Below are 144,179 nucleotides of genomic sequence, written 5' to 3' on the forward strand. Positions count from 1 at the left end.
ATTCATCTCCTTCAATCATTTAGTTTGTTATGGTTCAGTATAGATGATTATTTACATGATTGTGTGTGACGTGAAAAACATCCAGGCACAACTGATTTTTCTGTTGCACAACTATGGTACGGTATTGCCTCCAGGCAACATGATCTATTTTAGTTTGTTTTTTTATAAAATAAGCCACCAATTGATTGATTGATTGTATCTCAGGACAGAATATCTCAAAAACTAATCAATAAAAGTGCAAAAAAGAATAAACATGACCAACGGGGGTCCATTTTGTGTCCGTTTCAGCACATGTCACATGAGTCCATATTTTCTCAAATTAAAAAAGTGCTTTTTTCATTTGTTTGTATCCATTTAATCACCCACAAAAAATATGAGTCACCTTCACTGGCAAGTAAAGAAGTATTTTTAAGAACTTTACATTATATATCATCAAATGTTTTAGAGAAAATAACAAAAACCTGTGTGTTGCCTCAAGGCAACATTTTACCATACACTGTAAAAAAAACAAAAACAAAACAAAAAAAACAAGTAAAACAGCACAGGTTGCCAAACGTTTGCCATTAATGGGAATAACGTTGATACGCCATGAACTGAAGTAACGTGTTTATGAGAAATGGTACATTGACTATACAATCCAAAAAAATGCTTAAAGTGTAATCTGAAATGACACGTTTTGTCTGTGTAATTAAGAAACATGCATAGACCATTAAATTATATACCATTCTTTGACTGAAAATGTAAATAACATGTTTGAACCCTTATTTCATGAAACATGTTTTAACTGTAGATGTAAAAAAAAACATGGTTAAACAGTTACTTAACCAATTTTGACTATAGACATGCATAACATAAACCCATTACTTAAGGAAGCATATTTTGACTGTAAACTGAAATAAAGTTTAAATCGTTGTTTAACAGATTTTGACTGTAAATTTAAATAACATGTGTCAGCCAATATTAAAAAAAATAACTGAAATTGACAATAATTTAGAATGACATGTACAGCACTTTACTTTAAAAATTCCACCCTAAGTTTAAATGCTTTACTTGTAAAAATGAGTTGCAATGATTTGAAATATAACATATATTTGGTATCATTATTTTTTTTTTTTTTTTTTTTTTCATCTGTGATGTTTTAAGGCTGTTAGTTATAATGTTTCATGTAAATATGTCACTCACAAAAATGAATTTATTACAGACAATCAATATTAATTGGTCCCACTCTATTTTCCTTCAATGCAATACAGTTTCTGTTGTAAATAACACCAATCTTAAAAACAGCCAACATTTGTACATTGCTTTTAAGTATCATTCTAACACGTAGTAAAATATTAAATAATTCAAACATTTAAACTTTTTCAATTTAAAGTAAATAAACTTATTCCATAAAAGTAAATAATAATAATAAAAAATGCAAAGCCCAAAATACCCAAAACATCAAAGACAACTCAAAACATCATTATCCTATAAATATCAGTATAAAACACAACATTAACCAATGTAATTAATATCATTGCATTGCAAGTCTTCCACACAGAAGGGTTTGGACAGACCAATGGGTACAACTCCAATTCGTTCTGCATCAAGGTCCCTTAAAAAAAAAGAGAGAGAGAGAGAAAGCGAGAGAGAGAGAGAGAGAGAGAGAGAGAGAGAATGGTTACACATCTCAGTTGTAAGAATTTTAATTAGTAAAAGTAAGGTTAAACATGCATATCATTTTCCATGTGTCCTTCTTTCTTCCGTTTGTTGACCAATTTCCATGCATTACTCCACGTGTCCTTGAGAAATGTTTCTTTTTTTAAAAGAAAGTTTACACAAATAAGAGGGTTGCTAAATTTGAGTTGCTACAGATAAATTTAGACAACGTACCACAGACCTGTTCTGATTTTGGAGACGATTTAAAAATCAAAAAATACAAAATATTTCCTGGTAATCAAAAATGGTGGCGGCCTTCATTTACATCAAAGACATCATTTTTGATTTACGCGAGGCGAGTCAAAGCTTAAGTTAATCAAGATATATAACCTGCCAGTGGAGATGAAAACGCAGCATTTATTCTTGCACTAGCACAAAAATTAAAGTAAATTTAGTTTCCCTGATGGGATTTCGTACTACTGGATGTAGTTATTGGTGCCACACATTGGCTAAAACAGGCAACGCACACAAGGTCTCTCACAAGGTTGCTCACGTCACAGCAAGGTTCAGGGGTGCGTTTCCCGGACAACGACGTAACTCACTGCTGAACTACCATAGTACGATGTATCGTTGAACAAATCAACTAGCTAGTCACGACTGTTTCCCGAAACCATATTGTCGCAAACCTGTCGTTCAACCACGTTGCTGAATGACGTCACGCAGGTGGTGGAGTAATAACTTCTTTAAATGAATGTGTTTGAGATCAAATTAATGCTAGAATTTCTGCTATAAATTACGGCCATGGCATTAGAGGACTAATTCTCATTTTCCTCAGTTATTTTGCTTTATTTCCAGATTAAATCAAATGCTTGTTCTGACGTACTAGAGCACGTACGCACATGCACACTCTCCAAAAAAGGTGCTTTAAATCTCTTGACAAACTAAAATATATAAATGACATTTGTATATATTCAAAATAAAAATTTACATTGTACTTAATGCCAGCTTGCTTATTTTGCTCAAGATAAGGATTTATTAAGTTCACATGTCATAAAAACAGGAAACTACTGTATGCTTCTAACCACAGCTCGAGAGCCGTCGTTCCAGCCACACAAGTTTGCGATGCAGTTTGCGAATATTCGTTTGAACGATGGTTTCGGGAAACACCAAATCGTTGAACTATGTAAGTAACCACAGAACTTGCGATGTTAGTTGGCTAACGATGCTTTTGGGAAACGCACCCCAGAGCGGTTCAGAGTGAGGTTCCTTTTCGTCGCGTGATTTAAAAAAAACAAAAACAAAACACGCCTGCAAATATAGAAATGGAACCATCTATTTATATATATATAATTTTTTTTTTTTTTTTTTTTTGCTGTCCGCAAAACGTTATTGAATCAATTATTGCTTTAATGGTAATGCTGTACAAATCGACTGATCAACTGTCTGTTTACTGTTCCTTTTCCTGTTTTTTTTTTTTTTTTTTTTAATCTCTGAGCGGCTTTGTCCCTAAATGTGCATACATATTGTCTCACTTTCTTTCTACTCACGTGAATGCTTCACTTTGCGTTACAGAATGATTGAACCCAGACCACGAAGTTCAAATCCATTTACTAACATTTTAAATATATACAAAAATATATTACATTGTTATATGTTCTGTCATATAACTGGTAAAACAATAAAATAACAATACAATTTACTTGCCTTAAACAACTCAGAAGGTATTATTATAATTATTGTTTTTGTTGTTACATTTAATTTATTGCCACACTTTAATAAGTGAATTATATTATCAGAAAACTGAACTCATTTAGCGTCGTCAGCAGGGCCGCGGGAAGTAATTTTGAACAGGGGGTGCTGTGATTTTTTTTTTTTTTTTTGACAAAAAACCTATGAGCCTATAGGCCTATTTAAAATACATTTTAAAAATAAATACATTGAGATTTACTACTTTATTGTCATATACACTTCAGTGCACAGCCAGCCAGGGTCTGAAACACACAGACATCAGTTCTCAGATATGCGCAATGCGCTATTAATCTGAAGCAGAAGCAGAAGCAGAATCAGAAATAATAGTTTAATAATCGAAAGAAAACAAAATAATTACTTTCATTACAATTTCAGATAGCCTATACATACATGCAACTTATTTAGATACAACAAATAATATTACAACAAAATATAATATTAATCAAACTTCACAATAACGCTAAAACAATGCAATCGATTTGGTCAGCTGGCTTGAGTCACTGCACGTTTATGTCAAACGCAACTCTATTAACTCCAAAATCTTTTTACGCACACCACAAGGAAATAATCTTTGACTATTTAAGCAATTTGTTTATTGAACAGTTCTCCACATCCATTACGCAAAGATCACACGCACAGTATAAAGCTTTCTGTCTCCATCTCCAACCTTTTTACACAAACCACAAAGAAATAATCTCCGACTATTTAAACGTTATTTAACAGTTCTCCACAACCATTACGCAAAGAACACACGAACGAAATAATACTCTCCATCTCCATCCCCACCACCTTACAAAAATACTATAGTGTACTACTTACAATTGCTTGGCTAGTCAAAGCTGATCCCACACTTGTTGCCAAAAAAATAAATGTTACAAGCGCGGCAGCACCATGCTCTTACCTGAGCTACATGCAGGCGGGGTGCCCTGGTTACAGGGGTCCAAATGTCGAGGTGCGCTCTGGGGTCGTGGAGATAAAGTCTCTCATGAGGGGACGAATGTCCAGGGAGTTCAGAATGTCTGTGTTGTTATGCATCAGCGAAAGGTGTGTGAGTCTTTTCTGGGTCATGGTGCTGCGTACCCATGTCTTCAAAAAACGCAAGGCGGAGAAAGTGCGTTCGGATGAGGCCACGGAGATGGGTAGGCACAGACATAACTCGATCAGTTTTTCTATCTCTGAAAACATGGCTCTTGTTTGTGGCTGGAGCTTTATCAAACATGATGCTACATCTTGGACTGTGACACACATAAACCCTCTGTCTTTTGTGACATCGGCAAGCTGCTTGGCGATGCTTGGCCTAAGCATTTTGAGCTGGAGTTCAAGGCGGTCTGTATCAAGCTCCTCCGGGAGCTGAAGGGCCTCCAGATCGACGCTTCTTCCCTCTGCTGCTTTGATAACAGCCCTCTCTCGCTTTGCGGCAAGCTTCATACTGGACTGATCAAATCTTCTGTCCAGCTCCGCCGATATCACATCAAAAACGTAAGCCTCGAAAAAGCTACGTCGCCAATCCACTGTTTGTGCGCCATGCGCGACTGCCTGCGGCTCTCTAGTTTGGCGAAGGCGAGCTGGAGTTTTGCTCACTCTAGGGGTGGTGCTGTCTGGCATTTTCAGGGAGGTTTGTGATGCGCAGGTTTCAACCTTGCGGATCAGCTCGTCCACAACTGCATCATCCCGGAGTGTGTCTATTTGTTCTTTCAGCACACCTGTGCATTCCAGTGCACCTTGCGCACTTGCTGTGGCACTCTGTAAGCTTGTGGCAACTGCTTCACAGGGTTCAAACAGGGCATGGCAGCATAAAAGACCAAAATATGTTCTCCCTTTTAAAGCCTGTTTGTAGAGTCCCCCAATCTTTGCTCTGCTGTCCCCCCTGACACTCTTGTCATCCTTCAGCTCGTGCAGTGTAGTCAGGAGAGCGGGGTAAGCTGCAGTGACGCGGTTAATGGACATGTCACGGATACACCACCTTGTCGGGCAAAGGCCTAAGATGTTGACAGGCAGGGACGTGCACAGGGGGGTTGCACAGGTTGCCCGGGCAACTGCCCATATGCCCTTCTCGGCTCAAGTTGCCCTTCCGAGGTGGAAAAAAATAAATAAAAAAAATCGTACAATGGATGCAGAATTTCACGTAGGCCTAGATAAAAAAAACAAAAAAAAAAACCGCAAAGCCTCATTCACTTCCACATTCGAGCACCTGTCCGAAAGTGAAAGTCAGTAGGGGAAGGGCAAACTCTGTTTACATGGCTGCAGCGCTGCACGCGACCGGCACCTGAGCTGAGCCTGCATGAGCGGCACTAGAAGGAGATTGTCGCGGTTGTCGGGTGAGACGACTTAACGTTGTCGGAAAGGTGAGTAAGGTTATAATCGTTAACGAAAACTAACGAAAAAAACGAAAACTAGGTGGGAAAAAACATTGTCGTTAACCCTCTGGAGTCTGAGGCTGATTTGGGGCCTGGAGAAGTTTTGACATGCTCTGACATTTGTGCTTTTTTCAGTTCTTCATAAACATATTAATGGAAAAAGTGTCATTACACTGTATTCAGCACAAACTAGGCTACAATAATATGTGAGGAACATGTATGTACATGTTTGTGTTTTTGAAGGAATAACATTTATGCGTGGTTATTGAAAAAACTAAAAACTTAAGTCACTGAAATAAGGCCAAAAAAAGTATAGTAAATCTGTGTTCACAAGACTTTTGGGTATTGGAGGTTGTAGACTAGAATTTTTGCTTCAGAATTATGTAAAAATTATGCTGCCTACTCCTTCATATAAAACAATATATTGATTTAGTTTTTGTAAGACACTTTTTGCCAAGAAACACAGTATGCAAGGAGGCGTGAATCTTGCATATTAATGAGGCATTTCAGTCAGGTAGGCTGTGAAAAAAAACCTTCTGTGATGTCTCAAGCTCATTATGATATATGAAACATACAGAAAAATATTATTACAATATAAAGTAATGGTTTTATATTATACTTTAAAATATAATGTATTTCTGTGATGCAAAGAGTCTGAATATAGGCTTTTAGTTTAAAAGCATGCACATTTGGAGAAATATTGGATTCTCATATGCTTATGTCAATTTTCTATACAGAGGAGTTATTTTAATTCAATATTCACTGTCATTACTATGAGCGCTGGCGTTTTCAATTCATCCTTGAAGTCGGAGGGCGCTCTGTGCATTTTTAGTCCACAAATTCATCTAAAAGAAGAAGAGGCTATTCCATGAATGGAGTTTCCAATTCATACAGCAGCAGGAGGGCGCTAAAGAAACAAAAACTCATCTAAAATTCATCCATAGAAGAAAAGTAAACAGGAACTAACTGTATGTCTTCTAGAGATCGCTAACCATGACTTTTACATCCAGATAAACACTTTTCAAGACAATAAATACACGATTGAGATGATGAATGCATGTATTGCCTCTGAATTTGCGTCTGAATAGCGCTGGCTCCGTGGGCGTGGCCGCATTAGCGGGTAATGAGCTGAATCACAGTCTTCTGACATGGCTCTCTTTTCATACAGATTACATAAACACAGAAGGTTTGTTTTCGATTTGACTTACATGATTTAAAACTTGACATCTTAACGTTTTTTTAGACATAAGTTTAATTTTTCTGTGATTAGTATTCACTAAGTTACAGTTCATTTTCTGAGAATTATCAGATTGGATTTCGTTCAGAGGGAGAGGAGAGATCACACATCATGTTAGTTTTCTTTATTTTACAAAAAGCACAACATTTTGTTTTTACTTTGAGTGTATATAAATAAAAGAAGACATTCTATAGTTTCAATTGATATATTACTTATGTCTCTATGACAAAAAATGACGGAGTATTTGAAGTCTGTTTTGCTGCAATGTGAAAAAAAAACTGCAAAACGCGCCGGCGCGTTTTTAGACCTCAGAGTGTTAACTGAAATAAAAATAAAAACGTACTCGGTTACTAACGTAACCTCGGTTCCCTGAGATACGGAACGAGTACTGCGTATGGGGAAAGGTCTCCTTTTTCCCTGTTACTAAAGCCTTTTTCAATAACGCAGTGTAACTGCATCGTCATTGGTTCACTCATAGACAAGTTGTTGAACCAATGACGGTGTGGCATAGCTGCGCGGCCTATGGCGACAAAGCCCGCGAATATTCCCGCCGAAATGGGCGGGGTAGCTATAGCAGGCGCTTCGCCATAGGATTTCAGGTCATTCGACTGATGCGACGACACTGAAGCCGCAGCCTCATGGCACGGCATGTAACGCAGTACTCGTTCCGTATCTCAGGGAACCGAGGTTAAGTTAGTAACCGAGTACGTTCCCTTTCGATACTTCACTCGTACTGCGTATGGGGAACGAATTCAACCGCGCCGTGCCACGGCAGGGAACGACTGGACTTGTCTTGGACACCGCGAGGGAACCAGAGGACAAGTGAGAAGGCCGGAGCCGTCGAACCCTCGTTACACTAACAAAAGGGGAGTAATTCCCAGAGTGGCATGAAGCGGAGCTCGATAGAGGCCGCTAGATCATACCGAGAGGACCCAAGCTTGTAAGGTCGGGACGTCAAAATGATAAAATCTGACAAAAGTGGACGGCGAGGACCAGCCGGCCGCCTCACAGATGTCTTTAATCGAAACTCCACTAAACCAGGCCCAAGAGGAGACCATTCCTCTAGTGGAGTGGGCTCTAACTCCTTGAGGCCCATTAGAGGAGTAACAAGAGTAATAGCGTTGACTATCTGACGCGCAAGACGTTGCTTTGAGACCGAAGACCCTTTTGTGCGGTCTCTAAAGCAGGTAGAGCTGATCGGATTGCCGGAAAGGCTGTGATCGCTCAACGTAGGTCCTTAATGCCCTGACGGGGCAGAGCAATTCCAGCTCTCGCTCGTCCGACGAGGGAGGAAGCGCTGAGAGGGAAATGACCTGTGCTCTGAATGGAGTCGAGAGCACCTTAGGGACGTAGCCATGCCTAGGTTTCAAAACGACCTTGGAGTCGTTGGGCCCGAACTCAAGGCATGCAGGGCTCACGGAGAGGGCCTGCAAGTCACCAACATGCTTAACTGATGCTAGTGCAAGTAGCAGAGTGGTTTTGAGCATCAGGGGTCTGAGGTCAGCTGAACACAGTGTCTCAAAGGGAGGCCCTTTGAGAGCTCTGAGGACCAAAGAGAGATCCCAGGTGGGAACGGTGAGAGGATGAGGTGGATTCAATCGCCTAGAACCTCTCAAGAAACGCACCACAAGGTTGTTTCGTCCCACTGACTGGCCAGCGATAGGAGCGTGAAACGCTGCGATGGCTGCTACGTAAACTTTGAGCGTTGAAGGGGTGCGACCCAGTTCTAGATGCTCCTGGAGGAAGACGGTAACGGAGATACATCACACTCCACTGGGTCTATGTCAGAACACCAGCTAACAAAGACCGACCATTTCTGGGCGTAGAGGCGTCTCGTGGACGGAGCTCTCACCTGAGAGATGGTATTCAGCACGTCTGATGATCTGTGAGATCAGAGCAATCGGGGGGAAAAGCGTAAAGGAGGGTGCTGGGCCAGACGTGAGCCAGCGCATCGTCCTCCTTTGAGAAATAAATTGGGCAGTGAGAGTTGTCTTCTGAGGTGAAGAGGTCTACCTCTGCCTTCCCGAAGGACTCCCAGATTGTGAGAACCGTCTGGGGGTGGAGCATCCACTCGTCTGAGGGGACATTGCTCTGAGATAGCATATCTGCTCCCAAGTTTGTTCTCCCGGGTATGCGAGTCACTCTGAGTGACTGAAACCCCGGTAATGCCCTTTCCAGAAGACGCTTTGCCAGAGCGCATAAGCGGCTGGACGAAAGACCGCCCCGGTGATTTATGTATGACACCACTGTCATGCTGTCTGACTGGACTTAAGATGTGGCATCCTGTCAGGTGTGCCTAAATGTGTGAAGGGCTCGAATCACTGCCAACATCTCGTGGCAGTTGATGTGCAGATGGCTTTTTTCATGAGACCACGAGCCGAAGGCCGGTCTGCCTTTTCAAAGAGCACCCCAACCTGTGTTGGATGCATCTGTTGAGAGCACCGTCCTTCTGGACACCGCCTGTAGGGGTACACCTTGACTGAACCATACAGGGTTCATCCAGGATTTCAGAGCTGTCAAACAGGCCTGACTGACCCCGAGACGCAGGCGGCCGTGCCGCCAGGCGTGAAGAGGGACCCGGAACTTCAACCAGTATTGCAGAGGCCGCATCCGAAGAAGGCCGAGCTGCAGAACCGGGAAGGCGGAAGCCATCAGCCCTAGCATCCTCTGGAAGTACTTCAGAGGAAGATAGGCTCTGTTCCTGACCAATGCCACGAGCTGCTGAATGGCCAGAGCGCGCTCTGGCGATACTACAGCCGTCATACAGGCTGAGTCGAAGACTGCACCCAGGAACATTACACGTTGGCTGGGGAGCAGTGAGCTCTTGGCAAAGTTGACCCTGAGACCCAGGCACTCCATGTGGCAGAGTAGCATGGATAGAGGGCTATCTGGATGTGAAAGTATGCATCTTTCAGGTCCAGCAAGCAGAACCAGTCCCCGGGGCAAACCTGCACGAGGATCTGCTTCAGCGATAACATCTTGAACTTCCGTCGCATGAGAGAAAGGTTCAGGAGTCTGAGGTCTAAGATGGGTCTGAGACCGCCATCACTCTAGGGAATGAGGAAGTAATGGCTGTAATCACTCTGAGGGAGAGACCATTTATATAGGCCCCTTCTCTAACAGAGACATCACTTCAGCTCGGAGGACGCGAGCGTCGTCCATGTTTACTGAAGTGGGAAGCACCCCGCCAAAACGCGGGGGTCTGCGAGCAAACTGGAGCGAGTAGCCTTGAGATATTATCCCCAGAACCCACTTGATACTCCGGGGATGGCCTGCCAGGCCCGCGTGACAAGGGGTTGAATGGCGCCGGTGGCGAGAGCCGCTGGGAAAGCTCTTTTAGAAAGCGGCGTTAAGCCACGGGAAAAGCTCTTTAAACGGCGCCAGATGGCGGCAGGAGACGTGCTGAGAGATGGCCGGAAGTGGGAAGCGGGCGGCTCGAGAGCGGCGCTCGAGGCGGCAGTCTGCGAGGGCGCCGGCGCTGTCTTCGTTCGGTGGTCTCAGCTCAGTTCGCTGCAGGTGCCTCTTCGACGGCGGCGAGAACTTCTCCCAAATGAGCTTCTTCATGGGTTCCAGCCGGAGATCAGCGAAGAGCGATATGAAGTCGTCGCTGAAGGAGAGAGAACTGAAATCCTATGGCGAAGCGCCTGCTTATATAGCTACCCCGCCCATTTCGGCGGGAATATTCGCGGGCTTTGTCGCCATAGGCCGCGCAGCTATGCCACGCCGTCATTGGTTCAACAACTTGTCTATGAGTAAACCAATGACGATGCAGTTACACTGCGTTATTGAAAAAGGCTTCAGTAACAGGGAAAAAGGAGACCTTTCCCCATACGCAGTACGAGTGAAGTATCGAAAGGGAACGAGGCATTACAAAAAAACGATAACCAAAACTGTAATGTGTGTTTGGCAAAACTAACTAAAATAAAATAAAATTATAGATTAAATGTCCTTAGTTTTCATCTTTGTCAATGTCTTTCATAGACCAAACGTTCAGCTGCATTTCATTTCCCTGCGTCTCTCACTCACGCTTGTCTCTCACATACTCGCGCGCGCACAGCCCCACCCCTCCGTGCACACCTCGTCTCCATGAGAACGAGTGTTGAAAGCAAGTTCGCGAAAGGTTGGTATCTCGTGAAAACCTTTACACAATCACACATTAAAAAGTGGTATAAAAATATTTTTAATTCTGAATATAATTTTGTCAGTGTGTTAATGTCGACCCGAGAAGCGATTGCTACTTTAACTAGACGCAAGTTTGAGGTAAAATGCACTTGGGTTGGCGATGTCAAAACACTATTTAAGCTGTGATTCGACGGGCCGTTGAATTATTAGAAAAATAATGCACACCTGAGGTGGTGATTCGGTCACGACTCGAAGCGGAGTCAATTATTCCGCTTATACCACGGTTATTCTCAGTCCTTCATATAGACCGTGAGTTTTTTTTTTTTTTTGGGGGGGGGGGGGGGGGTTTGCCCTTTTTTTAGGTCAGAGCAACTGCCCCTCAAAATTCCTGTGCACGTCCCTGTTGACAGAAACCTCATCACAGCCCAAAAACGACTGGTAGAGCTGTTTTCGCTTTGATGACTCTCTAATCACAGATGAGACACCCTGAACAAAGTTTAAAGTATCGGCCACAAGACTCACTTCACGCGCAGCTTCTTGAAGAATCAAATCCAGTGAGTGGTTGCTGCAATGCACATAAACTGAGTGTGGGTTTAACTCTTTAAGCCGAGCCTGCACGCCTGAAAAATACCCTGACATATTAGCTGCTCCATCAAAACAAAATCCTGCGATGCGTTCAATGGGGATATTTAGTCTTAAAAAAATATCCTTAATGCAACTGAAAAGAGTTTCTCCAGTGCTGTCCCGGGCGTTATAAAATCCCCCAAAAAAACAGTGTGAGGCTCCAAGCTGCTGTCAACATATTTTAGACAGCAGGAGAACTGCTCAGTGGTGCTAATGTCAGTTGTACCATCAGCTGTGAGGCCATAAAATCGGCAGTGCGATGAGCGGGCAACAATTTCCCTCTGGATTGCATGAGCAAACTTTTCAATTATTTCATTTTGTATAGTGTCCGACATCCAGTTGTCTCTTCCTTCTATCCACTTTCTTTCTTCAGGGAGATCATAGATGCGCTCCAGCATCAATTCATACAGTACTCCTTCGCGTGCTGTGTCGCCCCTGAAGGCAATTCCCTTACTGCCAAGGAATCGGATGGTCCGGAAGAGAAGCTCCAAACAGTGTCGGGCAGTAGCCTGCTTTCTGGCATGAGCGCTGGATAAGCGAGCATCGATGGGGACATCATCCAAAGCGGCCAACTTTTGTATTGACTCGCTGTGCAACTCTGATCTCTCATGCTCGTTAAATTTTTTTAGTGGCTTTACGCCAATTTGAAAAGCCGGCATTCACGAAAGGGTTGTCTTTCTTAAATTTGTCTCTAGGTATGACTTTTTTTTTCGACTGCTTTCAGGCAAACAAAACACAAAATATGATCAGTCTCTTCCACATAATGCAGCCACTGCCATCTAGCAAACCAAGCCGGTGCCACAGAACGTGAGAACGTTTCATTACCACAACGCCGTGCGGGAAATTTGAAACTGGATGTTGGCTGGAAGGGCTCGTCTAATCCAATCACGCTAGGTTGGGTTGCGGATGCTGGGGCTGGGCCTGCCGGTTCAACTGCAGGCAGAGGCAGGCGGACAGACTCCGTTGTCATGGTTGCGGTATTAGATTTCTTCGCTGGTGGTTTTCCAAAAAAATCCAAAATCCGAATCTGTGACATATTTTCTCCTCATTTCTGTCATTAAACTATGTAAATTTACTAGTCAGCTGCTGCCAAAAATGGATGTATTCTGCATGGAACGAGCGGGAAACCTCTTTACTCGGCGACCAAACCTGCCTGCCTGATGTTGACAACATAACTTCCGAACCTGTGTTGATTAGGCCTCAAAATATGAAATTAAAATCCAAAACATACGTAATAGCCTACGTGTGACAAAATTATTTTCTAAAATATTCATAAGGAATTTATAAATTGTGCAAAATATTTTAATAGGCCTACATTTTTTTTTAAAAATCTCCCTCTCGTCACTATTTCCCGCGGCCGTGGTCGTCAGGCTTTGATTTATCCACATTAGCCCACAACCATTTACTGTAATTCTACCATTTCAATACCGTTTTACATTTGCAGCAATGGTTACAGCTATAATTATACGATATAAAAAATAATACATTACATAAACGATACATAATTAACATCTCTAGTGGCATATATATATAATGTATACATATCAAACTATTTTTCAGTAGATTGAGAAAAAATAAATGAAGAAGAAATAGACTATGGTACATAATTTTCTATTTATTAAAGCACAGACAAATAAATAAATAAATAATAATAATAAAAAAAAATAGGCAAATTGGCTGAAACTGACCCAAACTGAATCCCATCATAAATAGCCTATAAACAGGAAGTTAAGAAAAAGGAAAATAGCACTTGCTTTAACATGAATCTTTAAAAAAAAAACTGTTCTTTTGTTCAATTAAATTCTCATTATTCATTTACCCTGATGCACAACTGCCTTTCTTCAGCAGAACACAGATATTTTTAGAAAGAAATCTGAAAGCTGTAGATGCATACCATGAAAATAAAAGACTGCAATCATTTGGAAAGTCCAAAATTAATGCATGCACAACCTAATCAATTAATCTCTTATAGCAAAACAATTATAGGTGTATAACAAAACAAGCAAAAAACAAATAAAGCTTTAGAAGCTCTTCCTGTTTGCACTCAATTCATTGTGTAGCTGTGTAACAAATATGTTACCATGTTCATGTGAAAAGATAGTGATGCTTTAATTGCAATAGAAGAATTAATTTCACATGAGAGTTCAGATTTCAAAAGGTATCAGAGCCCTGGTCAGAAGCACTAGTTCAAAGGTGATAATGTTTTAATTTTGATTTGTTTCTTGCATAAATCACAATGGTGGAACCCATTTTCTTGCATTATATATGCATACAGAGCTTGAATTTCCTGCAGATTAAAAAAGTGCAATAATTATGATAGCCGTTTTAAGAGAAAAAAAACAATGTTAAAGAGAAAAGTGTAAATTGCACAGTCCAATGAGAAGAACTAGTTTGTTAATAAACCTTAAGAAGAGACCACTAAAAAAAAAGCCAACATGTTACACCAACTTTGAATAGATCTGGCATTTGATTACATCAATACATTAATTACATTTGATTTTATTTTGATTTACTCTGAACTTATTGATTCTAGTAGATTACGTTGTATCAGTTGAGACCGCAAATCTACAACCAGGGTTAAGTACATACTAAATCTCGGATTGTTTGGAGCATGAAGGGACATCAGGCGAGATTCTAGTTTCCTGACTAACTGCTTGACTTTAAGTTGTTATGCAGTCATATTCACAATATGGGGCTAGATAAAAATACTAACCAGGTCATAGCAAGCATGGGGCGGCATTTCTCGTAGTACTGGCCATAACCATTCTTTTGTCACATCATATCTCCATAAGCTGAAGCTATGCAGTGTGTACCACCGGAAACAGAATTGATTAGTTCGCCTCTCGAGTCTTTGATTATCTTTGATTAAAATAACCATTATGACAGAAATTCACAAATGTATAAACTGTAAGAAATAAAAAGCTACAATTTGAGACCAGAAACGCATTGCATAACTGCAAGAGTTTACTTTACTAAAGTTTACTAAAAAACTGACTACCCATGTTTGTAAGGAATTGTTAACTATTATTTCTATATCCAATATGACTGTCATGCAATGTGACAAAAGAACAAACGTCTCAGACCCGAACTCAGAGGTGACCTAATCATTTCTCTTTCCGGTACAGACAGCATATGGGGCTGTCACGGGATGAACAAACGACTCGGACCCAAACCCAAACCCGAAGAATTGAGAGGTGAATAAATAATTTCTTTTTCTTGTACAGAACCTATAGGATGTTGGTCAACCTGAAATGAACCAATCCCTCAATGTGACAACACGATGTTCCCGAGTCATATTAAAGATTAATTCAATTTGAACAAATCGTTCATGAACGACACATCCCTAATGTTTGTTGATTGGGAATCAAACCCTTGACTCACAGCAGGTGTGCAGCTCCATATGACACAGTCTGATGAATCTTTTACAGGACAATGAACAGATAGACTTCAGGAGTCAGAAAAGATTAAGCTGAAACTAAAGAAAGACACTGAGGAGAGAACAGAATATCAAAATGTCAACTGTTGAAACCAGAGGTGAGAGTTATAGACAAATCCATTTTAAATTATTGTTCAAGTGCATTCTTAATTAACTGTCAATACAAATTGTTTTTTTAAATTGGTTTTTAAATAGGCTATGTCAAGGAAATGTCAAAATGGATATTTAAACACACACACACACACACACACACACACACACACACACACACACACACACACACACGCACACACACACACATATTCACTGTTGCCTTAATAAACATAATAACATATATAATTATTTTTTTTTATTAAGGCAACAATGATAATAGTATAACTGATTACAAAAACTGATTATAACTGATTGCAACAATGATAATAGTATAACTGATTTCTGAAATTTAATTTCTATTTTCATCTCACATTCTCTGACTAATATAGTTATTTGCAAATATGATTAAAATTATTTCTGCTGGTATGTGTATACTGTGATGAAAGAACCAATTGTAATGTAAGACTTTTGTTTTATACAGAGAATGATGCTCACAATTCCCCTAATAGGAAAAGATGGAGCAAAGACCAAACTCCTGACTGTAAGTCTTGATAAACAAATGACCCAGCTAACATAACATTGTCATAACTTTGGCAAACTCAAACTCCTAATGTACTGCTTATTAATAGTTGGTAAGGTAGTTTTTGTAGAATTTAAGTTTAGGTATTGGGTAGGATTAAGTGATGTAGAATAAGGTCATGCAGAATAAGGCATTAATATGTGCTTTATAAGTATTAATAAACAGCCAATATCCTAGTAATATGCAAGCTAATAGGCAACTATTTAAAAGTGAGAATTGAACCCTAAAATAAAGTGTTATCAAGATCTTCCAGTAACATTCATAGAATTCTTTAAACAACATTCTTTGATTCTCCTTGAAATATTAAGGATGTCACGTTCAGTTCTGATTTGTTCAGTTTCATTGACTTGGACAGTTTTTTTATTTGTCACATGTTATTTTGTTCGGTTTCCCCAACCTCGTCTGTCTCCTTGGTTAACGTCATTATTAGTTCACATGTATCAGCTGTGTTCCAGTCATTATCTTCATTTGTGTTTGCCTTATAAGTTGGTCCCTCACATTCATTCCTGGTCTGTTCACGATAGCGTTTACTTGTGTTTACTTTGTCAGTCTGATTGGATTTTTATTATTATTAATTAACATTATTTTAATGTTCATACTTCTATTAAGAAGATGACCAACTTCATCCAATGTCTCCTAGGGGTGGGAAACATTATAACAAATCCGATTCCTTCAAAGTAACGGCACAAAGAACTGTTATGAGTGCATGCTACACTTGCGACCAAGCCATTTCCACTGTATCTATTTTCTTTTGCCTTATGACAGGCAGAGTTTTGAGGTAAATAACGTTTTCTTTTGCCATTCAATGTCAGTAGGACAGGCTCACCCATTTCATCGTACTCCATCTTTTATGTTAAAAATCTTAATCTGAATCTAAAACAATCTCCACAAAAATCTCCTCAGCACGCCACTGTATTGAAACCGCTCAAAATCATATGATTTGATACATTTACCTTCCCTAACTCCCTAATGAAAAACAAAGCACAAACCAAGTCACCAAAATAAATAGACAGGACATCCCTATGCTCCATGTTCTTGAAACATAACTTTAGGAACAGCTGAACATGATTAACAGGTTGTACAACCGGTACACTTTTTTACTTGGAAGTAACAAGTTTGATCATTAGCCGGAGAAGGGATCCAGAAGCTCTCAACACAAACGCGTCCGAACCAACAATGAGCTCCATGCTGAATGCCGGCAGTGTCCTTATAAAGAACATGCCTCTTCTGAACTGCCAATAGAGAGAGTGTACACCATCATTGGACAACCTATTAGAACAGTGGTTCTCAAACTTTTTAGCGTGGAGTACCCCCTGAAGGGATTCCCATCCTTCGCGTACCCCCTCTCTTCCACTTCGACTGCAGTCACACCTTTTCCATTAAGGGACAATATTTGCCCCCTAAATTGATTTTCCAGTGCATATTTTTAAGTTTATGAATAACTTTATGAAATAAATAATGTTTTAAATAAAAAAATGTTTAATAGAGAAATATGCAATGATGGTAAAACCAAGTGATACTTTTAAATATTAAACTAAAACTGCCAGTAGGTGGCAGCAAGTCACTGTTTTTATGAGTGAGTCATCGAGTCATTCATCCAGTAACGAAGCAAGTGGCTGTGAATGAATCATTGAATCATTGACTCTCACGTTTCATTCAAAGCCGCATTCGTGTGTTGTAGTTCTGCTCTGGTTTTCGTTAGAAATATTTTTTCGTTGCAAAATAGAGTAAATACTGACAGTACTGTGTTTAAAATGTACGTTTTGTTTTTTGGCCTTTTGTATAATAATGCACGTTTGCAGTCATGTGGATATTTGGGTACAATTGCATTCTTCCTCGTTATCAACATTAAATACAAGAACTCACACAAGGTAACGTTATGTTTTTGTAGATTCGGCACGCAATCTATTATATATGCATGCTGCTTCTGTGGATACAGTCATTTTAGACTGCAAAACATGCAGTATGAGGTATGAGGTAATTTGATTACATGTAATGGATTTACAACATTTTGCCAGTTAGAAATACATGCTCGGTTTTAATATTATTTTAAGGTATGGTAGAGTTAAAGTAACTACTCCACATTTTGTTCACGTACCCCCTTTTGTCACCTTACATACCCCCAGGGGTACGCGTACCCCAGTTTGAGAAACACTGTATTAGAACACTGACAGAACATGAGGGAAAAGAAAACAAACAACACATACCAAAAACAAGAACGCAGGTAGTAACAGAGACATTCTCATCAGTGCAGCAATGTCTTTTCAGCAATTTAAATGTCAAATTTAATGTCTTCATTATCTTAAGTTGATTTTATCTAATGCTGTGGCTGAAGTCAGTTGTAGTTCTTTTGTTTCTCTTTTCTTCAGATTCTGCTTATCATCAGGTGTCTTCAATAATGCTCAATCATCACTCAATTAATCACTTATGGTGTGTTCACACTTGTCATGTTTGGTTCAATTAAAACGAACTCTGGTGCGATTGCTCTGTTAGTGCGGTTCATTTAAACATATGTGAACGCTGCCATCCGAACCCTGGTACACACCAAACAAACGAACCAAGACCGCTGAAAAGATGGGTCTCGATCCACTTCCAAACGAACTCTGGTGCAGTTTGAATGATATGTGAACACAACACGGAACAAAGACATGTAAACAAACCAAAAACAGGAATATGAGACCCTAAAAAGGACAGAATCCTCACGCATATCAGTTTTTCTCGTCATGAGTTTGCCCATCACAGGTATCAGACGCGCATCTCCACACAGCAGATCATTTGTGTGTGTGTGACGGAGGGATTCCTGAAGCTGTTTCGACTCCTTTACACATTTTATAAGCTCTTCATGGGTTCCCAGCTGGCCAAAATTCCATATGTAGGCTACACACACACAACAAGCGCATTTACCTCAGCACACAGCATTGTTTTGGATGTCCGGTAAGTTCTGTCTCAAAATAGGCAATTTTTTATTTTTTTTGGTCTGAACCAAACAAACCAAACAGACCGAACTACAAGTGTGAATGCACCCTTAATTACCTACTCAACTTTACCACTGCTCCAGTGTTACTTATAACTAGGGTTGGGTATCGTTTTAATTTTAACGATTCCGATTCTGCTTATCAAATCCGGTTCTTATCGATTCTCGATTCCAATTCCAATACTTTTTTTATGGAGAGAAAATAATGTTTTTACCTTTTATTCTTGCCACATTTAGGCTATAACCAGTAGACCGTAACTGTTTTTGTACCTGAGTGAGACGCTGCTATTGCTAATATTAGCTGTATCTGGTGCTTTAGGACTCGCGGCTGGGTTAGAGTTCACATATCACGTCTTTTGCACGCGGAAGTTCGTTATTATGTAGGCGTGTTATTTCAAATGTTCGTTATTTCAAATGTTTCCAGGCGCACCTATATGCTTTTCAGAATGCCTCAAGCGCACTGCAGGTCATGTGACAAGAACCAACCAATCAGCTTCGGCCTTTCCGTAACAACATCAAAAGCTCAGCTGGGTTTTATTTCTCATTTCCATAAATATATCTTGTAAAGCTAATGCAAGGGCTAGAAATCAACGAATCCTTTAAATCCTTCAGATTAATGCCGTGTTGAAGCAAAAGTCAGTGTCAATTGTAATGAACTGCGTATTTGTGTGATGAGATAAGGTCCTTGTCGCAGGTCTTAGCAGACAGATACAACTGTAAAATGCTCACTGCTCACTGCTGTTGACCGTGTGAGAATGACTGAAAAACAGTCAGGAATCGATAAACAGAATCAAAACGTGCGCATCGTATTGAATACCCAGTTCTTTGAAATTTGGAACTGGTTCTAAAATGAAAACCGGTTCTCGATACCCAATCCTACTTATAACACTCTTGAGTGTGGACTCATATAAACTATGAGCAGTGTTAATTTAACACTGGGAAATTTGCCGAACACTAGATAACATTACAGTAACAAATATTATCAGACAGGTGCCTAACTGACTATATCATCTATATAAATAGTACCTATATAAATCTATATATCTATATATAAATCTATATAAAGCTAGTACAACTTTATTTCACCAAAACTACACACATTGTATACCGTGAACAATTATTAAGCTTAGTTAGCAGTTAGAACTTCTCGGAACAGTTGTAATATTATTACCTCTTCAGCTCTTCTAATAATGAATGCATGACGATGGTTCAGTGGCAGGTTTTTTTTAAGCTTGCTGTCTAACAACAGTCTCACCTGCCGGTAGAAACAGGTACTGTTTAACAGCTGACTATTTAAATACCCGACACAAAACATCTCGGGTTACTTGTGTAACCCTGGTTCCCTGAATAGGGAACAAGACGCTACATCATATGACGTTATGGGAACCCTCTGCGTGATTGTGTCATGAAGCACCTCTGTATCTAACCAATGATGAGACGAGACGTCAGAAGCGGGTGACGTCACGGTCCAGGAAACTATAAAGCATAGCAAAGCTTCTGGATTATGGCTGAAGCAAGACGCTCACAGGTATGCCGGGGGTATGGCAACACGACGTAGCATCTTGTTCCCTATTCAGGGAACCAGGGTTACACAAGTAACCCAAGACGTTCCCTTTCATGGGAACTGTCGACGCTACGTCATATGACGTTATGGGAACGCTGTCCCAACTACGTCGTAGAACCAAGTACCTGTCTTTATCTTGTGGACAGAACTGAGGAACCTGGAATGGAGTTTACATCTAGTTTCTAAAACCTAATAAATGTGTGCTGGGATGACCATCCAGCTGCATCACATATATCATTCATAGAGACTCCTGACAACAATGCCTTTGAGGCCTCCATACCCCTGATAGAATGAGCATGGACCGCTAGTGAACACTGCTGTCCGGCTGCTTCGTAGGCAAGTGAAATGGCCTCGACCACCCACTTGCTCATTCTCTGCTTAGATGCTGGGCCCCCCTTCTTAGGGGACCCATAACACACAAACAATTGGTCTGTTTTACGCCACAGGGCAGCTCTGTGGACATATGTATCTAGAGCCCTAACAGGGCAGAGCAGATTATGTTTCACCTGATCCGAACTTGTAAAAGGAGGAGGACAGAAAGCCTGGAGTACAATAGGACCCGGGACGTTGGTGGGGACCTTGGGCACATAGGTCTAGCATGTAGGAAAGCCTTAACCATACCAGGCGCAAATTCCAAACATGAAGGAGCAACCGATAATGCTTGTAAATCTCCTATTCTTTTAAGAGATGAGATTGCCAATAAAAAGATGGTCTTTAAAGTGAGGAACTTTTCTGGAACTTCCTCTAGTGGTTTGAAGGGAGCCACAGCTAACCCCTCTAACACTCTAGCCAAGTCCCAGGCTGGAGTTCTTGTACGTACTACAGGCCTCAGCCTCAGTGCACCACGAAGGAAACATATGACAAGAGGGTCTCGACCCACCGAGGAACCCCCCAAAAGGAGCATGATAAGCCAAAATGGCTGCTACATAGGCCTTCAATGTTGAAGGCGATAACCGTTCTGAAAACTTTTCCTGAAGGAACTGAAGCACAAGGCTAATAGATGCATGAACGAGGTCCGTACTGCGTTGATTACACCAAGTAACGAACAATTTCCATTTATATAAATATAACTTCCTCATGGAGGGAGCTCTGGAGTGAAGGATGGTCTCCACAACCTCAGTTGGGAGACCGGAATCTATGAGCCTGGCCCCCTCAGAGGCCAGGCCAACAGTTTCCATAGCTCTGGGCGAGGATGGAATATCGTGCCGCCTGCTTGAGACAGGAGATCCTGCCTGAGAGGAAGCTCCATCAGGGAGCCGTCTAATAGAGATATCAGATCTGAGAACCATATCCTTGTTGGCTAGTACGGGGCCACGTCTGTACCATGGCATCCAGCCCCAGAGGTTCTGGGTGCGTTAGGGAGTACTACAGTGGACACTGGGTTGACTCTCCCGAAGCAAACAGATCTAATTCCGCTTGACCGAACTTTTTCAAAATGAGCTCCATCACCTCGGTGTGGAGTCTCCACTCCCCGGGCCTCGGCCCCTGCCTTGACAGGGCGTCTGCCCCCACATTCTAATGCCCTGGAATATAGGCTGCTCTCAGTGAGAGGAGCTTCTCCTGGGACCACAGGAGGATCCGACGGGCCAATTTGCAAAGTTGACAAGACCGTAGACCCCCCTGGTGGTTGATATATGAGACCACCGCCGTGTTGTCCGTGCGGACAAACACGTGATGGCCCCTCAGGTCTGGGAGGAAGTATTTTAGTGCAAGAAATACCGCCATCATTTCCAGCCGATTTATGTGCCAGAAACGCTGATGGTCCTCCCATAGACCCTGAGCTGAGCGACCACTCATGATCGCCCCCCAGCCCATGAGGGAAGCATCTGTCGTAACGGGAAGCCCCCAGCACAGGTCCCTGGGACAGGAACCAAGGCTTTTTCCACACGACCACAGCACGAAGGCATCGTCGCGTGACTTTGATCGTGCGAAAAGGATTTTCCCTCGGAGAAAACCCCTTGGTCCTGAGCCACCACTGCAGGGGTCTCATGTGCAGAAGGCCAAAAGGTATCACGTTGGACGCAGCTACCATAAGACCCAACAGACTCTGAAACTGTTTGACAGTGAGTGACTGGCCTAACTTCACCCCATTCACGGCCCCAAGAATGGAACTCACACGAGCAGGTGATAGATATGCCTGCATCGTGGTGGAGTCCCAAACTACTCCTAGATAGTTGGTAATTTGACTTGGAACCAGCACACTTTTCTTGGCATTGAGCCTCAGCCCAAGCCTCTTCATGTGTGACAGAACAACATCTCGATGTTGAACTGCCAACTGTTCTGTTTGAGCTAAAATCAACCAGTCGTCAATATAGTTCAGTATGCAGATGTCCTGGAGTCTCTGCGGAGCCAGAGCTGCATCCACGCACTTCGTGAATGTGCGGGGTGATAGAGATAGGCCGAAGGGAAGAACCCTGTATTGGTAAGCTTTGCCCCTGAAAGCAAACCTGAGGAACTTCCTGTGATGAGGATGGATGGATGGATACATGAAAGTATGCGTCTTTCAGGTCTATTGCCACAAACCAGTCCTCGGACCTGATCTGTGGGATAATCTGTTTGAGTGTAAGCATCTTGAACCTAAATTTTTGTTCAGATCGATTTAACACCCGTAAATCTATGATGAGACGCAACCCTCCATCCTTCTTTGGAACAATGAAGTAACGGCTGTAAAACCCTGACAACAGGAGGAACCCTTTCTATAGCTCCTTTTTGCAAGAGCGTCATAACCTCTTGTTCCATAACCAGAGACTGCTCTGGGGTCACCACTGTAGGAAGAACCCCATTGAACCTGGGTGGACGAGAGCCGAACTGTATTTTGTAACCCTGTTCTATAATGAGCAGCACCCATTTTCGAAATCCTCAGAGGATCGGTGAAGACCGCTGCGCCCTGACGCACACTGGGTGGCAGGGTTGGCAGAACGGCCCCCTGAGGGTACCGAAGACAAACGGATACCAGGTGTTTTAATACCCGAACCTCTCCAGAGGGGACTGCCCTTAGAAGCCCTGGACGGCTGGCGTCAGGACTTCTTTGAAGCCTTCCGAGAGATAATAACGGTCCTCAGATCCGCTTTACCTCTGGAAGGCTTCGCCTGTGTCGACCGCCCCAGTCCCCATGCTCTTTGAGGGGAGCACGGGTGGCCACACCGGCTTTTTGTTGCGCTCTGTGCTCTGAGGAGCTTGCTATCGGCCGAGGCCGCTCCCACTCCGGACGCGGCGGGTAAGGAACCTCTCGAAGGCCGCTGATTGTTTGCGTGTCTCCTGGAACCTATCGATGACAGTAGATACTGTGTTGCCGAATAGGCCCACAGGAGACAGCGGCACATCCATAAGGATATTCTTGTCCTTATCTTTCATATCCGACAAACTGAGCCACAAGTGCCTCTCCGTGGCCCGGAGAGCTAGATCTGTTGCTTTGCAGTGCTCTTGAATAGACTCAAATGTCGCTTCCCCACTCTCATCTATTTCCCCCAGCAGGTCAGCCTGATACGCTTGTAAAATCAACATCGTATGTAAACAGGCTGCAGCCTGACCTGCTGCCGAATAAGCTTTGCCCACCAGACCTGATGTAGTTTTTAAAGGCTTGGTGGGCAATGTCGGGGTCTTAAGGGACGATGCAGACTCGGGCGAGAGATAGCTCGTAAGCGTCTCTTCAACCCCAGGCATCGCCCCATAGCTGTTGTGTTTCAGCCCCATTATATTGCTGTAGATGGATGTTTGGGGGCTGAACACACGATATTGCACTGGTCTGTTCCACGACCTCGACACCTGGGAAAGAACGGCAGACCCCGTTGCTGGGGTAGTGACCGTGCGGGGAGGAAGCGCTCATCAAGTTTACTTTTTGGTTTATTCTCGCTCCTCTTCGCGGGCCAGTCTATTTTCAGCTTATCGACTGCCCTAGTCACTACCTCCAGCAGCTCCTCATAAGCTGGAGATGAGGATGGCAGTTCCTCATCAACAGCCTTGACGCTCACCACATCAACCTCCTCGGAGGAAGATATGTTGAGCGCCAGTGCTCTCTCTGGGGGGAAGAAACCGTAGCACGTGCTTCCACCACCAGAGGAGAGACACTGGGTCTGGCAGGTAAGGGAAGAGATAAGGCAGAGCCCGTCTCAACCCTCTCTACCAGATCCATTTGTGATCCCCACGAATGCAGCCTTCGCTGTGCCTTGGCAGCAGCGGGACCAGATCGGGGAACACCGGCCGCAGCACTCTCCTCGAAGACTGCCCGCCGCGATCTCAGGACTCCGAGAGTGAGCCGCTCCCTCGAGAGCTGCCTGTGCGTGCTCAACTCCCAGGCAGATTACACACATCTTGTGTGTGTCCCCACCCGAGAAGAATCGATTGCAGGGAGGCACACACTTTGTAAACTTCTGCTTGTCTTTCTTAGTGTCTTTTTCCGCCATTATAGAGTCTCTCTCTCTCTCTCTCTCTCTCTATATATATATATATATATATATACTGTATATGTGAGTGCTTTGCTGATTCTTGTCCTCAGACGAAGATATCAGAACTTGAGATAGACAAACAACACCAAATAAGACACACAAGATACAGAGAGTGCTTGCTGAAGACAACAGAAGCTAGCGTTCTTTGTTCTGGGTATGCTTTATAGTTTCCTGGTCCGTGACGTCACCCGCTTTTGATGTCACATCTCATCATTGGTTAGATACAGAGGTGCTTCACGACGCAATCACGCAGAGGGTTCCCATAACGTCATATGACGTAGCGTCGACAGTTCCCATGAAAGGGAATCTGCGTTTAGTGAAATGTGCATGTAAGATAAACGGTAATCTACCACATGTGCTGTAGCAGTGCAGACTGTTTTTCATCTCGGACAGATGGATTTTAAGTACAACGCCACTGCATTAGACATTGAATAGTGTTCATTTAACTCTGAGGATTTTGCTGTGCAAAATGTTGAGTTGCTAAAAATTAAATTGAAAGAATGTTTCAGGAATATTATTCTAACTTTTAAGTTATGTTCTATGAACTTTGGAATGTAACGTTCTTAAAATGTTGAGTTGTTAATAAAAAATTAAGTTGGAAGAATGCTTCAGGAGCATCATACTAACCTTAAAAAAATGTCCGTTTAACATTAAGAAAACTGGACAGTTTTACGTTTCCATAACCATAACAGAATGTTTCGAAAACATACTCAGAACAAAATATTGTTAGTGGGCAAGAGCTTGTGGAAATTGTGCTCACTTTATCTTCTTTAATACAAAATAGATAAATTTAACCTCAAAAACACATCCAACTGGTCAGTTTTATTATTTTTTCTTTAACTGTGATGTTAAAGATCTTGTTAGATCTTGGTGTAATTGACTTGTTACATGTGTTTGTTTCAGTCAGTGATCTGAGGATCATTCTGCTGGGGAAGAGCGTGTCAGAAAACAGCCGAGTGGGAAACTTCCTGTTGGGACGAGCAGCGTTTGACAGTGAAGCTCGTCCAGATGTTGTGGAGAGAGTCGGAGGAAGATTGAAGGACAGATACATGATAGTCATCAACAGTCCTCAGCTGCTCCAGACAAACATCTCAGATCATCAGATCACACAGACAGTGAGAGAGTGTGTGTCTCTGTCTGATCCAGGACCTCATGTGATCGTTCTGGTCCTCAAACATGATCAGTGTTCAGCGGAAGATCAGGAGTGTGTGGAGAAGGTGCTGGACTCTTTCTCTGAGCAGGTTTATCAACACACCATGGTGCTCACCACACAAGAGCCAACTGAAACCAATGACATCCTACAGAAGATCATTCAGAAATGTTTCTACAGACACTTCAGTCTTCAGAGGAGCAGCTCTCCTGATGATCTTCTGCAGACGTTTGAGGACATTGTGCAAATCAATAATGGACGTCACCTGGATTGTGAAGGTTCATCGATTTTTTTTTAACTCAACAGGCCACAAATAGACATGAGTGGGATAATATTATGATGATATTTGTTGTGATAAATTAACTATAATAAGTGTTTTAAATTTCTTTAACTGTTTCAGAGGGTGTGAAGCTGAATCTGGTTGTGTGTGGTCGTGACGGGACATTAAAATCCTCCATATCAGAGCTGATCCTGCAGCAGAAAGACAGAAGACCAGAGTGTGTGAGGAGAGACGTGCAGCTTCACGGCCGTCTGATCAGTCTGGTGAAGCTTCCAGCTCTCAGTCGTCTCTCAGAGGAGGAAATGGTGCGTCAGACTCTCCGCTGTGTTTTTCTCTGTGATCCTGGAGTTCATGTTTTCCTCCTCATTATTCCTGACGCTCCAATGACTGATGAAGACAAATCAGAAATGGAAGAGATCCAAAGGGTATTCAGCTCAAGAATCAACAAACACACAATGATCCTCATAATGCAGAGTTCAGAGCATCAGACAGCAGAACTCAATGATGAAACACAGTCTGTCATTGAGGGTTTTGGAGGACGACATCATTTCTTTGGTCCCAACACACAAGTGTCCACATTGATGGAGAACATTGAGAAGATGCTGGAAGAAAACAGAGGAGAGTTTTTCTCCACAGAGACATTTTTTGATGCACAGATGAAAAAACTACAGACAAACACTCATTTTCAAGGTAATGATCATAAAGTCAATAGCTGTGTCCCAATTCAGGGCCGATTGAATCACATCATCGTGATGAAGGCTCTCTCATTTCAAAGGGTCCTTCAAATGCAGCCCACAATCCTGTCCTTTTATTCCTGAGCCAGGAAGGATAGAACGAATTAATTCACGGCCCAGGATATTTTTTATTATTATTTTTTTTTAAAGATCATGCTAGATTACTAGATACTTACGTATAATATTAATATTAAGTATTTGGTTTCATTCTACATGAAAAATACAAATTTTAAAAGAAAAAAAAAAAATGTTGTTCAAATGTAGATTTTATAGATAGTATATAGATTTATATACTTTTTATTACATACATAAATGGACCAAGCTGAACATGGTTAGACAGGATGTGAACCATGTTTTGTTTTCAGTCAGCTGTCACAGTTGCTAGGAAATAGGGTTAACAATTCCATAGGCTAGATCGTCCCATTTAACAACTGTTGGTCAGACTTTCATGGACTGTAGTGGACTGCATTACTAAGACAGTAATGCTCCTGGAGATCTACCTTCCTACAAAGTTTAGTCCTAATACACCTGATTCAGTTAATCAAGGTTTTTTGATTAACTTGAACCCATTTCTGATTCCAAATGACACTGAGAAGGGCTCCATACTTGTCCAGGACAAGTGGATTTTTTAACTTGTTTAAATAGGTTTTCAGGACTTTTCAATTTCTTTTACAGGTTCAACAGAGAGTGAAGATGAAATGAGGATTGTGCTGCTGGGAAAAACTGGAGTTGGGAAAAGTGCAACAGGAAACACAATCTTAGGAAGAGACGCGTTTAAAGCAGAAACATCTCAGCAATCAGTGACTAAAAAGAGTCAGAGAGAAACATCTGAAATCAACGGCCGACACATTACTGTGATCGACACACCAGGAATATTTGATACTGAACTGAGTAATGAGGAGACCCAGAGAGAAATCAGCAACTGCATTGACATGATCCTACCTGGACCACATGTGTTCATCATTGTGCTCAATTTAGGACATCGATTCACTCAAGAAGTAGAAACATCAGTGAAGATCATCCAAGACACGTTTGGTAAGAAATCTCGAATGTACACCATGGTGCTTTTCACCAGAGGAGATGATCTGAAGGACAAAACCATTGAACAGTGTTTGGGAAAACCTGGATCTCCTTTGATGAATCTGATTGAAGCATGTGGAAACAGATTCCATGTGTTCAATAATAATCAGACTGGAGACCGAACACAGGTGTCTGATCTACTGGAGAAGATAGACAACATGGTGAGAGTGAACGGAGGGAGTTTCTACTCATGTAAGATGTTCAGAGAGATGGAGAGAGAAAAACAAGAACAACAGATGAAGATCCTGATGGACAGAGTCAGAGAAGAACTGGTAGGCAAACATGAAGAAGAGATTATGAAGATGATGATGGAGGAAGAAAGACAGCATCGTGGCAAAAAGAGAAAGAAAAGAGAAGAGCATAATGATAAAAGAAGTGAAAGGGAGAAACAGATTTCTGACTATCAATATCTGAGATCTACTAAGAGTAAAGAGATAAAGATGTGCTCTAAAACTGATGATTCAGTACAGGTGAGTGTTCAGTACAAGTTCTGTTATTAAAAAAAAAAATGTAACAGAAATAATAACCCACCAAAACTTGCCAAACTCTAACAATGAAGGTTATTGAATGATTTGTGTTGCTTTTAACTCCAAAAGGTCACAGCCTACAGGAAACTAGAGACTGAATACAACAAGTGGTCCTGGAGTCTTTGTAGTGCCATGATGGAAACTGAGAACAAACTGTACAACAGAATAGAAAATAAAGAAATCCATGAGGTTGAGGAAACTGATCTTCAAACAGAACTGAAGAAGACAAGGGAAGAAGTGGAAAGATCAATGTCTGAATTCTTTGAGAAAGACACAGATGCTGATTTACTGATTCAGTGGAAAACATCATTTGAAATCAAAATTAAAAAGATTCAGGAAAACATTGTAAGAGAAACAAATAGAAAATTAAATGAGATTCTTCATCAGCAAGACCTGAAGAAAATAATTGATGCTCAGAGGACAAATCATGAAAACACTCTCTATGAAAAGAGCAAAGAACTTGCCTTACAACTCAAAGATATAGCAAATGACAAAGAAACACTGAAGAAAGAGTTTGATTTCTTCTTGGAATACAGTGTGAAGAAGATCATCAAAGACACTCCTGCAATCAAAGACATTGACATTATGAGAGATGTGAAAAAGCACCACAGTGACATCAATAGAGGTGTTTTTTTCAATCACTGGATGGAGAGCAGGGATATTTTTTCTGTGGCAAGTTATTCTGATTATGTAAAGGAAAACCGGTCCAGTGAATTTACAGATTTTAAAAATGCCATCAAATTAGCTATAGGGAGGTTTGGTTATGCTCTTTCTAAAGAGGATGAAGCCCAAATAAGATCATTAGTCACAGATGTTGGTCAGCAAGCAGACAAAATTATTCAGTCATTTAACATTTCAAAGATGGGCTACAACATCAGCTGCATTCCACAACTCGCAGATTACATCAGGACAAGAGTAAAAGAACATCAGGAAGGACCAGTGAAATATGTGTTTAAAAGTAAATTTGTCATGGACTTGGTTTATTCCATCTGTAAGAGAGCAAACAAGATGATCACTGACCAACACAGAATGTTCAGAGAAGCCAATGATCCTGAAATATATGTTAAGAAGAAGAGAGACGAGTACTATAGTATTTTCCAGAAACACCTCCATGAAGCAACATCAGCTGCCATTTTTGGTGAGATCATCTGTCAGAAACTGAAAGAGCCCATTGAGCAGAGTGTCTACAAGAAGACTGCCAGAGATCTGAAAGATGAAATCAGATCAAACTGTGAATCACTGAATGGAAACAGATCAAATCTGGAGAAACACATCCTGAAGACACTGGCAGAAAAGGAGGATTTTGACAAATACATGAACTACATTCATAATCCCAGAGATCACTTCACGAGTTTCATCAGAGATGAAGTCAGTCAGTACATCATTCAGAAGTTCAGTGTCAATGTTTTACCCAAGATGAAGGAGAACATTGAACTCCTGCAGCAGAACATCATGAAAGCAGCACATGAATCTACTGAACATGTTCAAGTGAACAGAGGAGACATTGATTTGTGGTTGAAGAGTTTCACACAGAAGCTCTCAGATGAGCTGATCTTCTCTGAAAAAGACCTCAGTGGAGTGAAACATGATGATATTGATGATTTCAACCTCCTAGAAGATGTGATAAGACAAGAACTTCCTGCTGTAATGTCTGACATCAGCAGTAAATTCAACAGAAAAACATTTCTAGTAAATCTAGACTATAAGTTCAGGCCACATCAGCTTCTGATTGATCACTTCTGTCAGTGCTGTTGGGTTCAGTGTCCATTCTGTAAAGCCATCTGCACCAACACCATCGAAAACCATCATGAAGATCACAGAGTTGCTTTCCACAGAGTGGATGGAATTAATGGCACATATCATGGTTTAACACAGAATCTTTGTACTGATATTTGTACAAGTTTAGTGGGAAGTGATCAGTATTTTAATACACCAGATGGCCAGTTTAAATATAAAGAATACAGCACAGCAGGAGGAGTTTATGCAGAATGGAGCATCATCCCTGACCTCTCTGAACTGCCCTACTGGAAGTGGTTTGTGTGCAGATTCCAGAAAGATCTGGAAAAATGCTACAGCAAAACATTTCAGGGGAAGGGTAAGATTCCACATAAATGGAAAAAATACACAAAACAGGATGCTATTGAAAGTTTGGATCAATGTATCTAATGGAGAAGAATAGGAAAATGAAATAATGAAATTTACGTCTCCTATGATCACAGTAAGAGTTTCTATTACACATGACAGATTCTGAAGTCATCAGCATCTCAGCAAATATGAGAGCTTGACAAGATTCACTTACTCATAAAATGCTACATTTAAATGTGCTGTATGCAATTTCTCAGAAGAACTGTTTATCTTTTCAATCACCAAAATAAACATGTCCCTACCCAGTGGGATCACACCTCTATTGTGGTAGAACTCACAAACGCCATGCAACACAGACACCTCCCTAATCATGAGTGTGTTTTGGTGCTTGGTCTGAACCTTTTTCAACAGCATTTTTCAGAGATCACTTTTAACAAAATTTCATTCAAAATTGTATTGTTTTTGTGGTGGTGAATTTTACAGATATTTTTTTCCTGATTTTTTTTTTTTTTTAGAGATAAAATTAGCTGTAGATATACAGATAATGAAATAACAACTTTACTATTTCATATGATGATATTTAAATTGAAGATTAAAAAAAAAAAAAACTATAAAAATGTTTTGCCTAATGCTGTATTTGCTTATATAAATCATGAATTACAGTAAAAAAAATAAAAACAAAAAAATAACACATTTTCCCTCATCTTATTGAATCCCTGGACAAATCATGCATGCAGGTCAAGAGATGAAAGACAAAATGTACTGACCACTGTCTAAATGTTTACTTAGTGTATTAATGAACACTAAAGAAAACATTTCATACTCATACTGTTCTCAATCAAAACAGAGCTGGAGAAGTTAGTTCACAAGCATTGTCTTGCAGAGTTGATTGTGAGTAGAGCAGAGTCTGTATGCAAGCAGTGTTTTGGGGACAAGCATTGTTTTTGTTTGCATATTTCTATATTTAAAGGGTTAGTTCACCCAAAAATGAAAATTCTGTCATTTATTACTCACCCTCATGTCATTCCAAACCCATAAGACCTCTGTTCATCTTCGGAACACAGTTTAAGATATTTTAGATTTAGTCCGAGAGCTTTCTGTACCTCCATTGAAAATGTATGTACGGCATACTGTCCATGTTCAGAAAGGTAATAAAAACATCATCAAAGTAGTCCATGTGACATCAGTGGGTTAGTTAGAATTTTTTGAAGCATCGAAAATACATTTTTGTCCAAAAATAACAAAAACTACGACTTTATTCAACATTGTCTTCTCTTCTGGGTCTGTTGTCAATCCGCAAACAATAAACTTTATTCCCCACTGACAAAGCAGTGATTCTAGCCACAGCACTCTCAACAGCCTTCAGACTAAAACATTATACCCCACTGTCGCAGCAGTGATTTCTGCCAGTGCGCTCAAATCAGCTTTCAGACTAAAACTAAGGACTTTTTCTGTTTTGGACTAAATGAGCCCATAAAGTCCTGGTTTCCAGAAGGGAAGTTTAAATGCTGTCTAAGAGACTTTATGGACTATGCCCTCATTTTGGGTGGGTCACCTTTCACCGTGGGGGAGGAAGAGAGCTTTAAGAGTTCAAAGAATTTTTTGAGGGAGGGCCAACTTCAACAAGCTCCGGTGGCTTGTTGTTCTCTCACCAGAGACAGTTCACAACATGGCTGCCTTGTCAGAGTCTCCAATCAAGATGGCCGCCATTCCTGAGCCAAGTCACATTTGATCTTCCTGAACCAAGTCAAGTCACAGTTGATCTTCCTGAGCCAAGTCAAGTCACAGTTGCTCTTCCTGAGCCAAGTCAAGTCAAGTCAAGTCACAGTTGATCTTCCTGAGCCAAGTCAAGTCACAGTTGCTCTTCCTGAGTCAAGTCAAGTCACAGTTGATCTTCCTGAGCAAAGTCACATCTCAGCAGACCTACCAGAGCCTCGTCACAATGTCATCTCAGCAGACCTCCCAGAACCTTGTCACGTCTCAGCTGATCTTCCAGAGCCACGTCACGTCTCCACTGATCACCCAGAGTCTCATCCCGTCAGAGTCTCATCCCGTCAGAGTCTCATCCCGTCAGAGTCTCATCCCGTCAGAGTCTCATCCCGTCATCCCTTGTCTACGGCCAAGATGGCCGCTTAAAATACCGGTACTAATAAAATGAAGAACGGGACTTTTCATTTTTAAAAGCAGGGTATCGCGATACCTTTCTAGTACCGGTATATTGTGCAACACTAGTCTACGGACACGATGGCTGCTCCGCCAGTGTTTACGGACAAGATGGCTGCTCCGCCAGTGTCTACGGACAAGATGGCCGCTCCGCCTGTGTCTACGGACAAGATGGCCACTCTTCCAGTGTCTACGGACAAGATGACCGCTTCCCCTGAGCCTTCCGATGAGATAGCTACCATGCCTGAGCCCCAGGAGATTGCAGCACTGGCCATTATGGTCACAGCTATCTGGTGTGTGTGGGCTGCGCACACATCAGTTCCAGTCCTTGAATCCATTCCAGAGCACACTCCAGTCCATGAATCTGCCCCAGAGACAGCTCCAGCCCATGAGACTGCTCCAGTCCGTGAATCCACCCCAGAGCCCACTCCAGCCCTTGAATGAACTCCAGCCCATGTATCTGCTTCAGACTCCGCTCCTGTCGCCGAGCCTGCTCCAGACTCTGCTCCAGTTGCTGAGCCCGCTCCAGACTCCACTCCGGTCGCTGAGCCCACTCCAGACTCCGCTCCTGACGCCGAGCCCACTCCACTCCATTAGCCCTGCTCCATTCCACAAGCCTGCTCCACTCCACGAGCCCGCTCCACTCCACTATCTCTGAGGCACCTGACCCACCGTATCTCTCCGAAGCACCTGACCCGCCATGGCCTTTCGAGGAGAGGTATGTGGAGGAATTTTCTGAGCTTTCTTACTTGGTGAACTGGCCAAATGCCCCGCTTAACGCTCGTTTTCTGGCAGGTCTAAATGAGGACACGATTCGCTTTTGTGAACCTGCATGTTTTTTTTCCCTAGTCGAGACTATTAATCTGATTCTCTTTCTGAATGGTTCTGATATTTAGAGGTTCAAAAAGAGGTTCAAAAAGAATCGTGCTCTCCTCATCCAGTTCCCTCAGAAATACAAGCGGTCTGTCCAGTTTGCCAATCGCCAGTTTCCTCCACATGCCCCTCCAGTGGGTGTCCTGCCTGACCCAAATCCCCAGCCACCCAAAAGGAGACCCAGACGGCCCAAGAAGAGGGCTGCTGCCTCACCGGAGCCCCCAATTAAATCTGCTGCCTAGTCTGAGCCCTCACCTAAGGGAGATGACTGGCTAATAAACTTTTGGACAGAACCAATAGCTCCAGTTATCCCGGGGGCATGTACCCGTGGGTGGGGAATATGTGAGTGAGACAAGTGGGTGGGGCTTGGAACCCGCCATGGCCGCTCACGGCCCCTGACCAGTCATGGCATCCCGAAGCCCCTGACCCACCAAGGCATCCCGAGGCCCCTGACCCGCCATGACAGCCCGAGCTCCTAGACCCGCCCTGGAGACCTCCGCACCTGTCTTAACCTCCCTCCGCACCTCCCTCCACCTCCCTCCGCACCTCCCTCTGCACCTGCGTGTAGGCCTCCAGGGTGCCCACCCCCCTCCCCCGTTGTTCCATCTGAGGCACGAGGACACGCCTACCGAAGAAGGGGAGGTAATGTTACACCACGCCTGTCCTGGACTCCATTTCCCGTGTTCCTCCTCGTTCATCACCTGTTTGCACTTCCCTCATCAGCCTTCCCACCATTCCTGGATTCCCTGCACCTGGTCCTCGTCATCAGCACTCCCTTTAAGTTGGACTCACTCCTTGCACTCCCTGTCCGTTGTTATTGTTAGTCTATATGTGTGTATGGTTCTCTGTTTCCTTTGTGATAATAAATACCCTGTTTATTGAACTCCGTAAACGCCTCGTCTCTACCCCAACCTCACACTTTAACATTAGTATTATTTACTTTCCATTGTACAGGTCTTTGGGGTAGAAATCCTCAATTACACACATGACATACTTTCCTAAATTATTACGGGAAACAAGCTCAGGGTTGGTGTTGGTAGATTCTCTGAAATAAAAAAAAATTGTTTATATACAATGAAACTGTTGAAGACATCTGAAAATTTTCTGTCATTACCTTTTATAAATGGTTGTCTAATCATTGGTGATGTACCATCAGAAAACAACAGCCAAGATCAGGATTTTCATAATACATTTAATTTTGGTTTGTTTTTCACCAAACCCTATCGTAAACCCCAGAACATGTGGAAATTATGATACATGTTCTGTGATGCTTTCTCATCTTTTTTTCAAAAGCTTCATGCTGTGATGTCTGCCATATGATGCATGAAATAAACACAAGACAAGATGACTATAGACTCATGTCAGGCTTTAATGAACATAGTATTCTCACGAAACATATTATTAAAATATAACATAACATTAAAAAGCATCAGAATAAAGACAATACTGTTCTCTACCTTGCACAATGTGTGATTTCAACATAAGAATTTATTATTTTTCAATTTTATTGCATTTTCTGCAGAAATTCTCATTACCGCAATGCGTCCGGCTGTGTTTGAACGTGTGTTATGTTGTAATTTAAACAAATTAACATAAAATAATTTAGAAAAAAATAAATGGATGTTTTACTAGATTATTTCAGATGACAGAAAAACAATTTACTGAATATTCATGTATAATAATAAAGAAGAAAAATTAGGAAAATGATGTGTCCATGCACCGCCCCCGACAGGTGTATATAAATAGGAAGCGGATGCAATCGCACTCTGTCTTTCGCTTCGGAGCCATTCTCTGGTGTCCTGTCTAGAAGACTCCTTCTTCGTTTTGTTTTCTTTACTAAAACATTGCCTTTAAAAAGCAGAAGAGGATTGACAGCAAGCTGTTGGTGCTGGTGAAGAAGGGCACGTTCAGCGAGGTCGCGAGTGTCCGAGGAGCTGAGCTATAAGCTCGAAAACTGCTGTTTTCACAGCAACACAAAGAGTGTGTGCGTAGTAGCGATTTGGGCCGGTTCCTCGGTGTGTCAGGGAGTGGTGTACCTGACACATCGCGTCGCTCCCTGGGTGCTTCAGCACGAGTGAGTTGACTTCCCCTTCTAAAAGAGCTTTACAGACGAACCCTGACAGTATGTCATTTCGTCTGTGCGTTACTGGGTGCGGTCGTTCCCTGGTCCCTGCTGATGGGCACAATCGCTGCATCACGTGTTTGGGCGTTCAGCACGCTGAAGCAGCCTTTGTGGATGGTTCATGTTCCCACTGCGGGAACATGACCATCGCGGTGCTGAGGTCGAGGCTCTCCTTCCTGAAGTCTCAGGAAGCGGGAGTCCCCTCTCCTATGCCGCGTACGACCGTTTTTTCCGGCCCCGGGAACCGGAATGACGGTACGGCGCTGTATAGGGAGGGCGACCTGAGGATAACGGTCAGGGCTCCCCCGTCGAGCGGAAACGCTCCGCGGGCCCCTGCCCCCTCATTAGCACCGCAACCCATCCTGCCGCCGTTGGTTTCCGCTGGGCCCTCTTCGGACTGTCCAGCCGTTACCTTTGGTGCGCCGGCGGAGGATCAGATGTCGATCGCTGCGTCGGAAGGCGAGTTTGAGTGTTCGGGGGAGGAAGATCCGGACGCGCTGCCGCCCTCCGGGACAGCAGCATTGCCCGAATCGGATCCCGAACTCTCGGCTGTGCTCTTTGGGCCGCCTTGTGTGTCGGGCTCGAGTGGAAACCTTCACCCTGTCCCGGCCCATCTCGGCTGGATGATTGTTACTTGGGGGGGGGGGTCGCGCTGGTCAGCCCCAGCGTCCTGCCCCAATGCCTTTCTTCCCGGAGGTACATGACGAAGTGACCAGGTCTTGGCGGACACCGTATAGTGCCTGGACCCGCGTCCGCCTTCACCTCCCTGGACGGCGGGGTAGCCAGGGGGTACGCGAGGATCCCACCAGTCGAGCGGTCTATTGCGATGCAATTGTGTCCAACGGCCACTGGCTGGCGTGGTGAGCCGCGTCTCCCCTCCCGGGCCTGTAAATTCTCAGCCGGTCTGACTGAGAAAGCTTACAGTTCCTGTGGGCAGGCTGCCTCCGCCCTGCACGCGATGGCCCTCTTGCAGGTTTACCAAGCAAAGGCGCTGTCGGAGATGCCCCAGGAAGGTCCTGACCAACAGCTGCTGGGGGAGCTGCGCGCTGCCACCGACCTTGCCCTCCGGGCAACGAAGGTGACAGCACGCGCTGTTGGTCACGCGATGTCTACCCTCGTAGTCCAGCAACGCTGACCCTGGCGGACATGCGGGATGCCGACAAGCAGCGGTTCCTAAATTCCCCCATGTCCCCGGTCGGCCTATTCGGCGACGCGGTGGAGAGCTTCGCCCATCAGTTCTCCGCTGCACAGAAGCAGGCAAGCATGCGTTTTCCCCAGTGAGCCTTCTCGCACAACTCATGTGCAAGGTCAGGGAGGACGGGGAGCAGGTTCTGTTAGTGGCTCCGTACTGGCCCACTCGGACCTGGTTCTCAGACCTCATTCTCCTCGCGACAGCACCTCCCTGGCCGATTCCTCTGAGGAAGGACCCCCTGACTCAGAGACAGGGCACCCTGTGGCACCCGCGTCCCGATCTTTGGAACCTCCACGTGTGGTCCCTGGACGGGATGCGGAGGTTCTGAGTGATCTCCCGCAAGCGGTCGTAGACACCATCACTTCCGCTAGAGCTCCTTCCACTAGGAATCTCTATGCGTTGAAGTGGAACCTGTTCGTAGAATGGTGCACCTCTCGCCGAGATGACCCCCGATCATGTTCGGTCGGATCCGTGCTTTCCTTTCTGCAAGATGGGTTGGAGCGAAGGCTGTCTCCCTCCACCCTCAAGGTGTATGTTGCCGCTATTGCCGCACATCACCATGCAGTTGAGGGTAAGTCCCTGGGGAAACACGATCTGATCGTCAGATTCCTGAGGGGGGCCAGGAGACTGAATCCTCCTCGCCCTTCCTCCGTACCCTCTTGGGATTTGACCCTGGTTCTCACAGCTCTCCGGGGTCATCCCTTCGAACCTTTGCAATCAGTCGACCTGAAACTAATGTCTCTTAAGACGGTTCTTCTGGTTGCATTGGCTTCCTTGAAGAGGATAGGGGATCTGCATGCATTTTCGGTCGACGAAACGTGCCTAGAATTCGGGCCCGGTGATTCTCACGTCATCCTGAGACCCCGGCCTGGATACGTGCCCAAGGTTCCTACCACTCCCTTCAGAGATCAGGTAGTGAACCTGCAAGCGCTGCCCTCGGAGGAGGCAGACCCAGCCCTAGCTTTGCTCTGTCCCGTCCGCGCTCTGCGCGTTTACGTGGACAGAACGCGAAGCTTCAGGACCTCAGATCAGCTCTTCATCTGTTACGGAGGCCAGCAGAAGGGAAAGGCTGTCTCCAAGCAGAGGATGGCCCACTGGATAGTGGATGCCATCGCCTTGGCGTACGAATCCCAGGGCGTGCCTTGCCCGCTCGGGTTGAGAGCCCACTCCACCAGAGGGGTAGCCTCTTCCTGGGCGCTGGCTCATGGCGCCTCGCTGACAGATATCTATAGAGCTGCGGGCTGGGCGACACCAAACACGTTCGCTAGGTTTTATAGCCTACGTGTAGAGCCGGTATCCTCACGTGTACTCGCATCCACTAGTCGGTAGACGTGCTGTACCCACTCTAAGTGTCGGCTTGCAATGCCATTCCCGCCACTGGCCGGATACGTGCATACTTCACTCCAGTCGTGTTCCCCGCTTGGCGAACCCTGTCGAGTTACTCCGCCTCCCCCTTCGGCTCGGACATTGCGGAGTGTCTGATGCCAGGCCTACATCCGTCGCTGACGCTGTCTGTTGGCTGGGGCCATATGCCGTGACCCCTCTACGTGAGCGGTCCCATATGTGTATCTTCCACGGTTTAAAACTCCCTACGCGCCGAGTCCGTGTCTTTCCTTTAGCAGAGCCAGCTCTGCTGTCACCTGTCAGATGAGTCTCCCCCTACCAGGTGGAGCCATCCCAGGGACTCCATATGTGTACTGCCCCCCGGGCCAGTCCATGTGTGTATTCCCACGTAAACTCCTCCCCCATTGGGTAGGTAGTGGTCTCCGCAGCGTCCCTTACGGGTTCGCTTCCCCAGTGTGTCTAGTTTACTTAGTGGGTAGTGGTTAGACAGCAGTAGACTCTCTCGGTGTAAGCTCGCCCCCTTCACTGCCAGCCGGTGCTATGGGCGGCTGAGCTTGCGCTGGGCACTGGAAGGGGTTTCGTAACTGTGGCGCTTTAGTTGGGATCCCAATTCGTCGGTCACTACTGACGTACGTCGAACGTGACCGACTGAAAGGGAACGTCTCGGTTACGTATGTAACCCTCGTTCCCTGAAGGAGGGAACGGAGACGTACGTCCCGTCGCCACAGTTTCTGTACCCTCGCTGTAGTGCGGACACCAGTTGTCTCCTCAGCGAAAAACAGAGTGCGATTGCATCCGCTTCCTATTTATATACACCTGTCGGGGGTGGTGCGCATTATGCAAATATCGCACGCCAATTCCATTGGCTTGTTTTAGTTTACACGAAGATGATAGGGCTCTCTAAGCGATATCCCGATTCGTCGGTCACTACTGACGTACGTCTCCGTTCCCTCCTTCAGGGAACGAGGGTTACATACGTAACCGAGACGTTTCATTTTGAGTAGCCAAGCACATGGGCCAGTTACTTCAAGATGGCTACCAGGTAAGATCATCTCTTTATACCTCTCCAGTTAAATGTTAAATATTCTCTTGTCAGAATGTTTACACGACATTTCGATTATCATTACCGAAACAGGTAGTTTTCTACATTTCGAAAATTGTTAGATTTACAATTTTTTATGAAAATGTGCTGTAGGGACTCGTTCGACAGACGTTACCAAATGGCTTTATCAGCCAGAGGCATGATTGAACAAAGCTTCGTTTGGTCCAAAAGATCCATTTCCTGACAGGAAACACCTAGCCTTAGCAGAAGTGATGACGTGACTTCTCTTAACAAAGGACTCTGTCTAAAGGATTCTTAGCTCATCAGCAATAAACTAATCAGAACCCATCACGTGGATCTGATCACATTAAATCTATTGATTCTCTCACAAAACCCTCTTGTATTATCGAATGGAACAGGAAAACACCCATCAACGGATTTAAAGACGAATCTGTCCTATCAATACCTCCCTTGTGTGAGCAATCCATCCTGACCCGGTCACTTGTGACTCCGGTCAAAGTTTAAACTATGCTTAAGGACTCAATCTTGAATCTCAAAAGGGACAATTGTCGATTACTTAAAGTATTAACTATATCCAGAATAACATTTGCTATGATGTGATTACTAACATGTTGGATTCAATGCATTATATGTTTGTATTCCCGTATGCATTTTCTTTCTCTTGTAATCACTGTTTTTAATTAGGTCAGTCTAGTAACATGTGTGGAAGAAGTGTGTCATGTTTGAGCTCTAAATACAGAATTTATAATTCTCTGTAATTCTGTGTGAATGAAACATTGAAATTCAGTATCAGGAAAATATTAAGAAACTTTATAAAGTTGTTAATCAAACAGGAAAATGTTCTGCAGATATCACGTGTGATCAATAGACAATAGACGAGGCGTGTCTAATCTCCGTAGCAACGTCTCATTGGAGGATCGCATCTGAAGGATGGAGCCAAAATTGCTCCCTTAAAACTATGCTGTCCGAAGAAGCTGGAAGTCAGAAGCTGGAAGTCAGAAATAGGTCAGAAAGCGGTCAGAAGTCGGACTGAAGCACAGTCATTGAAGCCCGGTAGCCGAAGCACCGCTACTTTGACCACGGCGGAAAAGTCGCATGGGTCATTGACAACTGATTGACCGGCTGATTTTCCATCTAACAGTCTTCCGACTTCAACCACGAGCTGCGCCGCTGATCATTCAACAGCCGTCACATCCAGACTCCAAAACCCTCTGTGAAATATCTGACCAAAGTCTCCCAAGAAGAGAGCCGCTCAAGCCAGACGCTCAGATCAGTGCGCTGCACCGCAACATCATTCAAAGCTTCAGCGCAACCCACAGGGCTTTCCCGAGAAGACGTCACCTGAAAGACAGCCAATCCAGAACGGGATTCTGCTGTACACGAGTCACGGAACAACCAGACTACCTCAGCTGTCAGAGCAAACGCAGGTACAAGCAAACTTCTCTCTCTTGCTGGAAACTGGTGAAACTCCTTTAAACCTAAAGAATCAAGCCAAAGCTCTGCTTTTGTGATTTTCCTCAGTGTATGAGTTAAGTTAGCACTGAACTTGGGACTTTTCATAACTCATCAACTCCGCGAATGTGTGTGCATGTATGTATGTGTGTGTGTGTGTGTTTAGCCTTAGTTCCCATTCAGTCGGTCACGTTCGACGTACGTCGGACAGACCGACGAATAGGAATCTCGCTAGAGAGGCCAATCTACTTCGAGTGTAACTAAAACGAGCCAATGCACATTGGCATGCAATCATATGCATCAGCTGCTCGCCTCGCAGCGCGGGTATATAATGAGCAGCAGGTGCGTTGCATCTTCAGCTTATCGCTTCGGAGCCGAACGGTGTTTGTTCCTGTTCTCTGCAAGCGAGTGTCTGCTAGAAGACGAGTCAAGCTTTTTGGTTGAACTTCTCTTTTTTTTCCGAGTGCGGGCGAACAGCACAGCAGCGGGGTCGAAGTCCTCTCTTTTTCTGTTTTTGTTTCGTTTGCCGTTTTTGAGCAAATAGCTGTTTGACAGCGTCAGAAGGCTGTTCTCACGGCCGGTACGGTGCGCTTTTGAGCGCTGAAAAGCCGTTTTTACGGCTGGTAAAAGTGAGCGCCTTCAAAGAGAGAGAAAGCACATGACAGGCTGCACAATCCCTGTCTGTGTTGCGGTGGCCGTTCCCCTGCGTGCTTCAGCACTTCTAAAAGAGTAAAGTCCCTGAAAGAGCTTACACAAGTAGATTCGCGTCTTTTTAAAGATGACATCCTACTTGTGTTTCTGGATGCGATCGTTCCTGTCCTCACTGACGGCCACGATCACCGTTTCGCATGTCTGGGCGCGTGCTGAAATGATGTTCGTGGGTGTTCATGTTTTCATATGAGAACATGATCACGTCGACACGCCGGTCGTGACTCTTCTTTCTCCGGGAAGCTTGAGTCCCCTCTGTTGTTGGCCAGCTGCCGCTTGTGTGTAAAAGCACAGCCGCGGGTCTGCCCGACACTCTGGGAGACCGTGGAGATCAGCGAGAGCAAACCTCTCGCTCCTCTGCGTGTCGTGTGCCGTCGAGCTGCCGGGCTGCAGCGCGGGTTGTCACGGCAACCCAGCGCTCGCTCGGCGCTCTAGATGCGCGGTTCCCTTGCGTAATCTCCATTGTAGCGCCCTCTCTGGTGCACCAGAAGAGGTCTACTTTGCTGATATGGCTTGGGTGACATGAGGTTGAGGGGTTCCTTCGGGGAACCAACCCCCTAGGGCCCCTCCCTCTCTAGCGCATTGCAAGCTGTGCAGTTTCTGGATTGGATTGCTGGTCCTTTTTCATAGGGGAACCTAGCATTTCATTCAGAGCTCCAGCTGAGGGACAGACGTCGATTGCAGCATCGGAGAGAGTGCTGTTATTCTCTGGAAATGAGGGTGACGCTGCCCACTGTAATGGTGTGTGCTTATGCTGACTCAGATTCAGAGTTTACAGCCATGCTTTCCTGGGTCTTCCAGATGTGCATGGAAAACTTGGCAGTATGGGGGTATATTGGTGCCATAAATATGGAATGCCAAAGGTGCCAGAATCTGCATAAGTTTTTCTTCTCTCACTACCCTCTTGGATGGGGTGGCTGTACACAGACCACACCCACCCTGCATGTGAGGCCAAGGCACTCTTTTTGCATGAGGGTAGTTCTGTGCTGGGGTTGAGCTGCGCTTGTTGACTAACCGTGATCAAAGTCACGGCGCAGGCCCTCAGCCAGACGATGTCCACCTCCGTGGTCCGGAAGTGCCCCCTGGCTTACCTTGTGAGGTGTGAGAGGTTGTCAAGCTAAATGCTTTCTCAATGCTCCCATCTTACGAGGTGGCCTTTCGGTGACACTGTCGAGGACTGAGCCCAGCAGTTCTCCTCAGTTAGTAGCGGATCGGGGAGCTTCCCATGACAAACCATTGAGTTCCTCTTGGGTCGCCCCTCAGTCTGCTCGTCGCCAAGGGTGTCGTCCCCTGCAAGAAACTCCGGCCCAGCAGGGTCTGCTGTATCCATTGCGGGGAGATGACGCCTCCCGTCTCTGCAGCTGTTTAACTGGTTGGTGAGAATCACCCCTGAGACGGGCGACCCAGAGATGGGTGGGGCTGCTCTTCCACCCCTGGAGGAGGGCCAGGTGGTAAATCCTTTATTGGGTTTGTTTCTGTTCCGCCACTGACCCAAGAGGCAGCGGTACCCAAATTTCAAAGAGCAGTTCCTCCATTTTCAGGTCTGAAGAGGGTTTGGAGAGCAGTGGGAAGAGAAAAACCTCACCACTCTCATCCCCCTCTTCTGTCGCCAGCGGACAGCAGCGAGCAGCGGGCAGCCAAAGCCTCGACTGCTCCCTCTGTCCATCCGTGGAGCCAGGTAAGTGTTGCCTAGCACACTGTGACGCCGCTTCGGGCCGCCTCACAAAGAGAGCCCCCCGAGCCGCGTCCCTGTGTTCCACCTCGCTGCCCTGCTGCGGGTACACCGGTGGTCCCTTTGGTCCTGCTTGTACGGTCTCTGCGAGCCGGGTTAGCGCTCCCCAGTCCGTCTCGCTGGCTCCTTCGGACCATCAGGGTCGGCTTTGCGATTCAGTTCGCCCGGCTTCCCCCCCCAAGTTCAGGGACGTCCTCTTCACTACAGTGAAAGATGCCGATGCCCCTGTCCTGCGTGCGGAGATTGCAGTCCTACTGGCGAAGGACGCGATAGAGCCGGTCCCTCCAGCCGATTTGAGGTCGGGGTTCTACAGCCCCTACTTCATTGTACCCAAGAAAAGCGGCGGGTTACGGTCGAGCAGATAGCACGCCTCACAGAGGAACGTGCTCGGTCAGTGTTGAACTGCCTGAATACATTCAATGGCAGGACAGCGGTCCCACTGAAGTTCTTTCAGAGGCTCCTGGGGCATATGGCGGCTGCTGCGGCTGTAACACCGCTCGGTCTGCTTCATATGAGACCGCTTCAGCACTGGCTTCACGGCCGAGTCCCGAGATGGGCGTGGCAGCGCGGCACGTTCCGGGTGCCAATTACTCAGGAGTGCCGCCGAACCTTCAGTCCGTGGTCGGACCCCTTGTTTCTTCGGGCAGGAGTGCCCCTAGAACAGGTGTCCCGGCATGCTGTGGTGTTCACAGATGCTTCTGCCACCGGCTGGGGTGCCACGTAATACGGGCATGCAGTCTAAGGGGTTTGGACGGGACCCCATCTGCATTGGCACATCAATTGCCTCGAGTTGCTGGCAGTACGCCTTGCTCTGAGCCGCCTCAAAGGCCTGCTACGGGGCAAGCATGTACTGGTCCGTACGGACACTGCGACCGTTGCGTACATCAACCGTCAAGGTGGTCTACGCTCCCGTTGCATGTCGCAACTCGCCCCCCATCTCCTCCTGTGGAATCGGAAGCTTCTGAGGTTGCTTCGCGCCATTCATGTCCCCGGTGTGCTCAACCGTGTGGCCGACGAGCTATCACGAGCTGCGCTGCCAGGAGAGTGGCGACTCCACCCCCCAGGTGGTTCAGCTGATCTGGAGAGAATTCGGAGAGGCTCAGGTAGACCTGTTTGCCTCACCAGAAACCTCCCACTGCCAGTTGTTTTACTCTCTGACCGAGGGGACACTCGGGACAGATGCACTGGCTCACAGCTGGCCCCGGGGCCTGCGCAAATATGCGTTTCCCCCAGTGAGCCTGCTTGCACAGACCCTGTGCTAAGTCAGGGAGGACGAGGAGCAGGTCTTGTTAGTTGCGCCTTACTGGCCCAACCGGACCTGGTTCCCAGAACTCTCACTCCTCGCGACAGCCCCTCCCTGGCCCATCCCTCTGAGGAAAGAACTTCTTTCTCAGAGACGGGGCACTCTTTGGCACCCGCGTCCAGACCTCTGGAAACTCCATGTCTGGTCCCTTGGACGGGATGCGGAGGTTCTAGGTGACTTACCCCCTGAGGTACTTAACCCCCAGAGGTCTGAGTGATTCTGGGGCCCTTGAGATGTTTTGACATGCCCTGACATTTGTGGTTATTTCAGCTACTTATATCATACTATTGCCCAACATGTAATTTTGCTGTATTCAGCACAAACTCTGCTACAATAATATGTGAGCAATATAGATATACATGTTTGCATTTTTTTTTAAATAAAGATTATGCGTGGTTAGTACGTTTTGGGGAAAAAAATCTCCTTGCAATAAGGCCATAAAACATATTCTGAATAGTTGTTCATAAGACTTTTGAGTTATCAAGCTTGTAGGCTAGAATTTTTACTACGCAATTATGTAAAGATTATTCTGAATACTTTAACACAAACAACAATATAATGATTTGAATTTTCTAAGTCAGTTTTTGTGTCAGCACTGCTGTATGCGTGGGAGTGGTGATGGCCATGAATATTTATGTGATTCACACCAGGGGAGACAAAGGACACTCCCCCCAGTGGCTAACGGCCCATCAAAGTGGAATGCTGTGAGGCAGCCTGAACAAATAATGTGACATTGGAGACTGAAGTAATGATGCTGAAAATTCAGCTTTATTGAGCATGATAAGCATAAGAGACTTTCAAAAAATTAAAAATGTGTACAAACTTTTGACTGGTAGTGCATGAAACAAAGAAATATATAACCTATATAATTCTACTTATACCTATGTAACACACAAACTATATTTTTACCATAAAATAACATTTAGTGGAAGACAATCTACAGTCTAGGATGGGTGGTTTGGCCCATTGTAAGAGCTGTAAGAGCTGTAAGAGCTGATCATGCAGGAAAAATGTCCAGGATGGAGGGGACAGGGACAGTAATGTTCTTTGCCAGCTCAATGGTCAGTGGTGCAGTGGTCAACAGAGCACACACATCTGAACACAGTCACTCATCTTTGTGCCACTCTTGAAAACAGTTCCTGTTCAACTGAAGACATAAGTGAACACCACATGCCTGGCATTTCCAAGGTGTTAGTTGTTTTTTGCCACGCACTTCTTTGCAATGCACACAGTTCCGGCGACCAGCCGTTGCAACATTCCTGCCATCGGAGGTCAGCTCAGCTCCTGGAACTGGTACATGGTCACTGCTGGTCCGTTTTCGTGCTGCTTTCTGTGACACACCACAGAGCTCTGTGACAAGTTGCTCCATGAACTCTTTATGGGACATGTTACCATGTAGCTCTTTGTGCAGAATGAAAGAGTTGGTGGCAGCAATATCCAAGAAGTGCAGAAAGATCTTTCTGTACCACTTCATGGTTTTGTGCTGTGTTGTGTAGTACTGAATCAGCTGATCAGACAGGTCAACGCCCCCCATGTGTTTGTTGTATGCAGTCACAGGTGCAGGACATGGAAATGTCTTTGTCCTCCATGTTCCTTGTGATTTCACCCTCCTCTGCACAGAGTCTCCTGAATGAGCAGAATGGATGGTAGAACAGACAGATGGTTTGATCCTGAACAGACGGTCGTGTTCAGCTGTGCCCCTCTTTCTGTCATTCACTTTGTCTTCATCTGGGTGGCTCATGTGCACATTCCAAGAAATTGTCCGGTATCTGTCCCTAGGCATAAGTGTAGCTGGAAAAGGTACAGAGAAAACACTGCTCTGCCGCCAGTAGTCACTGATGGAGCTCATCTTCACCATTGCCATGTAAAACACCAGTCCAATGTAGCGGTACATCTCACCGATGCTTACATCTGTCCATTTATATTTGCAGCCCTTTGCAGTTGCTTTGGCAGCCTGTGCATTGGTGTTATGGCACAGAGTTGACACAGCACTTTCCGAAAAAAAGAGTTTGAACAGATTCATTGGAGAATGTGACTCAGCAGAGTTCAGTTGTGGTCCAGTTTCACGGGCGGGCAGGAATCGCAGCGTATGTGGAACCATATCAACATCCGTCTGTGTTTTCCATGACAGAGTGGATTGCCTCTTTGGAACAGGTTCTTGGATATTTTCATTGTCACATCTGTAGAGAGAAAAAAAAAAAAACGTGAGCATGCTGATAACACAATCACTATAGCCATGCATAACAAAGACAGCAGTTTCTGTAATGCCATACAGGTACATATACGTTTTGAATTGAGATGATGTATACAGTTATGTCTGTAAAATATACTTACTCTGTATGATTCTCGATCGCACTGAGAACTGACCGAGATCTGCGTGCCCCTCTGCGCGGTGCTGGTGACGGCGATTGTGAAGCAGCCACATTGCTAAACAAAGCAAAAAAACTATTAGCATACATTCTCCAAAGTAAACTGATGGGCAATTAGCAATTATGGGTGCACAATGTATGTTTACATGTTGATGATGGGCCAAAGGACAGACAAACTTTATCTATTGATGTTCTGTAGACCATGTGTATGATAAACTAACTAAAACTGGGTGAAATATATTACAAATATGTTTACAGAATATCACATTACAAGTGTTTACACTTGAGTATATATACAAACATTTGTAAGTGATATTGTATGGCAATATTTTCTGTAAGCTGTCAAAAGCTAGCCAAAACTAGCTAAAATATAGTCTGAAAACTCATGAGTTTTATATTATCACCACGCACAACAAAGACACCAGTTTCTGTAATGCCATACAGGTACATATACGTTTTGAAATGAGATGATGTATACAGTTATGTCTGTAAAATATACTTACTCTGTATGATTCTCGATCGCACTGAGAACAGACCGAGATCTGCGTGCCCCTCTGCGCGGTGCTGGTGACGGCGATCGTGAAGCAGCCACATTCCTAAACAAAGCAAAAAAACTATTAGCATACATTCTCCAAAGTAAACTGATGGGCAATTAGCGATTATGGGTGCACAATGTATGTATATATATATGTGCTGACAATGGGCCATAGGACAGACAAATATCTATTGATTGGCCGTAGGCCGCGAGTACTATCTGTTGATGGGCCATAGACCGCACGTTTTCAGTGCATTTCAGACATTTACACCTGTATTCACAAACATCTGTATTTTAGGCATTAGGCTGTATTTTAGCACGATAACTAACCCAAACCGATATAAATAAATAGTGTTTAGACACTATCACATTATTTCACTGTAGACTAAAATATATTTGCACTAAATCACATCATATTACACCTAAGCAGATATTCACAAACAAGTTACATTAGGCATAAGACCGTATTTTAGCATAACTAAAACTGGGCGAAATACATTACAAAAAGAGAGGTATTTGTGAGGCAATTTCTCGCAAGCAAGCCAAAACTAGACACAATATAGTATGCAATACGAGTTTTATATTATCAGAAAAATAATTATAGTAAACAACTTACTCTGAAATTATATCCTCGTCGGGGTCAATTCGCTGCTGGAAATGCAACTGTTCGTCGTCTGAGTTGCAGTCTTCCTCAGAGGAAAAGGTGAATTCTTCCTCGCTGTCCAGAATCATCTGAAGAGCCTCTTTGTCGGAGTAGCGTGCCATCCTCAAAACGCGATGAACGGTCAGTGAGTGAATCTGATGTTGACACTTCGTGTTTTGTGGCACTGACCGGGGGCGTGTGCGATGCATATATTACACCTAAACTATTTACCATGTGAACGGCGCGGGGGTGTGGCGGTCTCAGCTCATTACAGATAATGAAGTGAGAAGGAAAAGAAGGAACCTCTCCTTGGTTTCAAACGAATTACATAAACTGTGAATATTTATTTTTGATTTGACTTACTTCATTTAAAAGTAGACATTCTAAGCATTATGTAGATATGTCTCTCATGTCTGTGTGACAAGTATTTGCTGAGTTTCAGATCATTTTAAAACGCATTTCAGAATTGACTTCACTGAGAGGCAGACACCAGATCACACATCATGTTTGTTTTCTTTATTTTGCGAAAAGCACAACATTTTGTTTTTTTTGTAAGTGTACACAAATAAAAGTACACACTTAACACTTTAGAATGATGTATAACACTAGTATGCATGATCAAATTTGACGGAGTATTTTGAGTCTCTTTCACACTGATAAGAAAAAAACGGGGTGGTATCGCCGGCGATACCTTCCGACCTCAGAGTGTTAACACCATCACTTCGGCACGTGCACTGTCTACGAGACGTGCTTACGCCTCAAAATGGAACCTGTTCGTCGAGTGGTGCTCTTCTCGCCGGGAAGACCCCCGAATATGCTCGATCAGAGTCGTGCTTTCCTTCTTGCAGTAGGGTTGGAGCGTAGGCTGTCCCCCCTCCACCCTCAAAGTCCATACTGCTGCTATATCCGCTTACCACGACCACTTAGATGGCAAATCTGTTGGTCAGCACGACCTGGTCATCAGGTTCCTTAGGGGGTGAGACGGTTAAATCCTTCTTGTCCCCTCTCCATACCCTCTTGGGACCTCACTCTGGTGCTGAGAGCACTTCAGATTGCTCCCTTTGAGCCTTTGCTGTCAGCAGGCTTAAAGATTCTGTCTATGAAGACTTTGCTGCTGGTGGCATTGGCCTCCATCAAGAGGGTAGGGGACCTGCAGTCATTTTCGGTCGACAAATCGTGCCTGGAGTTCGGGCCGGGTGACAGCCACGTGGTACTAAGACCCCGGCCTGGCTATGTGCCCAAGGTTCCTACCACTCCCTTCAGGGACCAGATGGTGAGCCTGCAAGCGCTGCCCTCGGAGGAGGCAGACCCAGCCCTGGCTTTACTCTGTCCAGTCCGCGCTTTGCGACTGTACATAGACCGAACTTAAAGCCTCAGGACCTCAGACCAGCTCTTGTCTGTTATGGAGGCCAGCAGAAGGGAAAGGCTGTCTCCAAGCAGAGGATGGCCCACTGGATAGTGGATGCCATCGCCCTGGCTTACCAAGCTCAGGGCGTGCCCTGCCCGCTCAGGTTGCATGCTCACTCCACGAGAGGTGTCGCATCCTCCTGGGCGCTGGCTCGTGGCGCCTCGCTGACAGACATTTGTAGAGCTGCGGGCTGGGCGACACCTAACACGTTCGCTAGATACTATAGCCTTCGTGTCGAGCCGGTCTCCTCCCGTGTTCTCGCCTCAGGTCAGAGGCACGGAGAGGCCCCGGCTTAGTGTCGGCTTGCTGCGCTACATGCGCGTTCTATTCTCCAGAGAGTCCCTACGGGCAGACCCTGTTGAGTCCTCCGGTTACCCTTCGGCAGCCGACGTGGCGGAGCGTCTGGCGCCAGGCCTATACTCCGTTGTATCCTTGAGAACCGGATTTAGGCTGGGTTCCATATGTGTGACCCTACGGGGATCCCATATGGCTTTTTCCACGGCTGCTCTTAAACGAAGCCCGTGTCTTTCCCTCTGGGAGAACCCATCTCTATCGAGTTGGAGTCACCCCAGTTCTTCCATATGTAGCACAGCCCTACAGGGTTAGTCCATATGTACTTCTCCACATAACTCCTTCGGGGAAGGATGTGGCTTCCGCAGCGTTCCTTTCCCAGTGAAGGGTACGCTTTCCCAGCGTTATCCAATAGTCTCACTGAATGGGTTTTTGGGGAACAGCAGTGATCGACTCTCTCTGTGTTAGCCCTGTCCCACCATCCTCAGGCAAGGGGGTTCAGGTGGCTTACAACAGAGCGCTGGAAGGGGGCAGCTCCTGTGGCGCTTTGGTGGGGATTCCTATTCGTCGGTCTGTCCGACGTACGTCGAACGTGACCGACTGAATGGGAACGTCTCGGTTACAAAGGTAACCCTCGTTCCCTGAAGGAGGAAACGGAGATGTACGTCCCGTCGCCACAGTCGCTGTACCCCGCTGATGCTGCCGCCTATCCGGTTCGGCTCCTCAGCGAAAACCTGAAGATGCAACGCACCTGCTGCTCATTATATACCCGCGCTGCGAGGCGAGCAGCTGATGCATATGATTGCATGCCAATGTGCATTGGCTCGTTTTAGTTACACTCGAAGTAGATTGGCCTCTCTAGCGAGATTCCTATTCGTCGGTCTGTCCGACGTACGTCTCCGTTCCCTCCTTCAGGGAACGAGGGTTACCTTTGTAACCGAGACGTTTCCTGTAATCATTAGAAGAAGTCAATAAATCTTGTTTTGATTTTCACATATACGAGTTTCTTGTGCTGTGTGTCAAATTACTGCCTTAAACTTAAAAGATCAAGTTACCTCTTGCTTATAATAATATAATAATTACAATAATAAGAATAATAATCATAATAAAATATTGTTACTGTTGGCCACAGAATAATATTTTATCCAGAATTGGTAAAATACTCTAACCTCAATTTTCGCTGGACGAATAATTGATGAAGTGTTAAATATTAATTCTGAATCATTTACAGTGAATCATTTACAGTTGATTCAATTCTTATTCCCTGTAACAATTAAATTGAGCTAATAAATAGGCTAAGTCCTCACAGTGCTTTATTAAAGTCTAATTATATGCACTGAGTAAAAAAATAGCAAAGCCTTCATGGCTCCTCTTGTTAGCAAAACATACTGAGGTACCTCATCCTCCGCAATAACATTCTCATATACCGCAACCATTTAACGGCAGTTGCGGTAAAGAGAACTTCTGTTTCGGAAATGAGAATTCTTGAAGAAGCAAATGAAGTTCAAGAAAATCTTCAAGATGCTGCCCCAAAAGAACAGCCATTCTTGACTCAGCAGGTAAATGTCCCAGTAAAAAAAAAAAAAAAAAGAAAAGAAATCCAGTTTCCAATTTTGTCAAATCTATTTTAAAGGTTGACCGAACTTTCAAATGTAGAGGTCAACATTAAAAAGATGTAAATTTATAGTTAATTTAGTAGGAGCAACTTATATTATTAAAATATTAAAAAGCAAGAGCTTAAAATGTCAGGTTTTATGGTCAGGTGCAACTAATAGGCTGTTGAGTGAATAAGAGTTATTAATTAATTGGAGTTAGAGTGAATAAGGTTATTTTCAGTTAAGTTTCCATTTCAATAAGTATAAATAACTGTATGGTGGTCTACACAAGATAGAGTAACTAAGGAAGTTTCACATCATTTGTATTAATGTAAGATTACTGAACTTAAACATTATTTTCAAAGCCAAACAACAGTTAAGTTAAAATAATTGTATAATTATAATTTTAATGTAATTAAGTTTAACTAACACAATATACACTATTCTCTAAAGTTCTAAAGCTCTTTTTTTAGTTTTTTTAGTTTCCAACTTGTATAAATATATATATATATATATATTTTTTTTTTTTACAGCGTAATGACATCAACTTAACTCCCCCCAAAAATGAGATATAGACACCAAGAGAAATAAAAACATCTACCCCAAAAGAATCACCCAAAACGAAGAAAAGAAAAATAAAACTATCAAAATTAAGGGCAAAGTTGCACAACACAGAAGAGAAGCTTCTGGACAGGACTAAAGATACTTTAAACCTAAGGAAAAGACAGAAGAGAGATCAGAGAATATTACCCAACAGCCAGAGAAGATTAATGTGCAGAATTGTTAGCCGCTTCTTCCAAACCTCTAAAAGCTTCGTTCGTCAGAACATAAATTAAGATATTTTGGATGAAAACCGGGAGGCATGTGACTGTCCCATTGACTGCCTAGTAAATAACACTGTCAAAGCCCAGATGAAGTATGAAAGACATCATCAAAATAGTCCATCTGCCATCAGTGGTTCAATCTGAATTTTATGAAGCGACGAGAACACTTTTTGTGCACAAAGAAAACAAAATATCGACTTTCCTAAACTTTTTCTTCTCCTCCGTGACACTTCCTGGAAGCACGTTCATGAGTTCACAAGCAGACCACGACACATGCGTACAGATCACGCACAGCGTCTTCCGGCGTTTTCTGTCTGTACACTGGCCTCTACGTTAGCAGGTCACGGTGCATGCATCGTGCATGATCTGAGGCACGCTCGTCTGCCATGTTTGGTCTGTACGCATGTGTCGTGGACTGCTTGTGAACTCATGAACGTGCTTCCAGGAAGTGTCACAGAGGAGAAGAAAAAGTTTAATAAAGTCGATATTTTATTTTATTTGTGCACAAAAAAGTGTTCTTGCCGCTTCATACAATTCAGATTGAACCACTGATGGCAGATAGACTATTTCGAGGATGTCTTTCATACTTTTCTGGGCCTTGACAGTGTTAATTACTTGGCAGTCAATGGAACAATTACAAGCCTCCCGGATTTCATCGAAAATATCTTAAATTGTGTTCTGAAGACGAACAAAGCTTTTACAGGTTTGGAATGACATGGGGGTAAGTGATTAATGACAATTTTCATTTTGGGGTGGAGTAACTTTAAGTATGAGTATGGTCAGAACTAAAAAGAGGCAGTTATGTGGGTCCATTGAGGTAATTACCTGCAAACTCTAAAAGAGAGAAGTTTAAGATTAAAAGATATGTTATTTATCTGTTATTTGATATTAGTATGTCCATATTTAATATCTTTAATATTTAATATATTTAAATCAAAATTACTGTTTGTTTCTCTTTAAGCTGACATCAACAAAAGCAGGCCTTATCTACATGAGAGAAGTGTCCTACTTTTGTGATTTTGCCTGTGGATGTTTCAGTCCAAAAGAATTTGCCTTCTGAGACAGTGGCTAGGTTTACATTCTCACAAATAATCCATTTGTAATCAGATTGACGGCTCAATCAGATTGAAAAACGTTCATGTAAACACTTAATCGATCCGATTGAGCTCGATCCGAATGAAATTTCGATCGGATTGGAAGGGGTGGTTTATTCTTTTGCAATCCGATCCAACAGCAAAAAACTACCATGTAAACGCTTGTGGGGGACGATAAAGAGCCTGAGAGTGGTCCAAAAGTAGTCGATGAAACACTAGAGGGAGGGGTGCCAGAAGTGGTAATAGAGGTAGCAATCGTAAGGTGGCCACTAGAGGAAGAGGAGGCAGAATCAAATCTGTTAAAAAACTGGTTGAACTCATTTACTTATTGCACATTACCCTCCACCACACCACCTTTCCTCTGAAAACCAGAAATCTTTCTTATCCCACTCCATACATCCCTAGAATTGTTATTTTCCAAGCTCTTCTCCAGTTTTCTTCTATAAAAATCCTTGCTCTCCTTGATTCTATGTTTTATTTGTCCTTGTACCAGCTTTAACTGAACTCTGTCATTTGACCTAAAAGCCCTCTTTTTTTCATTAAGTAAGGCCTTCAGATCACTGGTCACCCAAGGTTTATTATTTGGGTAGCAGTGGACCTCCTTCTTAGGGATGGAACAATCCGTACAGAAATTGATATAGGCTAGTCAGAAACACAGTCAATTAGTGCATAAATATCATCACCATGCGGTTCATACAAGGCATTGCAGTCGGTGGTTTCTAGTGCACAACGCAGTGACTCCAAAGCCTCATGGGACCATGTTCTCACAGTTCTTACTATGGCTGGTTGCCGCTGAACAACAGGTTTGTATAAAGGTGTTAGCAGTACTAAGTTATGATCCGACCTTCCTAGCGGAGGGAGAGCAGTAGATAAGCATCTTTAGTATTTGCGTACAACAGATCAAGAATCTTATTTTGTCTTGTTTTACAGTTAACAAACTGGTAGAAAGTAGGGAGTGTGGAGGAAAGAGATATGATTGAAATCACCTCTGATCAGAACGAAGGCACCAGGATATTTCGTTTGAATATTCAATGTCACAGAAAGAATATCATCACATGCCGCTTCCGCATTCCCTGATGAAGGAATGTAAACAATAATGGCAACCACACTTGTAAATTCCCTCGGCAAATAATAAGGGCGCAATCCAACGGCCATAATTTCAAAATTCAGATTGCAAACACGCTGTTTAATAGAAATATGCCCTGGTTTGCACTACCTTGAGTTCACAAACAAGTCGAGCCCCCCTCCTTTTCTCTTGCCACTCGCAATTAAATCTCTATCAGCTCGAATCATATGGAAGCCAGGAATAGTTACATTAGCGTCCGGTATCTGTTCATAAAGCCAGGTTTCCGTGAAACACATAATACTGGATTCTCTGTAGTCCCTCCGTGTCCTGACTAGCGCCTCCAATTCGTCCATCTTATTCACCAAAGACCTAACATTTCCCATAATTACTGCAGGTATACAAGGTTTAAATCTTCTCCTTTTCATCCTTCACTTTACACCCGCTCTACAGCCTCGCCATCTTCTCCAAATTCAATGTGTATGAAACTTTTCCTGTTGTTTACTGATGTAACTGAAGTAATAATTACCTGAGAAATGAGATGAAATGTGATAAAAACACTGGGCTGATAATGTGAAGCTGCTGGAAACAGAATATTTCGGCAGCAGCTATTTACACTAACAAAATAACTATATATTCTATTTATACTAAGTGACAATAGCAGCATTTTCTTAGCGATATACTATTCACACTTGAAAAGTGAAAAGTAGCGATTGATTCTATTTACACCATGTAAAAGCAGTTCTTTGCAATAAGTGTAAATAATACAGATGCTATCTATACATTATATTGACAGATTTGCACCTCATTATTTTGTACATTAACAGGATGTAATAATATCATAGAGTGTGGCAACACCCAGCTGTACATTTTTAACCTCAAAATTATTATAATTATTTTTTTTTTTTTTTGTTCAGGCCCCAGACAATAAAGTCTGTCAAATTTAAACTTTTCCCGGTTTGCTCTAAAGCCACCCGTTACATACAATAATCAATACTCAAAAAAAGAAAAGAAAAAAACAAACAACACAAGATAAATTCTCAAGTTCATTTAATTTAATTATTAAAAAAAGGAGAAAAAAAATTAAATATTTTCACAGAGTAAAAAGTTTGCATAGAGTGGAGCAACAATAATCATATGAGTCCAGAAGAGGAAAAACATCTTGAATGCAAAGTCAACTCAGTTTTGAGTAATTGGGGACTGTCCTTACACTTTAAATGATTATATTTATTAAAATTATTAAATGGATGCTGCCTTATTGGGAGAATGAAAATCCTCCCTACACCTTCTCATATCTAATAAACACTTTTAATATTATATACACTAGTTCGCAGTTTATTTCCACTTTTAGAACATTATTTTCATTAAAAAAAATAAAATAAATAAATGCAAGCTTGGCAAAAGGCGGATTCAAACCTGTGTCAATCGCGTTAAAGGCCAGGTCTAGCGTTAGCATTAAGTGCTATAATAAAATACATATTTTACACCAGCAACGTCCTGTCCCACAATATACATTTATACATTTGACAGGTATTATTTAAAAAGAATCAATGCTTGATCAATATTTGTTCACTTGGAATCAAACCTGTGACTCATAGCAGGTGTTCAGAGATCCATACGACACGGTTTCAGAACTGATGAATGGACAGACGTCAGGAGTCAGAGGAGATGATCAACTGAACACTAAAGAAAGAGACAGAGGAGAGAACAGAACATGAACATGTCAACTGCTGACACCAGAGGTGAGAATCACAGACAAAACAATTATTGTTTTAGTATATTAGTATACAGGTGCTGGTCATATAATTTTTTTAATTGTAAATTATTTTAAAAAATGAAACTTTCATATATTCTAGATTCCCTACATTTAAAGTAAAACATTTCAAAAGTTTTTTTTTTTTTTTAATTTGTTGATTAGAGCGTACAGCTCATGAAAGTCCAAAATCCAGTATCTCAAAATTTTAGAATATTTACATTTGAGTTTCATTAAATGACCATCCCTACAGTATAAATTCCGGGTATCTCTTGTTCTTTGAAACCACACTAATGGGGAAGACTGCTGACTTGGCAATGGTCCAGGAGACAATCATTGACACCCTCCACAAAGAGAGTAAGTCACAGATGGTCATTACTGAATGTGGTGGCTGTTTACAGAGTGATGTATCAAAGCATATTAAATGCAAAGTTGACTGGAAGTAAGAAATTGGGTAGGCAAAGGTTCACAAGCAACAGGGATGACCACAAGCTTGAGAATACTGTCAAGTAAAGCCAATTCAAACACTTGGGAGAGCTTCACAATGAGTAAAATGAAGCCGGAGTCAACGCATCAAGAGTCACCACACTCAGACATCTTCAGGAAAAGGACTACCAAGCCTGCTCTGAAAGCCATTTGAGCAGATCAGTGTTACAGTAACCAACCACGTATGTAGGGATATTTAGTGACCTGTTGTACACCGATCAGCCATAACAAAGCTAAATACCTTATTTGGAAAGGTACAGATAATGGCTTCAAAACAAATTACGGATAACGAATAATTCTGACGAATAATATTCGTCTGAGGCTGAAAACAGTCACTCCTTGTGTTTTCTGGATAACTGGTGAGCCAGGGGATCATAGTGCGATACATAAACCTGTAAAATCACTACGCATACCCAATAATGCGTGTGAACCTTACGAATGAAATGAGCGCAAATCAAATAACTGTGTTGCTGTTGCCTCTCTGTGTGTCTATTCAAAATCAGAGCTATTCATGTGGATGTTACTTTGACATGTACCACCTACCTAAGCATTGTTGTAGACCATGTACATCCATTCATGGAAACGGTATTCCCTGGTGGCTGTGGTCTCTTTCAGCAGGATAATGCTCCTGACTGGATTTTGGACTTTCATGAGCTGTACGCTCTAATCAACAAATTAAAAAAAAACAAAAAAAAAAAAAAACTTTTAAAATGTTTTACTTTACATGTAGGGAATATAGTATAAATGAAAGTTTCATTTTTTTAAATAATTTACAAAAAAAAAATGAACTTTTTCACGATATTCTAATTATATGACCAGCACCTGTACATTCTGTTATGTCACTTTCCAGCATGACTTTCTGGCATTTAGAATTTTACAAAAAAAAAGAAGAAAAGATTTTCTAACTCCTGCTAGGCTTTTGCACCGATTTTTTCACGAAAATCGAATCAGATCGACCATGTGGACAAAAAGTTTTGGAATTTGCATTGATTAGTCTAACGGTCTTGAATAATTTGTAATCAATCTATGAAGAGCATGCAAAAATGGATGTGAGGCTATATCTCTGCAATGCTTTAGCATATTGAGATAAAACTTGGTACATCTCATCATAAGCATGACTTGAGGGTGGTTTCATTCCAGCACCACCTATTGGTCAGGAGATATAAAAATGTATTTTTTGGAGTGGCATATTGATGTGATTTTCCTGTTTCCACCTGGTATTAAGATGCAGTTTGGTTGATCGGATCACAAGTGGACGATGCAAAATACAGGGGTAAACAGGGTCTAAAATGTTCTGAGCTTGTCCACTTTCAACCACTTCTAGAGGTAGTTGATTACACATCTGACCGGATTGCTTTTGTAGAGTAAACGCTCATGTGGTCTAATGTGTTCAAACAGCCATTAAAGACCGCCTACTCTCCGCCAACTGACCTAATGCATAAACATTATGGGAAGTGCAATAGCAACTTTTTTTGGCTGAAGACCCAAGTTTGGTTTGAAGATGAAAAACGTACCAAGCGTAATGATCTCTCACCATTCCTGATTTCTAACATTCACTCACAGCATTCGTCTGGACTTGTGGCTGTCAGAGCAGACGAAAGCTGCTGTTCTCCATATGTTTTTCCATTATCTCTGGACGCATTCATAATTTGGGCTTATTTTGTTCATTAGGTCGAATTTACCCTCCCCTCAAAAAAAATCAGCACAGAAGTGGTACAAAGTTAACAAAAGAGACAGATTAAAACACCAGGAATGTGTCTTCCTCATCCACTTTTGATCTGATCAACCAAAATGCATCTTAATGCCAGGTGGAAACAGGGCCATTGTCATGACACTGGTCTTGTAGATTTCTGGGATCATGCAGTGAACAATACCAACATGATAGAAACATGTTACAACTTGATAGCAACACTTAGCTAAGTGTTAAAGCATGCTATTAATAATGTGAAATACGAAGCTGTTGTAACTCAATAATCAGGGGTCCTTTTTTACTAGTTTCAGCCTGACACAGTTATCATTTTCACTTCCAGCACCCACGTTTAAAAAGCAAATGCACGCGCCCATGGGTGTGCTGGTCTGAAAACAAGGTGTGTTTGGTGCATTGTTGGCATGTTGCTATTTTGAGGCAACTGAAAATGACTGTGCCATTGACCAACAAAAACCTGGTCTAAAGTCAATGTTACAGTATTTTTTTTTATTTTTATTTAAAGGCACGTTAGTATGTGCCTATAGGCGGGTGCACAACGTGCGTACACTCTGCTCATTACACACACAGGAATGGCAAATATTAATTAGCAGCAGCTCACAAACATGCCAAATATTAAAAATGTATTTAAACTGACTCTTCAGGTTGAGAGTGTTTATATTCCGCCATGTAAATAGCAATCTGTTGCAAGCGCACCTGGCTTTTAAAAGGAATGAGAAATGAGACTCTGGTTGTTTTATTGCATGTTATGCCCAAAACACACCCATTACTCATTAAGAGACTAGTACAACACTTTTAGACCATGATTTCCTTTGTTAAACTAGCAAAAGTGGATTTGGACACACCCTAAGTGTACCTTTGCCATGCACTTCAGACAATATGCTTAGATTGTTAAAATAGGGCCCACAAAGTCCAATCTGAGCTAAATTTCACATATTTGATAAGAGTCCTGGCCTGTTTTGAGTCCTGGAATGTTTTATCTTGTGATGTACTCCTAGCATCATATTAAAATAAGTAATCAAGTGCTAAACATGTTAGCACAATGCTAGAAACATATTAAACCATGCTAGCTACATTTAAGTAAGTTGTAGTAGTAAGGTCATGAAACAGGAAGTTAACTTAAACCAACAATGTCCAATCTGCCTCAGACTTCACATCTTTGATAACAGTCCTGGCCTGAAGGCATCTACATGCCAATATTCATTTATAGCCATATTGCCACCAGCTGGTAGAAGGAAGTGTGGCAAATATAAATGAGTTTGACATAGTCCTCCTATATTTACCTGCTTAAAGGATTAGTTCACTTTCAAATGAAAATTAGCCTAAGCTTTAGTCACCCTCAAGGTGAGTTTACAAAACCCCTGATAATAATTAATAAAATTGCGATGATAAATTAAGTAGCTGGTAGTACTTTAGAAGTACAATGTACTGAAATAGTTTATTTCCCTGAAATAGCAATGTATTTTATAAGTTATATTAGTCAATGTCTGTCTGTCTGTTTGTTTGTGTGTTTACATGGACTAACAATAGAATATCTTCTTTATATAATGAATGTAAAGGTTAAATTCAAGGATGTGCCAAATGTAAAAGTGTGCAAATCTGTCCTTTATAACCCCTGTTGATCTATATATTGTCAGGAAAATACCACCACTGGCTGCCCTCTACTGGAGACTTTGTGCACTCCTTCATGTTTCATGCTTGTTCAGTGATGTTTAACAGGGATTCACACAGCTGGATTTGATCTTTTTCTCCTGTAGATTTGGCGTGAACGCAGGTCTGACAGTGCTTCCACATTGTCTAATGCCAATTAAGGTGGCACCGATGGCACAGAGTTTTTAGGTTTCTATATTCTACAGTATATCTGTTATATCAATTGTTGTTTAATAACATATTAAACGTTAATATGCTTGTGTAGAAGTTCAAGGAAGTATTTCTTTCATACTCAGCAGAGAAATAGCAAAACAGAAATAAGATATTGTGATAGTAGAAAATAAACTACTGTAATATGATTTCTTTCTTCAAAAATTGTGTTTAATATTCATTTAAGGCATTTATTATGAGGCATATGTGATAGAGGCATTAAAATGCAATCATTTGTGACCCACACGATTAAGGGGGAAAAAAATAAAACAAACACTGATGAATTAGCAAGGTGGCCTCATTGTCTGTGTTTTTAGTGTTTTAAAAACAGTGTTTTTCTTTTAAGTAAGAGAAAGTGAAAGAAAGAGAGAAAGACTATCGATCATAGTGTCATTATTTTTATTGTCTGCAATCGTTTCACTCATTTTCCATTGTGATTTATGATAACATGCATGAGAAGTGTCTTGCTATTTTACTTTCAGTTTTGAAGAATGTTGCTGCACTGGTTGAGATGTTCTGAAAGGGTGAGCAGCTGTTGTTGTTTAGTTTAATCTGATTCAGGCACGATTGTGAGGGTTAATATGATACACATGTGAAAGACACTATGGTCTGATACATATATCATGTACACTGTAAAAAAAATCCCAGGAAAATTTACGGTAAAGAAACGGCAGCTGTGGTTGCCAGAACTTTACCGTAAAAAATACAGTAGCAACGTAAAAAAAAATCTGTTAAATTTACGGTAAAATAACGTATTTCATTAACTGATATAATGTTAATTTACCAACCTAATGAAGTACTAATATCTGTTTTGTACCTTTATAATACACTGACAGTCACCAAACACAGTGGTGATGAGAGTCACATGTTGAATCAAAGTTCATCACAAGCAGCTTTTCCACAAGCTGAGAAGGACAACACTAACATATAGAAGGTGCACACAGTGTCATTCACATACACACTAAACACCATCATGGTGACATGCATGAAATTTTAAAAATGCAATAAACATTAATTTAACAACATTAGATGTAACATAAACCCTAATGTACATAACTGATTAGAAAAAAATGAGAAAAACTAAGAAGAAACAGAGTTATTTCAACGAAAATATATCAAATGTGAAGTGTCACGCAGGGAATTGTGGAAATGTCAATTTACGTTTTTTCACTGAAAATTTTACAATGAATTGTTATTTTTCACTTCCAAAAACTGTGAATTTAACAGTATGTTACTGTAAAATTACATTAAATGTACCGTTAGATCTATTACAGTTATTCACCGTATATATATAGTACGGAAACTTTCTGTAAACCAATTGACAGCTTTTCACCGCAGCATTTTAACAGTCTTTGACAATATATTCATTAGGTGTAACAGTTTGAAAAAGTTGGTCATGGTAATATGATATAGCCATTAATGTGTAAGATATACTTTAGTTCAAATTTTTCATTGTACATCCAAAATTCAATATATATAAAATGTTCAGAGCTTTTAAGAAAAAGGCAAAGTTTCTCATGCTAAAACATGCAACGAGTGACATGTGATACTGTGTGCTTTTTCACCAGCATGCTCCAAAAATGTGATAAGATAGGCTATGCAGCTCATTTGAATTAGAGAATTTACTATAGATAAAGCCAAACATTTAAATCAGCCACACAATCTAAAAACACTGACATGGAAAAAAAGAAAACAATGCATAAATTACAACCCTTTTTAAACTCTGGATCACCCTCAGTATAGGATTGATCATATTTTATTGTTTTATAACAGTCATTGTGGATTAACTTTGACTACTTAAAATTAGTCAAATAATAAATAATCTGTGAAGAGAATTAAGATTTAAGTTGGGTGCACACTGTGTGATTTATAATAGTCCTTTATGATTGTTTCCTGTCAGACTGTACGAACATGATCCTCATGTCACACTGTGGGATCTCAGCTGTCATTAATGTCAGACTGCACGACAGTCAAAACACATTAAAAACGAACGCAAGCTTGAAAACTTGTCCAGAGTTTTACATCTTCAATCCACACAAGTTCAGTGACTGTGAGCTGCATTGCACATGGGACTGAAATGGTGGCTAACAAAGAAATCTCTATTGTTAATTTTGATCACGGCTTGTCTTGAAAAACAAAGACAATTTGACGTTTGACTCGTAGGAGAAGTCACACTGCAGGACTGTGTGGCAAATCTTCTAACACTGCCAGAATTTCTTCTGAGGTAAAATTTGATCGCAACGGACATTAACCGGCTGTCGGTGAACATGTCAAACTAGAGATCAAAGACTACAGATTTTAGGCTAGGATTACAGGAATCTTTTAGGATTATCAAAATTTGTCTCGGACGACCAAATCGTGGCCAAAATCGCACAGTGTGAAGCCCACTCTAGATAACTACTGTGGTGTGATGTTTTTGTCTTGCAAAAGTATTCATACCCCTTCAATTATGTTAAACTGCTTTAAATGACTTTTTTCCACATCAATCTATACTCCACATCCAAAGCAAATAACTGATGAGATAACTTTGCTAGATTATTATTACGAAACAGCTGAAATTATTACATTGCTTAAATATTCATACCCTTAACTCAGTACCTAACTCAGTATGCGACAAGCTATGCAGATGGGCGATTTTCTGCCATTATTCTCCTCAGATCCTCTCAAGCTCTGTCATGTTGGATGGGGACTATTGGTGGACAGACATTTTAAGGTTTCTCCAGAGATGTTCGATTGGGTTCAAGTTCAGGCCCTGGCTGGGATATCAGATAGCAAGCAACCATCGTAACAATGTTAAATCAATGTTAATGTATCAACTGTTGAAAAAATGTTGAAATTTTATTAAAAAACAGAAGAAAATCAATGGTAATGGCATGAATCAATGTTACAATGTGATGTTGGTTCAACATTATGCTTGCACTCATAAAAATGAAACACAACAACTACATGTGACTTCAGACACACCTTGCATCTTCAGTTGATTTCACAGTTGATGAAATGAACTGAAGATAAAATTAAATCTCAAGATCTGCAGCAGAGGAGGATTACATAACTCTAATCTACATAACTTCCAGTCATCTTCAGAAGTTCTTTTTGAGAATTAACAGATATTTAGATGTTGATGTTTTATTGAAAATATTTTCTCTTTAGTGGGACTTTTCCTACTCAAAGTGTAATAACATCTCAAAGGTGATCTGGTGAAATTGGATTGGTTTGTTTCTTGTTTTTTTGCTTTGTCAATATGGGGTGTGCAGTGTAGACTGAAAAAAGTAAAACAGTTCAGCATAAGGCTGCAATGTAATAAAATGTGAAAAAATAAGTGTATACGAATACTTTTACAAGGCACTGTACAGTAACTTAGGCTAGTTTTTTTTAAATACTTACATTGTTTGTTACAAATACTTAGATTGTTTTTTAAAAAGGTTATATTGACCCAAGCAATAGGGGTGTCCCCGACTACGGATTTACATAGTCGAATCAGATTTGAATCAGATTACCTATATTCGACTGATAGTCGAATCATATATGATAGAGCGGCGGGGTGGGGCTGGGGGATGGATAGACATTCACAACCATGATGTACAGAACACCACTCAAAGATATAGAAGAAAATGAATAAAAACATTTTGGATCAATAAACCTTAATATATATATAAACTGCAGAAAAGCCACACTGCAGATAGATATGCGTTTCATATGTCACCAAATCAAATTAAATCGGCTAAATTGCCAGTGCAAGCAAGCTTTCAAAGTGCATCCAATTCTACACTTTAGATTTTCTTGTCCCAGACATTGTTAAAGATTTAATCCGTGCCGCCAAGATGCTCCTCTATCGGTCACAGATCATGATTCATCAAGTGAAACTTAAACCTGTCACAGGAGTGGTTGGATTTATTCACACACATTAAAAATATTTATTAAAAGCTTCACATTTTTATTTATAGTATTAACATAATAGGCTGTATATTAACCTAATGGGAAAGAACCGGTATGTCTATGTAAAATCAGATATTGAGTGCACCCATATCTCGTTTCATAACACCTCTGCGAAGATTCGACTGTGAGACTGGTAGTCAAATCAGGCTCCTCCTATCGAAGATTTGAATCGTCGACTATTCAGGGTCAGCCCTAGTAATGAACAAAAATGATAACATTGCTGATACTGAGTTTGACTAAATACGTAAGTGAGCTTGACATGAAGAGATAAAATCATGCTGTACGTCAGATGACTTTTTTCCCATTACATCTCAGTACAAAGCTGTTTTGTTTGGGAAAGTTTATGCAGAGTCAGTGCAATTAAAACACAGCAGAATGTGTTGTGTACTGTATGTATGTGTATGTGTACTGCAGCATGTGTGTACAATAAAACTATAGGTAATACTTTACTATAAAGTTTAATTTCTTTTACAGAATTAAAAAAATCAAGCTTAATGTTAATTAAAAATATATACAATTGTTTGTAGTACATTTATGATAATTAATTGTATAAAATATGCAGAAATTAACAGTAGCCTTGAATAACAAATGCTGTAAAAGTATGTTGATTGTTTGTTCATGAGACCCAATGTATTAAATAATGTTGAACCAGTTGAACCTGTTACCCAAAAATGTATCGTACATTTAGAGAGGCAATGACTGATCTAGATCTAACTGATGTAGATTTAGATCAGTTAGACATAAAGGAATGTGGACATTTTTTCATGTTTATTTACATGTTTTATTTATCTCTCTTTTTAAACAAAGAAAATCTTAAGCACATGAAAATGAAAAACTGGTTTAAGATGTTCAGAGATTACTGGTGGTTGGTTTCATTGTTGGTCCACCTACAGGTATTAATAAAGGATGTTGAGACTGTGAGAGCTTCAGTTCAGCATCACTGAACTCTGAATCTCCCTGAGTTTGCTCTGCAGAAGCATTTAATCTCAGGTAAACTTATTTCTCTTCATTTTATCCCACTGGGCTCAAATCACTCTTTATATTATTGGCTTTGATGGACTGAGATAATTTTGTAAACAATTTTATATAAATATCTCTGAATGTTACTTTAATTTTTTTTTTTTTTTTTTTAATAAAACTTAAAAAAATAACTTTACTTTTACAAATGTGCACCATAAACAAACAAAATCTACCAAAATAATTAAAAGAGACATAGTTCATGTCTACCTATATGTGTATCCATCACAAAAAAACAAGTATATACTTCAAGTTCATTGTATTAAGTATACTTAAAGTTAAAGTATATTTAAGTATACTTTATGTAGTAAGCAAAATAATATCAATGTACTATAGTTTACTTTTAAGTGTACTGTTTCAATACTGCTTGGGAATAAATTGGCCCACTCTTTAGTGTATGAAAGTATGCTACACTTAAGTAGTGCAATGGTTGTAAACTTTGAGTATACAACTAGTTTACAACTACGTTTTCATTTGTACTGCAACTGTACTACAAGTGAACTTATATGTATACTGATAGTTTAGCCTACTTGTTAAATACGAGTAGAACATGTTTTAGTTAATGAAAGTACACTTTGAAGTATACTCTTAGTAAACTACTAGTTTAGTAGTTTAATACTGCAAGTATACATGAAAGTTCTCTTTAAGTGGACTTAACATCATGCTTAAGTTATAGTTTACTATTTATATATTATTTTCATACCTTGCTCCCCAAAGCTGAGTTGTTACTATATAAACTCAAACAGGTAAGTTTATAAGACATTATGTAAATCTATGTGGGAAAAAAAGTATAGGCTCCTCAATCAAAAGAGTAAACACAACTACAAGCAAAGTACTTAGAATACTTTATCATACTTTTAAGTATATCTCTAGTACAAGTATGTCAATTGTAAATAATTTTCTAAGAAGTACAAAAGTTAGTCTACTTTTTATGTACTTCTCAGAAATACCAATCTGATCTCATGGCAATTCTACCATATTTTATGAAGTGGCTAATTTGTATGAATTCGTTCGACCAAAATATTTTTGCCATTTAGTTATTTCAACAATTTTTTTTTCAGTAGAGATAACTAGATTGTCTGGACAACAAGAAATTTTAAGTTTTATTTTTACTTCAAAACTTAATGTATACAATTGCACACTTAAACTTTTTTTGTAAGGGTATTGTGTGTGTGTGTGTGTGTGTGTGTGTGTGTGTGTGTGTGTGTGTGTGTGTGTGTGTGTGTGTGTGTGTGTGTGTGCAGGTGTAGGAGTTTGTCACTATGAGGTTTCTGATCTCACTGTGTGTGTTGCTGCTGATGCTGATGATTAATTGTGAGTATTTTATAATCTGTCATGTGGATGGATCTACAGGTTGAACCAACGGACAGTATTAAAACACTATGCTTGTGTATTTAACAGTTGAAATGATTCATGGACAAACATGTTTCTAATGTTTTTTCACTTTATTGAATCTTTCCCCTTTCGTTCCTTTGCTTTTTATTAAAAATGTGGGTAACACTTTATTTTAATGTGTCCTTGTTACACCTTGTTACATGTATTTACTATATTATTAACTATAAATTAGGCATAATTACATGTAACTGACTATAAACCAACCCCTAATCCTACCCTAACCCTATAGTAAGTACATGTAGTTCATTATTATTACTCAGTACTTAAATGTATAATTACACTGTAATAGGGACACATTAAAATAAAGTGTAACCGTTAACGGATCAAATTAAAGCTGAAATTGCTGAATGAACTGTTAGTATGGCCTTTCTCACATGGTCATTTTAAGAGGATGTAATGCATTGTTTTAAGATCAGTTGTGTTACGTAATGCACAGGGACACAAAGGCTGAGGATCTAAATGCAGGATTTATTGAAAGGGTAGTCGACGCTCAAGGTCAAAAAACAGGCAAAGGGTCATAAATCCACTGGAAGGCAGTCCAAACAAACAACGAAGCAGAAACACACAGGAAGGCAGGGAAATCCAAGAAACAGGCAGGGAATCAGAAAAACCAGGGAACATGAAACAAGCATAGGCGTAATTTGCAGGTGGGATGGGTGGGACATGTCCCCACCACTTTTTGAAAGGGTCGATATTGTCCCACTTTTTGAAACATCTTGCGGCACGGATATCTAATACAAAACAAACACCTCTAGTTGATTATCAATTTGTGTTAATAATAGGTGATCTGGCGCTGGGATGTGTTGTTGTTGAAATCATGTTGAGTGCTCGTTGTCGCTGTTATCAGACGTCCAACAGTGTTCTGTTGCCGCTCATGAACACTGCGGATTCACTCGGACGAGCGCTTCAATCTATCGCTTAACTGAGACTCTCTATTCGTTCCGTTGAAATCACAAAACAATATAGCTACACATAAACGTGTCCCTGCTCTTGATATACAATAACTAATGAATATCTTTGGTTTTAATGAGAAAAAAAAAAAAAAATCATACATGGTTGGATTCGAACCCAGAACCTCTTGCACGCTAAATGAAAATACTGCCAGTAGTCCATCAGGACAACCAATTATCAAGAGTGGATCCACGTATTTATTAACTAATGTACATACTCTCGAGACTTAAGACACATTGTATTATAGCAGATATAAGGGAAAAACTATCATATTAATTTTAATACATTATTATTATTATTATTATTATTATTATTGTTGTAATAATACAATTACAACACACACACACATTCCTGTCCCACCCACTTTTTAAAACAAAGTTATGCCACTGGAAACAAGGAACAAGGAAACACTCAGAATTGCAGCTGTAACACTAGACAAAACTTCGCAGGGAATGAGTGAAACACAGGGACTACGGTCCGTGTAACGCTTCACAATTCAGTTTTCAGACCATACAATGCAAATGCAAAAATGAAAAATTGAAACCAGACGTTCATTTTTCTTGTTTTTCGGTTACATTATCAATGGATATTTGCCATTTCCCCCCCTTTTTTCAATTTTACTTTTTTTTTTTTTTTTTTTTTTGCGGCGTGGGCTGTACCATTAGGGGGTGTGGCCATGGACTACTATCATCTCATTGATGTAAATGTTTTATTTACACTGCATGCATGTTGAGGAGTAGTTTAAAAGAATGAACACAGAGGATGACGTTTTTCACCCGAAGTGCAATCATTTTCATTATTAATATAATAACTGTGCTAAATATAAGGCAGTCCTGGACTGGCCATCGCAGATTTGGCACATTGTCCAGCTTGTTTGTATTTACTTATTCGTTATTACTTTATTTTATTAATATACATTATGCCCTTGGTCAGGGGGTGCATTTTACTTGGTTACAGTACAACCACGAGATCCCAGTTCATTTTCAGTGGGATAGACAGCAGACAGAGCAGCGCTTGCCAAGATCCTTCACGCCAATATATGAAAGATAAAAAGACTACTTATCAAAAAGAAAAAATAAATAAAATAAAATAAAAAAATAAAAATCATCAATCACAAAAAATTGTTAGGTTTTTAGCTCTCATTTTATAGTAGCCTACAATATTTTATATATGCTAGCTAGCGCTGCAACTCAAGAGCACTATACGATTTATTTCGGTTCATTATGTTGGATTCCCGCAGTAATCATTTGGATACACATTTTTTTTACAGCCTATGGGTACAGCACAGGCAATAAAGTAATAACGAAGTCAATAAATAACTACAAACAAGAGGGGCAATGAGCCAAAACAAAGTATTTGTAAGCCTATTTGTATTTATTTATTAAAAATTAATACTTGAAAATAAATAAATAAATTCTCTTGACTTATTGCAGCATATTGATAGATATATCAGATCGCCTCATCTCCTGCAAACTGCCTCTACTGTAATGAACAGAGTTAACTGTGCTAGATTTAAGGGCATTTTTTAAGTGAACGAGAAGCGTGTGAAGTGCGGAAGCTCAAGCTGGTTGCCGTGGTAATGAACAATGCCCGCTAAAGAAAACATTTTTACTGTGTAAATATTGTATTAAAACAAGAGATAAAAACCTAAAAAAAATTAAAAACTTAACTAAATTATGCTCAATTTTTGTATATTTTCACTTGGCAGTCTTTTTATCTTTCATATATTGACGTGAAGGATCTTGGCAAGCGCTGCTCGATCTGCCCTCCGTCTGCTGTCTATCCCTCTGAAAATGAACTGGGATCGTGATTGGTGTAACCAAGTAAAATGCACCCCCTGACCAAGGGTATAATGTATATTAATAAAATAAAGTAATAACGAATAAGTAGATAAATACAAACAAGCTGGACAATGTGCCAAATCCGCAATGGCCAGTCCGGGACTGTCTTATATTTAGCACAGTTATTATATTAATAATGAAAATGATAGCACTTTGGATGAAAAAGGTCATCCTCCATTCTTTTAAACTACTCTTCAACATGCATGCTGTGTAAATAAAACATTTACATCAATGAGATGATAGTAGTCCGCAGCCACACCCCCGTGCTAATGGTACAGCCCACGCCGCAAATTACTAGACAAAACATTGAAAAATAGAAAATCAGTTAGATTTCATTTATTCAAATGATTGTTTCTAAAGTCATAATTTAGCAAAAGTAAAATTGAAAAAAAGGGAAAAAATGTCAAATATCTATTTATGATGTAACCGAAAAACAAGAAAAATTAACGTCTGGTTTCAATTTTTCATTTTTGCATTTGCATTGTATGGTCTGAAAACTGAATTGTGAAGCATTACACGGACCGGGTCTACTTATACACAGGCACAAACAAGCTTAACAAGATAACGAGTTAACAAGGGGGCGTGGTCCAATGAGTGTCCATGGTAACAAACAAGGGGATCAGCAGGGGAACATGAGGTGCACAAACAGAGGAGATATAGGGAACACAGACAAGGATCATGACAAGTAGCAATGTATTGTAAGGGATTAGTAGTGTAGGTCGGTCATCGAAGCAAAATTAACTTCTTGAATTTGCATCTAATATTTAGAGGATTTGCCTTGTGTAAAGAAGAAAAAAAATGTTTTGGGTTATTTTATTTCTTGTGTTCTTATTTTTTATATTTACAATTACAATTTCAATTTTATTTCTGTCAATTATTACTTCATTTGGCAAAGTTGTGACTTAATATGTTGTTATTGCTAAAAGATGCTGTGTTAAAACTTGATAGTTCTGCTTACTTAAAATTGGGAACATCATAACTCACAACTAATTTCTTGAGTTAGCCCAACTTATTCATGTTTACAGTAGTGTAATGTGGATTTTGGTCATACAATGAGGCAGAAAAATGTTGTTTGTAGCATTTTAGAAAAAGCTAATTGCTACGCTTGCTTAGCATTTCCCATGTAAACATTCTTTATTCTTATTAAAAATAGCCCGAATCACATTTTCATAATCACAAATTACATAAAAATACCATGCTGTTGTAATCGTATGTTTATTAGCTTCATGTTTCATGTGTAGAAACATTTTTGAAGAAACAAGCCCAACACTGAATAAGACACATTATGTTTAGAGGTCTATATAGAAGTTTATGTCATACTAACAATATCCCTATATAAATAAGAAACCTTCTGTAGTAAATACTTTTAAGCACAAAGATAAACTTAGCTTTATCTTTTTTTGGGGGAGGAGGGGAGGAGAGATATGTTGTTATTAGAGGTGAGTATAAATGATAAATTTTAGGTTCTCAATCCACATCTTCTCTTCTCGTCATACAGACAAAGATGTAGTACTGTACTGTTAGTTTTTTGCCATCTGTATTCTTAATAATCAGTGATTGAGAATGTATCATCACAGAACTGATTGTTTTTGTTGTTTTATTTGACATCAGGTTCTGCAGCTTCTGGTTCTGATCCATGCAATAATTATACCTCTCTTGATGAGTACTGGAGAGACATACAGCCAAAGTATAACAACATTAACACACATGATGACACTCTTGTTGAATGGAGCGGCTGGTACCGGCTGTATCTGTTTGGAAAAAGTGCTCAGATGTCTGAGTGGTGTGTGAGTACTACACATTGTGGTGGTGAAACTGGACTGTCTCTTAATGGTTCTCATCCACGTATTGAAGATGGAGTGGTGACCCGTAAAGTTGTGGGAACTAATGCATGGTGGTGGTTGTGGTCGTCGTCTTCTTGTGGCAGCTACAAGTCCACCTCCATTCGAGTCAAAGCCTGTCCAGGAGATTATTACGTCTATGAATTTGTCAAACCAAATGCATCAATCCCCAAACCAACGTATTGTGCAGGTGAAATTTAAAAGTCAATATGAAGAGTAAATGCTCTATGTATTAGGTCATTTAACATCTTTAAACGAGTTTTAAACAGTCAGAATCAGTGCTGTGCAGTCCGTTAAACATCTGTAGCTCATCACTCCCACCCATCATTACTGTAGCACTCCCTCAATTCCTGAAATCTCACAACTTTAATCAAACCATTCAATATTTCAAATGCATCCTTCCTGTTGGTGCTTAATGTTTGACAGGAAAAGAAGGAAAGTCATTATTATAGAGTGGATCTAATCACAGGCTTCTTAATATTTTTCTTTAAAACATTTAATACAGAACACAAAAAAACTTAAGAAGATAGAAAAGCAAAACATAACCATTTATAAAGCAGATAACATTTAACACCCATGTTGAACAGACAAGAAACCAATTAAATAAAATAATATAGAAAAGATAATAATACTAAATAAAACAGTTGAACAGAAACCAAGGAAAACAGGAATACAGGAAATAGAAACACAAAACATAAAACCAAACAAAATAAACTTGAGAGTCCTCAAGAAACACAGACACAGATGATACATTACAGTATGTGAGCACGGCGTAATATTACCACACAGTCCTCTTGGACCTTTGCACACCACTGGTTAGAATATAATTGCTGATTTCAATCATGAAAGTAACCTTTCTTATTGGTTTTAGAATACTCTAAATTGTCTTCAATGTCAATACAGTGTTTTAACTGCAGTTTTGCAAACTCTATGACAGTTGCTTTCCAAAACATCAGCAGTGATCCCTGCTACAACTATGAGTCTCTGGATCGTCCCTGGAGAACCAACAATGAAAGTGAAGATCGCATTTGTGATAGATTTTTCTCTTGGAATGGCTGGTACCGGTTTTTCTACTATGGAATGAACATCCAGATGCCAGAGACCTGTGTTGGTTCATACAGATGTAACACACAGATCACGCTGTACCTCAATGGTCCTCACCCTCGGATAGAGGATGGAGTGGTGACCAGGGAGGTCTGTGGAGGGACGTATGGGACTCGCTGCTGTGAATACAGAACAAGACCAATCAGAGTGAAAGCATGTCCAGGAAATTACTACGTCTATGAACTTGTGAATCCAGACGCGTGGTGTGCGGGATACTGCACAAGTACCATGATTTACTCCATTTTTTGGACAAAGTCTTTAAAACAATTTGAAATATTTTCTGTCATATTTCATATTATTTCCTTTTTCAGATATTAGCACCGTTTCACAGCCAGTTCCCACTATAAGTCCCACCATAATCACTGGATCCAACAATTTGAGTAAGTAGTTAATCATAGTATGTAAATGAATAAATTAGTTATTACAAATAAATAAAACATTGTGTTGTGTCACATGTGGCATCAATAAAACAGTAATGTTGAGTATTATTATTATTTTTTTTTTAGAATCTTGTGATTTTTAATCTTTATTCACGTTCAGACTGTCAGTCCAAATCCGATTTTTGTGCATATCTGATTAAAATCCGATCAGATTTAGCCAGTCTGAACGGCCAAAAATCACATGAAATGTAATTTTTACAAATCCATTTTGAAATCCTATTCAAATCGCATTTCTGGAAATCTGTTTCAGTCTTACCTCTCTGATCGGATTTCGTGTGGTTCACGCCACGTAAAACATAAACGTCAGATATTGTCATAGGAATAGAGCCCCGGACATGACATGCAGGAAAAAAATAGTAGGCTAAATCGTGTGCTCAATTTAGTAAATCGAGGGAATTAAATAGTAAATCGTGCACACGATTTAAAGGTGCCCTAGATTCAAAATTTGAATTTACCTCGGCATAGTTAAATAACAAGAGTTCAGTACATGGAAAATACATACAGTGAGTTTCAAACTCCATTGCTTTCTCTTTCTTATGTAAATTTTATTTGTTTAAAAGATCTCCGAAAAACAGGCGAACCTCAACATAACACCGACTGTTACATAACAGTCGGGGTGTACGCCCCAATATTTGCATATGCCAGCCCATGTTCCCAACATTATGAAAGGCATTAGACAAGGGCAGCCAGTAACGTCTGGATCTGCACAGGTGAATCAACAGACTAGGTAAGCAAGGACAATAGCGAAAAATGGCAGATGGAGCAATAATAACTGACATGATCCATGATAGCATGATATTTTTACTGATATTTGTAAATTGTCTTTCTAAATGTTTTGTTAGCATGTTGCTAATGTACTGTTAAATGTGGTTAAAGTTACCATCGTTTCTTACTGTATTCACGGAGACAAGAGCTGTCGCTATTTTTATTTTTAAACACTTGCAGTCTGTATAATGCATAAACACAACTTCATTCTTTATAAATCTCTCAAACACTGTAGCATTAGCCGTTAGCCACGGAGCACTATCAAACTCATAGAGAATCAAATATAAACATCAAAATAAATACTTTACTCACATAATTCGAAGCATGCATACAGCATGCATGACGAACATCTTGTAAAGATCCATTTGAGGGTTATATTAGCTGTGTGAACTTTGTAAATGTGCTGTAATATAATCGAGAGCTCGTGTGGCAGGGAGCACGTGAATTAAAGGGGCGGCGTGCTGAAAAAATCAGTGCATAGTTAATGATGGCCCAAAATAGGCAGTTAAAAAAATGTATTTAAAAAAATCTATGGGGTATTTTGAGCTGAAACTAACAGACACATTCAGGGGACACCTTAGACTTATATTACATCTTGTGAAAAAGCATTCTTGGGCACCTTTAATTTTTTTCTTGCATGTCATGTGCGGGGCTCCGTAGAAACAAACTACAAAACAACTACAAAACATGGCGGATACGCGCGATCGATGCTGAGAGGTTTGAGTGACTAATAATCAGTTCAACCTGATAGAAAATATATATTTAATGTTATCCGTGTATTTTTTCATCTGCAAATACCAATGTGGACTTTTATAAATATTCAAATGGCTATTAACTTTTAAATGCATCATTATGCATTAATATGAGGAGAGTTCTCCACATGAAAGACCCGCGACTGCAGATCAACGTGCTGCATTTCTCTCTGATACGGTAGGAAATTAACTAAATGAAATGTGGAGGATGTAAGATGATTGACAGGCCAGTTTACGGTGACAGGATGCGACAGAGAGAAAAGATGCAATTGTATGACATGATAGTATGTCCCAAAGCTTGTCTACTCTTTTGCTACACACTCAAAAGTAAGTACTTTTTGTTCACAGAAAGAGTACATACTTTTAGGGCATAGTATAAGTAGGCGAATTGGGACGCAGCACGTGTATCAAACTACCAAAGTCACGTGATTTTAGTAAGCGAGGCTTCATTACGTCATCACTGTTTCGAATAGTTTCAAAATATTTCGAAATTTCAATTATTCACCGGTAGAGGGCGATGATAAAGTGAACCCATGAATCATGCAGATTCACTGAGAACTACTGAACAAGTGTCTATTGGCTTTACCCTAAGGTTTTACCTGATCTCTGAACAGGTTTATACATTTGTAGATGTTTTAATTAGATATTATAATAATTAAAATGTATAATGGTAGTTATTAATCTACCATGGAACAAAGAAACAAGCCTTGAAATTTGATAAAAGAACACATATTATACAGACACTATATATTTAATCTTATTAGATTAGTTGATTGCATTTTATTGATTTTACCTTCAATAAGACTTTTGCAATACATTGTTAAAAGGGTATCTTTAATGCATGTTTGGCCTGAGTTTTGTTGCCTTTACACTGTTCTGACCACTAGAGGTCACCGTGGAGACGGATGTCGGATTGTTTCGAAGCCTTGACACATTACGGCACATTTCCTTCAACTGCTTCAGTGTTTCATGAAGCCTCGATTTGCCAATCCCTAGGCGTGTCAAGCGTCAAGTCTCTGGAGCTCATGTCACCATCTCGAAGGCAGGCAAGACAGGATTCCACAATTTCACTGTTTTATATGATTTGACTGTAACTACATACATGGAGATAAATAATGATGCATGGAAAAGAAACTGTCACAGAAAGCCTATGCTAGGCTTTTTAGCCTAATTCCTGGTCAAATTAGAATGTTTTCTTTATATATCATTTGTGATTGCATTTTCTATAGATATGAGCAGACATGCAGTCTACCAGTAACATTAGAGCAACAGCACTAGGAATGCCCACAAGCGACTTCACAGAGACAAGCGACATGCAGCGACAAAGTCGCTGGCGGTATGAACGGGGTTTAACGCAGTAGTCCAGTGCCAGCAGCTACACATTTTGTCATCTGTACTGCAAACCCCTCTGTGTTGCGGTTGTTGTTGTTGTTTTGGCGTATAACATTACCTACAAACGAAACATCATTGCCATAGAAACCAATGCAGACATTCCGGAAAACGAAAGAGTGGCGTGGACACACAAATCGGATCTAAACAGTTATGATACACAGTGTGGACATCAATAATTTTAGATCAGATTCCAAATGCATACACAAATAATCGAATTTGGAATGACAGAACATAGCCATGAAGTTTCTCAATGAAAATACCTTGTTTGTTTTAATCTCATCATATCATCACTCACAGATTATGACCCGTGCAATAACTACAACACACTCAACAACTATTGGAGAAACATACTTGATTACGGGCATCAATATGGACTCAATTCTGATTATGATGACACTCGTGTTAGCTGGGACGGCTGGTATCGACTCTACATTAATGGCTTGAGTGCTAAGATGCCTGAATGGTGTGTGTCTAACTTGGCATGTGGAGGTTTTAGTTCTCTGTGGCTTGCCGGCTCTCATCCTCAGTTAGGAGATGGAGTTGTTACCCGTGACATTTACGGCTCTCACTTTGAGGAGTGCAGATACTACAGATCCAACCCAATCCAAGTCAAAGCTTGTCCTGGAAATTATTATGTCTACAAATTTACCAGGCCTCCTCTTTCAATCCCAGCTCCTGTATATTGTGCAGGTACATTCATTGTTCTTTATACTGAATTTGACATGCTTATCATGAATTACATTGTAGGGTTTCATATTACTATCTTGAATAAATTAATCTGCAGTATAAAATGTTCTCTCTCTACTTTTTCATAAATAGTACGTTTCACCACCCCAAGTGTCGACCCCTGCTTTAACTACAAAAGTCTGGATGAGCCTTGGAGAGCCACAAACAATCCTTATGATAGCAACTATAGAAGGTGTGATAACTTCCAGGGCTGGTACAGACTGTTCTACAACGGTCAGAGTGTCCAGATGCCAGAATCCTGTGTTAATCAGTACATGTGTGGCACTTACATCCCAATGTGGCTCAACGGCTCTCATCCACAGCTGGGAGATGGAGTGGTCACCCGTCAGATCTGTGGTTCCACATGGACTGGCTGCTGTACTTTAAAATCTCTCCCTATACAAGTCAAAGCCTGTCCAGGAAATTACTACGTTTATGAGTTTGTCAGTCCAATATTTTGCGGAGCTTACTGTGCGGGTGAGAATTTTACTAATACGTATTTCAATCATTTACCTTTCTGTTTTTCTAAAAATTGATATTGATAAAACCGTTGTTCCTAATATCAGATGTCATAAGACTTAATACAACGTCTTCGACAACAACAACAACGACAACAACAACATCAAGAACAACAAGAACAGCCACAACATCCATTACTACTCCATTCACAACCACTGGTAAACTATTGTCTTGCTTACTTCATGAATTCTCATGAGCATCTTTTTGGAAATGTATTTCAATTACATGAACTCTCAACATTTTTCTGTTTATCCCACTATTAGATATGATTGTAGTCAATTCAAAGTAAAAAAATGTCTGTCAAATATGATTGACAGTTAGCATACAGTTTGGATTGGCAGTATAGTTCTGTTCTGGACAAAAACTTCCTGCCCATGCATACAGCCCAGCAAAGAGCAGGGAGCACAGCGATAGCCCCCCAAAACAAAACCATATGGCGACATCCCCCAACCACACACATCTGGTGAATTTACCACTTTAGTAATTTAAGTGATATACAAATAAATTTGGTTGTAGGTGTAATCTTTTTATCCTAACTAGTCTTCCACCATCCCAACATCTCCTCTTTCATACAGACACAGTGTCAGTGAACAATGTTTACTCTTGTATTTCCCTCTGTGAATGAGTACATATTACATAGTACATATTACATTACTTTCTTAGCTACACCCTCCGGCTCTGATCCATGTTATAATTTTACCACTCTTGATGAATACTGGAGAGACATACGGCAAGACCCATATCAGTACTCTGACCATAATGACAGTGCTGTTGAATGGAGTGGCTGGTATCGGCTGTATCTGAATGGAAAAAGTGCCCAGATGTCTGAGTGGTGCGTGAGTCGTATTGGATGCGGTGGTAATCTTGGACTGTATCTCAATGGTTCTCATCCAAAACTTGAGGATGGAGTGGTGACCCGTCAAGTTTTTGGAAGTTATATGGATTCTTTTCAGTGTGGAGGCTACAGATCTGCACCCATCCAAGTCAAAGCATGTCCTGGAAATTATTATGTCTACAAGCTTGTCAAGCCAGATCTGTCGATTTACAAGCCTTCATACTGTGCAGGTACAGTTTTGACTTCTTTTGATGATAACATGAATTTTTTAAAAAGTCAGTCTAAATTGTCTATTAATTAAATAATTTGCAGATCAAATATTTTTGTTGTGAATGTTTCAACCAGTTATAATCTGTGATATTCAGCTCATAAACCAGATTCTTGTGTTGTCTACTGTTTTGACCCCACACTGTCACTAATACAGCAATGTGTAACACAATATGCCGATACAGTTTCTCAAATCTTACAACTCAAAAACCAGCCCTTTTCCTAAGCACACATTACTTTACACTAAATGATACTCTATTTTAAGCCAATTTAAGTCTTGTGCCTATTTTAAGTCATTTATCCATTCTTTTAAATGCTTTTCCATGCAACTAATCATAAGGATTATGGGTATTGTGAAAAGGTGGCAAACAAGAAAATACTTACCAGGAAAGCTGTTAATTACAATTTTCAGATCAACATGTGACATTTTATATATATATAAAATGTCGCATTGATTTCATGTCGCATTTTCATTGGCTGGTCAATAGATGCAGTAGGACAAATTTCTGACACTGTCAGAAAACTATCGTAGGCTAACTTTGGTTTCAAGACCGGGAAAACGGCTGTCTTTGAACCTCTCTCACTGTATGACATAAGACCACCGATTAAGAGCCACAATCACAGAAATCACCACGATTGTTTCATGATGGCAATCTTTCGTCTGGGACAGCCAAATATCGTGCAGTGAATCCGGGGACCCGACTGCACAACAATGGCTAAAATATATATAGCTGTTTAAAACTAAACTATCATTGTGCTTTATTATATAGATTTTTGAATTCTTAATTAAAATAAAGAACTCTTTTGTCTGTAACAGTTGCTTTCCAAAACATCAGCGTTGATCCATGCTACAACTATGAGTCTCTGGATCGCCCCTGGAGAGCCAACAATGAAAGTGGAGAGTTTATTTGGGAAGAATCTTTTACCTGGAATGGCTGGTACCGGCTTTACTACTATGGAATGGACGTCCGTATGCCAGAGACCTGTGTTGGTTCGTACAACTGTAATGCATTCCAGAGTCTGTCGCTCAGCGGTTCTCACCCTCAGATACAGGATGGAGTGGTGATCAGGGAGGTCCAAACAGAAGCTTCTACGAGTGGCAGCTGTGTATACAAATCAAAACCCATCAGAGTGAAAGCATGTCCTGGAAATTACTATGTCTATGAACTTGAGAATCCACAATTCTGGTGTTCAGGATACTGTATAGGTACCATGCTTTTCCCCACATTTTAATAAAGTTTTTTACATTTTAAAATAATTTCAGTAATTTCCTTTTTTCCCTTCTCCAGATGTTAGCACCATTTCACAGTCAGTTTCCACTATAAGTCCAGCTATAATCACTGAATCCAGCATTACCTGGAGTAAGTAAATGTTGAATTCATATGAATAAGGTTAAGAAAAATGGTATATATTAATTATTGTATTTACATTTATTGCTATTAGAAAAATTATTATTTTTTGAGTTAAACATGACACCTTTTGTGCAAGAACATCCTCATAGTTACAAAGTCATGTTGTGAATGAATGGTTTAGGAATCTAGTTTTGGATAAGAATTTGGTTTCATCCCTCACAGATTATGACCCATGCATTAACTACACCATTCTGAACAACTACTGGAGAAGCACAGTCAACTACTGGCATCAAGATGGATACATATGTGAACATGATGACACTCGTGTTAGTTGGAACGGCTGGTATCGACTCTACATTAATGGCTTGAGTGCTCAGATGCCTGAATGGTGTGCGTCTTATATGATGTGTGGAGGTTTTAGCGCTCTCTGGCTTGGCAGCTCTCATCCTCGGCTTGGAGATGGAGTTGTTACTCGTGAAATTTATGGCTCTTACTACGATCAGGCCAGTTACTACAGATCCAACCCAATCCAAGTCAAAGCTTGTCCTGGAAATTATTATGTCTACAAATTTACCAGGCCAGCTCTTTCAATTCCAGCTCCTACATATTGTGCAGGTACATTCATCCATCTTTATATTTAACGTGCTTATCATGAATTGTATTGTTGAGTTTCATGTCACTATCTTAGATACATTAAATCAATTCTCTCTTTCTACTTTTTCATAATAGTACTTTTCATTACCCCAAGTGTTGACCCCTGCTACAACTACAACACTCTGGATGAGCCTCGGAGATCAACCAGCAATTCGTATTACTATGGCATGTGTGACTATAATGTGAAGTGGAATGGCTGGTACAGGCTGTTCATCAGAGGTCAAAATGCTCAGATGCCAGAATCATGTGTTAATCAAAACATGTGTGGCACTGAAGAGCCATTTTGGCTCAACGGCTCTCATCCACAGCTGGAAGATGGAGTGGTCACCCGCCAGGTCTGTGTTTCCTCATGGAGGGGCTGCTGTGGTTACACATCCCACCCTATTCAAGTCAAAGCCTGTCCAGGAAGTTACTACGTTTATGAGTTTGTCAGGCCAATGTTTTGCGGAGTTTATTGTGCAAGTGAGCATTTACTCAAATGTATTTCAGTTATTTACCTTTCGGTTTATTATTAAATTGATATTGATAAAAACAATTGTTCCTAATATCAGATGTCACAGGCTCTTCGACAACAGCAATACCAGCAACACTAACAACAGCAACAACATCAAGAACACCAACAACAACACTAAGAACAGCATCAACAACAGCATCAACAAGAACTGCAATAACACCATCAACAACAGCAGCAACAACAACACCAAGAACAGCATCAACAGCAACATCAACATCAACAAGAACTGCAATAACACCATCAACAACAGCAACAACAAGAACTGCAATAACACCATCAACAACAGCAACAACAAGAACTGCAATAACACCATCAACAACAGCAGCAACAACAACACCAAGAACAGCATCAACAGCAACATCAACATCAACAAGAACTGCAATAACACCATCAACAACAGCAACAACAAGAACTGCAATAACACCGTCAACAACAGCAACAACAACAACACCAAGAACAGCATCAACAGCAACATCAACATCAACATCAACAAGAACTGCAATAACACCATCAACAACAGCAACAACAACAACACCAAGAACAGCATCAACAGCAACAGCAACATCAACATCAACATCAACAAGAACTGCAATAACACCATCAACAACAGCAACAACAAGAACTGCAATAACACCGTCAACAACAGCAACAACAACAACACCAAGAACAGCATCAACAGCAACATCAACATCAACATCAACAAGAACTGCAATAACACCATCAACAACAGCAACATCAACAAGAACTGCAATAACACCATCAGCAACAGCAACATCAACAAGAACTGCAATAACACCATCAACAACAGCAACAACAAGAACTGCAATAACACCATCAACAACAGCAACATCAACAACACCAAGAACAGCATCAACAGCAACATCAACATCAACATCAACAAGAACTGCAATAACACTGTCAACAACAGCAACAACAACAACACCAAGAACAGCATCAACAGCAACATCAACAACACCAAGAACAGCATCAACAGCAACATCAACATCAACATCAACAAGAACTGCAATAACACCATCAACAACAGCAACAACAAGAACTGCAATAACACCGTCAACAACAGCAACAACAACAACACCAAGAACAGCATCAACAGCAACATCAACATCAACAAGAACTGCAATAACACCATCAACAACAGCAACATCAACAAGAACTGCAATAACACCATCAGCAACAGCAACATCAACAAGAACTGCAATAACACCATCAACAACAGCAACAACAAGAACTGCAATAACACCATCAACAACAGCAACATCAACAACACCAAGAACAGCATCAACAGCAACATCAACATCAACATCAACAAGAACTGCAATAACACTGTCAACAACAGCAACAACAACAACACCAAGAACAGCATCAACAGCAACATCAACATCAACAAGAACTGCAATAACACCATCAACAACAGCAACATCAACAACACCAAGAACAGCATCAACAGCAACATCAACATCAAAATCAACAAGAACTGCAATAACACCATCAACAACAGCAACAACAAGAACTGCAATAACACCATCAACAACAGCAACAACACCAAGAACACAAACAACAGCAACAACAACTATTACTCCACAAATCACAGCCACTGGTAAAGTATCATCTTGCTTAGTTCATGAATTCAATCTTTTTGAACATGCATTTTAATTACATTAACTCTCAACATTTTTCTGTTCATCCCACGGTTACACATGCGTGTAGTCAATTCAAAGAAAAAGTAATGTCTGTCAGGACCTCTTCTGTCAAAGATGAACATACAGTTTGTATTGGTGGTATTGTTCAGTTCTGGCCAAGAAAAGGAGCCTATCATGGATAAGAACAATACCATATGCTGACATCTGCCAACAACAAACTTACAGCGATATGTTTCAGATATTCTCAGTTTATGTTAGTATTAATGCACTAGTGCTCTTTCTCTCACAGCAAAATTTGCTTAGTAAAAAGAAGAAATTTTCATATCAGTAGGGCCTCAGCCTTACTAATACTATATTTGCTTTAAAACAGTCATTTAAACAGTAATTTAAACCACCATACGACAAGCATTTGAATGTGGTAAAAGCAGACAACTTCAGCTGATTTACTTTATCAAAGCACAAGTTATCTTAATGAAACACTGATGCAATTGGTATAAAGAAGTCATTTAAGAAAAGTCAAGGGTCAAGTGCTCAACTAAAGCAAACACTTTTCACTATAATGGTGACTTCTAACTAAATTTTTCAATATAAAACTAAACAAAAAAACAACATTAATTAGAGCTAAACCTTTATAAATTCTATGATGTATAGATAAGATAAAGTGCAGTCAGTCGGACGTACAAAGGCACAGTACTCAGTGTTCATTCAGTAAAAAAATAAAGTCAGTCTGGTTTTTGTAATGCTGTCTGTTTTTGGAGTTGTTTAATCATCCTTTGCTCAGTTCTTGAGATATTTTAATTGATTTGATTGCAGTTGATGTTTCAGCGGCTGAAATCAGATCAATTATTGTTTGCAGGAGAAATGAATTTAACTGGGAATAAAGTTCTCAACCGAAACACGGCTGAAACATTTGAAATAAAATACCAATTTAAATAAAATAATTATTTAATTTATTGAATTAATAAAATAAGCCAAAATAGGTTACATGAACATTAACTTTTGTATTGAAATCTATTGAACTGTAAGTTCAAATAACTAAAATTGTCAAGTTGAAAATACATAATTGTAACAAGACGGGACTCAGACAGAGATCCATGTGCAAGCTTTTATTTACAGTGAGCGTGGTCATACAGGCAGAGTAAATCAGGAGCAATCAGGAACAGCAAGGGACAGTCAAAGTCGTAGTCAGGGTACAGGCAGTAGATCGAGGCAGGCAGATATGATTCACAGAACAGCAGACAAGGCAAAGGTCAGGACAGGCAGCAATGGGTCAATAACAGGTAACAGGCAGGAATGGTAGCAGACAGGCAAAAAGGATATAACGCTCGGAATTGTAACAGTGTTAACAAGACTTTGCGATCAGGTGATGTGTGAGTGAGTCCTTTATAGTCCAGATACTGTGCTACAGGTGTATGTGGCAATGGGTGATTGGTGTGGAGTGTGAGCATGTGACTGGCAGGGAGGATGATGGGAAATGTAGTCCGGGAATTGACAGGATTCGTGACAGAATGTCCACCTCCCGGAAGGCGTATCCTTGCGCCGTAGATAGTACAATCGGGGAGGGGGGGTAGGTGCATTGGATCTGTCGGCAGCTGGGAACGGGGTCTCCAATGCAGCTCCAGGGACTTAGGCAACCACGGTGGGTCAGGTGCCACAGGTAGCCATGGCGGGTCAGGTGCCACAGGCGGCCATGGCGGGTCAGGTGGCTCGGGCAACCACGGCAGGTCAGGTGATCCAGGTAACCACGGCAGGTCAGGTGGTTTGGGTAACCACGGCAGGTCAGGTGGCTTGGGTAACCACGGCAGGTCAGGTGGCTTGAGCAACCACGGCAGGTCAGGGTTCATAAACGGCCATAATAGTTCAAAGGCCAATGACGGCAGTGACTGGGCAGGGTCCCCACCCACAAGCTCCCCACCCACAAGCTCCCCACCCTCAAGCTCCCCACCCTCAGGTATACTGCCCCCTCCAAAAAAAAGTTCTTAGGGATTTCAACGGGGACTGTGGTGGGTTTGTGGGCAAGGAGTTTGGGTGGCGCTGGCAGGGCAAGGAGCTCGGGCGGTGCCGGCAGAGCGAGGAGCTCAGGTGGCGCCGGCAGGGCTAGAAGCTTGGCCGTAAGAGGCGGAAGAACAGAAGAAGCCTTCTTCCTCCTCCTCCTCCTCCTCCTCTTCCGAGGATGAGGCGATGGTTCACCAGTTGGAGCGTGTTCTGGAGCAGACTCACTGGCTGAAGCGGGTTCTGGAGCGGACTCAATGGCTGGAACGCCCCCTACATCCTTGAGCACCGCAGGGGCGGCCATCTTGCCCATGGGCACTGGCAAAGCAGCCATCTTGTCCATCGCGTCCAGGGCACTTGAGTCCATAGCAACCGGCGAACTTGAGTGCGTTGCAATCGGCAAACTTGAGAGCTATGCAACCGGCGAACTTGAGAGCGTTGCAACAGGCGAACTTGCGTGCGAAGCGTCCGACGAGCTTGAGTGCGAAGCGTCCGGCAGGCTTTAGAGCGAAGTGGCCGACTGGCTTGAGTGCGAAGCATCCACCGGGCTTGAGAGCGAAGCGGCCGGCTGGCTTGGGTGCGAAGCATCCACCGGGCTTGAGAGCGAAGCGGCCGGCTGGCTTGGGTGCGAAGCGGCCGGCTGACTTGAATGGGTTTCGGAATGCCAGCTGCTCGTGCTGTAGTCAGTGGAGGATAGGACCAGCGACGTGACGTGATTCTGGACGTTCAGCGGGGACTTGACTTGGCTCTGGATGATCAACAAAGACGTGACGAGGCTCTGGGTGATCAGCGGAGACATGGCGTGTTGCTGTTGTGATGGTAGCCGCCATCTGGTGCGTGTTCCGTGGTGCGGTGGCCATTACGTGATCTACCATGGTGTCGCCTTCCTCCGCGACCCCCAAAGTAAACAGAGACCCAACAGACAACAATGCATAGTCCATAAAGCTGCTGAGTGACGCACATGGTCCCTCTCGTCTTAGTTGATTCTGGAGAGGTTGGTTGACGCCATCACAGAACAAATCAATCAGAGCACAGTCCAGATATGATTCACAGAACAGCAGACAAGGCAAAGGTCAGGACAGGCAGCAACGGGTTAATAACAGGTAACAGGCAGGAACGGTAGCAGACAGGCAAAAAGGATATAACGCTCGGAATTGTAACAGTGTTAACAAGACTTCGCGATCAGGTGATGTGTGAGTGAGTCCTTTATAGTCCAGATACTGTGCTACAGGTGTATGTGGCAATGGGTGATTGGTGTGGAGTGTGAGCATGTGACTGGCAGGGAGGATGATGGGAAATGTAGTCCGGGAATTGACAGGATTCGTGACAATAATATTTTAAGTAATTTCAACTTAACTGAGTCGGTGCAAAATAATAACTCAGAAATTAAGTTCACCTTACTTCCATAAAGTTATTCCTTCCAACTAAACTTTATAAACTCAATTACCTAAATTTGTCAAGGTGAAATACTTAATATTCATTCATTCAAGTCATTAAAACTTAAATAAGTCAGTAGAAATTAGTACCTCAAAAAGTTAAGTTGAGTGAACAAAAAACATTTTACAGGGACTGTTTGTACTGAAAACTTAAAAAAGTTTTGTTGGGGTAACTTTGTGAATGTAAGGTGAACTTTTTAAGTTCAAACAACAATAAATTTGTCAAGTTGAAAATACTTAATATTCTACATAAATACAACTTAACTGAGTCAGTGCTAAAAGATAACTCAAGTGTGTTAAGTGAATATTTTTTTTTTTTTTTTTTTTTTTTTTTTTTACAGTGTGGAGAAGAGCAGTATGTCCCTTTAAATGCAGTTACCTGAATGAGCTTAAGCAATAGGCATGTTCCCAATAACAACCAGAAAAGCATAAAGGGATAGTTTACCCAAAAAAATTAATTATCCCATGATTTACTCACCCTCACCCTGCAATTAAAGCAAAAAGCATATTTCCAATAGTATCCAGAAAGCTTAAAGCAACAAGCATGTTGGCAATAATAACCAACAAGCATGTTGTTAAAACAAGCAATGAGGATAGAAGGAAAATGTGACTTAGCTGCAGTGAAGACACATTCAGAGATGGAAGAAGGGTGACAATTAACCAGATGTGACAAGGATTCTTTGATGTTCCTCGGGAGCTTGTGGGAGCCCAGTCAGGATAGCGAAACTAAACAAAATTACTCTGAGGTCAGGTTTAATCCAAGTAGTTACTATTAGTCAAATTGGCTTGTTCAAGGTTCAATAAACTTGCATCCGATGTGAAATCCATATATTGTGTATGTAAGAGTGGAATGCGGTGGCATCACAGCAGAGTATTCTGCCCTTCATAAATCAAAGCATGTGACAGACAGGAGAACTCCTGAAAATTTTAACATAATGAACAAAGTTTTAGCAATGCTATACTGCAATCAGTTCCTAGTAGAAAGTAAGAATTGCTTCTCAATGTAATTCTAAAGGTCATGGGGGTAAAAAAAAAAAAGTCTGGGACATGATCAAAATGATGAAATGATTCCTACAGTTCACTATAAAAAACTATTTTATTACATTGGGGGACTTCAAGCATTGGGGGATTCTGTGGGGACTATGGCCTGTTCACACGACTCAGTGTCTTTTCGTGTTGTATTTCATTTATCTGTACTTCTCTTAGGTGTGAAAGATCACTGTTCTGAACTCAGCTGCTCTGAGGATGAACACTGTGGGAAGAAAAATGGTGTTTATGGCTGTTTATGCAACAACAACACTCACAGCCCAAATTCTGACTCTTTTGGTTGGTATTGTTTAACAATAAACAATTGTGTTTTTTTTACTGACATTTTAAATGATTCTGTCAATCTTATGAATGTTTTCTTTCAGATTTCTCAGAAACCTGTGAAAGCAGCTCTAGCTCCATGTCAGTGTCTCGCTGTCAGCTCTTTGAGGCTGGTTTTTCAGCTGACAACTTACACCTCAATGATCCTAGCTGCAGAGGAACGGTCCGGAACGGCAGAGTGGAATTTCATTTTGATAACGATGAACACATCTGTGGTACAAATCTTGTGGTAAGATTCACTAAGTATAGTCTATTCAAGACTCAAGTGCATCATCCAATCGTGGGGTTCAAATATTCTAGGAATATTCCCTAATATCAGTGATTTACTGGTTGGACAAAAAAATAAATAAATAAATAAATAAAAATACGAAAACCCATTACAGTGAAGAAAAAAATAACATTGTAATTTATCTATTACTTATATTTGTTGTTTTATTTTCTCCTGCTTGTATCAGTGTAAGAGCATTGTGTAAGATGGGTGACTTGTTAGACATCTGAGCCCAGTGAATAAGAGCATCTGGAACCTTAACACCTAAATGTTGTGTGTTTTAAGAGCAACAGTCTTTATGATTGTATACAAAGCATGGCAAGAGTTCATCAGCTAAGAAAAAAAAAGGGTAAAAACTGAAAGTAAATTATAGGGATGCACAATGAGCAATAAGAAGGACTGTGTCCAAACAACACAGACAAACTGCAAATTAACAGAAAATCTCAGTATTTACTCTGAAGATCATGTTTTCACAAAAACAGACCACTGAAAACTTCACAAAGCCAAAATCAGTAAAAGAACTGCAATTGCCATCATAAAACACGGACAGTGTTGGAGCACTAAAATAAACTTTATCTTCTGCCGTGGTCAGCTTAATCACTTGACTTAAATATTATTGAACTCTTGAGGTCAATGTTTTGAGAGAAATGTGAGAAATAGATTCCTCCTTCAACATCTCTGAACAAGCTAGCAAAAGTTCGGATAGACGACACTCCACTGGAAACTATTCAGAAGTTGTATTAATCTACTCTAATAAGTTTGGAAGCTGTATTAAAGGCACATTTTGGTAACACCTTAATAAAGAAATATTGCAGATTTCCTAGATATTCACATCATTTTGTCCAAAACTTTTTTTTTTCCACAGGCCAACGGCACCCACTTCATCTATGATAACTTTATTCTGGGGACACCAAAATCAGAAGGCCTCATCAGCAGAGAGAAAGTTCTGAAGCTTTCTTTCAGTTGCGCTTACCCCCAAACACAAACACTTTCCATGAATGTGGAAATCAACCCACTGGAGAGGTGCAGATTTCACTCATTTCAGTTGTACTATCATAAACATGCCAAAAAGAGCTAGTGCAGATGTCAACATTTTCTGTGATCAATAAAATAATTTTCTTTCTTTCTTTCTTTCTTTCTTTCTTTCTTTCTTTCTTTCTTTCTTTCTTTCTTTCTTTCTTTCTTTCTTTTTTGTGAGTGAACTAATCCTATGGAAGCCCGTTTACGCCACTAAATAAAAAAAATAAAATCGTAATTGCGACATTTTATCTCATAATTCAGAGTTTTTTTCCCCCAATTGCGAGTTATAAAGTCAGAATTCTGATATATAAACTTGCAATTGCATGATGTAAAGTCACAATTCTGACTCTTTCTCACAATTCTGACTTTTTTTTCTCACAATTGTGAGATTTAAACACATTTGTGTGAAACATTTTTTTTTCTCGCAATTCTGACTTTTTCTCGCAATTGCAAGTTTATATCTCAGAATTGTGACTTTATAACTCGCAATTGTGAGAAAAAAAGTCAGAATTCTGAGATAAAAACTAGTAATTAAATGATATAGTCCATTCTGACTTTTCTCGCAATTCTGACTTTTTCTCACAATTGCAAGTTTATATCTCAGGAATTGTGACTATATCACACAAATGTGAGTTTATATCTGGTTAAAAACCATATCACAATCTGTACTAAAACACAGGATTTCATTTTTTTTAACTTTTTTCTCGCAATTGCGAGTTTATATCTCATAATTCTGACTTTATATCACACAATTTTGAGAAAAAATCCGAATTGTGAAAAAAAAAAACAGAATTGTGATATATAAACTCACAGTTGTGTGATAGTCACAATTCTGACTTTTTTCCTTGCAATTCTGACTTTATATCATGCAACTGCAAGTTTATATCTCAGAATTGTTAATTTTATAAATTGCAATTGTGAGAAAAAAATCAGAATTTTGAGAAAAAAAGTAGCAATTGCAAGTCAGAACTGTGAGATGACAACAAAATGAAAAACACAAATGAATATATATATATAAACAGGGTAATTCTAACACATATTCACCATTTTGACAGCATTGTGCACAAGAGCCTTCCGGCGGGTGAAGGGAGATATCGTGTTCGTATGATTCCTTATCAGGATGATGAGTTCACGCAGCCCTTCACTGGTGCAGTGGATGCAGAGCTCGACCAGGAGATGCACGTGGAAGTTCGTGTTGAGGGGGTCAACAGCCGACATTTTGCCCTGGTGATTGACACGTGTTGGGCTACACCTGTGAATGATCCCAATTATGATCTACGCTGGGATCTCGTCATTCAAGAGTAAAGAAATGCTTATTTTCTATTCAAAAATGATCAGTTTTATGTCACTGTAATGGAAAATCTTTCATGAAATTATTTCATTTGATGATTATCACTATTGATATTCTCAGGTGTCCCAATCCAGATGATGATACAGTGCAGCTGCAGCAGAACGGCGTCTCGACATCCAGCCGTTTCTCCTTCAGTTTGTTTATCTTCACTGCAAACTCCACTAAGCTTTACCTGCACTGTGCTGTTCATCTTTGCCTTCTGTCAAGCAATCGCTGCTCAACGGTAAGTTTACAAAACCTCTAGCAATGTAATTTACCAATTATATTAACCCTAACTATCTATTGTGAAATGTGACAGTTATAATGGATGCTTGTAAATCAATCAAATCTGTTGATCAAACCCTATGTGCATATTGTCAGGGAAATATCACTCTTAATGCCCATAGTGACTTAATGTCAGGGATGCTACAGTAGTTATTTTTGCTGCCCTCTTCTGGAGACTTTGTGCACTTCTTCTTGTTTCATGCTTCTGTGATATTCAACAGGGATTTACACAGCTGGACTTTGTCTTTTTCTCCTGTAGAACTGTACCTCTGGACCGCATTGGAGAGAGCGCAGGTCTCTGGACTTCCATGACAGTGCTTCTATATCCATGGGTCCTCTGATGTTGTCTGAAGGAAAAACAGGTGAACATTTCACTTAATTTTAATCATTAATAAGTTAATATTTCTGTCATTCACTGCTTTGCATTATATTCCCTGTCCACAGATGAGTTGGTCCCAGAGCAAGTGAAGGTATCTGAGGCTTCTTGTCTGTGTGCTTCTCTGATGGTGTTTCTTGTTCCTCTGATGAGTGTCTTTATCATTGACAAGATTTAAGATGCATATTATCTAATGCCATTTTAATGAAGGTGGCACTGATGCTACACTGGTTGTGGGTTTCTAAATGTTTCTTTATTTCATAGCAATTATGTTATATGGCATAAGTGAATTAATATTTAATCAGTTATACTAATTGTTATATACCACTATGTTAGTCTTATTTTACTTCATTAGAAGATGTGCTACAATAACAAAGGCAATCAGATTCATGTTTACTCAAATCATATAAAAACATTAAAAGAGTCATTCCTGTTCTGTGGTTCTCAAAAATGAATACACTTGTGTGGCATGTGCAGGATAATGATAGCAACTTTTTTTTTTCTTTTCTTTTCTTTTTTTTTTTTCTGGGAGCTTCCTCTGTTTCTCTGACTGAAAATACAACTGTATTTGGACTGTAACTGGAAAGAGTGCTAAAGCTGCTCAGGTCGTATTTCTGTCCTGTGACAACAAATAAACAAACAGATGTGACTGATTAAGTACAAGTATCCTCTTTCTTTTGTAAAATAATGGTAAATACCACTTTATTTCTTTGTGACTAATGTTTAATCTTGACACAAATTCATTATGATCAATGTTTCACTTATTATTGTAAAACTATAATAAAACATTGATGATTGGGTTTTAAATCTTAAACTAAACAACAAAAAATGCAAACAAATCCTGGTGGGATTGTTTTGGACAGATGCTTTTATCATGATTGTTTTTTTGTGATCTCGCTAGTTTCCAGTAAATTCTTTCTGATTAGTTTTCTGATTAAACTTCTATTTGTTGGTGAAATGATGGGTTTGTGTGATGTTGTTCCAGAGGCATTTTTTAGTGAAGAGCTGTAGAGCTTCTAGCCCAACGGTGGAAACGCAGCGTGGTTTTGGGCTGAAGTCTGAGGCTATTAGCCCATCCCGGCATGGCCTGTTGAAAGCCCTGGCTTACACTGGGCCGACAATGGAAAAGCAGATATTGATTGTTGGGATGGGCATTGGAGAGCAGCAGGAGGCCCTATATCAAACCTGTTGAAGAACTGGTTCAACTGTTTTTGATGTGATTGTATGTCACAAAGCTTGAATACTCTTCTGCTACACACTAAAAAGTATGATGTTTGGCTCTGCAGCTGGATACTATTGACTTCCATCGGTCCGTTCTCCTATGTAGGGTCACGAGGGAGCTCAAGCAGAGCCTAAACAATAGTCTTGAACCATAGGCAGGGAAACACACTAATCGGATGCCAGTCTATTACAGGAAAAACTCACACACAGATGTACATATTAACACTCACATACAGTTTAGTGTCTCCATGTTTGTGGGGGAAACCGGACCCTGGAGGAAACCCATGTCAACATGGGAAGAACATGCAAACTCTGTCAGGCTTCAGATAAATGGAAGACTCAAATGCAGTGAACAAATGTGAAAAGTTTATTAGGAAAACTTGAGGAACAAACGTGAACAATATGTGACACTGAAGATGAAAAAGGTCTGTATGTTAGCTCCCATGTTCTCCGCACACCATAAGCGGACACAGACTGGGGAGACCACCGAGAGGAGATGCAAGCAGGACTCCAGCAAGAGCTAATGAGCTAACAATAGCAATCAAGCAGGTAAGTCACGAGAGCAAAAAACACAAGGTAGAGAGCACAGACAAAAACACATCCACGCGACACAACATAGTGATCAACTGACAATAGACACAGCTGGGAATAAATAGGGTAAGGGGAATTGTTCGAATCATGAGCTGCAGAAAATGACAGGACACTAACAAACAACAGAGACGAACCAGGGACCTTTTTGCTGTGAGATGTCAGTGATGTTCTACTTAAAACACAAAATGAAATGTAACATTTGTTTTGTATGTATGTAGATGATACAGAAGCTTTTAAAATGAGGTTGATACAAAATGCTCAATGTAAAAAATATAAAGTTTTAATGAAAGTAATAATTACCTAAGAATTGAGATGAGGGATATCAGCATCATCACCTTAGATCATTTTATTGAAATAATAAAAACTACAGATGATTCAAGGAATTGTGGTGAGGAGTATATGTACTGTCAAATATACGCAATATATACAATATACTGATCAGCTAACAGAAGTTCTCTGAAATACATAATTTCATTCTGCTTTATTGTCCATCTATTTTTGTTGCTGAAAATCGTTATAGTCTTTGCGATTTACATTATGCCTGATTCCCAAAGGAACTGTACGTTGAACTTTTACCCACACCTGTTGTTCAAGATAAACAGTAAAAGTTTTTGACCTTTGTATCATGACGACTCCACCCGCACATACAGATTTCATCTTGCTCTCATACAGCAATGAGGACATAAACTTCCAAGAATGACTTCTAAACCAGGTATCACATTTCATTTTAAATACATCGTTTGTTATATGAAATAGGCCTTATAGTCAGGGTAGTGCAAATGAAAAGTGAAAATGAGGCTGTAATGGACACAGAAGTATGCCTAAATTGTGTTCAATGGATTGTACTGTTGTTTAACATTATGCCAATTATTTATCTAATGAAATGTCTTTCCAAAAAAAAAAAAAAAAAACTTTCAGTAGACAAAAATTGAATAAAACAATTTCAAAAGTTGTACTGTAAGTTGTGAAGTGTGATTTAGGACCTTTATACTGTGCGTGTCATTGTGAATATGATGATGATGACTGATTGTATGACGATCCCTCACAGAATCACTTTCATCCATGTTAAATTCAATATGGCGTGTATAACCTCTAAACGTCTAAAGTCTACAGTAATTAATGTAGAGTAGCATACAACACAACATAAGTTTAGTTTAATTATGAATGCACTGTATCAGGAACAAATCAGTGTTAAAGACACTGTCTTTCAGTGTTGAGAGCAGGGCTGTGCCCACCATTGATGTCCTATGTATTTTTCAGGTGTTTATTATAAAGGTTGAGAAATAATAGCCTAATATTAACTCTATTTTGATTGGTGCTGCAATGAATTGCACAGTGCCAAGATAACCAACCTTCTCATCCGAGCTGCCTCAGCAGTCTAAAACCACAAATCAAATGAAAGTAAGTGAATTATATGTTCATAGACACTGCTGAGAGCAGCGTGCCGCAGTTGAAGGGTTAGTTCACCAAAAAATGAAAATTCTGTCATTTATTAACTACTCTCATGCTGTTCCACACCCGCAAGACCTTTGTTAATCACAAATTAACACAAATTAAGATATTTTAGTTGAAATCCGATGGCTCCGTGAGGCCTCCATAGGGAGCAATGACATTTTCTCTCTCAAGATCCATAAAGGTACTAAAAGCATATTTAAATCAGTTCATGTGAGTACAGTGGTTCAATATTAATATTATAATGCGATGACAATATTTTTGGTGTGCCAAAAAAAAACAAAATAATGACTTATTTAGTGATGGCCGATTTCAAAACACTGCTTCATGAAGATTCGGAGCATAAATGAATCAGTGTGTCGAATCATCTGTTCGGAGCGCCAAAGTCAGGTGAGTTCAGCAGTTTGGCAGTTTGACCCGTGATCTGATTCATAATTTTTTTTTTTTTTTGGGTGAACTAACCCTTTAACAGCCATAAAGTAGCTAAAGAATTTGTAAACGAGAGAAATAATCAGTGATGCACACAAATAAACGTATCTAATTTCTAAATCTAATTTCACCATTTTGAATTTAAAATATATGATTTAAGTGATTCAGGTCATTTGTAACTGTAAATGTGGTGAGACAACGAACAGGTGTTTTCATTGGCATAATATTAATAATGAATGTGCACATATTGTTGAATTTAATAAACTTAGTTAGCTTTACTGGTAGCCTTCAGCCTTTGCATGCTACTGAAAGGGGACCATGAAAAAAGGTGTTACAAATCAATCAGTTTAATTTACTTTTATTTTAGTTCAGTAGAACGGTGAAAGCGGTGAAATCTGTGAATCTCATACAGGATGAGAAAACAGACAGACGTCAGAAGTCAGAGATGATGTTTGATTGAAGACTAAGGACAGACACGGAGGAGAGAACAGAGTATAAACATGTCAAGCGCTGACACCAGAGGTGAGGATGACAGATAGATTCAAATGACTGTTCAGGAACATTTTATCAAATTCATTCAATAGACCAAATAAGAGCAGAGATATTATTAAGATTATCACGGTTTCTTCATTGTATATTCAGAGAAAGTTAAAATGAGCAACATTCTGAGTTTTCTCAAGACAACAAGTCAAAAAACACTAAAGTGATTGCATTTTCTAAACTGATTTCTCAGCATCTCTCTTTGATATTTCTGCTTGTAAGCATTATTTAAACATGGTTTCTATTGGTTTGTGTTACTGTGATGATAGAGTAAAATAGAAGATTTTCTTTTCATACAGTGATTTTTGCCCACAATCCTCCTTGCAGAAGAAGATGGAGCAAAGAAAAACCCCCTATGAGTAAGTCTTTTTACAGATAAACAAACACATGAAGTAATTAAGAGAATGTTGAAATTATGGGCAGACTGGTGTCTCCTACTGGTGTATTATGTCCATTTTGAATAGTGATGTTGGATTAAGTTCAAGATCTTGGCATCGTAACATGTTACATATCACATGAGCTCTGTGATAATGTATGAAGTGAGGATTGTGAATCTCACTCTACAGTGAGGATTGTTCTGCTGGGGAAGAGCGTGTCAGAAAACAGTCAGGTGGGAAACTTCCTGTTGGGAGGAGCAGCGCTTGACAGTGAAGCTCCTCCAGGTGTTGTAGAGAGAGTTGGAGGAAGATTGAAGGACAGACATGTGATGGTCATCAACAGTCCTCAGCTGCTCCAGACACATCTGTCACTCCGTCACATCACACAGACAGTGAAAGAGTGTTTGTCTCTGTCTGATCCAGGACCTCATGTGATCGTTCTGGTCCTCAAACATGATCAGTGTTCAGCGGAAGATCAGGAGTGTGTGGAGAAGGTGCTGGACTCTTTCTCTGAGAGAGTTTATCAACACACCATGGTGCTCACCACACAAGAGCCCACTGAAACCAATGACATCCTACAGAAGATCATTCAGAAATGCTTCAACAGACACTTCAGTCTTCAGAGAAGAAGCTCTCCTGATGATCTTCTGCAGATGTTTGAGGACATTATGAAAATTAATAATGGATGTCACCTGGATTGTGCTGAAGCTTCACAGTATTTCTCAATGGAGCAACAAGCCACAGAAAGACGTGAGTGTGATGATATTTGATGTGTCTAATGATAAACGGACCATTTTTAAATGAAGTTCAAGTTAATTTTACTATTAACTGTCAAGGCTGAACAGGCAGGCAAACTCATGAAATGTTCTTCTCAGTTTCAGAGGATGTGAAGCTGAATCTGGTTGTGTGTGGAAGTGACAGGACATTAAAATCCTCCATATCAGAGCTGATCCTGCAGCAGACAGACAGAAAATCAGATGTGGATCTTCATAGACGTCAGATCAGTCTGGTGGAGCTTCCAGTTCTTTTCAACACTCGTCTCTCAGAGGAGGAAGTGATGCATCTGAGTCTCCGCTATGTGTCTCTCTGTGATCCTGGAGTTCATGTTTTCCTCCTCATTATTTCTGACACTCCACTGACTGATGAAGACAAAGCAGAAATGGAGGAGATCCAGAGGACCTTCAGCTCCAGAATCAACAAACACATGATGATCCTCATAATGCAGAGTTCAGAGCATCAGACAGCAGAACTCAATGAAGAAACACAGTCTGTCATTGAGAGTTTTGGAGGACGACATCATTTCTTTGGTCCCAATACACAAGTGTCCACATTGATGGAGAACGTTGAGCAGATGCTGGAAGAAAACAGAGGAGAGTTTTACTCCACAGAGACATTTCTGGAGGCACAGATGAAAAAATTACTGCAATTTGAAGACATGAAGAAGAAAATTAATTCACTGGAGACACATTTACTGTCACCAGGTAATGACCAGAAAATTAATTTGGTCTTAAATGTTAATTCTGTAGTTTGGAGCTAATTAAATATCTTACACATTGAGAATATGTTTGGCATGAAGAGTCACATGAATGGTGTACCCTGACAAAAACTGTACTCAATCACTTAAAAAAAAAAAAGTGTTAAAAACAATCCTCTCACTCATTAGCTGCCGCCAACATGGTATTGGTACTTAAAATACATAAAGAACAGAGCTGCTCATGCTTGCTAAAGAACTACTAAATTCCCCTTTAAAGGGCTATAAAAATGACAAATTTAAATTTCAGTTTCATTTCATGAGAAAGTGCTACACCACATCCATAAATGTTGGAGAACTATTAAATAAAGTTAGGGATGAATAGGGAAAGAATAAAGAGGAAGGGGGAAAGGGATGGTAATCAGGTTGACCCGGGCATCTGGCGTTGGCAGCCAGGAGACTTAAAGTGGGGGAATCATCTCAGTTAAATGTAAGACGAGTGATTAGGACCCCCTATACAACCTGGAAGGGAAGAGAACAGAGGATGGTAAGGATAGTTGAATTTATGAGAGAAGGAAGGAAAAGGGAGGGTTTGAGAGAAAGAGACAGAGTACTGTTAGGCGTGTCCCAATATATGAAGGTTTTGAGAAATCAGGTAATTGGTTGAGGTGTGGCTGGGTCCTGAACCTCAGTTAACTAGTTCAGTGGAGGATTTGATGAAGTGAATCTTGTGGCCAGTTTTCTGGTTTCAGTAAGAAAGAGTGGATCTTTGGGAGATGCTCAGGCAACGTGTCTGGAGAAAACATATTTAATATTAGGTTAGAATGGGCTGAGGAAGGAGTTTAAATGGAAGATGTAAATAGGGTATGATGCTCCTAAGTGTTCTGTTTTGCTTCTCCAAAGAGTAAATATGAGAGTATATTGAGAGTGGGTGGAAATGTTAGAGATGCAGGGATAGATAGACGGATTGAATGTGGATGAAGTAGGGGCAAAATATTGAACATCGTAGGATGCCAACAAAAGGCAAGGAGGAACATGGCCTGCGTCTCAATGTGCATACTATCCATCCTAAATAGTTTGTGACACTAGTAATATTCAATACTATTTAGGGCGGATAGGGTGGATAGTATGCACATTGGGATGCAGGGATGGACTCTAAATAGCTTCAGTGAAGGGACAGGATGCAGAGGCTAAGTCAGTCATAGGTTAGTAGAAGGCATTTGTAGTGGCGAGATAACCTTTGAAACAGTTCCAGCCCGTTAAGAAAGCTGAAAGAGAGCTTGGGGCAAGGCAATTATAGAAGTGATATTTCTGGCTTGCTGGGTTAGTTGAAGATGTGTAACGCCCCAGGTTACTCACTGTAACCCTGTTCCCTGAAAAGGAACGAGAAGCTGTGCTTTATTCAGCGCTATGGGAACGTCTTTAGTCGTGATCAGCTGTGAATATATGTGTAAAACAACGTCAATGAAATTGACCTATTTATAGCCTCGCGTGACATCATTGAAATGCATCGTAGCGAGGCTATAATTAGATGTGCCACCTGTGCATCAGCAGATATTTTGTCTGAAGAGCAGTCTCAGTGCAGCAAAGAAGCGCAGCTTCTCATTTCTGCCTTTTCAGGGAACAGGGTTACAGTGAAGTAACCCATGGCGTTCCCTTTCAAAGGCTACACTCTAAGCTGCGCTTTATTCAGCGCTATGGGAACGAGAATAACCACGCCGCCGCACTGTGTGTCCGGACCCCCAGGCTGTCAAGTGTGTCACAAGCACAGAGAGTCTCAGACGCTAGCTTGTGATGTCGACTCAAGGACATGAGAGCCCGGACTAACATGAACATCCAAACTATAAAACTTTATGAATGTGTGCAGAGAGGACCAACCTGCCGCATCACAAACATTTTGTAAGGGGGCGCCCCCCGCCAAAGCTCTAGAGGGGGAAACCCCCCTGGTGGAATGAGCCCTGATGCCCGTTGGTGAAGTTTGACCATGCGCCTCATAAGCAAGGGCGATAGCATCTCTCACCCAATGTGACATGATCTGTTTCGTGGCGGCCGCACCCCTGTTATGGCCGCCATGACAAACAACAAGTTGCTCTGACTTATGCCACTGGCTAGTGCAGTGGACATAAGTCTGAAGAGCACGGACTGGACACAGTCTGTGAAGTCTCTCCTGCTCTGGCGTTGTGAACGGCGGAGGGCAGAAGGCTTCAAGAGTGACCGGATGCAAGTTCGAGAAAGGAACTTTAGGCAGATGAGGATGCAAAATAGCTTTCACCATTCCTGGGGCAAAGTCTAAGCAGGATGGCACAATGGACAGAGCCTGCAAATCCCCAATTCTTTTCAGAGAAGTTATAGCCATAAGAAAAAACATTTTCAGAGTTAACAGCTTGTCAGAAACTGACTCTAACGGTTCAAATGGGGTCTCAACCAGGCCTTCTAAGACTATTGCTAGGTCCCATGAAGGGATCCTAGTTCTAGAAGGAGGCTTAAGCCACCTGGCTCCTCGAACGAAACGAGAGAGCAGGACATGCTTGCCCAACGGTACCCTGTCAATCAGAGCGTGGCAAGCCAAGAGAGCGGCCACATAAACCCTGAGAGTGGCGGGGCATGTACCTGTCGATAACTTTTCCTGCAGGAAGTCCAGAACTGTAGCAATTTGGCAGTTTACTGGATCTGCATTGTGTGCAGTACACCATCTTTCAAAGACACCCCATTTGTTGGTATAACTTGCTCTAGTAGAGGGAGCTCTAGCATTTAAAATAGTCTCGATAACTTGAGGTGAAAGCCCTGTATCCCTCAGTTGGTTCCCCTCAAGGGCCAAACATGAAGATTCCACATCTCTGGCCGGGGATGAAATATTGTCCCCTGTGCCTGAGACAGAAGTTCCCTCCTGCTCAGTATCGCCCAGGGCGAGCCGTTGAGGGGAGATATTATCCCTTGTTAGCGAACCCTGGCTAGAACTCCCGGGAGCAGAGCAACTGGAGGAAAGGCATACAGGCGCATCGAAGGCCATGTATGCGCCATCGCATCCAGACCTAGGGGGGCTGGGTGACTCTGAGAGAAGTAAAGGGGACATTGCGCTGTCTGATGGGAGGCGAAGAGGTCCACCTCCGCCTCGTAGAATCTCAGCCATATCTGTTTCACTACGTCGGGGTGAAGTTTCCACTCCCCGCTCAGTAGTTTCTGTCTGAACAGTAAATCCGCTCCCACATTCTGGTACCCAGGAATGTACACTGCCCTCAGTGACAGGAACTTGTTCTTGGCCCAGAGGAAAATCTGTCGTGCTATCTTGTTTAGATGGTGTGAACGCAGACCTCCCTGGCGATTTATATAAGAGACTGCTGTTGTGTTGTCCATCCGCACTAGGACATGGCAGCCTCTCAGCTGCTGGAGAAAGTATTTCAGGGCCAGAAATACAGCCATCAGCTCTAGGCAGTTGATGTGCCAGACGAGCTGATGGCCCTCCCATTCCCCTTGGGCTGAACAGCCATTTAAGACCGCTCCCCAGCCCATCAGGGAGGCATCTGTCGTTAGCAATCTGCGACGACATGGCGCATGGTGCCATCTCTCGCGACTGCGCTAATATTAGCCAGTCGTCTATGTAATTCAAAATGCGAATGCCCTGAAGTCGCAATGGAGTCAGTGCTGCATCCATGCATTTTGTGTATGTGCGGGGTGATAGGGCTAGGCCGAATGGAAGAACCCGATACTGGTAGGCTTCGCCCCCGAAAGCGAACCTCAGGAACCTCTTGTGTTGTGGCAGTATTTCGATGTGAAAATATGCGTCCTTGAGATCGATCGTGATGAACCAATTGCACTGTTGGATTTGCGACACGACCATCTTTATTGTTAACATTTTAAACTTTGACTGAACGGTTCAAGCCTCGAAGATCTAAGATTGGACGCAACCCCCCGTCCTTCTTGGGAGCTAGGAAGTATCTGCTGTAATAACCTGACTCTCTCTCTAGAGGGGAAACACGTTCTATAGCCCCTTTCTCCAGAAGAGATTGCAGCTCTCGTGACAGTGATGTCGCTTGCCCCGGCTTCACAGTAGTGGAGACCACGCCGTTGAAACGCGGAGGACGACGAATAAATTGGATTCTGTATCCTAATTCTACTGTCTTTAGAACCCACACAGATACCCCTGGCAGTAGTTTCCACGCTGCCAGGTTTTCTGAAATGGGCACTAATTTTGATACTTCCCTTTGAGGGGATGTTAGGTGTTCCGCGTCCTGATGTGTTACAGGAAGCAACGGAACATTTCGCTGGAAACCGCTGCCCTCTGAAGCACCAGAGGTGGCGGGGAAGGAGGGTTTACGTGGAGATGTCGAGAAGGGGCGGGTTTTAGGTGTAGTACGCGCCCCGTCCCGAGGGGGGCCATCCCCACGGGGCTGGGCGCAAGACCATCAGCACGACTTCTTTTCTGTAGAATGTTCCTGAGGTCTTGCCTGGGAGGTTGCTGCAGGCGGCAAGACGGTCCCAAATCCTTACGAGGGGGAGCTCGACTCACCACACTTTGTTTCTGTACCTCCCTTTTCGAAGGACCGGGTTGGGGCTGGGTGGCCGACGGCCCCTCCCCTTGAGTGCGGCGAGGAAGGAACTGCACGAATGCTTCCTCAGACTTCTTCACCTCCCGAAACCTGTTGACGACTGTGCCAAACAGGCCGAAAGGTGTCACTGGCGCATCAAGCATAAAAACTCGGTCTTTGTCTTTGATGCCAGTGAGATTGAGCTACAGGTGCCTCTCCGTGCTGACCATAGCAGCCATTGAATGGCCGATAGCACGGACCGTCTGCTTGGTGGCACGGAGAGACAGATCTGTGGCACGACGAAGTTCTGAGAACGCTTCCTCGTCGATGGTGGTCCCGCACTCAAATCCTTTAGCAGGTCAGCCTGATATGCTTGCAACACCACCATGGTGTGCAAAGCAGCACCAGCCTGACCCACAGCTTGAAAAGCTTTACCCACAAGCGCTGAGGTGGTTCTGCAGGACTTTGTGGGGAGGGTAGGTTTCTTTAATGACGATGCTGATCCAGGCGAGAGATAGCTCGCAAGCGTCTCTTCAACCTGGGGCATCGTCGTATACCCCCGTTCCTCAGCGCCCACGATAGTCGAATAAATCCACGTTGAGGGCACAAAGATCCGGGAAGTATACGGTTTTCTCCATGATTTAGTTAATTCATCATGGAGGTCCTCAAAGAAGGGGAGAGATTGACGTTGAGATCCCTCCCCCTGGCCACCAGACAGAAACCTATCCTCTAACTTTGAACGTTTGGGGGTTTCTTTTTCCTGTGGCCAGTCTAGCTGTAATCTGGCCACAGCTCGAGTTACTACCTTGAGTAATTCCTCAACTGCTTTATCATCACGTGAGGAATGCTCAGAGGCAGCACACTGGAAAAGAGATTTGTCATCCCCCGCACGAACTGAAGAAGCACCGGAGCGCGCTTCAGGATCGTGCGAAGGGACGCGTTGATCAGGTGACAGAGCGGGCGAAAGGGGAGGACCCGTCTCCCGCTTGTCAGCCAAATCCAACTGCGAGCCCCACGAACGTACCGTAGGTGCTGACTCTTGGAAGTAAGCCAAACGAGTGCGGAGCATTTAAACTGTGAGGAGATCAGAGTGCTCGTACTCACCGCTTTCTAACGAACGCAAGAGCAGCGTGCTCTTCCCCCAAACAAACAAAGCAATACTGGTGTGTGTCCGCATCGGACATAGGACGTGAGCACGGAGGCACACACGGCTTGCTTTGCTCGCTCATACTTTTCTCTCAATAAAGATATATATATATATATATATATATATATATATATATATATATATATATATATATATATATATATGTGAGTGTTCAATTTCACTTGCAGCAAGCAGAGATGAAAGAGGAACAGATGAGAGAAAAGTTCTGCGCGCTGCCTATCGAATCTAACTCCTAACAGAGTAGAGGAAAGAAAGATGACAGGGCTTGCTTTTTCTTTGAACAGACTGTAATAGTACTGTTTGAAACACACAGACTTTACACACAACTTCACAGAGTGGACTCTGAAGACAAAAGACCTGCTGATGCACAGGTGGCACATCTAATTATAGCCTCGCTACGACGCATTCCAATGACGTCACGCAAGGCTATAAATATAGGTCAATTTCATTGACGTTGTTTTATTCAATTCAATTCACATTTATTTGTATAGCGCTTTTCACGATACATATCATTTCAAAGCAGCTTTACAGAGAATGCATGTCAACATTACAATTTAAAGAATGCAGTTAGCAAATAATGTAATAATTTAGGCAATTAATTTACAATCACTGTTAGCAGTTCAACTGAACGTAGAAGCAATGAGCTCCTGAAAAATGAATTACATTAACAATAATTAGGATATAGAAATTTGGGAATGTGCATGTTGATCCAGATGATTGTGTCTTCTGAAGTCCTCGCAGGAGTTGGCGCCGTCTCTTCATAGGTGTTGGTCATCTGAGGTCTTCTTAAGAGGCTGGATCCAAACTGAAGCTGAAGTCCGTCCCGAGGCAAACAGAAAAGCAAATGGAGAATAATTAGCGTAGCTGCTGTTCATAACATTAAGCAAAGATAGTCATGTGCAATTGATCTGATATGAGATGCATTATGTGAATGCTTGGCTAAAGAGATGTGTCTTTAATCTAGATTTAAACTGGGTGAGCGAGTCTGAACCCCCAACATTATCAGGAAGGCTATTCCAGAGTTTCGGAGCCAAATGTGAAAATGCTCTCCCTCCTTTAGTGGACTTAGCTATCCTAGGTACAACCAGAAGTCCAGAGTTTTGTGATCTTAAAGAGCGTGAAGGATTGTAGGGTGATAGAAGATCGGTTAAGTACACAGGAGCTAAACCATTTAGAGCCTTATAGGTCATTAGCAATACTTTATAATCAATACAGAACTTAATAGGTAACCAGTGTAGAGATAATAAAATTGGTGTTATATGATCATATTTTCTTGACCTGGTAAGAACTCTAGCAGCTGCATTTTGTACTAATTGTAGCTTATTTATTGAGGAAGCAGGACAACCAGCTAATAATGCATTACAGTAATCTAGTCGAGACGTCATGAAAGCATGAACTAACTTTTCTGCATCAGAAATAGATAACATATTCCGAATCTTAGCAATGTTTCTGAGGTGGAAGAAGGCTGTTCCCTTTCGAAAGGGAACTCCACTCTGCGCTGACTGCGCTATGGGGAACGTCCTCCGTGACCCGTGCTCGAAATGCCAAAAATCACCACACTCCAATCCTATTGGCCGGCGACAGCCTATCACGTCAAACGGCGCGAACCGTGACGTATAAAGGGAGCGCCTGGGGAAACAGCCGACATCCTCTTGTCTTTTCGTGACTGCTTTTGCTCATGCCATTTTCACTCTGCCAAAAGAAATTAGGTCTGCTAATTCGTTCAGGAAGTGTGCTGATCCTTGTCCCAGGTTTCTGACACCGGAGGACACACACAACTTGTGCGTTTTCTGTCTGGGCGAGGAGCACGCACGGTCAGTACTCGAGGGTGCTGCCTGTGCTAACTGTGAGCGTTTTCCTATGAAAACGCTCCGTTCTCGTTTGGCCCTCTTCTCGAGGGGAGAGGTGCCACCACCGCTGCCTGGTGGTTCTGGCCCCGCTCATGCTGAGGCTCAGCGGCGATTGTAATCATGGGACTCGCAGGTGGAGCTCGCTGAAGAATTTGAGAGGGGTGTCAATCTTTCTCAAGCTGAAGCGACTGACGAAGACGCGCTTCTGGCGGATGACGTCGATGTTTTATCTTTAACATCCTCGGACTCAGGAGCGAGTGCTCTCTTGGTCCAAAGCCCCGGAGAGCAGAAGATGGCCGAGGCGGGAGAAGCGGGCGAGCCCGCGGCTCCCGCTCGGCCTCCCTACGCGGCGTTTTTCGGAGTTGCTGGAGGTTATGGAACGCGCTTCGAGCAGACTGCGGCTGCCCTGGGAGCGCGTGAGGAGGGAACCCGCTCGCAGCAGGTTAGACGATCTTTTTCTCTCTACCCATGGCCAGGCAACTCCGGCGAGGGCCCTGCCATCCAAAGCGTTGAAGGTGACGTCACGTTTGAATGGCAGGGCTTACGCCCGTTGCAGGTCAGGCTGGTGCGGCGTTGCACACGATACGGTGCTTCTGGCGTACCAGGCGGATCTGCTTACGGATCTTGATCAGGGAGGCGAAGACGCGCTCCGCGGCGTTTAGATCTTGCATCCCGCTCAGATCCAGCTCTGGGCCCAGACAGCCGGGAGATCCCGGGCCGTCTCGAGCCGAGGCTCAGAGGCAGGCCCAGAGGGAAAGTGTCGCCGCTCGTGCGCCTCCTCCTCCTCGGAATAAGTCGCAGAGACGGCGAGATGCTAGAAGGAAGAAGCAAGATTTGAGGGAGGTAATCGATCTCCGCTCTCGCGAGGGCTTTTTCTCGCCTTCGCTCTTTCTTCGCCTCCCGGTAGCGTTTGTGACATCTATATGCTGCGGGCTTTTCAGTCGGGCTGATGTTGTGGGCCTATGATGGATATATTCCTGACGGCCCGCCGTCTGGCTTGATAGTGAAAGTGCTTTTGGGCTTATGGGACTTTGGATTTTCCCCTCCGTGTGACGAATCGGGGAGGAATCTGCGTTCTACGAGCCGCAGGAGGTAAGCCAGGTCCATTTTTCATTCTCAATATAGACCTTGCTTTTCCTGTATAGCTTCCCGTGCATATAGTTGTCATCTGTTCATGTTTTTAAGGGGTTATTTGGGCAAATAACTGTATGTTAGGCTGACTGTTACAGGCAGATCCATTATGGCCGCTTTGTTGTTTAGCGTTGGTGTAGTTTCTCGGCTGATACTGTGTATAGCTAGAACTAGCGTTCGCTATTGTCAGTTATGTGTTGGCCGGTTTTTCGGCCACCTAATGCTGTCGCTCGTGCTGCTTTCTCCGTGTGTTTGGGAATTTGTAGCCCGAGTGTAGCGTGGTCTACATACAGTCCTTAGCTAGCGGCTAGGCTAGAACTAGGTTAGGTGTATGTTTGTTTACATCCCTCTGTTATGACTATTCCCCCTGCGGTTGTATAGTTCCTAGTTCTGGCCTCCTTCTGAGGAAGTTGCTGGCCGTTTTTTGCCCATATTTCCCCTTCATATGTTTATGCAGGCGTGTTATGTGAGCGTGCTTGTGCTGCCACAGGTTACACCTGTTTTCTATGATAGCAGGCTTTATCCGGCCTCTATATATGAATACGGTGTTGTTGTTGTACTCCCCGGTTAGGGTTTGTGTTTCACTGAGTGCATCACCTGTTGGATCGCACACTCAGGGTGAGTGTAGGGAATTTTGTTTACCAGACTTCTCCCGGTCGTTTGCACCACAGCATCTGGGGTTCATTGCTGTTTGATTGTTGGCTATTTGCCTTTTAGCCTCTCTGTATGCAGCTTGTTTGTATACAGCGCTGTTGGTCTACGATGCTGGTTACGCTCACGCTGTTTAGCATATTAACATTGCCTGCTGGAATGTGTATGCCTAGACTCAGGTTGTGTAGCTAGTTCCCTTAAAATTGTCATTTTAGGTTATACTGGCCCTTCCTTGTAGCTAGGGCCCTGTCATGACCACGGGCTGGTGCCACATGGTTCTTTAAGTAGCAGGCCTTTCCAGGCCTCTCTTATAGCTTCCTGTTGGCCCAGCTACGCTGGTCGTGTACGGGCATCATTCCATGATGAGTCATACGTTACTCTGTTGTTGCCAGATGTTTATGGAAGTCGTTGGCCCCCGTTGGGGCCTCCTTTCATGTCTTACCTAGCATGTTGGCACAGCTTGTATGGGTTTCTGTATGTCTCATACCCCTTGGGTGTTGTATAAACGCACTAGCTATTGCCGCGCGCTTTTAAGGTTACAGGCCACTTTCAGGCCTTCCTTTGCTAGCATGTCGGAGTTTAGCTTGGTACTCCTCTCGCTGAGAGTAAAAGATGTTTTTACTGAGTAATTTGTGCGTTTATTCCCTTTAGCTCTAGTCGAGCTAAAATATTTTCTGTCTATCTAACAGGTTCTATTTTTGCTCCTAGAACTTTAGTGGCCGCTGGCTGATGTCGCGTGTGATGGGTAGGCCGTAAAGGCCTCCTGTGGAGCATGCTGACCTTTGACGGCAGAAGGGATGGTTTTGCCGGCTGGCCGGGTCTCGGGTTGACTATGACCTCCTGTGTAGTCGGTCTGTTCAGCTTGAACCCTTATAACACTGCCACGAGCTGATGCCACGTGCCTGCTGGGATTATAGGCCCACGGGGCCTTTCCTTAGCGCATGATGGCGTATGTTGTACTCCTCTTGCTTAAAGAGTAGAAGGTACTTCACCGAGTGCACTGCTCATTGGTTTGTGTTGGACGGGCTGTCTCGTGGGCACTTTCAGCTGTTATGTCTTGGTGTTTGCTCCACCTTGATATGCATTAGGGTGTGGCCCTACAGGCCATCCTGGGCTACCGCCGTCTGCATTCAGTTCTAGTTCTCTGGTGAACTCTGGTTATGTTGTAGGCCCTTTTCCCGGCCTCCATGACTATGTGCCCGCTTTACAGTCTGTCTGTTAGGTTGAGCTTTGTACTTCCCTTCGGGGTTAACTGCGTAATTGTGCTTAGCTCCCTAAGCTGGTATGGTTGTAGACTTCTATGAAGTCTCCCGTTAGACCGGCCCCCAGGCTGGTTTGTGCTCCCCTGGGTCAGGGGTCTTTAGCGCACAGCCTCCTCAGCACCTTGTTAACGGCTGAGTAGATCCTTGGATGAGTGGTTGTACTCCCCTCATACGAGGGTCCAGAGCGTTTAGCTGAGTTCCGCTCTCCAGGATGCCCATCTCTGCATGTGGGTTTGAGTTGCTTACTGCCCTTTCGCAGTCACTCTTTCCTGCTCTCCTCTCTGGAGTTTGCGCTTGGAGATTCTGTATACAGACAAGGTTGGCTAGGCCAGATTTAGCTTCGCTGGATCTGGCTAGGCCTCCTTGGTGGCAGCGGGATGGATTTTTCCCCCCGAGTGACTGGCCGAGGTTCCTTTGGTTCCTTGGCCACATTCCCTTAAAGGGACCACCCCCTCTCGGGCTGTTGGTTCCAGATGCTCGAGCAGCCTTGGTAGGCTTTTTTTCAGAAGGCCTCTTTTAGGCTCAGCTTGGGCTGTTGGCCTTAGGGAATGCTGTCACTGACAGCCTTGGAGTTCTGCCCCCGGTTTTTCCCTGGAACTGCCGGATGTGTGTCCAGACATTTGGACTGGCATTCTCCTCTAGCATGGCGGCGTGGGTATATCGTTCCCCATAGCGCAGTCAGCGCAGAGTGGAGTTCCCTTTCGAAAGGGAACGTCTCAGGTTACGTATGTAACCATGGTTCCCTGAGAACAGGGAACGAGACTCTGCGCTTTCATGCCATGCTGCGGGATGCCTGCTACAGTCGCTCAAAGACAAGAGGATGTCGGCTGTTTCCCCAGGCGCTCCCTTTATACGTCACGGTTCGCGCCGTTTGACGTGATAGGCTGTCGCCGGCCAGTAGGATTGGAGTGTGGTGATTTTTGGCATTTCGAGCACGGGTCACGGAGGACGTTCCCCATAGCGCAGTCAGCGCAGAGTCTCGTTCCCTGTTCTCAGGGAACCATGGTTACATACGTAACCTGAGACGTTTTTGTAACATATGAAATATGATTTTCAAAGGACAAGTTGCTGTCTAATATAACACCCAGGTCTTTAACTGTCGAGGATGGAGTAACAGTACATCCTTCTAAATGCAGATTGTAGTCTGAGATATTCTGTGTACAGGTTTTTGGCCCAATAAGTAATACTTCAGTCTTATCTGAATTTAATAGAAGAAAATTACTAGTCATCCAATGTTTTACTTCTTTAATACATTCTGTCAGATTGGATAATTTAGAGATTTCATCTGGTTGTGTTGAAATATATAACTGAGTATCATCGGCATAGCAGTGGAAACTAATTCCATGTTTTCTTATAATATTGCCGAGTGGCAGCATGTAGATTGAAAATAGCAGAGGGCCTAACACTGATCCTTGCGGCACTCCATAGTTTACTATCGTGATCTTAGATTTTTCCCCATTTATATAAACAAAATTGTGACGGTCTGATAGGTACGATCTAAACCACCGCAATGCCTGGCCCTGAATACCAGTGTAATTTTGTAGTCGATCTAGGAGTATTTTATGATCTTTAGTGTCGAACGCAGCACTGAGATCAAGTAACACTAGTATTGAGACACAGCCCTGGTCAGAAGCTAGAAGTAAGTCGTTTGTAATTTTAACGAGCGCAGTTTCTGTGCTATGATGAGATCTGAATCCTGACTGAAATTTTTCATAGATAGCGTTTTTTTGCAAGAAGGAGCATAATTGGACCGACACTACTTTTTCTAGTATTTTAGACATAAATGGAAGATTTGAGATGGGTCTGTAATTTGCTAATACGTTTGGATCTAATTTCTTAATGGTTTCTTAATGAGAGGCTTAATAACTGCTAGCTTGAACGGTCGTGGGACATGACCTAGAGATAAAGACGAGTTGATAATATTGAGAAGAGGCTCTTCTGCTACAGGTAACAATTCTCTCAGTAGTTTAGTGGGTATTGGATCTAGTAAACATGTTGTTGGTTTAGACGCAGTGATAAGTTTATTTAGCTCTTCCTGTCCTATAGTTCTAAAGCACTGCAACTGTTCTTGAGGGGCGATAATTGAGGCTGAATCATAAAAATCTGTTAAAGGTTGTACATTTACAATTGTATTTCTGATACTTTCGATTTTCTCAGTAAAGAAATTCATAAAGTCATCACTACTAAATTGTAATGAAATGCTTTGTTCTGGTGATGTCTGTTTATTTGTTAATGTTGACATTTTTGCAGATTTATTAAAAAAGAAAAACTGAAATATCACATGGTCCTAAGTATTCAGACCCTTTGCTGTGACACTCATATATTTAACTCATGTGCTGTCCATTTCTTCTGATCATCCTTGAGATGGTTCTACACCTTCATTTGAGTCCAGCTGTGTTTGATTATATTGATTGGACTTGATTAGGAAAGCTGCACACCTGTCTATATAAGACCTTACAGCTCACAGTGCATGTCAGAGCAAATGAGAATCATGAGGTCAAAGGAAATGCCTGAAGAGCTCAGAGACAGAATTGTGGCAAGGCACAGATCTGGCCAAGGTTACCAAAAAAGAAAATTCTGCTGCACTTAAGGTTCCTAAGAGCACAGTAGCCTCCATAATCCTTAAATGGAAGACGTTTGGGACAACCAGAACCCTTCCTAGAGCTGGCCGTCCGGCCAAACTGAGCTATTGGGGAAGAACCCTTTGTGAGAGAGGTAAAGAAGAACTCAAAGATCACTGTGGCTGAGCTCCAGAGATGTAGTCTGGAGATGGGAGAAAGTTGTAGAAAGTCAACCATCTGATCCAGGCAGCCCTCCACCAGTCAGGGCTTTATGGCAGAGTGGCCTGACGGAAGCCTCTCCTCAGTGCAAGACACATGAAAGCCCGCATGGAGTTTGCTAAAAAACACCTGAAGGACTCCAAGATGGTGTGAAATAAGATTCTCTGATCTGATGAGACCAAGATAGAACATTTTGGCCTTAATTCTAAGTGGTATGTGTGGAGAAAACCAGGCACTGCTCATCACCTGTCCAATACAGTCCCAACAGTAAAGCATGGTGGTGGCAGCATCATGCTGTGGGGGTGTTTTTCAGCTGCAGGGACAGGACGACTGGTTGCAATCGAGGGAAAGATGAATGCGGCCAAGTACAGGGATATCCTGGACGAAAACCTTCTCCAGAGTGCTCAGGACCTCAGACTGGGCTGAAGGTTTACCTTCCAACAAGACAATGATAGCACACAGCTAAAATAATGAAAGAGTGGCTTCACAACAACTCCATGACTGTTCTTGAATGGCCCAGCCAAAGCCCTGACTTAAACCCAATTGAGCATCTCTGGAGAGACCTAAAAATGGCTGTCCACCAACGTTTACCATCCAACCTGACAGAACTGGAGAGGATCTGCAAGGAATGGCAGAGGATCCCCAAATCCAGGAGTGAAAAACTTGTTGTATCTTTCCCAAAAAGACTCATGGCTGTATTAGATCAAAAGGGTGCTTCTACTAAATACTGAGCAAAGGGTCTGAATACTTAGGATCATGTGATATTTCAGTTTTTCTTTTTTAATAAATCTGCAAAAATGTCAACAATTCTGTGTTTTTCTGTCAATATGGGGTGCTGTGTGTACATTAATGAGGGAAAAAAAATGAACAAATGATTTTAGCAAATGGCTGCAATATAACAAAGAGTGAAACATTTAAGGGGGTCTGAATACTTTCCGTACCAACTGTATATGATTAGTTCTAGTTTAATAGTTGTTTAGAAAAACTATCCTAGCTTGTCCAGCAAACTATGGGTTTTCTCAGACTATTTTGAAAGAAATTTTATTCTCTGGCCACGAGAATAAATTTCTATTATAGCATCAAAGCGCAAAGCAATGTTGTAGAAACGAAACGTAGAAGTGACTTGGTTTTCTGAATAAGCAGCAGAAACAATCGACCATGAATATAATGTATTTAATATATGAAACTACGAATACATAGACTACATATACACTAAGAATACACAAATATGGAAAACAAAAGTAAAGTCAAAGAAACAGAGGTGATCAAAAGAGTAGCAAATTACAAACAGTTAACCTTTGAGAGCCAGCAAGGAACCTCGGTTTACACAAATTTTAAAAGGTTGTTAGTAGCATAAGTTCAGAGTGCTGTAGTTACTGCCTTTCCGTAAAGTTTCAATGCACTTGGCTTGGAGCGATTGGTCCTTTTCAGGAGGGCGTTCTCCGGCGGGTTTTCCAAAGCAAGGTTTTAACTTAAAAGTAAGATAACTGGAAATAAAGAAAAGAGTCCGTCTCCTAGGTGATGGAGGATGACGAAGGCTTGACAAATGTAAACTTGTGCCAAGAAGATCATCATCCCGATGAAGAGGAGTGATGTCACCTCGGCTCCCGCAGGAGCTCAGTTCTTCTGGCCAATTTCTCCACTGCCGCAGAAGTAATGTCGCCTCGGCTACCTCAGGAGCTCAGTTCCTCTGGCTATTCTCTCCACTGCCGCAGCAGTGATGTTAACCTATACCTCCAAACAGCACATTCAGCGTACACAATGCAATTTTTGGGGGTCATCATTAACATTTCCGGCTGCTGTCCTGCATTGGTTTGCAATTTTGGGGGGAGTACTCTGGGTTCGGGCCAAAATACAAAGCTCGGAGCCCTCTCCTCGGACAGCATGCCAAATACACATACTAATACGCATACTATTTACTATCTGATTATTTGTAAGCGTGAACTTGCGAATTGGATGATAACTGCAAAACGTGATCTGCCTTTATTGATGATTTCTGCTACTGCTGTGTTGTCTGAGTGGGTGAGTACTGATTTCCTAGACCATTCAAGCCCCCAAGAGGTGGTGGCTATGATTATGGGGTATATTATGTTAAGTGCAGAAGAGAACATGCTTGACTGTGAGTTAAAAGAACTGGACTCTGAGGCCATTCGTAGGCAAATCAGTGCCCACTATAAGCTGAAGCTGAAGCCTCTAGAGGGTGCTGCATCAGAGTAAAATGTAAGGTCACTGGGATGAGTGATGTAGTCAATGTAGAAAAGAAAATGTAATACCGTTCCAGGATGAGAGAAATTGTTGCCAGAGGCACATTTCCATTTGCATGCATCATCTAACATGACTGTTGTGGAGAGAGCGGATGGCTGCTGCTTTCAAAGGAAAATTGGACAAGAAGGACTTCCCCTGAGTGATTATCCAGATGCTTTGAACGGACGGATGGATGGACGGATGAATGGATGGATTGGGGGATGGAAAGATAGGGGGATGGAAGGTTAGGGAATGGATGTATGGATGGATGGATGGATGGATGGATGAATGGATGGAAGGAACTGAGGTGGCCTAGAAGTGCTAGTATTTAATTTCATGGTCGATGGTAGCATATTGCATGAGAAGACTGGAGCTGAGATGATACTGTTAGTGCTTGGAATGTGAGCACTGTGGGGAGAAGACAAGTTGATTATTTACTATTCTCTTTTAAGAATAGATCAGTTAAAAATAGAAATGGAGGTTGAAGGAGTCCGGATTGCCCTGCGTGTGGTAGAATCCCATGGGTTGCTGAATATGTTATTTGGACAGAAGAGTTAGCTGTTTGAGAAATGTCAGAGTAAACAGGAGCCATATTGCTGTAAACTGCGGCTAATTTGTGAGCATAGCTGCTGAGACAGGAGAAGGGTGATGGACTGCTGTAGCTGGCCGAGTAGGAGGGGGGGGATAGACTGGTTGAAAATAGAAATGGAGGTTGAAGGACTGAATAGTTAAAGGGTTAGTTCTAGCCTGACTACGTCAGACTTCCTACTTCCGCTCAATTTCATTTCGCTTCTGTACTCAGTCTGATACAGCGTCAGAGCTTTCTGTTTGCCACCGGTCTGAAAACAGCCGGGCCAATCAACGAACAGAGGGCGGGCTGAGAGCCGTGACGTAGATGCTAAGCGCCGAGTTTTACATTGTAGGTTAGAGAAATCGAAAACCGAAACGACCGCGGAAATGGAAAACGAGACACGGGATGCAATTCGCTCTGTTATGGAGAACATTCAACTCTTTTTCAAACTGCAAAAGTCGTTTACAGCCATGTTCACTCCGGTATTTCGCTCGCATCATCATGTGTTTACAACAGGTTTACAGTGGAAGTTCAATCATAGATTTGAGTTCGATGCATGATGTCTGTGCTTCGATGCGGCTGTACAGGCGCATAACATACGTCATAACTAAACGTATCTGATTGGCTTACGGGTAACCAATGATTTTAAACTTCAGACAAGCGCCCCCTAGCGAGAGAGAAAACACTTCTCTATTATGCCATTCCAGACTCTGTCTACGAAGCAAAGTGAAGTAGCAGAGTCTGGTATTACCAGGCTAGGTTAGTTCACCCCAAAATGAAAATTCTGTCATTAATTACTCACTCTAATGTCGTTCTACAACAGTAAGACTGTTCATCTTTGGAACACAAATTAAGATATTTTTGATGAAATTCGATGGTTTAGTGAGGCCTCTATTGCCAGCAATGTCACCTCAAGATCCATAAAGATACTAAAAACATTTAAAACAGTTCATGTGACTACAGTGGTTCAACCTTAAAGGGATAGTTCACCCAAAAATGAAAATTTGATGTTTATCTGCTTACCCCCAGGACATCCAAGATGTAGGTGACTTTGTTTCTTCAGTAGAACACAAATGATGATTTTTTTTTTAACTCCAACCGTTGAGGTCTGTATTATATTTTGCACAAAAACAAAACAAAAATAACAACTTTATTCAACAATTCCATCTCCTCGCTGTCATTCTTCTACACGTTCAGTGCTTCCAGATTCTATGTTAGAATGCCGACTCATTACTGAACATGAACAGCGTCGGCCAATACAGTGCCGGCGTTCTGACGTAGAACACGGAACCGCTGCACTGTGTTTACTGCATAAACAGCATAGGAGACAGACATAGAAGAGAAGAAAATTTCTCAAAATAAGAACTTAACAGACATATATATATATATATATATATATATATATATATATATATATATATATATAATATTCTGGGACTGACCAAGCAATCTCGCTGAGCAGCAGAATGTTGTCAGGGTCACCTTTTCTCTGGTGGGTTGCAAAGAGATGAATAACTGGGCATGCACAAACAGTTAAGCACAGCAACGGCCTCCAATAGTGGGCCAACCCAAAGCTGATGAGCTGGGAAATTGAGCACTGTCTGAAGATATCCATTTATGCCTGGCCGGTACTTCTTGGATGTATAGGTTTGGAGGTCGATGTTCCACTTGTGGGCCGATGTCGGGCAGATGTATATGTGCTGGTTGGTGTTTCTAGGTGGAAGGTATTTGGGGTTTTTAGGTGTGAGGAGATGTTTGTCTGTAATATTTGTAGAATGTAACTGGGATTTAAAACTGATGAATTTCCTTTTACTGGTTCAACAGAGAGTGAAGATGATGTGAGGATTGTGCTTCTGGGAAAAACTGGAGTTGGGAAAAGTGCAACAGGAAACACAATCTTAGGAAGAGATGCATTTATAGCAGAAACATCTCAAGAGACAGTCACTAAAGAGATTCAGAGGGAAACTACGGAAATCAAAGGCCGACTTGTTACTGTGATCGACACTCCAGGACTATTTGATCCTGAACTTACTAATGAGGAGATCCAGAGAGAAATCAGCCACTGCATCTCCATGATCCTGCCTGGACCACATGTGTTCATCATTGTGCTCAATTTAGGACAACGATTCACTCAAGAAGAAGAAACATCAGTGAAGATCATCCAAGATACGTTTGGTGAGAAGTCTTTAATGTACACCATGGTGCTCTTCACCAGAGGAGATTATCTGAAGGACAAAACTATTGAACAGTGTTTGGGAAAACCTGGATCTCCTTTGATGAGGCTGATTGAAGCGTGTGGAAACAGATTCCATGTGTTCAATAATAATCAGACTGGAGACCGAACACAGGTGTCTGATCTACTGGAGAAGATAGACAACATGGTGACAGCGAACGGAGGGAGTTTCTACTCATGTAAGATGTTCAGAGAGATGGAGAGAGAAAAACAAGAACAACAGATGAAGATCCTGATGGACAGAATCAGAGAAAAAGAAGAACTGATTAAGAAACATGAAGAGGAGAAAGAGAGAATGAAGATGATGATGAAAGAAGAAAGACAGAATCAGAAGAAAGAGAAAAAGAGAAGAGAAGAAGAACTCAAAAGAGAAATAAGAGAACAAGAGAAACACCAGAGAGAGATACGAGACGAGATGAGACGAGAACGAGAGACATTTAAACATGAAATAGAAGAAATGAGGCAAGAAAACAAGAAGGTAAAAAAAGAAACAGAAAAACTTCAGATCAAATATGAGTCTGAAATAGACAGACTGATGAATGAGAACGAGAGAAAGAAAAGAGAAAAAGAGTTTAATGAAAGAGAAGCTCAACAAAAGACTTTTGAAGAGAAACTAAAACTCCTTGAAGAACAACATGAAGATGAACTAAAGAGAAGACAAGTGGAGAGGAGAGAGGAATATGAAAGACAGATAGAGGATATGAAGATGATCTGCTCTGAAACTGATGATTTACTAGAGGTGAGTGTCCATGTTACTAGCCTTATTTTATTTATTTTTTTTACTCGTAAAGCAGTAATAGTAATGGTATTAAAGGTGGTAAAAATACTAATACTATACTAATAATAGAGCAGCTCCAAACTAAGACAATCAATGTCTCTCAGCTTTTCTAATTCATTGCTTACTGAATGGTTTGTGTTGGTTTCAACTCTAAAAGGTCACAGCTTACAGGAAACTGGAGACCGAATGCAGCAAATGGTCCTGGAGGCTAAGCAGTGCCATGATGGAAATTGAGAACAAACTATACAATAAAATAGAAAATGAAGTAATTCATGAAGTTAAAGAAATTGATCTTCAAAGAGAACTAAAGACTACAAGTGAAGAAGTGAAAAAAACAATGTTAGAATTCTTTGAGAAAGACAAAGATAAATATATATTGATTCAGTGGAAAACATCCGTTGAAAGCAAAATCAAAAGATTTCAGGATAATATTGTGAGACAAACAAAGAGGAAATTAACTGAGATTCTTCAGCAGCGAGACCTGAAGAAAAAGACTGATGGTCAGAGGACATATAATGAAAACACTCTCTATGAAAAAAGCAAAAAACTTGCCTTAAAACTCAAAGACAAAACAAATGATGAACAAACACTGAAGAAAGAGTTTGATTTGTTCTGGGACAATTTGAAAATCTTCAGGGAAGCCATTGAACCTGTAAGATATATTGAGAAGAAGAGAGAAGAGTACTATAGTGTTTTCCAGAAATACTGTGATGGATCAACATCAGCTGCTATTTTTGGTGAGATCATCTGTCAGAAACTGAAAGAGCCCATTGAGCAGAGTGTCTACATGAAGATTGCCAGAGATCTGACTGATGAAATGAGATCAAACTGTGAATCACTGAATGGAAACAGATCAAATCTGGAGAAACACATCCTGGAGACACTGGCAGAACAGGAGGATTTTGACAAATACATGAACTACATTCATAATCCCAGAGATCACTTCAAGAGTTTCATCAGAGATGAAGTCAGTCAGTACATCTCTGATAAGTTCAGTGTCTGTGTTTTACCCAAGATGAAGGAGAACATTGAACTCCTGCAGCAGAAGATCATGAAAGCAGCACATGAATCTACTGAACATGTTCAAGTGAACAGAGGAGATGTTGGTTTGTGGTTGAAGAGTTTCACACAGAAGCTCTCAGATGTGCTGATCTTCTCTGAAAAAGACCTCAGTGGAGTGAATCATGATGATGTTGATGATTTCAAACTCCTAGAAGATGTGATGAGAAAAGAACTTCCTGTTATAATGTCTGATATCTGCAGTAGATTCAACACAGATATATTTGATGAAAAGCTTTACCTCAAGTTCAGGCCAAATGAGATTCTGAACGATCACTTCTGTCGGTACTGTTGGGTTCAGTGTCCGTTCTGTAAAGCCATCTGCACCAAAAACATGGACCATTATGGAAAACACAGTGTTCACTTCCACAGAGTGAGAGGAGTTAATGGCACATATTACCGTTCAACACACAATCTCTGTTCTGATATTTGCACAAATTTAGTTTTAAGTGATCAGCATTTTAATACATCAGAAGGAAGGTTTCCATATAAAGATTACAGAAGAGCTGGAGGAGATTATTCCTACTGGAGCATCACTTCTGACCTCTCTGAGCTGCCCTACTGGAAGTGGTTTGTGTGCAGATTCCAGAAAGATCTGGAAAAATACTACAGTAAAACATTTGAGGGTTATGGTGAGATTCCAGATGAATGGAGAAAGTACTCAAAACATGAAGCTATTCAGAGTTTGGCTCAATATATCTGACCATTATGTCTCATCTCAGATTCTTTTAAGATCACAGATCAAGACTCTGAACTCATCTACACCTCATCACAGAGTACGCTAAATACAAGCTGGTAAAGAACATATTCAATCTAAAAGTGTTCACGGAAATCTTTTTAAGAAAGAAGTTAAGAAAGTTCATAGGATTTTTTTTTTTTTCATAAAAAAAATATATGCTTTGGTGTTATTTTAAAGGCTGGTGATTGCTGAACACTTGTTGAAATGAAAAGCATCTAAATTATTTTAGAAATGATTACTGTATTTATCATAATTAGCACACAGACTATTTTGGTTGTGACATTTTTAATAGGAGTTGTGGTTGGTTGTGGTTTAATGGGAGTGCATCACTCAGTGTTGCATTTTTATTACACTGTGTTATGTTAAAATAGTCATCTTGGGCCACAGGTGTGGAAAAACCCTGGATGGACGTCCAATCAATCGCAGGGCTCACACACACAAACACATTCACACAATATGGTGTCTCCATTTGACCTATGCTTTGGTTTGTGAGGGGAACCAGAACACCTGGAGGAAACACAAGGAGAACATGCAAACTCCACACAGAAAGGCCTCCTAGCTGAGCTGGCGCCAGTGCACTCACTACACACCTGCTATAGGTGGAGAGGAGAGAGAGTAATCGAGCCAATTCACTGGTTGGGGATTATTAGGAGACCACGAATGATAAGGCCAATGGAGGGAATTTGGCCAGGACACTGGGTTACACCTCTATTTTTTGCAAAAGGTGCTGTTCTTCTCACACCACATGGATGTCTGGAATACCACTTAGTTGCTGTTGTGTGCAAACTATATGACGGATTAGCAACAGGGTCACACATTACACAACTTTTCAATAGGAAGAATCATTGACAACTCTGTTTGGTTATGAACCTAGATCAGCAATGAACAAAGACCTTTTTCTGTCCTTTCAGATTATTTACCCTAGAAACATTGCATTTTTTAACCTGCTTGAATTTGTTCAGAATGAGATTTAACAGATATGCTTATTGTGTGTACAGTGCCTATATAAAGCCATCATACCCTGTGAAAATCTTTAGTATCGCCGCCGATACAAACTGTATGCTAATTGTCAATCATCTTTACCATTTAAAAAAATGTGCTTTAGGGTGTAACAGACAAGCTTGTTACTAAGTCTTTTGTCTGCAGTTTTCTTCCTCATAGGGGTGCTATGGTGCCTAAATGAGCTACTTAAGTAAAGGTGAGGAAGTTAGCAAAATTAGCATCAGTAGAAAGCATTGCTTGACTGAATTTGTGCTATGTCCTGGTTGGGAAATGTTCCATTTCAAGCTCAGTTTAAAATAAGGATGTGTTTTCTTTCCTGTTATTTAAACACTTGTCTGTTGATGATGTTTGTTGCCAAGACGTTATTGAACTTGTTTGACGTTATTGAAGCCCATATGGATGTTAGTTTGTGGCTTTTGGCTTACTTATGGCTGTACCTGATTCGGAAGAGTCTGGAGCTGGTATTGTGTGGTGTGAATTCATCACCAGCAGTTGGATTATTTATCGGCTAAGGGACAACTTCAACTTTGGACATTGTTGGATGAACTTCATACCCTCAAATAAGACTCTCACACACATCCATTTTCACATTATTGAACTGTGCAACCTAATGCCCAATTTCTGCAATGCACCAATCCATTACACTGTTTTGTATAATGTGATTGATTGTCTTTTTCTTGTATTTTCTTTTTGTGTGGTGATAATTATTTTTTTTCATGAGTGTATACAAGAATATTTGATTCATTTGGTGAGCATCTTTTCCTTCTTAATCTGTTGTTAGGCAAACTGAATCCCCCTTAATTAAAGGTCCCATATTATGTTCATTTCACAAGATGTAATTTAAGTCTCTGGTCTCCCCAGAATGTGTCTGTGAAGTTTCAGCTCAAAATACCCCACAGATCATTTATAAATCCATGCTGTAAATACCCATTTCAGACTACTGTCAAGAACAGGCTGTTTTCGCACATGTACCTCTAAATGCAAATGAGCTGCTGTGCCCCGCCCCTCTCTATAATCACAGTTCCTGCCTCAATCGGATCCTCTGCCAAATACAAACAAGACATCTGCTTGGTTTTGATTATCACCTATATCACGACCACTCTCACAGATAGCATAGTTTTACTTTCATCTTTAAAGTTTATTATTTCCAATGGTTTCAGTTAAAACATCTAATGAATCGTTTTCTGAGCTCACTTATCTGAAGCACACACACACACACACACACACACACACACACACACACACAGACTGTCAGACGTCAAGTCTCGTGAGTAACTTCTCTTTCACATTTTTTGTTTTGTTTAAATTGTCAAATACACACAAGGTTCTGTCAAAAACACACACAGTACACATAGACACAGTCAGTTATGTCTGTAAACGTAAATAGCAGGCAACATTACAGAAATCGTGTATATTAGATCTGTGGCACATTCCCTTCAAAAATAAAACTAATCCACTGCGTTCAGCGGCTCAGATGTCAGTAAATGAAGACTGTTATGTTCACTCTTACATCCAACAACAAAACATCTCAATTACTTACCAGACATTGTTGTCGCTACAGCTGCTTGAGCGCGGAGAAAATGACGGACAGTGTACAGCTTGTGGAGAACGGAAGGGTCTTAGAACTGTCAGTCAGTAGGCGTGGGCGGGGCATGAGTAATGTGACGTCACATTACTCCAAAGAATATACACTAACAAGAAGCGACACTCAATAAAAAGTTCCACTGCAACACTGGCGCCCAGCAGCAGCCCTGCATTTCTGCCATTTTGGGGTGAAAGCGAGTCATCAGTCCACTAGTTTCTATGGCAATATCAGCTGCTTTGTTAAAAAAAAAAACAAACAAAAAAAAAAACATTAAAGCTGAAATCCAACCTGAATGATGACAACAGAATAAAATACTATCACTAGTGATCATCAAATCCTTTTAACAGTTTATTTTACACACATTATGTTTAAGTCTTCCACTTTTTTTCACAAAACATTTGCTCTCTAGAAACCCAGTCAGTTTGGGTTAAAATTCTTTAAAAGGCTTATAAACACTGAATTATTACCAACATATGAAATTAAATTAAGGACATGCATCAGAAAAATTGGGAATGTTGGACAATAAATATATGAATATAACAGCTTGATTTTGCAGTGTTGTCTAATGTCCATTGAAGCAAAAGTGTCCAAAAGTGTGAATTATGCGATAATGGACACAGCAATGCATCATGTATTATAAAATCATTATGTTTGTAGCGTGATCCATTAAAACGCGCAATATATATTTCAATTCAGACCTAAATATTACTATTACTCCACTAAGTCTGAAATATATTGTAAATATATTGTTTGCTGCAAACATGATGATCTTAAATGTATTAATTATTAATTTACTATTAATAAATGTGTAAAGTTGCATAAAATAGAAATACTCAATAAAGTAGGCTAACTACGTTACTCAGATGGATGAATGGTTGGATTCCACAAATGTTAAAATAAAACATATATAAGACAATACAACATTTACTGTAGGAGCCATACAATTTACTGGTGTCTTAATTTAAAAAAACTGTTCTATTGCGCTTCTGATTTGGCAGTGAAATTCGCCGTTTTTGGGTGAAGGATTGTGAAGGATTCAATGGTCCAGTTAGTATTTTCACCCCATAATGGCGGCCGTGCTACCAGAGCGCCATCTAGTGGCTGTTAGCAAAAAAGTATCAAAGTGTCGCCTCTTGGGTTCTATACTCTTTGGTGAGGGCAGAAAGGTTGAACTTTCAGTCAGGGGGCGGGGCATGAGTAATGTGACGCCACATTACTCAGAGAATCAAAAGAGACTGAGACTGCTTTGGTTTAATGGGGATTAAAAAAAAAGTAGTGGGTGAATTTTTATCATTGTAGGGTGGTTGTGTTCACACACTGCCAACACACATTTATATCCAAACATCTTGTAAAAGTGGATGTAGCATAGGTGACCTGACCTTTATGTTGTGTAACTAGTTTTGTGTTAGGAAGACATGAGATGGTTATAAGGGTTTAATTTCCCTGTCCCCTCATAAAACAACAAGACTCATATAGAAAGTCACTGCTACAGTCATTTTATCACCTGATAAAACTCTCATAGACGCTGTAAAGTAAGTGTGTGTGTGTGTGTGTGTGTGTGTGTGTGTGTGTGTGTTTAGCTTCTAGCTTGTGACCTTCAACCTCAACATTTCCTACACAGGTCTTTCTGTTTACCTCCTCGACTCTGATTTGACTTTTATTTCACAGCAGTGATTTTGTATGGTGATTATGAAGCCATGATCAGAGACTGAGAGAGTTTAGAGATGATCACCAGATCACCTATGCATTATATATGAAATTATCTTTGAACTAATTACTGCTGTTTACTTAGCTATAACTATTATTTAAGCCCTTAAATCCATATTCAATAGCAAGCAAGAACAGTGCATTATGAAGCTCTTATCACAATAATAAAATCCATCTTTGTGTCTACTGATAATGTGCACTTACAGTATCATTGTGGGTTATTTGTGGTATAATTCAGCACCTTTGTATCTGAAGGGTCTATATTGAGCTTGAAAGTTTACATACCCCTTGCAGAATATGCAAAAAAGTTAATAATTTTAACAAAATAAGAAGGATCATGAAAATTGAATGTTATTTTTATTTAGTGTCCTGAATAAATGATTTCACATAACAGATGAAGTGAAGTGACTTGTGGCCAAGTATGGTGACCCATACTCAGAATTTGTGCTCTGCATTTAACCCATCCAAGTGAACACACACACCGTGAACACACACCCAGAGCAGTGGGCAGCCATTGCTGCGGCGCCCGTGGAGCAGTTGGGGGTACGGTGCCTTGCTCAAAGGTCTCACCTCAGTCATGGTATTGAAGGTGGGGAGAGCGCTGGACATTCACTCCCCTCACCGACAATCCCTGCCGGACCTGAGACTCGAACCCATGACCTTTGGGTTACAAGTCTGACTCTCTATCCATTAGGCCACGACTGCCCCCAGATGTATATATAAAGTCCAAGACAAACAAAACAAAAAACAAACAAACAAAAAAACAAAAACAAAACAAAACAAACAAACAAACAAAAAAAAAAAACTTAATTTATAAAAATGACCCACTTCAAAAGTTTACATATCCTTGGTTCTCAAACACACTATTAAAAAAGGTTCAAACATTCACTGATGCTCCAGAAGAAAACACAATGTAGTCGGGGTGAAAACTTTTGAACAAAAAGATAATGTGCAGTTTTTATTTTAACTGCCCTTTGTAAAGTACAGAAGATACTTACATATTTCCCAGAAGACAAAAAAAGAGTACAATTTATCCTGTTCTTCCAATTCTAAAGGTTTTCACCCCCGGCTCTTAATGCATCGTGTTTCCTTCTGGAGCATCAGTGAATGTTTGAACCTTTTTTATTAGGATGGATGGAGGATTTTTCTGAAGAACAGAGCTCAGTTTAACTGCTCAGGACAAACAAGAGACTCATGAACAACCATCACAAAAAAAAAAAAAAAAAAAAGTCATGGATCATCCAGATAACCACAAAGTATTAAGAATCAAGGGTATGTAAACTGTTGAGCTCAAATGCACATATTAGTACCTTAAGGTAAAAAAGTGTACCTTTTGAAAAGGTATACCACCACAGTAAAAGCTTTTATCATTTTTTTCTTAAAGTATCTGTAACAAAGAGAGCCCAGAGAGAAACCACCTTGGCCAGACTTCACAATTCAAACATGCCCAGAACAAAACTCAAGCTAGACCAAATCAAATTATTAAAACACAGAAAGAACAAGATCTAAAACATTAGCCAAAAGTAATGTAGCACATGTGTCATTTTATCTGTTCTTTTTACTGCTTTTTGTAATGTTTTAAATAAATGATTGTGACTAATTTATCTGCCTGTTACACTTAATATATCAAAATGGTTATGCTTAAAGTTATAGGGTGGAGTAGGGAGCTTAAAATTATACTTTTTATACGATAGTATATTAACTAAGATAACAATCATTGTAAATATATCTACAGTATATTGCTTCTTTTTTTGTGAAGTGGCTAAAAAGTGGTCATTTGTAGGCATAAGGGGTGAGTTAAGTGTTAAAACAGGTGTTAAAATGGAGAAAAAAAACCTTGGGAGAAACCAAGCTTAGTCGGTTCTCCTCTGGCAAACAGGAGCTAAACCATTTAGAGTCTAATAGGTCATTAGCAATACTTTATAATCGATACAGAGCTTAATGGGTAACCAGTGTAGAGATAATAAAATTGGTGTTATATGATCATATTTTCTTGACCTGGTAAGAACTGTAGCAGCTGCATTTTGTACTAATTGTAGCTTGTTTATTGAGGAAGCAGGACAACCAGCTAATAATGCATTAATCTAGTCGAGATGTCATGAAAGCATGAACTAACTTTTCTGCATCAGAAATAGATAACATATTCCGAATCTTAGCAATGTTTCTGAGGTGGAAGAAGGCTGTTTTTGTAACATATGAAATGATTTTCAAAGGACAAGTTGCTGTCTAATATAACACCCAGGTCTTTAACTGTCGAGGATGGAGTAACAGTACATCCTTCTAAATGCAGATTGTAGTCTGAGAGATTCTGTGTACAGGTTTTTGGCCCAATAAGTAATACTTCAGTCTTATCTGAATTTAATAGAAGAAAGTGACTGGTCATCCAATGTTTTACTTCTTGAATACACTCTGTTAATTTGGATAATTTAGAGATTTCATCTGGTCATGATGAAATATATAACTGAGTATCATCAGCATAGCAGTGGAAACTAATTCCATGTTTTCTAATAATAGCAGCATATATATTGAAAATAGCAGAGGGCCTAACAGAGTACTCAGTACTTAATTACACTGTACAGACACCTTATAAAAAAAATACTGTCAGTCATCACTAGTACACAACTATTATGCAACAGCCACATGAATAGTGCTTTATGAAGCTTATTTTATTATTATTTTTTGAATGTACAACACTTCTGATTCAGTAGTGACTATATGTTAAAAACTAGAAAAATAATGAGCATAAATAACTGGAATTTATCATTTAAAACAATTGAACTCTTTCCACTTCTGTCTGTAAGACATTCATATTATAGTCCTATAACAAAACATGCTATATGATATCAAAAATAATGAGAGAGCGGTTACTTTAGTGGTGAATGAATAATGACTGCATTATGTGTAACTGCAGGCTTTTCTACTATAATATCTGGAGCTTCAGTTCCACAGCTTCACCACAAGTGAGCAAATTTTCATTATTTCACTTTCATTATTTGCAACTTAAACATTACAGTTATGACACTTGGTTTTCTTTTATTTAAAGCATGAGTGATTTATATAAAATGTCTTATACAAAACTAAAAATGTTCATGTGCATGAAACTTAATTGGGCTTTTCGTTCTGTTTACTGGTGTAATTGAAGTAATAATTACCTGAGAATCAAAAGACTTCACGTCCATCTCACTTGTTCTCCTCGTGTTTTTCTGCTGATTTTACTCATGAAGAAATTTAATATTCAAACAAGACAATGTGAAAAGTGGACACCTGTCAGATGATATACAGAACACAAACTAGTCATCAGTCATCAATTATCACAATATCACTGAAAACTCTCTAATAAAAATGAATAGACAGATTTTACTCCATCTGTATCTGTTTTTGTTGTTGAACGACTTTAAGGTCTTTTTCTTTCTGGCTTTGTCATTTACACAAATTATTCATCATTCTCACAGGAAACATAGCTTGAACTTTTTGCTGCATTTGTTGTCAGACCAGACAGACAGAAACAGTTTTGTTTTTTTTTTGTTTTTTTTTCTCGACTCCACCCAAAAACTTCAGTTGCTTGCATGTTGGAAACAAGGAAAGAAACGTCTAAGCATGATGAGACCTTGAAAAGCAGGTATAATATTTTATTATAAATACTCTATATTTGTTCTATAAACGTTAATTATAATGTTTAACAATAAATAATGAGTTTGGTTTAAATATGAATGTAGTTATTAATTGTATGAGCTCCAGTAAGTTTCACTTTCGTCTTCTGTTACATAACTGAAGTAAATCTGTGTATAAAACGTGTATAAAACACTGTTCAGTGTTGAGAAGCACAAATATTGCTGTTATCATATTGTTTTCTTGCTACAAATCCATGTACAATTGTATTAAGAGATGCTGGAGCAGAAAATGATAGAATTGTTCTATATGATGTTGCTCAACAATGATCTCTTTTTATTTTAGATTTTATTATATTAAGGAGCAGATCATTCATCTCCTTCAATCATTTAGTTTGTTATGGTTCAGTATAGATGATTATTTACATGATTGTGTGTGACGTGAAAAACATCCAGGCACAACTGATTTTTCTGTTGCACAACTATGGTACGGTGTTGCCTCCAGGCAACATGATCTATTTTAGTTTGTTTTTTATAAAATAAGCCACCAATTGAGTGATCGAATGTATCTCAGGAAAGAATATCTCAAAAACTAATCAATAAAAGTGCAAAAAAGAATAAACATGACCAACGGGGGTCCATTTTGTGTCCTGTTTCAGCACATGTGCACGTCACATGAGTCCATATTTTCTCAAATTAAAAAAGTGCTTTTTTCATTTGTTTGTATCCATTTAATCACCCACAAAAAAATATGAGTCACCTTCACTGGCAAGTAAAGATGTATTTTTAAGAATTTTACATTATATATCATCAAATGTTTTAGAGAAAATAACAAAAACCTGTGTGTTGCCTCAAGGCAACATTGTACCATACACTGTAAAAAAAAAAAAAAAAAAAAACATTTAAAAAAAGGTGCAATGCATGACAGCACAAGTTGCCAAACGTTTGCCATTAATGGTAATAACAGTGATACACCATGAACTGAAGTAGCGTGTTTACACAGCATGAGAAATGGTACATTGACTATACAATACTATACTATACAATACAAAAAAATGCTTAAAATGTAATCTGAAATTACATGTTTTGTCTGTGTAATTAAGAAACATGCATAGACCATTAAATTAAATACCATTCTTTGACTGAAAATGTAAATAACATGTTTGAACCCTTATTTCATGAAACATGTTTTAATTGTAGATGTAAAAAAAAAAAAAAAAAGGTTAAACGGTTACTTAACCAATTTTGACTATAGATATACATACACTCTAAAAAATGCTGAAATGCTGTGTTAAAAACAACCCAAGTTGGGTTGAAAATGGACAAACCCAGCAATTGGGTTGTTTTAACCCAGCGGTAGGGTTAAATGTTTGCCCAACCTGCTGGGTAGTTTTATTTAACTCAACTATTGTTTAAAAATGACTGTATTGCTTAATTAAAATTAACCCAAAGTATGTTGGAAATGAACATTTATTAATGTTCAATGAATAATTATTAAACAATAAACATTTATTAAATTGCTTATTAATACATTTATATTAATAAACTATTAAACTATGAAATTTATATTAATAAAATATTAAAGCGTATTAATAAACATTCACCTTTTGTCTATTATTGTTGTCTCTAATTGCATCTGGTTTTTAATTTCCCACCTATTTTGGGTTCATTTTAAGCTAGCCATATAGCAATTTTTAAACAATAGTTGGTTTAAATAAAACTACCCAGCAGGTTGGGCAAACATTTAAACCAACCGCTGGGTTAAAACAACCCAATCGCTTTTTTTAGAGTGTAACATGTAAACCCATTACTTAAGAAAGCATATTTTGACTGTAAACTGAAATAAAGTTTAAATTGTTGTTTAACAGATTTTGACTGTAAATTGAAATAACATGAAAAAAAAGTACTTAAATGGACCATTTTAGAATTACATGTACAGCACTTTACTTTAAAAATATTCTTCCCTAAGTTTAAATGCTTTACTTGTAAAAATGAGTTGCAATGATTTGAAATATAACATACATTTGGTATCATGATTTTTTTTTTTTTTTCATCTGTAATGTTTTAAGGCTGTTAGTTATAATGTTTCATGTAAATATGTCACTCAAAAAATTTATTAATTACAGACAATCAATATTAATTGGTCCCACTCTATTTTCCTTTAATGCAATACAGTTTCTGTTGTAAATAACACCAATCTTAAAAACTAAAAACAGCCGACATGTAGTAAAATATTAAATAATTAAAACATTTAAACTTATTCAATTTAAAGTAAATAAACTTATTCCATTTAATTAATTTCATTTGTTCAATTAAATTCTTATTATTCATTTACCCTGATGCACAACTGCCTTTCTTCAGAAGAACACAGATATTTTTAGAAAGAAATCTGAAAGCTGTAGATGCATACCATGAAAATAAAAGACTGAAATCATTTGGAAAGTCCAAAATTAATGCATGCACAACCTGATCAATTAATGTCTTATAGCAAAACAATAGGTGTATAACAAAACAAACAAAAAAACAAATAAACCTTTAGAAGCTCTTCCTGTTTGCACTCAATTCATTATGTAGCTGTGTAACAAATATGTTACCATGTTCATGTGAAAAGATAGTGATGCTTTAATTGCAATAGAAGAATGAACTTTACATGAGAGTTCAGGCATTTTAAATGGTATCAGGGCCCTGGGTCAGACGCACTAGTATAAAGGTGATAATGTTTTAATTTGGTTTCTTGCATAAATCACAATGGTGGAACCCATTTTCTTGCATTATATATGAATACAGAGCTTGAATCTGATAAAGAAGGTCATGTACACCTGAATGGCATCAGGGTAAAACAATGAGAATCTTCATTTTTGAAACTATACTGCTTTATATTTTAATAATTATGATAACAGTTTTAAGAGGAAAAAAAACAATGTTAAAGAGAAAAGTGTAAATTGCACAGTCCAATGAGAAGAACTAGTTTGTTAATAAACCTTAAGAAGAGACCACTAAAAAAAAGCCAACATGTTACACCAACTTTGAATAGATCTGGCATTTGATTACTTCAATACATTAATTACATTATTTTATTCTGATTTACTCTGAACTTATTGATTCTAGTAGATTATGTTGTATCAATTGTGACCACAAATCTACGACCAGGGTTAAGTACATACTAAATCTCGGATTGTTTGGAACATGAGGGGACATCAGGCAGGATTCTAGTTTCCTGACTAACTGCTTGATTTTAAGTTGTTATATTCAGTTATATGCAGTTATATTCACAATAGGAGGCTAGATAAAACTACTAATCATAGCAAGCATGGGGCAGCATTTCTTGTAGTACTGGCCATAACCATTCTTTTGTCACATCAGATCTCCATAAGCTGAAGCTATGAAGTGTGTACCACCGGAAACAGAATAGATTAGTTCGCCTCTCGAGTCTTTGATTATCTTTGATTAAAATAACCATTATGACAGAAATTCACAAATGTATAAACTGTAAGAAATAAAAAGCTACAATTTGAGACCAGAAACGCATTGCATAACTACAAGAGTAGTTAAAAAAAAAAACATACCCATGTTTGTAAGGAATTGTTAACTATAATTTCTGTATCCAATGTGACTGTCATGTAATGTGACAAAAGAACGAACATCTCAGACCCGAACTCAGAGGTGACCTAATCATTTCTCTTTCCGGTACAGACAGCATATGGGGCTATCACGGGATGAACAAACGACTCGGACCCAAACCCAAACCCGAAGAATTGAGAGGTGAATAAATAATTTATTTTTCTTGTACAGAACCTATAGGATGTTGGTCAACCTGAAATGAACCAATCCCTCAATGAGGCAACATGATGTTCCCGAGTCATATTAAAGATTCGTTCAATTTGAACAAATCGTTCATGAACAACACATCCCTATAATGTTTGTTCATTGGGAATCAAACCCGTGACCCACAGCAGGTGTGCAGCTCCATATGACACAGTCTGATGAATCTTTTACAGGACAATGAACAGATAGACATCAGGAGTCAGAAAAGATTAAGCTGAAACTAAAGAAAGACACTGAGGAGAGAACAGAATATCAAAATGTCAACTGTTGAAACCAGAGGTGAGAGTCACAGACAAATCCATTTTAAATTATTGTTCAAGTGCATTCTTAATTAACTGTCAATACAAATAGTTTTTTAAGTAGGCTATGTCAAGGAAAAATCAAAATGAAGATTTAAACACACACACACACACACACACACACACACACACACACACACACACACACACACACACACACACACATCACTGTTGCCTTGTATCACTGTTGCCTTAATAAACATAATTTTATATATAAACTGTATATATACTGTATACTGTGGTGAAAGAACCAATTGTAATGTAAGACTTTTGTTTTATATAGAGAATGATGCTCACAATTCCCCTAATAGGAAAAGAAGGAGCCATGCAGTACCTCCTGACTGTAAGTCTTGATAAACAAATGACCCAGCTAACATAACATTGTCATAACTTTGACAAACTCAAACTCCTAATGCACTGCTTATTAATAGTTGGTGAGGTAGTTTTTGTAGAATTTAAGTTTAGGTATTGGGTAGGATTAAGTGATGTAGAATAAGGCATTAATATGTGCTTTATAAGTATTAATAAACAGCCAATATCCTAGTAATATGCAAGCTAATAGGCAACTATTTAAAAGTGAGAATTGAACCCTAAAATAAATTGTTACCATGATCTTCCAGTAACATTAATAGAATTATTTGAACAACATTCTTTGATTCTCCTTGAAATATTAAGGATGTCGCATTCAGTTCTGTTTTGTTCAGTTTCATTGACTTTTATTTTTTTTTATTTGTCACATGTTCCTTTGTTCGGTTTCCCCCAACTCGTCTGTCTCCTTGGTTAACGTCATTATTAGTTCACATGTGTCAGCTGTGTTCCGCTCATTATCCTCATTTGTGTTTGCCTTATAAGTTGGTCCCTCACATTCATTCCTGGTCTGTTCACTGTAGCGTTTACTTGTGTTTACTTTGCCTGTCAGTTTGATTGGATTTTTATTATTATTAAACAATTATTAAATAATTATGGAGTGTTTTGAACTGGATACGTTTGTCTTCGTCTTCCTGCCTGAACACGAGTGTGACAAAGGATCACTAATTTTCCAGCTTATAAAATGACTTAAGGTTTGATGCTACATAGCAAAATTTTCTGTCTGTTTTAATAGTGTGTTCATAAAATGGTGTTTTATTAACAAAATTCAGGAGGAGCAACGTTCAAATAATCTGACTAATCATCACGTCATTTCAGCCAGCTGTTGGCAATCAGTAATCAACATATCTACCCAATCAGCATGAGTGAAGGCCTATATAGAGACAGTCAACTCACTCATATTCCTTGACAGTTTTCCACTACCCCGTCTCCTCACAATTGCCTGGGGGGGGGTACTCTGGGTTCGGGCCAAATACCAAGCTCCTCGAACAGCACTCCAAATACATATATTATTATGCATACTATTTACTATCTGATTATTTGTAAGTGTGAACTCGTGAAACACTTTTAATGCTGCAGAGAAAATCAAGACAGAATAGCATCAGGTGATGTTGGCTGTAAATTAATGGGGACATCATCATGAAGCAGTCTGATTACATCTGAAGTCTAATCAATGATCAGAAATGTGTGTTTTGTTATTAAAATGTTTTAGTTTTGTGCTACCAACCATGTGACACTGCAGTATGAGATCCAGCAGATATTCATAATCCAATCAGATATAAAAAAAAAAAAAAGTAAAAATGTTATTAGGAAGTTATTAACTGCTTTTAATGTTCATACTTCTATTAAGAAGATGACCAACTTCATCCAGTGTCACCTAGGGGTGGGAAACATGGGTTCGCAGATGGCTAGTAAGGCCAATCCGAGCTTACTCTTGCTTTGTGTGTAGCTCTGTTTCTCTTTGATGTTTTCTTTGATCAGTTGCAGCTGAATGGATGCAGTTGCTCTGAGAGTGTTGCCACAGTTGTTACAGCAAGGTGCCAGGCTGAGCATTCCTGGGCAAAGTTTTCCCATGAAGAGGGATCGGAAAAGGGTGCACCCCAGATAGGTGAACTTGTCCACTGCTGACAGCATCTGGTTATTTGCGATCACAGTCAAGTCAAGTCAAGTCAAGTCAAATTTATTTATATAGCGCTTTTACAATTGGTAATTGTTTCAAAGCAGCTTTACATATTAGAAGCACAGAAAAAAAGGGAAGTGGTTAAAACTGTACAAACAAGCGTGGTAATATGTAACATATACAAGATGGTGCTACATTAAGCCAATGTCAGCTGACTTCCAGGGGTGGAAAAAACCCCCTAGGAGAAAAACCCAGCGTGCTAGCACTGGGAAAAAAGTCCTAGGAGGGAAAAAACCCCTTGGAAGATATATATATGTAAATGTATATGGAGATCTGAATTGTACATTTTTATTATAGAGATTATATATAAATATATGTAAGCGGATACGGGGATTAAAAATCTGAATTATAGATGCAGCCAGAATTGGATCTTTAGGCCCATTGTCTCCTGGGCTACATTGTAGTCAGGTCCAGACGCAGGTTCTCCATCTGATCTGGATACGGCCTGGATCCAGCACCCGGCAAACCTCAGGATAAGCAGAGAGACAGATATTAGCGTAGATGCCATTCTTATTCTGATGTACAGGTATATCTAGTGTTATAGGAAATGTTCTCGGTTCCGGCCGACCTAATTATTGCAGCGTAACAATCCTTTAACGGATTTGAAAAATGTTAATGTATTGATAATGTGTTATGTGTATGCAAGAGCAAAGAGATGTGTTTTTAGTCTAGATTTAAACTGACAGAGTGTGTCTGCTTCCCGAACAATGCTAGGAAGATTGTTCCAGAGTTTAGGTGCTAAATAGGAAAAGGATCTGCTGCCTAGAGTTGATTTTGATATTCTGGGTATTATCAACTGGCCTAAATTCTGAGATCGCAATAGACATGAAGGACTATAATGCATTAAGAGCTCACTTAGGTATTGGGGAGCTAAACCATTTAGAGCTTTATAAGTAAGTAGCAAGATTTTAAAATCTATACGATGTTTAATAGGGAGCCAATGTAATGTTTACAGAACTGGGCTAATATGGTCATACTTTCTGGTTCTAGTAAGAACTCTAGCTGCCGCATTTTGGACCAACTGTAGTTTGTTTAAAAGCCGAGCAGAACAACCACCCAGTAGAGCGTTACAATAATCTAGTCTTGAGGTCATGAATGCATGAACTAACTGTTCCGCATTTGTCATTGAGAGCATATGTTGTAATTTAGATATATTTTTTAGATGGAAGAAGGCGGTTTTACAGATACTAGAAACATGACTTTCAAATGAAAGATTGGTATCAAAGAGCACACCCAGGTTCCTAACTGAGGACGAAGGTTTAATGGAGCACCCGTCAAGTGTTAGAGAGTATTCAAGGTTTTTTCGTGAGGAAGTTTTTGGTCCAAAGATTAGGAAATCAGTTTTTTTCTGAATTTAATAATAAGAAATTTCTTGTCATCCAGTTTTTAATGTCAGCTATGCATTCTGTTAGTTTTGTGAATTTGTAGGTTTCGTCAGGGCGCGAGGAAATATAGAGCTGAGTATCGTCAGCGTAGCAGTGAAAACGTCTCGGTTACGTATGTAACCCTCGTTCCCTGAAGGAGGGAACGGAGACGTACGTCAGTGGTGACCGACGAATTGGGATATCGCTTAGAGAGCCCTATCATCTTCGTGTAAACTAAAACAAGCCAATGGAATTGGCGTGCGATATTTGCATAATGCGCACCGCCCCCGACAGGTGTATATAAATAGGAAGCAGATGCAATCGCACTCTGTTTTTCGCTGAGGAGACAACTGGTGTCCGCACTACAGCGAGGGTACAGAAACTGTGGCGACGGGACGTACGTCTCCGTTCCCTCCTTCAGGGAACGAGGGTTACATACGTAACCGAGACGTTCCCTTTCAGTCGGTCACGTTCGACGTACGTCAGTAGTGACCGACGAATTGGGATCCCAACTAAAGCGCCACAGTTACGAAACCCCTTCCAGTGCCCAGCACAAGCTCAGCCGCCCATAGCACCGGCTGGCGGTGAAGGGGGCGAGCTTACACCGAGAGAGTCTACTGCTGTCTAACCACTACCCACTAAGTAAACTAGACACACTGGGGAAGCGAACCCGTAAGGGACGCTGCGGAGACCACTACCTACCCAATGGGGGAGGAGTTTATGTGGGAAATACACACATGGACTGGCCCGGGGGGCAGTACGCATATGGAGTCCCTGGGATGGCTCCACCTGGTTAGGGGGAGACTCATCTGACAGGTGACAGCAGAGCTGGCTCTGCTAAGGGAAAGACACGGACTCGGCCCGTAGGGAGTTTTAAACCGTGGAAAATACACATATGGGACCGCTCACGTAGAGGGGTCACGACATATGGGCCCCAGCCAACAGACAGCGTCAGCGACGGATGTAGGCCTGGCATCAGACACTCCGCAATGTCCGAGCCGAAGGGGGAGGCGGAGGAACTCGACAGGGTTCGCCAGCGGGGAACACGACTGGAGTGAAAGTATGCACGTATCCGGCCAGTGGCGGGAATGGCATTGCAAGCCGACACTTAGAGCGGGTACAACACATCTACCGACTAGTGGATGCGAGTACACGCGAGGATACCGGCTCTACACGTAGGCTATAAAACCTAGCGAACGTGTTAGGTGTCGCCCAGCCCGCAGCTCTACAGATATCTGTCAGCGAGGCGCCATGAGCCAGCGCCCAGGAAGAGGCCACCCCTCTGGTGGAGTGGGCTCTCAACCCGAGCGGGCAAGGCACGCCCTGGGATTCGTACGCCAAGGCGATGGCATCCACTATCCAGTGGGCCATCCTCTGCTTGGAGACAGCCTTTCCCTTCTGCTGGCCTCCGTAACAGATGAAGAGCTGATCTGAGGTCCTGAAGCTTCGCGTTCTATCCACGTAAACGCGCAGAGCGCGGACGGGACAGAGCAAAGCTAGGGCTGGGTCTGCCTCCTCCGAGGGCAGCGCTTGCAGGTTCACTACCTGATCTCTGAAGGGAGTGGTAGGAACCTTGGGCACGTATCCAGGCCGGGGTCTCAGGATGACGTGAGAAGCACCGGGCCCGAATTCTAGGCACGTTTCGTCGACCGAAAATGCATGCAGATCCCCTACCCTCTTCAGGGAAGCCAATGCAACCAGAAGAACCGTCTTAAGAGACATTAGTTTCAGGTCGACTGATTGCAAAGGTTCGAAGGGATGACCCCGGAGAGCTGTGAGAACCAGGGTCAAATCCCAAGAGGGTACGGAGGAAGGGCGAGGAGGATTCAGTCTCCTAGCCCCCCTCAGGAATCTGACGATCAGATCGTGTTTCCCCAGGGACTTACCCTCAACTGCATGGTGATGTGCGGCAATAGCGGCAACATACACCTTGAGGGTGGAGGGAGACAGCCTTCGCTCCAACCCATCTTGCAGAAAGGAAAGCACGGATCCGACCGAACATGATCGGGGGTCCTCTCGGCGAGAGGTGCACCATTCGACGAACAGGTTCCCATTCAACGCGTAGAGATTCCTAGTGGAAGGAGCTCTAGCGGAAGTGATGGTGTCTACGACCGCTTGCGGGAGATCACTCAGAACCTCCGCATCCCGTCCAGGGACCACACGTGGAGGTTCCACAGATCGGGACGCGGGTGCACAGGGTGCCCCGTCTCTGAGTCAGGGGGTCCTTCCTCAGAGGAATCGGCCAGGGAGGTGCTGTCGCGAGGAGAATGAGGTCTGAGAATCAGGTCCGAGTGGGCCAGTACGGAGCCACTAACAGAACCTGCTCCCCGTCCTCCCTGACCTTGCACATGAGTTGTGCGAGAAGGCTCACTGGGGGAAACGCATGTTTGCGCAGACCCGGGGGCCAGCTGTGTGCCAGGGCATCCGTGCCGAGCGTGCCGCCGGTCAGGGAATAAAACCACTGGCGGAGGGCAGTTTCCGGGGAGGCAAACAGGACTACCTGGGCCTCGCCGAAACGCTGCCAAATCAGCTGGACCGCCTGGGGGTGGAGCCGCCACTCGCCCGCAAGTAGATGCTGCCGTGACAGCTCGTCGGCTGCACGGTTGAGCACACCTGAGACACGAGTGGCCCGAAGGGACCTCAGATCCTTCTGACTCCACAACAAGAGATGGCGGGCGAGTTGCAACATGTGACGGAAGCGTAGACCACCTTGACGGTAGGTGTACGCAACGGCCGCAGTGCTTAGTGAGCGGACTAGAACGTGCTTGCCTGACAACAGCTCCTTGAAGCGGGCCAGCGCAAGACGAACCGCTAGCAACTCGAGGCAATTGGTATGCCAATGCAGCTGAGGCCCCGTCCAAAGACCTGTCACTGCATGCCCGTTGTACGTGGCCCCCCATCCCGTGGCAGAGACATCTGTGGAGACCACAGCGTGCCTGGACACTCGTTCGAGGGGTACTCCGGCCCACAGGAACGAAGGGTCCAACCACCGGACAAGGGTGCGACGGCAGCTCGGTGTCACGGGGACACGGAGCGTGCCGCACTGCCACGCCCATCTCGGGACCCGTCCGTGGAGCCAGTGTTGAAGCGGTCTCATATGAAGCAATCCGAGCGGCGTTACCGCGGCTGCAGATGCCATATGCCCCAGGAGCCTCTGAAAATCTTTCAGTGGAGCCGCTGTCCTGCACTTGAGCGAGCTCAGGCAGTTCAACACCGACTGGACGCGCACCTCGGTGAGACGCGCAGTCCGTGCGACCGAGTCTAGCTCGAGACCGAAACAAGAGATCCTCTACCCGGGGGCGAGTTTGCTCTTGTCCCAGTTGACCTGAAGACCCAACCGGCTGGGAGCTACAACCATGTCGGGTAGGACTTTGTACTGACATGCCCGACCCTCGAACACAGACCGACCTAGGAAGGGTCTGTGTCGAGGCAGAATCGAGACATGAAAGTACGCGTCCTTCAGGTCTATTGCTGCAAACCAATCCTGGGGACGGTCCAGGATTGGCCGTAGCCCACCGCCCTTTTTCGGTACAATGAAGTAGGGGCTGTAGAACCCTGACTTCATATCGGCTGGAGGGACCGGCTTGATTGTATCCTTCGCCAGGAGGACAGCAACCTCCACCCGGAGAACAGGTGCACTGTCCAACGACACCTGAGTGAAGTGGACAGCCCTGAAGACCGGGGGACGCCGGGCGAACTGAATCGCATAGCCGAGTCTGATAGTACGAGTGAGCCCAGGCTGGGGAGCGCTATCCACGCTTCCAGACACTGAGCCAGCGGGACCAAAGGCACCACAGACGCACCGGGGGTGGGGCAGCAAGGCAGAGAGGGACCCGACTCGGACGGCTTGAGGGCGGCCCGGAGTGGGGTCAGACTCTGCGAGGCAGCAGTGTGCATGGGAGACGGCGCACGGGACGCGGTCTGCACCATCACACTGCCACCTGCTGGCGAATGGGGAGGGAGCTGTCAGCGGCGAGGCGGAGTCTGGCACACTGGCAGACACCCCCTGTTGTGACCTGGAGTTTGAGGAAACTGCTCTTTTTGTGGCAAAGTGGGTACCGCTGGACTCCGGAGAGCCAGCGGCGGTAGATGGACAGCCGCCACAAAATCCCCCCCGGCCCTCCTCCGGGGGTGGGAGAGCAGATGGAATACTTTCCCAAAGGGCAGGAACCTTCCGCTCCAGGTCGCACCACGTCCGCGCCCGGCACCCTGCTGTTTGGCTGGTGTAGGCTGCTGCTTTGCCAACTTAGCAGGGGCGGAGGAAGACGCAGGCGGGCGCCCTCGGCGACAAGCGGGCTGAGGCTGAGCCACGGGCGGCTGGGTGGAGGCAGCAGCGGACCGCCGTGGCATGACATGTCTGATAGCCTCAGCCGGCTTCTGTGCAGCGGAGGACTGTTGGGCACAGCTCTCCACCGCGTCGCCGAAAAGGCCGACCGGAGACACGGGGGAATCCAGGAACCGATGTTTGTCGGTCTCCCTCATGTCTGCCAAGGTCAGCCAGAGGTGGCGTTGCTGGGCTACCAGAGTAGACATCGCCTGGCCAACAGAACGCGCTGTCACCTTCGTTGCCCGGAGGGCAAGGTCAGTGGCAGCGCGCAGCTCCCCAAGCAGCTGTTGGTCAGGACCTTCCTGGGGCATCTGCGACAGCGCTTTTGCCTGATAGACCTGCAAAAGGGCCATCGCGTGCAGGGCAGAGGCAGCCTGCCCACAGGCACTGTAAGCTTTCTCAGTCAGACCGGCTGAGAATTCACAGGCCTGGGACGGGAGACGCGGCTCACCGCGCCAGCCAGCGGCCGTTGGACACAACTGCGTCGCAACAGACCGCTCGACTGGCGGGATCTTCGCGTACCCCCTGGCTAGCCCGCCGTCCAGGGAGGTGAAGGCGGACGAGGGACCAGGCCCTGTACGAGCCCCATGCGGAGCTTGCCAAGACCTGGTCACCTCATCATGTACTTCCGGGAAGAAAGGCATTGGGGCGGGACGCTGGATTTGACCAGCGCGACCCCCCGCCAAGTACCAATCGTCCAACCGAGATGGGCCGGGACAGGGTGGAGGGTTCCACTCAAGCCCGACGCACAAGGCGGCCCGGGAGAGCACAGCCGTGAGCTCGGGATCCGACTCGGGCAACGCTACCGTCCCGGGCGGCAGCGCGTCCGAATCCTCCCCCGAGGTCTCAGGCTCACCTTCCGATGCAGCGATCGACATCCGATCCGCCGCCAGCACACCAAAGGTAACGGCTGGACAGTCCGTAGAGGGCCCAGCAGAAACCAACGGTGGCACGATGGGTTGCGGTGCTGATGAGGCGGCAGGGGCCCGAGGAGCGTTTCCGCTCGGCGGGGAAGCCCTGACCGTAATCCTCCGGTCACCCTTCCTATACAGCGCCGTACCGTCATTCCGGTTCCCGGGGCCGGAAAAAACGGTCGTACGCGGCATAGGAGAGGGGACCCCCGCTTCCTGAGACTTCAGGAAGGAGAGTCTCGACCTCAGCATCGCGATAGTCATGTTCCCGCAATGGGAACATGAACCATCCACAAAAGCTGCTTCAGCGTGCAGAATGCCCAAACACGAGATGCAACGATTGTGCCCATCAGCAGGGACCAGGGAACGACCGCACCCATTAACGCACAGACGAAATGACATACTTTCAGGGTTCGTCTGTAAAGCTCTTTTAGAAGGGGAAGTCAACTCACTCGTGCTGAAGCACCCAGGGAGCGACGCGATGTGTCAGGTACACCACTCCCTGACACACCGAGGAACCGGCCCAAATCGCTACACACGCACACACTCTTTGTGTTGCTGTGAAAACAGCAGTTTTCGAGCTTATAGCTCAGCTCCTCGGAGACTCGCGACCTCGCTGAACGTGCCCTTTCACCAGCACTGAAAGCTCGCTGTAAATCCTCTTCTGAGGCAATGTTTTAGAATAAAACAAACGAAGAAAGGAGTCTTCTAAAACAGGACACCAGTGAATGGCTCCGAAGCGAAAGACAGAGTGCGATTGCATCTGCTTCCTATTTATATACACTTGTCGGGGGCGGTGCGCATTATGCAAATATCGCACGCCAATTCCATTGGCTTGTTTTAGTTTACACGAAGATGATAGGGCTCTCTAAGCGATATCCCAATTCGTCGGTCACTACTGACGTACGTCGAACGTGACCAACTGAAAGGGAACTAACACCATGCTTCCTAATTACTGTGGGCTGGTATGGCTGGTATGGTTTCGTCAGGGCGCGAGGAAATATAGAGCTGAGTATCGTCAGCGTAGCAGTGAAAACTAACACCATGCTTCCTAATTACAGTGGGCTGGTATGGTTTCCTGGGGCAGGCTGGTCCATCACCACAGTCTTCTTTGTGCTGATAGTCAGGCCAAAGTTGTGGAGTACAGGTCTAGGCTGTCCTGCATGTCACAAGCACTTCCTACATCCAGCAGTTTGTTCATTACACCTCTCTTGAAGTTGTCGGGTGGAAAATATCAAGTCTACAGGTCCTTGTTCTTTCCTGAAGCCACATTGGCTCTTAGGGAGTAGGCCTTGCTCTAGGTGCACAGTGAGATGGTTCAGGAGGATTCTTGCAAGGAATTTCCTCAGTGGTCGTGGCACATCTGTCGCACATTTGTAAAGGTGCACTACTTGAAGTTGATACTTGAAGTCTTTAGGGAGAGTACTTTGTGCCAAAATTGTTTGGAATAGTTCTATCAGCTTGTTAAGCAGGCATGGTTCACATGGTTCAGAAGCTTTGTAGATCTTGGATGGTATTGCATCAGCTCCAGGAGCTTTGCCATTTAGTATAGGTCATTGTTGACATTGACCTGCGGCAGCTTGTTGATCGCTTCTTCACAGTTGTGGGATGGATTGTTGAGGACTGCATCAAAATGCGCTGCACACTGCTCAAGTATCTGAGATGTCTCTGTGAGCAGTGTTGTCCTGTCAGCAGCGAAAATTGGGGATGTGCTGGCGGGTTGGGGTCCATACACTTCCTTGATGGAGTCGTAGAAGCATCTCATGTTGTTTATGTTGGCATAGGCCTGGATTTTGCAAGCTTTCTGGCGCAACCATTCATCTTGCATTACCCAAAGTTTCTGTTGCAGTGTTCTGCAAACATTGTTAAAGGCTGTATTGTTTTGTTAGGGACCTGCTGCTGAGATATATCCTGTGCTTTTATTTCCTGATGTTTCCGTTTGCTAGGACCGACTAATCCATAAGCAGAGGCATAGACTGTGTCTCAAAATGTGGCCCAGCTGTCCTCAACGTTGTCAGTGATCTGGATATTGACAGCCAGGTTCTCCAGTTCTTCTGTCAGCTGTTGCTTGATCTCAGACTTCTTCAGCTTTTAGATGTTCAGACGCTTAGTTGCAGTCTTCCGTTGTGGGTGTCACTTTGGGAGGATTTTCAGGTTCATCTTGCTGATGATGACTCTGTGGTCAGTCCAACAGTCAGCTCTGCACATTAATTTTGTCACCTGTACATTCTGTCTGTCCCTCTTCCTAACAATAACAATAAGTTGATAAGATGGTTTCAGGTCTGATGCACAAACTTTATACATGAACACTTTACATACTGTAATCCATTCTCTTCAAATACTATAGAGCTTTAAATTAAATTATGTTATGTGTAAATTAAATTATTTTGTGTATGAGCATACAGTAGGCTAATTTAGATATATAACAATATTAACATATGACTTAACAGTTTATTTTATTCAATATCAAGAATCTAAAAGGTGTGCATCATACCTGAAACCTACATGAACACTTTACAGTTGGTTTCATGACTGTAAGTCATTCTATTCATATGCTATTGAAGTTAGAAATGTTGTATGTAACTTTAGAGACAATCTAAATTTGCGAATATCAACCATCCAATGTCAAGCCAACTTTATGCCAGTATTTCACTGGGAAAGGCTTTGCGTTAAACTTTGCGCATTACTTTCATATTCTGAGTCAACCTGCTTGCCTGTAGTCTATAGCCTACAACCTCAATAATGTGTGAGTTTGGTGGTCTTTATATCACTGTATTGAGTCTATAATGATAAGTTAAGCATTCGGTCCCACAAGCACGGTTAATGCAATGCATATTTTTTTCAAGTTGTGCAATTCAAGATGCTTTTTGTTTCAAAAACATATGGCATTACTTTACATCTATACACTGTCACATAAGACACATTTTAACCTGCTCTATATATAAAAATTATTTTATGTCTATTAGAGTTTTAACAGGTTTACATGTTGTATTTGCCATTTAATTCCTCATACCTGTTTTAATGTGTATATGTCTTTAAATGATACTGGATCTGCCTGCCATGTGACTGATCACATGACGGGAAACATGAAGTAAAGCAGCATAAAGGAGGCAACATGGCAAACAAACACTCTCTCTGTCACAAACTCGTGATCACCGACTGGCTGGACCATGGAGTCACTTTTAACCCTTAAATGCATGACTGTTTCACCAATCATTCTTACATATTCGGGTCTTTATCGACCTGGATCTATATCTAACACGGAAGGATCTCTACCTGTCGTGATAATATAAAACTCCTCTGATATTAGAGTAACAATTACAGAAGAATAAAATAAAGCATATTTTGTTACCTTTTGGAGCTTGAAAGGGCTCATTCTGAGCAGATGTTTTATGCCATCACCACTGTCCTCGTCAGAGCTCATTTCCCAGTAAATTCAGCAAATAATGGACTAGTTTTATGTTTGAGGTCACGAATATGAGCCCATTCGCGATCTCAAACATATTCTCAAAACTATATAATTTTCAACATCTTCAAAATCAATATTTTGATCGCTAACAGCTTCACCAGATCCATCCAGTAACAGTTACAGTCATATTTCATTGCGTTCAGTACTTGCTCTGCAGTAAATCACTGAGCCATTTCATGTTTTTCTTATTATTTTGTTTTCTGTCTGAATGAGTCGTCACTTCAGCATTGTGTATCAGACACTGCCACCTTGTGGAATAAAGGTGAATTGCACTTATTCCGTCATCTAAGATTCAATTATTGTTGTGAAGAAAAAATATACGTACACTCATACACACCTTGGGTCATTAGCGACCCTATACAATTTTTACAAAAATGAATACAAAAATAGGCATAATTTTATGATTTTTTTTTTCTTGTTATATTCTTTATAATGAATTGATTGAGGAATACCAAGAAGGTTGATGTCTAACTTTAAAAAATGAACGAGGAGGAGGGTAGTGAATGATGTTCTGGGTCACTAAAGACCCGAGGTATGCATTTAAGGGTTAAAGGACTTACCTTTCCAGAACGTTATTGGGTTATCACTTTTGTGGACTTTGAATATACACCTGACACTTTCACTTTAGGATTATTGACACAATGGGGCGTTGCTGGGGTCAGAAGAGATAACAGGCTTAACCCTTTGATGCACAAGCTATGAAAACCCCTTCTAATGCGCAACATGGGTCAAAAATGACCCGTATTCATTTCCTATGTAATTTCAATCATGGTTGAGTGTTTCTTTGCTGAATCTTTGAAAGAAATGTATTTTATCATTAATTTATTCCAGGTATTCCTTAAATATCTTGTTTTTGATTGACAAAAATCATTATGTTCATTTGTTCTTTCTTACTTTATAAACAAACACAGTTTTTGTTTGTCTACATCAATTTTACACACATGGGTCAAAAATGACCCGTATTCATTTCCTATGTAATTTCAGTCATGACTGAGTGTTTCTTCGCTGAATCTTTGAAAGAAATTTATTTTATCATATATTTATTTCAGGTATTACTTAAATATCTTGTTTTTGATTTTCTACAAATAATTATGTTTATTTTTCTTTTTTACTTTATAAACAAACACAGTTTCTACATCAATTTTACACACATGGGTCAAAAATGACCCGTATTCATTTCCTATGGTATTTCAGTCATGACTGAGTGTTTCTTCGCTGAATCTTTGAAAGAAATGTATTTTGTCATTTATTTATTCCAGGTATTCCTTAAATATCTTGTTTTTGATTTTAACAAATCATTGTGTTTATTTTTTCTTTCTTTTTTTCATAAACAAACACAGGTTTTGTATTTCTACATCAATTTTACACACATGGGTCAAAAATTACCCATATAGAAACCTTTGCAAATTTTCGCAAGAAGGAACATATTTACTGCAGACAACTGTTCATCCGCCACACATTTCATGTCTCAACATGGCTGCTTTTGTATATTTGATGGATGAAAGACATATTATATTTCATATAATAGGCTGTATATTATATTTCATAATTTGTATTTTTTGTCATAAACCAATGCTACTGGTCACCTTTTACATCTATCAGTGTTCCTGAAAAGTAACAGTTTTGAACAAGGTTTCTGTCCAACAGTGAAAATATATAATAAGTGAATCGATCAACAGTGATTTTGAATTTCTTTATCTAGAGTGTTAATGGCTGGTCCTCAACAGAACTGAGGTGGATGATGACATCACTGTAAAAAAAGCTGAAAGTATACTTTGCGAACAGTCAAACGCAATTTAAATGTGTATGTGCAGGGTTGCACATACACAGTTACAGAAATCCGGCGGAAATTATAAAAAGTTACAAAAATCTGTATGCTGACCCTCACGTACACATAAAAAGTGAAGTATACGTTGGCCTTTAGAAAGGTAATGACACACACATTCAAAAAAATTCATTCAAAAAGAAAGGAAAAATTAAAATAAGGATTTGGTTATTGAGTAATAGATGGAATAATGAATGATAAAATTAATTTATTGTAATATATGCGATATAGAAAATAACTAATTCGGGTCACTTTAGACTCATGTTGTATTTGTCCAAAACTGTTACATTTCAGGAACGCTGACAGACATAAAGGATGACCAATTGCATTGATTTATGACAAAAAATTTAAAATGATGAAATATATAGCCTAATATATTAAATATAATAAGACTTACATCCATCAAATATACAAAAGTAGCCTTGTTGAACAGTTGTCTGCAGTAAATATGTTCCTACTTGCAAAAATTTGCAAATCTTAAAGATTTCTATATGGGTCATTTTTGACCCATGTGTGTAAAATTGATGTAGAAACTGTGTTTGTTTATAAAGTAAGAAAGAAAAATAAACATAATTATTTGTAGAAAATCAAAAACAAGATATTTAAGTAATACCTGAAATAAATAAATGATAAAATAAATTTCTTTCAAAGATTCAGCGAAGAAACACTCAGTCATGACTGAAATTACATAGGAAATGAATACGGGTCATTTTTGACCCATGTGTGTAAAATTGATGTAGACAAACAAAAACTGTGTTTGTTTATAAAGTAAGAAAGAAAAAATGAACATAATGATTTTTTACAATCAAAAACAAGATATTTAAGGAATACCTGGAATAAATGAAGG

At 41.5% G+C, this 144,179-nt stretch overlaps 2 protein-coding genes across 2 annotated transcripts; both read left to right on the top strand.

Moving 5' to 3' along the window:
• Positions 1-56,169: 56,169 nt before the first annotated feature.
• LOC137003617 (uncharacterized) lies at positions 56,170-91,482 on the top strand. The gene is made up of 18 exons (XM_067363828.1): positions 56,170-56,191; positions 71,005-71,424; positions 72,172-72,561; positions 72,650-72,718; positions 75,985-76,377; positions 76,507-76,909; positions 77,041-77,090; positions 80,116-80,506; positions 80,592-82,172; positions 83,624-83,763; positions 86,850-86,969; positions 87,056-87,240; positions 88,145-88,302; positions 89,355-89,600; positions 89,711-89,873; positions 90,174-90,276; positions 90,359-90,444; positions 91,276-91,482. Exons 1-18 carry the CDS (start codon positions 56,170-56,172, stop codon positions 91,480-91,482), a joined length of 5,127 nt encoding a protein of 1,708 aa, XP_067219929.1.
• Positions 91,483-92,752: 1,270 nt separating this feature from the next.
• LOC137003627 (uncharacterized) lies at positions 92,753-118,560 on the top strand. The gene is made up of 10 exons (XM_067363839.1): positions 92,753-92,814; positions 94,351-94,505; positions 94,823-94,882; positions 95,090-95,650; positions 95,776-96,381; positions 100,615-100,793; positions 104,049-104,357; positions 114,272-114,278; positions 114,379-115,526; positions 115,723-118,560. Exons 2-10 carry the CDS (start codon positions 94,484-94,486, stop codon positions 117,325-117,327), a joined length of 4,497 nt encoding a protein of 1,498 aa, XP_067219940.1. The 5' UTR covers positions 92,753-92,814; positions 94,351-94,483; the 3' UTR covers positions 117,328-118,560.
• Positions 118,561-144,179: the final 25,619 nt, after the last annotated feature.

The sequence above is a fragment of the Chanodichthys erythropterus genome, chromosome 3, assembly GCF_024489055.1.
Source record: "Chanodichthys erythropterus isolate Z2021 chromosome 3, ASM2448905v1, whole genome shotgun sequence".
In the NCBI taxonomy this organism is placed as follows: domain Eukaryota; kingdom Metazoa; phylum Chordata; class Actinopteri; order Cypriniformes; family Xenocyprididae; genus Chanodichthys; species Chanodichthys erythropterus.

Excerpts from the sequence above, each read along its gene's own strand:
- LOC137003617 (XM_067363828.1), top strand. The coding sequence starts at position 56,170 with ATGTCAACTGCTGACACCAGAG. Across the intron at positions 72,562-72,649 it reads GTGTGCGGGATACTGCACAA|ATATTAGCACCGTTTCACAG; the intron begins GTACCATGATTT and ends TTCCTTTTTCAG. Across the intron at positions 90,445-91,275 it reads TTCTTGTTCCTCTGATGAGT|AGGCATTTTTTAGTGAAGAG; the intron begins GTCTTTATCATT and ends ATGTTGTTCCAG.
- LOC137003627 (XM_067363839.1), top strand. The coding sequence starts at position 94,484 with ATGTCAAGCGCTGACACCAGAG. Across the intron at positions 94,506-94,822 it reads GTCAAGCGCTGACACCAGAG|TGATTTTTGCCCACAATCCT; the intron begins GTGAGGATGACA and ends CTTTTCATACAG. Across the intron at positions 94,883-95,089 it reads CAAAGAAAAACCCCCTATGA|TGAGGATTGTTCTGCTGGGG; the intron begins GTAAGTCTTTTT and ends CTCACTCTACAG.